At 42.1% G+C, this 116,687-nt stretch overlaps 4 protein-coding genes and 2 long non-coding RNA genes across 7 annotated transcripts; 1 reads left to right on the top strand and 5 right to left on the bottom strand.

Moving 5' to 3' along the window:
* Positions 1-35,783: 35,783 nt before the first annotated feature.
* Positions 35,784-48,826, bottom strand: LOC132959701 (uncharacterized). The gene is made up of 3 exons (XR_009667071.1): positions 48,566-48,826; positions 48,177-48,251; positions 35,784-36,028 (listed from the first exon to the last, which is right to left on the bottom strand). It is a non-coding gene; the product is annotated as an uncharacterized LOC132959701 (long non-coding RNA).
* A 786-nt stretch (positions 48,827-49,612) lies between these two features.
* atp5pf (ATP synthase peripheral stalk subunit F6) lies at positions 49,613-52,905 on the bottom strand. The gene is made up of 4 exons (XM_061032882.1): positions 52,805-52,905; positions 51,854-52,023; positions 50,469-50,593; positions 49,613-49,762 (listed from the first exon to the last, which is right to left on the bottom strand). Exons 2-4 carry the CDS (start codon positions 52,021-52,023, stop codon positions 49,734-49,736), a joined length of 324 nt encoding a protein of 107 aa, XP_060888865.1. The 5' UTR covers positions 52,805-52,905; the 3' UTR covers positions 49,613-49,733.
* Positions 52,906-53,941: 1,036 nt separating this feature from the next.
* On the bottom strand, positions 53,942-113,345 carry appa (amyloid beta (A4) precursor protein a). 2 transcript variants are annotated; one of them, XM_061032829.1, is made up of 18 exons: positions 113,336-113,345; positions 94,794-94,885; positions 76,182-76,349; positions 73,499-73,628; positions 73,125-73,237; positions 72,813-73,003; positions 72,286-72,647; positions 71,641-71,808; positions 65,590-65,723; positions 64,581-64,655; positions 64,317-64,475; positions 63,407-63,535; positions 63,203-63,302; positions 61,203-61,415; positions 61,051-61,104; positions 60,129-60,220; positions 56,706-56,852; positions 53,942-56,262 (listed from the first exon to the last, which is right to left on the bottom strand). In XM_061032829.1, exons 2-18 carry the CDS (start codon positions 94,851-94,853, stop codon positions 56,164-56,166), a joined length of 2,394 nt encoding a protein of 797 aa, XP_060888812.1. In that variant the 5' UTR covers positions 94,854-94,885; positions 113,336-113,345; the 3' UTR covers positions 53,942-56,163. The 2 variants fall into 2 exon arrangements, with proteins under 2 accessions (XP_060888812.1, XP_060888813.1); XM_061032830.1 differs by lacking the exon at positions 71,641-71,808.
* LOC132959653 (uncharacterized) lies at positions 66,063-67,924 on the top strand. The gene is made up of 2 exons (XR_009667055.1): positions 66,063-66,237; positions 67,779-67,924. It is a non-coding gene; the product is annotated as an uncharacterized LOC132959653 (long non-coding RNA).
* cyyr1 (cysteine/tyrosine-rich 1) lies at positions 95,833-103,424 on the bottom strand. Its single transcript, XM_061032918.1, has 4 exons — positions 103,226-103,424; positions 100,704-100,803; positions 99,769-99,929; positions 95,833-96,880 (listed from the first exon to the last, which is right to left on the bottom strand). The coding sequence occupies exons 1-4, from the start codon at positions 103,311-103,313 to the stop codon at positions 96,747-96,749; spliced, it is 483 nt and encodes a 160-aa protein (XP_060888901.1). The 5' UTR covers positions 103,314-103,424; the 3' UTR covers positions 95,833-96,746.
* adamts1 (ADAM metallopeptidase with thrombospondin type 1 motif, 1) lies at positions 107,845-113,869 on the bottom strand. Its single transcript, XM_061032828.1, has 8 exons — positions 112,832-113,869; positions 111,723-112,063; positions 111,484-111,616; positions 110,932-111,389; positions 110,636-110,822; positions 110,225-110,403; positions 109,796-109,971; positions 107,845-109,696 (listed from the first exon to the last, which is right to left on the bottom strand). Exons 1-8 carry the CDS (start codon positions 113,457-113,459, stop codon positions 108,955-108,957), a joined length of 2,844 nt encoding a protein of 947 aa, XP_060888811.1. The 5' UTR covers positions 113,460-113,869; the 3' UTR covers positions 107,845-108,954.
* Between the last annotated feature and the right edge of the window lie 2,818 nt (positions 113,870-116,687).

Here is a 116,687-nt window from a genome sequence, read left to right as displayed (position 1 = left end):
TTCTTCATACATTTTAAATGAATGAACACTCATTGGATATTAGATATTTATGTTTATCTTTAGCTAGAGGTACATGTGATTTTGTTATGTTAACTACATTAAGGTCATAATAGTTACCAGATCTGCATGAGTGACAGCTTACTCCTCTTATTACAGACAGCAGAATCTGATACCAAAATAAGAAGATACACCAAATGTGATAAAAACCACAAACATACCTATGTGGAAAGAACCCACAGAAATGTATTAATCATTTAAAAATCGATGAATTAAAAAAAACCAACATGTTCTTTCGACATAGGTATGTATGTGGTTTTCATCAAATTTGGAATATGTCAGTTTTTCAGAAATTAAGAAAGGTTAGTATGTGTTTTTTTTTCTAAAATGTAAGGAAACAATGTAATTAGTTTAAACGTGGATGTTTTTGTGAAAAACGTAAGCTACATTTCCAGTATTAAATTTTTTCAGTAATTCAGTATTTGTGGACAATCAGCTGTGATCACAGTGATACAGTTTCCCAACATGAATGGAGAGGCCTGTTAGTTCTTAACAGTCGTAATGGGATTACTAAATGACTCCATTAATTCATAACTTTTTAACTTACTTGTACTTTACTTCGAGTATTTTCTGCTCCATTTATTTATTATGATAAAGTTCCTCATGATTATATAATGTAATCGGCTACATATCGGCTTTACCTACATGAGAAATGCTGCATACACACACAGTCATTATGTATAGGTGATGCAGCACTCTTTGTGGACAGCAGAGGGCGCTGCTGCTGCTGCTGATGGATTATTTTAAAAAACGGAAGCTGGTAGGTTAAAGAAGAGGCAGATATCCATCTTCAATCGAGCTGGCTGTAATGTAACTTCTGCACTTTACAACCGTGGACTGTAAATATTAGAATATAGCTCACCTGGGGGTTAACAGGCTCGTCGGGTAGTGTAGCTGGCGGTGCTTGAGTTTAATAGGTTGCCATAGCAACACATGAAGTTAAAAAGCTTGACTTGTATTTAATATGATTGCTTATTTGTTTTCCTTTTAAATGCAATCTTAAAAAGCAGGTTATACTGTTAATTCAGTGATTTATTAGTCAAGATGTTTTTTATTTCTGTTTGTTATGTTGTCGTGTCGATAAAGTTTCTTTGAATGTCTCATGACGTTATTGACCGGAAAGCTAGGCACGTGCAGCAGCACGGACTTTGAGAGGGAGAAATGGCGGGTTCTGCAGAGAACTTTATTATGTGATTGACATGATGATTGATATAACCAGTGATTTTAGCTGAAGGTTAAAAAGTGTGTTGTCTGTTCTAGTTTTCCCGGTGTCTCCATGATGTGTCTTCTCTGAAGATTAAAGCTTGTTGTGGACATCAGTCTGAATCGTGGACTTTTTACTGAGCGGCAGTTACAGGTAGTCTCCATCAGCAGACTCTGATTAACTGCTGCATCAACACTGCTGCCCTCTGCTGGCGATGGGTTGTAATTACATCCATTAAACATCTTTTATACTTATCTAAGAATATCTTAAAACAAACTAAATGAAAAGACTTAATAATTTGTAAATGTTTGGAAATTAAAGTGACTACACCTATAAGTACTACAAGATTAAAGATGTGTTTGGATTATTTTACTAATAAACAAATCATTTAAACAACAGTATCTATCCACATTTGTAGATTATAAATCTAAAAAATAATGTTTTATTTATTTTCGGTGTTTTACTTTATTTTGTTATTGTTATTGTGTCTGCTAATTCACAATGAGTTCTCTACGTAGATACGACCTTTATCTGTGAGTGACACCCAACGGAAGTCGTGTCCAACGTCACTTCCGCTGCTGCGCATCACGCTCAGGTGTGCTCCCCAGGTGCGCCGAAGTTAATATCGACCGTGGAACAGTCGAGCGGATGACGGGTGTCCGAGTTTGGATGAAAAATGAAAAAGAAGTAAAAACGTTTGGAACAACAACATTCAGGTTTTGTTCTTGTTTGTTTGTACAGGTGTGTGCAGGTGTTTCCTCGCTCTGTGCTGCAGCTCCGAGGTAAGATGATTTTCTAAACATTACTGTTCACAGAGCTCAGAGATGAAATGTTCATCTTACTAAAGTAATATGAATAAACTCCGGTTTATTGTTTGTTGAATGTTTTTCAGTAGTTTAATGATACATTTCAAAGTTTTAACTAAACATGAGCCGTTTCTTTTCTGATGGGAGCTTAATTGATTCCACCTGTTGACAGTCTATGGACGGCGTCTTGTAATACGCCTTGTTGACCAGCAGATGGCGCCAGTGTTACTTTTAAACCTAGACGGTGAAGTCTATGTGGAGTAGTTAATTTACCTAGAGATGTAATTTCTACCATTTATATTTGTTGTAGTCTAATAATTGTAATGAATATATTTATGTTAGAAAGTATTGTTTGTTTACTAATCAATCTTTGTTCTAAAGTCAAAGTGAAGTTTATTAACCAAATATAACCAAAATAAGATAAAATAAGATAAATAATATTTACAGTAATTAATTCTAAATTGTGCAAAGGTATAAAACAAAATAAAATGTAAAGAAAAAGTAAAGTTGTGCAATGTGCAGTAAACTGAGTGTACTTTTGAATAGAGACTTAATTTGTTCACCTTTTTTTGTTGCAGACTAAATGTAAATATGTACAATACTGGATGTGAGTGATTAAACACTGCTGAACCACAAGGTAGTTTAAGATCATTACGTCTCCTCATCATTCACTCTGTATCCTGAGTGATACACCATCCTGTTTCAAGTGAAAACCTTTAAAGAATTAGCTGCACCTTATTACGTCTCAAACATTATTATTGTGAGAGCACTGAAAGTCATGTCTCTACCACTAGAGAGACAATGTCCTCCAAGTCAGTATTTATTACTGTGGAAAAGCTCCAGTTTATTGCAGTGTGTTTTCAGGGTCTTTATATGTATGACAATGTGACGCTGAAGAAGGTGTAGTTTCATATCTGCAGTGAAGACCCAACACGACTAAGGGGATATTTAGTGCAACTAAAACAGGCAACAGCACAAACCTTTTGAAATAGTTTGACATGTAGAACATATTGAAGGAAAGAAATGACCAAATGTTAGAAACGAGTGTCTGCGTGGACCCTCTGCATAAGAAATATAATACAGTATATATAAATGTTACAGCATGTAGTGTTTCCAGCAGCGTGCACTGAGCTCATGATCATCAAATGTTCTTCTATTTAATGATAAAGAAGGTTAAAGAACAATTAACCATGTGGTGTGTTGAACTGTCAGTCAGGAGCAAAAATCAGACTTTACATCTGAAAGAAATGATGATTAGACATTTATCCTGATAAAAATCGATGCTGTAATGTAAGAAACTAAAGAAACAAGTGTTGGTGAGGCTGAGAGAGAGTGAATGAGCATCAGGTGTAGCTGATCCTGCTGACGAGGCTCCAGCGAGGCCACGCCTCCCTCCAGGCCACGCCTCCTGCAGCGATCACACAGACGGACAACAGCAGTGAGCTAAAGACTCCCAGAGACCGTAGTCTACTGTGAAACACGTTTTCATTTTCATTTAATGTGAAATATTCAGATGTGTCGTTTGTTTTTTGTTTCCTTCACTCCCTGCAGGATTGAGCAGGAAACAGGAATTGTTCGTCGACCACTTCAGGAAGTAGAACGCTGAGGTTACTGAGGTACTGTCATGATCTTTAAATTAATACATTTATAAATTAATATAATTTTAGGCATAAAAAAGTAGAAATAAGACTTTGAGTAGTGATCTAAAAAGAGTTAATTAGTAGGATTAATAATCAGTCTGTCTGTGTTTAAACTGTTTTAGTGAAATGTTTTAAAGTTAAAGTGGGTTGACATGAAGTTAAATTTGTTTTCAGAGATCACTGGCCTGATCATTGTAGCTGCTGGCTCATGAATGTTACTTTTGATTAGGAAAATAACAGTCACCAATTTACTCTTCAACTATTCTGTTGGAAGATTAAATTACAACTTTGATTCATTAATTGAGCTGTAATTATGAAATATTTTGTATTTGTCTTATGAAAACCTGCAGTAAAATGTGTGTGTGAGTGTACAGTTTGAGAATAGTGAGCGTGCTCACAGGAGTGACGCTGTGGACTGCCTTTAAACTGTGACACACACGAGTGTTTATGATACTGATGATGCTGTAGCAGTTATTAGTGCGACGTTAAAAAAAAATTACCGTATTGGTCCGAATATAGGACGACCCCCGTTTTTCAACACTCACATTGAGAAAAAAAGATTTGCAGAGCACATCTTGTTTTTATAAAGAACCTCATTTATTTGAAAATAACAATATTAAAAACACATTGAATTAGGGCAGTTTTTAAAACAAAGTGTTTCACAAGGGCGAACTATGAATGGTATGATTCAAAATTAAAATTGATTAACAAATATTATATATTATCAACAAGAGAAATGATGGATCATGCGGGATACTGCATCCTTCTCCTCCTCAGCCTGCACAGCATTTACCATCAAGCTCATCTTGACCTCAGGGTGATCAGCTGAAATTTTCCCAGGGATGTCAGGATTTACAGGCCACTCCTCCTCGGGTCCAATCAGGAAACGAGGTCCAGACATCCATGTGTCATCCTTCAACAATGTTTCTGCTTTGACTCCCGTAGAGGCCAAATCTGCTGGATTGCTTGTGGTGTCAACATATCCCCAATGAGACTGATTAGACATGTTAAGTATCTTTGAAACCCTGTTTGCTACAAAGGTTCGAAACCTCAATGTCTTATTCTGAATGTACAGAAGTGCTGTCTGTCCAAAACACTGAATCCTGCAGAGACATCTGCAGTTCCTTTCTCCACATTACATCCATATGACTTGCAACCATAGGAGCCGTCAGGTTCATACGGGGTATGGTGATAGACTGTAATGGGGCTACTCTGGCCTTTACCAGGATAAATGCGCAGTGCGCTGTGTTGTGGATGTTGTGTGATAACAGGTAAGTAATTGTGCCGTAACCACTTTCACTTGCGTCTGCAAAGTGGTGCAACTGTGCACAAGTTAGTTCCCCAAAATCCACTGGTTTCAGGCATCTGTCCACTTTCAAAGCTTCAAGCTGGGAAAGCTCTTGCAAACAACTTGCCCATTCTTGTGCAGCAGATGCTGGATCAACATCATCCCAACCAAGCTTCTTTCTGCACAAGTCCTGCAGGATCCTTTTAGCGGACGAGACCACAGGTGCCAGAATCCCTAGGGGGTTGTAGATGGAACTGACTGTGGAGAGGATACCTCTTCTGGTGAAAGGTCTGTCTTTTATAGTAATCTTGAACTTGAAAACATCTGACTGAACACACCAATGTACAGCCAATGCCCTTTCCACTGGAAGCGTGTCCAAGTCCAGATCCTTGACGTCTTTTGCTCTATCCTCTAGAGGTATAGCAGCAAGCACCCCATGTCTGTTGCTAATCCATTTGGTGAGTTGAAAGCCCCCTTTAGCAAAAAGTGGACGTAGGTCTTGATATAGTGTCACTGCTTCCTCGTCAGAAGTTACAGATGCAAGGCAATCATCATCATAGAAATGATGCATGACCGTGTCAATTACATCGGGGTGGAACTGCTCCTGGTTGTCCTCTGCAGACTTTCTGAGTGCAAAACTTGCACAGCTTGGAGACGATCCCCAAACAGATGTGCAAGCATCCTGTGTTCAACCAGGTTTTGATCATGGTCCCCATCTGGCCACCAAAGAAACCGTAGCAGATCTGCATCCTCAACAGGTACCCATATCTGATGAAACATGGCCTCAATGTCAGCCATGAGTACTACAGGCTCCTTTCTGAACCGGGTCATGAATGTTACCAATGTGCTAGTAAGGTCTGGTCCTTGGAGGAGCTGTGCATTTGAAGAGGTTCCTTGGAAGGTTGCAGCACAGTCAAACAGAACCCGAATGTTTTTCTTTGTTGGATGGTATACACCATGGTGTAGTATATACCATACACAACCATCCCTGTGTTCCAGATCCTTGTTTGGCATTTCCTCTGCATATCCCTTAGAGATTATTTCATTCATAAAAGCAGTGTAATCATCATGAAATGCAGCATCCTTTGAAAACCTCTTCTTGAGGGTCAGAGCTTGTTGTTCTGCCACTATGTTGTAATTGGGCTTTTTCACATTTTTTTTCTTTAAAGGTAACCCAATACTGTAGTGTCCATCCACCAACTTTGTAGAGGCAGTGACATGTGCCATAAAATTCTCATCCTCTCTTGAGAATTGAACCTGCTCATCCTGACTGCATTCAGGGAAATCAAACTTTAAATGCTGCTTCCACAGATCATCCAGTTTTGTAACAGAGATCCTGTTAACCATGACATCCTGTGGTCCGTGAGAAGTGTCACTGATTTGAACTCCTCTAAGAGGCCAATTCACAGTCCAGCCCAACAGAGTTTTGACTGCATATGGTCCTCCATCTACACTTTGGAACATTTGTTCCGATTAGCAGGTGAATTCCTGAATCAACCGCTGTTATTTTAACATCTTTGAGATGTTTGGATAGATTCCAGGAAGATTGCTGACGAGGAATGTTACCTTGATGGACGGGCATGCTTTTCTGTGTGAAGATATCAGGAGAACAATAATTGTCCAATGCAGCTACTTCCAAGTGTGAAACAATATGGTTTGCAACCACTTTGTCCTGATCCATGGTATGAAGAATGCCTGTCCGTCTTCCTCTGACATTTAGTGAGTTCATTAGCTGTTTGGTACAAAAGATGCCGAGCTCCCAGGATCCAGGAAGGTGTAAGTAATCAGTGTGTGATCCCCTTTCTTAGACTTGACATGAACTGGTACAAGAGATAGCGTACAGTCCTGTACAGCGGTCCCCGGTAAGAGCACTAGACTGAACAGAGATCAGATCTATGCCTTGTTCTGTCTCAGTTTGTGTCGTGGCTTGCATTGAGTCACTGTTCTTCACCTTTTGATGAACATGAAGTATGTTTGGATGCTTCAGGTTGCATACTTTGCATGTGAAACACTTCCTGCAGTCTTTGCTGATGTGTCCAAAACACAAACAGCCAAAACACACTCCATGTTCCTTTAAGAAAGCAGTTTTCTCACTGTGCAACCTTCTTTCCAATTGAAGGCACAGATCCAATGTGTGTTCCGTCCCACAAAACAGGCAAAATGTTGCTGCTGATGAGTTTCTGCTTGATCCTGGGTCCAGCATCAACCTTCCTCTCCACTGTTGTAACTGTGGTTGCAAAGCTACTCCCTTTTTGCCGTTGAATGAAGCGGACGTTTTGGTTTCTGACTATCTTTGTTTAACACTGTTGGTGAGGTATCCTGTATGTCTCCAAACAGTGGATCAGTTGCAATCTTCACCTGTCTCTCAATGAAGTTAACAATGTCGTTAAATGTAGGTCTTTGGCTACACCTTTCTTGGAATTCACAGGCCACAGTTCTCCATCTGTCTCTGTGTTTGTAAGGCAAGTTTTTGATAATAGCCAGCATATTGGCAGGAATGTTGAATTCATCCATGTATTCCAGCTCCTCCATGGCATTGCAGCATCCTCACAAAAACAAGCTGTATTCCTACAGAGCTTTCACATCCTCTGATTTTATTGAAGTCCATGAGAGATCCTTCCTATATAGGCAGAGGCTATCTTCTGTGTATTGGCAAAATGTTCTTGGAGGAAAGCTTTAGCTTTGGCATAACGTCTGTCATAAGACATATGCTGACAGCTTGTGAGAAGTTCCCTAGGCTGCCTCCTGGTGTATTGCTCTAGGAAATACAAGCAATCTTTAGGGTTGCCAGTTGTGTCTTCTATGGTGGACTTGAAAGCTGTTCTGAAAGTGTGGTATTGCAGTGGGTCACCATCAAAAATCTGAATGTCCGTTGTAGGTAAAAATGAAAGAGACTGTTGCTGCACTAAGAGGGTAGTGATTTCATTTTGTTTCTCCAAAACAGTTATTTGACTCTGATCATTACTGATTGGTGCCTGTGCTGCAGGTTGACTCATTTGGTGTTGAGCCTGTGGTTGTGACTGAGCCTCGGAGTGTATTGAGGTTCTGAATCTGAAAAAATAAATTTGTCCTTGGGACGTGTGTCCTTACTTTGTTGTGAATGAAGGCGGCCTCTTGTGGCAGGCATAAAAACTACTGCATCAGCATTGAGTGTTGCAACTTTTGTTTGTTCTCTTTAAAGATGAGAGTTCATACCATTGGAGTGCCATGATGCTTGACTAGCAACATTTGACTTAACACATTTACTTTAGCCATTGATGTGGCTATTTCCACTTCAGGTTCAAATGGTTCCTTCTTTTTCCTTAGCTGCTCCTCTTGTTCTTCTAATCCATGCTTAGTCTTTAATAACCTTTGTCTTGCAAAAAGAGCAGCCATGTCAGCGTCTGCTTTGATCCGTGCTGAAGATGTAGATGAAGTGTTAGAACCAGCAGAGCTCTGCTTAGAACCTCTGGTCCCTGCATTTGAGACACTGTCACAGGGATTAATTTCATCCTGGGTAACAGAGTTTTCCACCTTTTTGAGCAGGTTTTGAATTATGAGAATTGTTGCCATGCTGTTGTTTGTTTAATTCATCATTTGTTGCCAAATGCTCGTTATTCGGCACTTTCCTTCGAGTTTCAGAAATCCATTGTTTTGTATCCTTGATAAACCCAGTGTTGTATTTGAGTATACTTGAAAACCGTTCCTGTTGTTTTTCCTGTTACTCGGTTGGAAGTAAAGGCATCACAGAGTCGTGTAACAGGGTTGTTTTGTCCATTAGTTATTTTAAATCCTGCAGCTGAGTGTACTCCTTTAACATGGTCATCCTTTTGTATGAGCTCTTTAATTGTTTTTATTGCACCTTTAATTTTGTGAAACTTAGTTTGATGATCTTATTGGAGGTTTTCAACTTTATGGACTAAAGCCTTTGTGGTGAGTTTGACTTCTCTTTTCTGTTCATCCATTTTGAGTCATTGAGAAATTCACAGCACATTAATCTGTGTGCTGTGCACCAAACACAGCACAGCTGTGAGGTCAGTCGGCTAAATTCCACAATTAATCCAGCCACTTCTGTCTCATAAATATCCGACAACAACACACACAAGGAACAGCACGTCTCCAATGGACAAGCTGTAGTAACAAATCCAAAACTGTGTTCAAAGAAAACAAGTTGAACAGTAAGAATTGACACAATGTTACATACTGCTTCCATTGCTGTGTTGAGTGGGGTCAGGATTAATGGATGAGTATTCCTCTGAAAGAGGTGATTTCTGCGTCATCAAAGCTATCCAAAGGTTCTGCTCAGATCAAAAGTTTGTAGAAAAGTTTTCTGTTGACTAATATTGGGGTTATATCGGCCTTTGCAGGTTGTCCAAAAAGTTTGTTGTGAGGGACTAAACATGAGAGTGAAGCTGTGATGCGCTGTTGTTATAAATTATTTCCAGATCCAAGATGGTTTAGTCATTTATTCTAACAAAACAAGATACTACAAACGCTGTTTCTGGATCATCAAATAAAGTTGATGAGTGATCGCAGTGCAGTATAGTGTGGCGGTCAACAGAAATTGTCTCTTCACACCCTCACCCCCTCTCTCCATCCAAGCCGAAAAGCAGGTGAACAGGTGAGTGTGGCCCATATAATCACTGCCATCACTATGAGATTTCTGGTGAACACACCCACCACCAGTAACAAGCAGACTGTAAACAATAAAGAAATCAGTAAATAACCCATGACACCAAATACACAATGAACTTACCTACAGTAATTTTCTAAAATGGGCATGATTCTTATAGCACAGTGTTAGTGTGATGTCTGCACCACTGAGCTTCAATGTTTACAGAGTGTTGATGATGCTGTTGTTGTTGTGAATCTTTCACACTTCAGTCCTGTGCCTGTATCTGAAGCTGTGTTCTCTGTTATGTTTATGTGATGTGTGTTCAGATGTTGTAATGTGGTGTTCTCTCTCTCTGTGTTCTGTTGACCAGGTTGGAGATGATTCTTCACTGAGCTGTGACTCTGTGTTAAAGAATGATCTGTTATGTGGTGGAGGCAGGAGCCTGGCTCATGAAGACCTACAGGTAGGTTATCCAGTTAGTGTTGTTACTTAGGCCTCAGTGTGAGGGGGTCAGTATGTTGTCTGTAAAGTTGTTGGTTTGTAACTGTAAGACTGTTTGGATGTAAACTGTGGAGGTTAACTTCTCCTGCTCTTTAAATAAAAATATTCTGTTTAGAAATGTGAGATTGATTCATGCAATAAGATATAGTTTATTCATGCTAGCAGGGAAATGTAGGTGTTCCAGCAGCCAGCATACGTAGAAACAGACAAGACAACACATATACAGATGAGGACGAAATTATTAGCCCCCCTATGAAAACTTCATTATTTTTTAAGTATTTCCCAAGTGCTATTAAACAGAGGAAAGAATTTTTAACACAGGTTTTTCAAAGATCAAAGTTTTATTTTGGATGCTTCCATTATTTGACTTTGCACACAGAAAGTAAATTATTTCACAAAAACCAAAAACTACCAGGGTCAACAATATTAGCCCCCCTGATGCTAATAGTCCATTGTGTATCCTTTTTACTGGATAACAGCCTGCAGTCGTTTGTTGTAGTTTTCAACAAGTCTCTGACACGTCTCCTGAGGAATCCCAGCCCATTCTTCTTTGGCAAATCTCTCAAGCTCCTCCAGATTTGATGGCCTTCTGGCATGGACCTTGGTCTTCAGTTCACCCCACAGATTTTCAATGGGATTCAAGTCAGGGCTTTGTGCAGGCCAGTCAATAATGTTCACTTTGGTCTTCTGGAGGTAGTTCTTCACCAGGAGCGACGTATGCTTTGGGTCGTTGTCGTGTTGGAAGACAAAGCAACGACCCAGACCCAGTTTTGCTGCTGACTGTTTGAGGTTTTGTTTCAAAATATTGACATATCCTTCTTTGTTGATGATTCCTTCCACTTTGACGAGATTCTCAGTTCCAGACGCACTTAAACATCCGCACAGAATAATACTCCCACCACCGTGTTTCACTGTGGGGACGGTGTTCTTTGGGTTATAGGTCTCTCCCTTCTTGTTTCTCCAAACATAAGCAATGTCTCTATGGCCAAAGAGCTCTAATTTCGTCTCATGTGATCAAAGGACATGTTTCCAGTATGCATAATCTTTCTCCAGGTTGTCCTTAGGATACTTCAGTCTGGCTTGAAGGTGTCGATTCTGCAGAAGTGGAGTTTTTATTGGTCTGCAACCTCACAGTGCATTCCTGTGCAGAGCTCTAGTGACTGTCTTCTTTGAGACTACAATTCCCGACTTGGCTAAGTCATTCATTAGTGTCTTGGCAGTTGTTCTGGGGTCTTTAGACACATCTCTCACTAGTTTTCTTTCCAGAGTCTTTGAAATGTTTTGCTTCCTACCTCTGCCAGGCTTGTTCTGTACTGTGTGGGTGTCTTTGAATTTGTTGATGATACTTGTGACTCCAGTTCTTGATACTTGGAAATGCTGTGATAACTTTGTATATCCTTCTCCTGCTTTGTGATCATCAACAAATCATTTTCTCAAGTCTAAACTGATCTCTGTTGTTTTTGGCATGATGCTTTCTCAAGTGGCAGCTGAAACCTTTACTGACGTTTTTATACTGTGTGTATATTGGGAGATAACCTTCAATTTGAACTTGATTTTACAAGCTTTGGGCATTACAAAGTGAAAGCACATCATTGCACAACAGTGGTTTGTGCAATGGCGCAATAAAAAGGTGAGTTGTTAAGGGGGCTAATATTTTTGACCCTGGTAGTTTTTGGTTTTAGTGAAATAAATTTGTTTCTGTGTGCAAAGTCAAATAATGTAAGCATCCAAAATAAAAGTAGGATGTTTGAAAAACCTGTGTTAAAAATTCTTTGCTCTGTTTAATAGCACTTGGGAAATACTTTTTAAAAAATGAAATTTTCATAGGGGGGGGTAATAATTTTGTCCTCATGTGTATACATACATATCAACTCATAGAAGAAGACATGAGGCCACAATACAGTTTGATATATGATATATGCAACTAAGGCTAAAGTTTAAAAGTCTTCTGTCCTCACTTAAAGGGGAGTTGTTAGAAAGTGCAATTGCAGTAGGTAAAAAAGTATTTTTAAATTTGTCCTTTTTGCAGCTTAGTTGCTGTAGGCTCACATTAAAAACAATGTTTTGTTCACACATGAGATTGTGTAAGGGATGCATGTTATTGTACATAATGTTGAACAGTTTCTGTATCATCCTTCTCCCCAACACCACCTCCAGGGGATGCACATCAGACCCCAGCACAGAGCCAGCGCTCCTAATCAGGTTGTTAAGGTTATTGCTATTCATGGGAACTAAAATTGTCATGTGACTTGTTAGTGTTACGAGGTGTCAGGTGTGAATGGGCAGCAGGTTGCTGTGCTGTAGGGGAGATGTGTCTGTGTGGGAGCATAACCTGGAGTTTGATAGAATGAAGACCCTCCCTCCCAACAGACAGACTTTTGTTAATAATTGTGAACGGGCCAAAGACATAATAAATACCATAGAAGTTCTTATATGGACAGAGGGAAATATGAATAGTTCTGTGATGAAACTAAAGTGTCCCAGATGTGATTAGGTTTATTATGTGCTCAAAGGGTTTTTGAAAAAGTCAAAGTTGTCAGTATAATAGAAAATAAATATATTGAAATATAGGCTATATGAATGAGTTCATTTCTATATTGTATTTATTGCAGACTGTTTTGGTTGAAGGATGAAGCATAAGTGAATTTTATAGTTGTATTTTTTTTTGTTCCAAGTTGAAAATGTTATTTAAAAAGTAACTTGAGCAGGTGTACAAGTGTGAACTGTTGATGATGTATTTAGCCCAATGTGAAAAAGGGAAATTGTAAATGTTTGTAATAAAGGAAAAAAGTGTTGCATGAGGTTCGTTTTGCTGTATTGAATTGATGTGTCAACAGTTGGAATTGTATGTAATTGAAATTTTTGTGTTGTGTTACAGCCCTACTTGCCATGGTCCACCAAAGAAGTGACATCCAGAGGTTGTCTTTGGAAAAGAGATGTATGAAGGGGTGGAGCCGGACAGGAAGCATGTCAGACGTGCTTTTTGATGTGCCAATGTGAGAATTTCATTTAAAATCAGTGTGTTGAGGACATTTGTGGACAGCGTGTGACTGTTTGCTTTTGTAGTTATAAATTGGGGACAGTTTTTTTTCAGTTTTTCTGGAACTTTTATCAACCATGACCTCCACTAAAAGAAGGACTGATGCTGCTTGTGCAGGATGCAGCAAAGCCTCTCATTTGACTGAGTGATTGTCACTGCCTGTGGCTACAGGTAGCACAAGTATGGCTAACAGCTCCGACGTACAGACTCTGTAGTCAATGCTGGACTGTGTGAAAGATGATATATGTGGTAGAATGGAGTTGCTGGCAACAAACCTGAGAGCGGAAATGAGGTTGGTATGTATGGAGTGTAAAAGTGGTAACAAACAGCATCTGCTAAAAGTTAACCAGCATGGGCAAAGAATTGAAGAGTTGGAACAGACGGCAAGTGACCAGCTCTCTTCAGTTGCTGCTACGGTAAACATAGTGAAGGTGGAGGTAAAGTGTTTGATAGGCAAATGTGAGGATCTGGAGGGGAGATGGAGGAGGAATAAGTTTTGGATACTGGGGTTTGGTGAGGGATCAGAGGGTCTTGTGGTCAATAGAATTTATGGGCCAAATGCAAAAGGATCTGCGTCACCTGGACGAGATGGCTGTGCTACACAGAGCCCAACGTGTGTTACGTGTGAAAGCAAGGGAGGGGGAAGCACGCCCGACTGTTCATCATCAGGGTTCATTTCTTCCATGTTTGCAATGATATTGTGGCAGCTCATTGAATGTTATGGAGGGTAAGAAACTCTTGATATTCCCAGGCTGTATCCCCGGTGTTTGAAAGAAGAGAGCTGCATTTGGGGGAATGAAGTGTGAACTGGTAGCTTAAGCTGGTGTTTGCCTTCATAGATTGTAAACTGAGGAAAGTGGTCCCTTGTACAAGCCCTGGAGGAGTGTAAAAATGTTGTAGTTGGAACTGGAAAGGTCTAAATCAGCAATGAAATGTAGTAAAGTAGTTGGACATCTTCAACATTTAGGAGTTGACATTGCTTTCCTATAAGAAACTGATGTTAAGCCAGCTGACCATATCAGATTGTGGAGGAGGTGGGTGGGACAGGTGTACCAGTCTTCATGAAAAAGTAGATCTGGAGGAGTGGTGATATGAATTCATAAGTCAGTTAATTGTATTTGCTCAGATGTCTTTTGTGATGTGAATGGTAGATATATATATGAGTGACAGGGAAAGTATTTGGGTCTCCTGTGGTGGTGGTTAATATTTATGGGCCTAACTGGGATAATGAAAATGTTTTCAGAAGAGTGTTTTGCTGTTTAGGAGACTTATCCATGAAAATGTTATCCTGGGGGGGGAGACTTTAGTTGGTGTGTTGACTGAAAATGAGACTGGTCTTTTAGTAAAAAGAGATGTGTTTGGGGCTCAGCTGAGATTGTTCAATGTTTTATGGAAGAATTGTTAGTATGAGACCATTGGTGATTGCATAAGCCATCTGGAAGGTCATTATATAATGTGTGTTATATTCACCATACCTTCAGAAGAATAGATAATTTGTAGATTGATAATCAGGTTATGTGAAAAGTATTGACCTGTTGGGAGAAAGCCATTATATGGGATCAGGGTGCTGTCCTAATGGAGGTAGAAATGAGGGGATGTGATTATACTTGAAGAATGTGGAGACTGAATAGCTGTGATTTATGAAAAGCAGATTGATTGTTTTTAATGTCTGTGGAGATTGATTTGTTTTCAGAAATTAAGAGAAGTCCAGGAATGTCAGGTGTTTGTGTTACTGTGCTTATGATGGTAAAAGTAGTGGTAAGAGATTGGTTGGTATATGTAAGTGGATTGGGCAGATTGATGGGGTGTACTCTACTGCTCCAATATCAGATTTATATAAAGAATGAGTCCTGTTTGAAAGAGAATTTGACGGTGTTTCTCTGAGCTGTGTAGAGGAAGTAGTTTAGAAATGGAGATGTAGTTATGAGTAGGGGGATAAAGCTTATAGCGTTGCAATTGAGACAGGAGTCAGCTTCACATGAAATTCCACAGATCGAAAGTCGAACAGGCACAACCACAGAACCCAAAGCAATGAAGGAACAGTTGAAAGAATTGTGTGACTCTGTTTTATACTGTTGACAAATCCAATGAGTTTACAGTGTTTAAGAGTTTATTTGCTGTACTTGTCATCTGTATGATTAGAGCAGATGTTGGTGCAAGACTGGATGAGCCTATCTCTATGGAAGAGTTTGATAAAGCTGTTTGTGTTGTGTGTAGAGTATATTCCTCTTCATTTCGTGGCAGACATGGAGTAATTCCATGTGAAATTGGGGGAGTGGTCTTACTATGTGGTGTGAGTGTATGTTGTTCCAGAAGGAAGTGTCTCCTAAAGATGATGTACAAGAAAGTGTGGAAAGAGTTTGATGAAGATGAGGAGACTAAGGACTACTGCAATTATGTTCTGTGGTGTGGTGAGACTTTGGTTTAGATGGTGTGAAGTGTGTGTGTGTGGTGGAGTAGTACAAGTGTGTCTTGCATATAGTCGATGATGATGGTGGGAGTGTGATGGTGTGGGGTTGCATGAGTGTTGGTGGCATTTGGGGAGATACAGTTGTTTGAGGGAAGCATGAATACCAAGATGTAGTGTGACATAATGAAGCAGAGGATGATGTGCAGTCTTTGGAAACTGAGAGTAGGTGAAGAACATCTACAAGAAGACCAATGCTTCGCTAAAGAAGGTGAGGATGAAGGTGATGGACTGGCCAAGGATTTGTTCAGACGTAGATGTTATTGAGCATCATGAAATGGGAGGTGGTGGAGCGCAAGGTATGTAACATCCCCCAGCTCTGTGATGGAGGAGTGGAGGAGGAAGATCTGGTGAAGTTCATGGGTAAGATGCAAAGATGATGTCTAGTGCGTACTGTATAAGCCTGTGGGGGCAGTGCTATCATCTGGGGTTGGTCAGATGTAGGGTCAGCAACATCATGTGGTTAAGGACATTGAGTGTTTGGGGTGTGCTGGAGAAGACTTTGTGCAGTGGATGGAGTTTCCTATCATCAATACAAGATGTTGGTGAAACATGAATGCAACAGTGGATGGAAATAAATGATGTGATGTTGCAGAAGTTGATTGAAAGAATGTGTGATTTAATGAAAAGTAAAGGTGGTGTAATGAAATATGAGATTGTGATGTTTGTTTTTGGGTGGGCCAGCATGTTGATGGAGAATATGATATTAGTGTGAATGAAATAGTTTTTGTAGAGTAGTTAGTGATTTGTTTATGTTATAAGGTGTGTTAGGATATGAAAGTTAGCATCTAGGAAAGATGGAGGGAAAGATGGAGTGTGATGTTTTTACAGAGTCCATGATGGACTTTGTGACCTGGGCATGCTGTTCTGTATTTCAATTGAAGTACATGATGAACATGTTGGGCAAATATGTAGGAAGAAAAGAATAGGAATTAGCAGTGGAGGCTGTTGTGTTGTTAAGTTAGGGTATAGAATTTGGCTGATAGAAAGGTTGATGTGCTTGTGAATACCTTAGCAATGAAACTGAAATCATTGGATGATAAAATTAAGAGGTGTAAGTGAGGGCTAGGGGTAAGGTAAATGAGTTAAGCATAGTGTAGTAGTTTGTGAAAGAATGACAAGGCAATACAAAAGTTATACAAGTGTTTTATTGATTACAAAAGGTTTTCAGGTGAAGCGAGAATTGAAGTGTTGACTTTGTAGGATACTTCAGCATTTGGTTACATGAGATTTAAACACAGTAATTTAAAGACATTGTTGAGGTGAATACTTGAATGTGTAAGAAGTTCAGGAAGTTTGTAGAGCAGATTTTGAATGAGTCATGAGGTGTGTATGTGATGGAGTGTGAAATGTGGAGATGGAATTTGTACAATGAAGTGAAAAAATGTAGGAATATTAGCAGTGGTGAAAATATATAGGAAGAGAACATGATTAGCAATACAATTTTAGGTGAGGAGTTGTGGTTTGTTTAGTGGAGTTAGTTTACAGATTTCAGTTAATACAAAGTTAGCGTCAGAATGTTACCCCAACATTAGTTGTTAAAGTATGAATGTGTGATATGTCATGCACAGTTAGATGTTCATGGACAATAGCATATGTTAGCATGGATAACAATGTTTTTGTAAAGGTGTAATATGTGTGAGATAGGATACAATAAATGAGAGTAAAATGTCAGTTAGTGTTGGACGTTTAGCATATAGTAAACATGGATGGAAAGATGATAGACTTTGTGACCTGTAGCAGCTGGGTGTGTCATCCTGTATTCCAAGTGAAGTAGATGATGAAGTTCTGGTGAAAATAAGGAGGAAGAAAACATTAGCAATATAAGTTTAGATTAGGAGTTGTGTTTTATTATGTCCACATAGTTTACAGAAGTTGGTTGATAGAAAGGTTGATGTGATGATGTTAGGAATGAAATAGAAATAGTTGAATGGTAGAAGTAAGATTGTGAGGTAGTGTGAGAGAAGGTTAGTGTTGAAAGAGGAATGAGGCATAGACATGTTTAAATAGAAAAGGTTCTGTGAGTGAGATGTGAATGTAGGTTATTACATGGCATTTGTATGAGATTAGCTTTAGTTGTAGTTCAAGATGAGGTTTCTGTATGTAATGATGTCTGTTGGAGTGTGGAATGGCATAGGTGAATTTAGTGCAGATTGAGTTGTATGAAAGAAGGTATACATGCTATAGTAGAAGTGTGGACAGATGAAGATGTTCCTTGAAATGGATGCTTGCACCGTCTGGTTTTCAGGTGAAGGGAGAATGAAAGTGTTGAGTTTGTAGGATACTTGAGTAGTTGGTTACATGAGATTGAAACATAGTAGTATTCAGACATTGTTGAGGTGAATAGTTGAAGGTGTAAGTAGTTGAGGAAGTTTCCAGATGAGGTTTAGGTGTAGTTGAATCAGTCTTGAGGTGTGTGTGTGGTAGAGTTTGCAATGTGGACTTGGAATTTGTTGAAACAAGGTAAAAGATGTAGCAACATTAGAAGTGGTGAAAAAATGTAGCAAGAGAATATTATTATAAATCCAAGTGTAGGTGAGGAGTAGTGGTTTGTTTTGTGCAGTTAGCTTACAAAAGTGAGTTAATACAAAGTTAGGGTCAGACTGTTACCTCAGCATTAGTTGTTACAGTATGAATGTGTGATATGTCATGCAGAGTTAGATGTTCAGCATATATGTTGATGGACAATAGCATGTGTTAGTATGGATAACAATGTTTTAGTATAGGTGTAATATGTGTGAGATAGGATCAAATAAATGAGAGTAGAATGTTTGTTAGCATAGCAAAGTTAGCATGTAGTAAACGTGGTGGGAAACATGATAGACTTTGTTACTTGTAGCAGTTGGGTGTGTCATCATTTATTTGAAGTGAAGTAGATCATGAAGTTGTGGTCAGAATCTGTAGGAAGAAAATATGAAGTTTAGATTAGGACTTGTGTTTTATTATGTACACATAGCTGAAAGAATTTGGTTGGTAGAAAGGTTGATGTGTTGATGTTAGGAATGAAATAGAAATAGTTGAATGATAGAAGTAAGACTGTGAGGTAGTGTCAGAGAAGTGTAGTGTTCAAAGAAGAATGAGGTATAGACATGTTTTACTGTAAAAGGTTGTGAGTGAGATGTGAATACAGGTTGTTACATGACATTTGAATGACATTTAAAGACATGGTTCAGTTGAAGAGTTGAAAGGTATGAGATTAGGTTTAGCTGTTGTTGAATATGAGGTCTGTGTACGTGATGACATCTGTTGGAGTCTGGAATGGGCTTGGTGAATTTGGTGCATATTGAGTTGTTGCAGAGAGGCTATACATACTACATTGGCAGTGTAGACAGAGGAAGATGTTACAGGAAATGCAGCATGCCTGTTGAAGATAGAAGTGGGATTGTATGAGATTAAAACACAGTGTAAAATTGAGGTTAGATATTTAGTGATAGTACAGGTGTTAGGAGTGTACAGAGTGGTTGGAAGTGCACAAGAAGTATAGATTTTGTGAGAGTAAGAATGTTTAGGGTTTCATAAGTTGAAGGAGTTGCAGAAAGTTTAGCATGTGTTAGGGTTTTATTGTACTTACTGGAAGGGGTAGTAAAGAGCCAGGTGGTGGGCGCGTGGGTGCGTCTGAGGAGTGAGTCTGAGGAAGGAGTCAGATGATGGAGTCAGCAAGTCAAAGGAGTCCTCTGCAGGTCAAAGGAGTCCTCTGCAGGTCAGGAGTCCTCTGCGGTCTGGAGTCCTCTGCGGTCAGGAGTCCTCTGCAGCCTGGACTCCTCCGCTGCCTTGGTCTCTCTCCACTGCTTGGACTCCCTCCTTGCTCTGGACACCCTCCTCAGTCTGGTCCCCCTCCACGCTCTGGTCCCCCTCCACAGCCTGGTCTCCCTCCACAGCCTGGACTCCCTCCACACCTTGGTCTCCCTCCACGGTCTGGACTCCCTCCTCGGTCTGGTCTCCCTCCACGGCCTGGTCTCCCTCCACGGTCTGGACTCCCTCCTCGGTCTGGTCTCCCTCCGCTGCCTTGGTCTCCCTTCGCAGCCTGGCCTCCCTCCGCAGCCTGGTCTCCCTCCACAGCCTGGTCTCCCTCCACACTCTGGTCTACCTCCTCAATCTGGACTCCCTCTTCAATCTGGACTTTTTCCATTTTGGACTTCTTCCGCTTTTGGACTGACGCAACCACGCTGACGCTTGCACCCTCTGGTTATATACTGCCCATTCCACCACCTGAACAGAGTTCTCCTGATTACTCACATCTGATAGTCATCAACTTCTCATTACAAAGCACGTGTCACACACCATACATGGAATCAACCAATCACACTGCAGCATTTCACCACTCCTACAAAACACCTTCAAATACACAACATCTTAAATAACCCTCAAACTAAAGACCAAACATCACTTTACTGATGTAAAGTTCATACCAAATAAGTTCATCTCTCATCATATTTCAACTAAATCCTTCATTCACATCAACTACAAATATCTACAACTACTTCCATTCATCAAGACACATTTCATCAATACATAACACAATCATTCATGATTCCAACATAAATTATTTACACATCACACCATCAATAACCACTGTCATTCTTTTCCATCTCTAAATTTACAACTTACTTCCACTCCAACTACCATTTCTCCAAACTTAACACTACAATCTACTTTCAACTACTATTTTCTTCCACACACAATGCTCCATTTTATTCCATCTTTCTTTATAACAAACTGTAACACTACACATACCAAAATCAAAACACATCTTTGCAGTAATCAAACACTCAAAACTTCATATCTTCACATACTGATTCACTTTTTCATGTCTACATTTCCTTTCTTTATTCATCTACTTCATCTTGTACTGCCTTTTAACAATTATCAAACCCACTTTTACACAATTAACATCCTACACATGACAGACACAGCAATTCATGAACATTCTTCTAATGCTCATGATGTCTCCATCCTCTGCAAACCCAACAGCTCCACCAGCCACCAACTCCATAGCAGCAGTGAACACTCGATGCGCGGCCTCCCTCATTCTGTCTGACAAACTCTCCTCCATCTCTCCACCCATCACAGGCACCGCCTCCTTCACAATGACGACACCAGCATCCACCTGTTCCTCAACACACAGAAATGACAATACCAGTGTTACTCATTCAATTCACCAAAATAACATTATTTTTCTCCCCAGTATGTCATACTTACTGCTACAAAATTAACTGTCCAACCCGCACTCCAGCCTCATTCTCAGCATTCACTCCCTTCAACAACAACACCACTTACAAATGGATATTCAGCAACTTTCCTATGACAATAACACAAAAATCAAACATCTTCACAACATTTACAATCATGACTGACAATAAAACATTTCACTCATTCAAATACACACGTTTCCACCTCTTCACAAAACTTCCTCTCACCATCCTCAATGATCCACCAACACATACCAACTCCACAGCTAATTCTTCCATCCCCCCAATCAATGATGCCACAATTTAAAATCCAATCCATGTCATCCGCACTCAAACCCCTCCTTCTACAAAATCCATCCACACACATCTCAATCATACACAAACACACATTACAAAGACTCACAACAAACAGCTGATGACTTCAACAACAAACATACAATAACCTTTATTTTCACTTCAATAGGCACACAACTCATACACGTGTTAAATCACCCACACAATCATCCTCCACCACTTTCCACAACTCCTTCACCTGACACACTCACACTGACTAACATAACACTAACACACAAACAACTCCACACCAACATTTCCAACCAAACACCAACAAATACAACTTTCAACATCACCTTACTCATTTCAACCTCATAATAAATATCTTCAACTCACCATTTATACAACAACCCAACACCCAATCACTTCACAGCACCATTTATTCCTGCATAAAACAATAAAACACCTTTACATGTCACAATCACATTCAAATATCTCCAACAACATCACAACTTACTACAAGTCATGTACACAACTGACACCAAACATTCAAACTAAACACCAAGAGGTAAAACCCATCCTTCAATACACAACTCACCATTCACATTCTCACACTTTACCAACAAAATGTCAACCACTCTCCCACTAACATCACAATATTCACACCACAAAATTCTAATCTTTCTAGTTACTTTCAATCTTTAACTATCTTCTCTTCAAAATCTTCTTCTAATCTTGTCTCTTCTCTTTCACTTTACTCTCACATACTCATCCAACTGTTTCTACAGGTTCCTCATGTCCTCCTCATCCAGCCAGCAGCAGATTATCAATGATATAACTGTTGCCATTTCACTCAATACTCTTCTAACCTTTCAACTTCACCTTCTCCTCCTCAAGAACATCCTCTCCTCAAACACAGAACAATTCTGAACTACTATTCACATGACATAACTATATCCTCATTTTACTTCATTACACTCTTTTCATGAATGTACTTTCTCACTTTCCAAAATGACACACATATGAATTAATTAACATTATTGTAACACTCATATTCTCAACTTCAACTCCACATACTGTCTCCATCCTCTCCAAAACCAAATCCTCCACCAGCAACATTCTCCATACCACCAAGTAAAACTCCATCCTCAACCTCCCTCATTCTTTCTGACAGACTGTCCTCTATCACACCACCTTCTGCACAATGAAACCCCACCATCCACCTCTTCCTCAACACACATAAATAACACAGCACCTCTCTCACTCATTCAATTCACCAAAATAAACTGATTTTCTCCCCACTGTCTCATACTTACTGCTACAAAATACACTGTCTAACCAGCAACCCACACTCCATCCTGCACAGCCTCCTTCTCCACATCCACTCCCTTGAACAACTACAACACTGACAGATATATTCTCACTAACTTTCCTCTCACTATTAAAAATAAACTATTCTTTTCCACAACTGTGGACATTTCAACACAGACTACATACCAAACCACAACCTCCACACCACCACTTTATACACCTATTCAATCGCCACAATACTTTCCTCATCCACTCCCAATTCTAAACCCTCTCACCATCTTTTCTTCAATATTTCTCAGAATTCCTCTACACCACTCACATCAGCACAAAAACTCCACATCTCTTCTCATCATCTAGTCTCTACTCATCACCCTTATGTAATCCATCTTCAAAATGAAAATCCTTCATATTTCTTTTGTACTTCATATGCTCACACACAAACCTCTTCTTCATCTACTCCTTCAGTTTCTCGGCCACCTCACTGTCTTCTTTCATCTCATAATCCTCTGAATTATTACCATAAAACAACATCAATTAATAACAACAACTCAGAAAATGAAAGAATTTCCATTTCATTTCAATCTTTCACCATCTTCTCTTCAAACTGTGCTTCTAATGTTCTGTCTTCTCTTTCACTTTACTGAACTGCCTTTACTGACCCAGTGTCACCTTATGGATCATACTAGTGTTGTGATTTCCCTCGATGCTCTCCTAATCTTTCAAATTCAGCTGCTCCTCCTCAACAACATCCTCTCCTCAAACACAGAACAGGACTGAGCTACTATTCACAATACACACCTACATCTAAATTATACTTCATTAAAATTCTTCAATAAATGTACTTTATCACTTTCCAAAAACAATTCATAACTGTCCCAAACTCACATCACAACTAACTCCATGTTTATTCACTTACCTCCAAATCATAAAACTTATCTCCACACACTTTACAATAACAACAACAACCCACCTCCACAAACATTAACTTCACTTTTTCCTCTATATTGTTGTCATTTACTGTAAATGTAGTTAATCTTTTTCACTAACATCTCAACATATAAACTCATTGGCTAAAACTAAACACTTTTAACATAAGCCCAACCAAAACAACAACCTCCTTCTCTGAAGTTCCTTCAACACTTCCTCAATATTTATCTTACCTATTGTAATACAACTTTATACAATCACTTTATTACAAACATTTCACTCACATAAACCTCTTCCTCAACACACATAAAGAACACAGTAGCTATGGCACTCATTCAATTCACCAAAATAACATCATTTCTTCCCCACTTTCTCATACTTACTCCTACTCTCAATTTACACTTCATGTGTTTAACATAAAACTACATTATTATTTCTTTATCTATGACCTATCATTAATCCACCACTAATGTTACTAATCTACATAAACACTAAATAACTGACTCTAAATATATATAATAACTCAAACCTGTAACATCATCAAACATTTACAAACCGTTCACTCTCCTACCTCAGCAACAACACATCCACCAACACAGAATCCTCCTGTAACACATCAACATAATGCCTGTTCAACAACAAAAACTCATTTTACTTCAACTTCATCAAAATATGTCTCATTCTTTATTTTCCCCATCAGAGACACTCCTCCAGCTTTTGCTTTCCTCTTTGGCTCGCCTCACTCCACACACCTCATCCTCCAACTCCTGGCCATACAAACTCTCTGTATACAGTCCTCCATCAAATCTCCCTCCTCTTTCTGTCTCATCTACACTTTCAATCCCTTCTCCTCCATATCTGTCACTCCTTCCCTTCAACTATTATAAAATCTGGAGCCCTCACACCACTTTATTTTAATCCTCATCACCACCATCTCAAATTTCATCCCCTTTTCCTTCAACACCATCTTTATTTCACAGTACCATTTCCATTTCTGCACCATGTCATTTTCATAATCATGTTCAAAAAATATTGCTTTCTTAACAACCACTTCCCTTCTTTCCAATTCCACTAAATTCACAATTATACGTCACAGTGTTCCTCCAGCTCACACTCTCCCCACCACCACTCTGTGCACCCATTCAATCTGCAGCCAACTTTCCTCACCGAGAGCCAATTCTCTCAACTCTGAACCCTCTCACCACCTACACCACCATCTTTTTATCAATATTGTTATCAGTAACTCTACAGCACTCACATCAGCAGACCACCGTCCACAAAAAACTCCACATCTATTCTCATCATCCTCATTAAATCTACCTTTAATACCAAAATACTTCATATTTCTTCTGTATTTCATAGGCCAACAAACAAACCTCTTCTTCGACACCTTCACTTTCTCAGCCAGCTGCCTGTCTTCTTTGATCTCATCATCCTGTGAATTATTACAAGAAAACAACATCAAGTAATAACAACTCAGAAAATTCTTTGTATTTACTGTGAATCGTTAACCATCTTGCCTTCAAACTGTCCTTCTAATGTTGTGTGTTGTCTTCAACTTTACTCTCACCTTCTTATCCAGCTCTTTCTACATGTTTCTCATGTCCTCCTCTTCCAGCCAGTCACAGCTTATAGATGATAGGAGTGTTGTGATTTCACTCGATGCTCTTCTAATCTTTCCAATTCACCTGCTCCTCCTCCTCATGAACATCCTCTCCTGAAACACAGAACACCACTGAACTACTTCTGATAATACACAACTATATCTAAATCATACATCACTATACTTCTTCAATAAATGCACTTTCTCACTTTCCACAACCAACATACAACTCTCCCAAAGTCACATCACAACTAACTTCATTTTTATTCACTTAGCTCCAAATCATAACAACACTTCTCTCCATACACTTTACAACAACAACCCACCTCCACAAACATTAACTTCACTTTTTCCTGGATATTCTTGTGATTTACTATAAATGTAGATTCTCTTTTTCACTAAAAGCTCAACATTCAAACTAATTGGCTTCTTATTATATTAACACTTTTAAGTTAAGCCTGACCAAAACAACAACCTCCTTCTCTGAGCTTCCTTCAACATTTCCTGAATATTTTTCTTACCTATTATAATACAACTTTATACAATCACTTTATTATAAACATTTCACTCACATAAACTCACATTCTTCATTTTATTGCTACACCTAAATAATGTTAAACCTACATAGCTGCAGCTAACACACATCACAGATACAGGTGTTCAGTGATAAACACTTACCTGACCTGGGACTGTATGAACCTCACTATACATATTTAAAACACCAAATGTTTTTTATTAGGAAACACTCCTTATCACTGCATTTCAAACAACACATCTAAACATGTCTTATCTCAAATGAACTAACATTTTACATGATGCAAATGTTGCTACAAACTTCAAATATTAAAGTTAACACTACCTTTGTTGTACATGTAACCATTCTTTTCACATCAGTAAATGTAACAACAATATTATTTCACTTTTCTTTCAAAAAATCAACTCTTTTCTATGAATTCATTTCAAATCAACAATGTACAAAATGTCTCACTTACTTTTCATGTATTCTACATTTTTCAATGATCCATAAATGCACATTTAACAGCTCCTAAATCAAAAACATTTCCACCACAATCGCACCTTCTTTTCAATATGTACCCCATGTTTCAGCCTGACATGAACTTTTAACTCATGTCTTTGTTTCTTCTTTTCATATTCCAGCTGTTTCCTCGCTCTGTGTCAACTCGTAAGACTACACTCTGTGCTGCAAAGTCTAATCATTTTCTCTGGATTATACTTTACATGTTACCTGCTGTTTTATTTACCTTTTGTCTTCATTACTTCTTACCTGCTCTTGTACCTTTTCTGTCTATTTTCCCATCACCTCTAGCTTTCTTTAGTTAAATTACTTCACAGCTTTCCCTGTCTGTTTTCTTTACTTTTCATTTGCAGTCTCTTTACACACTGGAATTTAACACTATTCTCAATGTGTCTCATGTTTGTATTAGCTCAATGTTAACATCTTTCATTCCTCATACATGTTTCTTCTCTTTCACATGTAGCTCCATAGTCCACTGTCTGCATGTTATTGATGATTTAATCTTTCTATTGACTTTAGTTGAATTACTATATTATTTTACTTTTTATTATACCCTTACAAGTAAACAACATGAGTCTATTGCAAAACATATGTATTCGTGGTACATGCTAACAACACAAACATGAGACATTAACACTTTCATAGATTTCATGTTAAACTGTCTAAACACACTCCAAATGAAATAAAACAGACAATGAAAGCTGAACCTGATCACAAATGTAACACATCTTTCACTGTGATGCACAATCAACACAGCAGTAGTTTTATTACAATTAAATATTTAACAAACATCATCACCGCTGTTCCATCCAGCCCCATTGGATAGGAGCTCAAATCTTTCTTAATGTTGTTTTATTATGTTCCAGGTACAAGTATTATACAAATACAAAAAACTGATAAGGTTTTAGCTCATCAAAAAGTATTAAGTCAAATTATTTAAATAACTCTGTCTGAACATCTATTACACCACAAACCTGGAAAATAATAAAACATTAACAAACCTTTGACTCTCCTACCGCACCAGGAACACAACCACCGACGAGGGATCCTCCTGAAAGACGTTGATGTACTTCATGTTCCAAAACAATAACTCATTTTACTTCATCAACTGAATAAAACACACAAAATGTTTGTGATTATTGGAAGAAATCTGGGTTTCACCATTCACTATAAATTATCTGTGTTTAACTTCACCTTAAGGATTATAGATGACGCAAACTTCAATTCATACTTTAAACATATGATATACAAACATGAACTATAAGGGCTCAACATACAGCTTTATATTACAACTTCTACACGTTTCTTTACCTTTAACCTCATCAAACTTTGCAGGAAAGAAAATACTTTATACATATATCATATATTCAAAATTTCAACTAATCTGTGATATTATCATTGAACTTCATGTTATCTTTAAATGTTACTCAAACACATAATATACATGAAAAACAAATCAAGGGAATAAAGAATTTTAAAACAACCTTTTTAACTTATAAATGTTTGCTTTTCATTGAGTATTTCATCTAAATTATCCCAATGGCCTGTAACATGTACTCTTATCAAATATTTTCATCTTAATCAAACAATATTCATCACATTCATCATTTCCAATAAAACTATCTCAATATCCTTTCTAGATTACAAGACACGCTTCTATTACTCCCCATTTCTCTTTCTCCCTTTTTCATTCCCATAAAACTCAATCACTTTGTTCCAACCCTCTCACCACCTACACCTTCACCAAAATCAAATGATTTCCTCCACACTGTCTCATACTTACTACTACAAAACGCACTGTCCAACCCACACTCCACCCTGCACAGCCTGCTTCTGGACATTCACTCCCTTCAACAAGGGCAGCAGTACCACATACATGCTCACTAACTGTCCTCTGACAATTACAGACACATAAACTACTTTTTTACACAATTGGGAGGATTTCAAGACAAACTACAGCCATAGTTTCATTATTATGCAGATGATACTCACCTTTATGTATCAATGAAGCCCAATGGTACCACTCACTTATGTCAGCTACAAACGTACCTTAATGACGTTACGACCTGGATGACCAGACATTTTTTGCTACTTAACTCACAAGACTCAAGTTATTGTTCTACACCCTAACAACCTCAAATACACTTTTTCTACTGATGTGACTGTCTTTAATGACATCAACCTCCCATCTACCACCACTGTGAGGAATCTAGGAGTTCTTTTTGATCAACATATGTCTTTTAGCTCTCACATCAGTCAAGTTTCAAGAACAGCCTACTTTCACCTTCGTAATATATCCAACATCAGGAATATCCTGTCACAAAGTCATGCACAAAAACAAGTTCATGCATTTCTTACCTCCACACTGCATTATTGTAACTCTCTTTTGTCAGGGTGCTCTGGCAAATCTCTAAAGACTCTTCAACTAGTCCAGAACGCTGCAGCTCGTGTACTGACTACAACTAGGAAAAGGGACCACATTACTCCTGTCCTGGCTTCTCTGCACTGCCTCCCTATACAGTCTAGAATAGAATTCAACATCCTTCTTCTCACCTACAAAGCTCTAAATGGCCAGGCACCATCTTATCTTAAGGAGCTACTACTGCCTTGCGGTCCCGGAGTGCAGGCCTGCTGGTCGTACCTACACTCTCTAAGTGTACTATATGCAATAAAACCTTCACTTATCGGACTCCTCTGCTCTACAACCACCTTCCAGCCGGAGTCCGTCAGACAGACAGTCTGTATTTTTAATATTACACTTAAAACTTTCCTTTTTCATAAATCTTATACTTAGGGCTGGTGCTGGTGTACACCAGCTCTTAGTTATACTGCTATAGACTTAGACTACCGGTGGAACTTGCACCCTGAGCTCCTCTCTCTCTGTGCATATACACTACATCATATTACTGCATGTATCTATCTATAAATCCCAGTCACTAACCACCTACTTTCCTGGGAACTCTTCAACTCTCCTAGTCTCCTCAAGATCGTCCATTGACGGCTGCCCAGAACAACCCCCACCCCCACCCCACCAGATCTTGGGTTTGCACCCTCCCAGAACAACCCCCCCTCCCCTCCCCACCCCCTTGCTCTCTATCCCTCTTCCTGCATCCTATCCCAACACTTTTAAGGGAAGCCTAACCAAAACAACAACCCCCTTCCCTGACCTTCCTTCAACATTTGGTTCATATTTATCTTACCTATCATAATACAACTTTATACAATAACTATATTATAACCATTTCACTCACATAAACCTCTTCTTCAACACACATAAATAACACAGTAGCTATGTCACTCATTCAATTCACCAAAATAAAATGATTTTTTCCCCAGTTTCTCATACTTACTCCTACTCTCAATTTACACTTCAGGTGTTTAACATAAAACTACATTATTATTTCTTTATCTATGACGTATCGTGACTCCACAGCCAATGTTACTACTCTAAATAAACACTAAATAACTGACTCTAACTATCTATAATACCTCACACCTGTAACATAATAAAACATTTACAAACCTTTCACTCTCCTACCTCAGCAACAACACATGCACCAACACAGAATCCTCCTGTAAGACGTCAACAGACTTCCTGTTCAACAACAAAAACTCTTTTTACTGCTATTTCATAAAAACATGTGTCATTCTTTATTTTCCCCATCAGACAAACTCCTTTACTCTTTCACTCACCTCACTCCACACACCTCATCCTCCAACTCCTTCCCATGGAAACTCTCTGTATACACTCCTCCATCAAATCTCCCACCTGTGTCTGTCTCATCTACACTTTCAACCCCTTCTCCTCCATATCTCTCACATTAAATTCCCAACCCACACTCCAGCCTGCTTCTGGCCATTCACTCCCCTGAACAGCACCACCACTCACAGATGGATATTCAGTAACTTTCCTGTAACAATAACACACAAATCACCCATTTTCAAACATCTTCACAACATTTACAATCATGACTTACAATCCACAATCTTACAAATTCAAATACACACCATTGCACCTCTTCACAAAACTTCCTCAGCAATCCAGCAACACACAGCTAATTCTTCCACCACACAATCAATGATTACACAGTTAAAAATGCAATCCATGTCGTCCTCACTCAGACCCCTCTCCTTCTACAACATCCATCCACACACATCTCAATCATACACAAACACAGACTATGAAGACTGACAACAAACAGCTGATGACTTCAACAACAAACATAGGATAACCTTTATTTTCACTTCACTGGGCCCACAACTCATACAGGCCTTAAATCACCCACACAATCATCCTGCACCACTTTCCACAACTCCTTCACCTCACACACTCACACTGACTAACATAACACTAACACACAAACACCTTCACATCAAAACTTCTAACTAAAGACCAACATATAAAACTTCACATGCAAAATCAAATTACTGAAGTCAACCTCAGAATAAATATGTTCAACTCACCATTTATACCAACACCCAATCACTGCACATCAGCATTTCTTCCTGCAGAAGACAATAAAACACCTTCACATGTCACAATCACATTCAAATATCTGCAACATCATCAACATCACAACTTACTACAACTGATATATACAACTCACACCAAACACTCAAACTAAACACCAAGAAGTAAACCTCATGATGCAATACACAACTCACCATTCATGTTCTCACTTTACCAGCTGAATGTCAACCACTGTCCCAGTTACATCACAATGTTCACACCTGTCAATACAAAAACATATCTCAAGCACAGCTCACCCACCAACCAACACAACTGCTCATTATCATGGACACACATTCAATGCACACTGTTGTCACAATAAACACACAAATTCTCTACATATCACACAATCACCCCAACACTCACATATTAATGATCACCAGTAATCAGCCATCATGCATGACCCTGACATTTCTAAATCCCTCTTAGTACTCAAACATCTCCTCTACATACAACTGGAATCAAACCACACTTCAACTATCTTCTTTTGTCCCCTTCAATCTACAAATATAGATCAACTTCACATCTCTGTGACATGCAGACTGACCTACAGCAGCCCAGCACATAAAGACTCTCCAAAAAATAAATCACTCTCAGACACACAAATATCACAGAACAATAAATATCACAAATACTCACCACACTTCACAAAACACTACCACTTTCAACTCTGCTTCACAAACATCCTTTTTAACATCAGGAAAAGTCACATCCTACACCATCACCATGTCCTTCACCTTCAACCCAACAAACCCCATGTCTGACCCACCTCTGCTCTCAGACAGTACAAACATACTCACAGCCTCACATCAACCCTGCAGCAAAACCACACCAACACAGACACCAAACGAAGAAACAACATTTTCTGTATGTAGCTTTTCATTACTACATTCTTTTACTACAGCTCCACAGTACATATCTGTAACTTACTTTAACAGAAAACACTTCCTTTCTTCATTACAACATACCCTTCTATTACTCCCCATTTCTCTTTCTCCCTTTTTCACTCCCATAAAACTAAACAAACTTCATTTGACCCCTGTCACCACCTACACCTCTTTTTTCTCTGAGCACCACCGTCTTTTTTTCTATATTGTTTTCACTCACTCTACAGCACTCACAGCAGCAGACGACCACCCACAAAAAACTCCACACCTATTCTCGTCGTCTCATCTCTACTTCTCATCCTCATGCAATCAATCTTTCAAATTAAAAGACTTGATCTTTCTTTTGTATTTCATAGGCTGACACACAAACCACTTCTTCATCTGCTGCTTCACTTTGTCACTCAGCTGACTGTTCTATCATCTCCTCATCCTGTGAATTATCACAAGACAAGAACATCAAGTAATAATAAGAAAACGGAAAATGAAACTATTTCTATTTACTTTCAATCTTTAACTATCTTATCTTCAAACTGTGCTTCTAATGCTTTGTGTTTTCTTTCACTTTACTCTCATCTTCTCATCCAGCTGTTTCTACAGGTTCCTCATGTCCTCCTCATCCACCCACTTGCACCTTATTGATGATAAGACTGTTGTCATTTGGCTCCATCCTCTTCTGACCTTTCAACTTCAGCTTCTCCTCCTCAGGAACATCCTCTCCTGAAACACACAACAATACTGAACTACTATTCACAATACACAAGTACATCAAAATTGTACTTCAGTACAGTTTTTTCATGAATCTACTTTCTCACTTTCCAAAATGACACATAGCAATTAATGACCATTATTGTAACACTCACTTTCTCAACTTCAACTCCACATGATGTCTCCATCCTCTCCAAACCCAAATCCTCCACCAGCCACAAACTCCATACCAGCAAGGAACACTCAATACTCAACCTCCCTCATTCTGCCTGACATACTCTCCTCTGTGGCACCACCTTCTGCACAACAACATCCACCTCTTCCCCAACACACATAAATAACACAGTAGCTCTGTCACTCCTTCAATTCACCAAAATTCAATGATTTTTCCACACTGTCTCATACTTACTACTACAAAATGCACTGTCCAACCAGCAACCCACACTCCACCCTGCACAGCCTGCTTCTGCACATTCACTCCCTTCAACAAGGGCACCACTGACAGATGCATGCTCACTCACTTTCCTCTCACAATGACATACAAATAAACTATTTTTTAACATGTTCCTGACCTTTACAATAATGACTGACAATAAAAAAATCTGCAACACATAAATAACACAATACCTCTGTCACTCATTCAATTCACCAAAATAAAATGACTTTTCCCCCAGTTCCGCATACTTACTCCTACTGTCAATTTACACTTCAGGAACACCAGCTGTTTAACATAAAACTACATTATTCTTTTTATATCTATTACATATCATTAGTCAACAGCTAATATTACTTCTCTAAATAAAGACTAAATAAGTGAGTCTAAACATCTATAACACCAAAAACCTGTTATATAAAACATTAACAAAACTTTGACTCTCCTACCTGAGCAACAACACATCCACCAACACAGAATCCTCCTCTAACATGTCAACAGACTTCCTGTTGGACAACAAAAACTAATTTTACTTCAAGTTCATCAAAATATGTGTCATTCTTTCTTTTCCCCATCAGATAAACTCCTGCAACTTTTGCTTTCCTCTTTGGCTCGCCGCACACCTCATCCTCCAACTCGTTACCATAGAAACTCTCTCTATACAGTCCTCCATCAAATCTCCCTCCTGTATCTGTCTCATCTACACTTTCAACCCCTTCTCCTCCATATCTGTCACTGCTTCCCTTCCACTGTTATACAATCTGGAGCCCTCAGACCAGTGTATTTTAATCCTCATCACCACCATCTAAAATTTGATCCCCTTTTCCTTCAGCACCTTCTTTATTTCGGACTACCACTTCCATAACCATGGTCAAAAAATATTGCTTTGTCATCAACTTTCATGCACTTTTCCCATACTTTCTTAACAAGCATTTCCTTTCTTTCCAATGACACAAAATTCACAATTATACATCACAATCTTGCTCCAGCTCACACTCTCCCCACCACCACTCTGTGCACCCGTTCAATCTGCAGCCAACTTTCCTCACCCAGGCCCAATTCTATAAATTCTGAACCCTGTCACCACCTACACCTCTTTTTTCTCTGAGCACCACCATCTTTTTTCAATATTGTTTTCAGTGACTCTACAGCACTCACATCAGCAAACCACCATCCACAAAAAACTCCACATCTATTCTCATCATCTGGTCTCTACTCATCTGGTCTCTACTCGTCATCCTCATGAAATCCATCTTTAAAATGAAAATACTTCATATTTCTTCTGTATTTCATAGGCTGACACACAAACCTTCTTCATCTCCTCCTTCACTTTCTCAGCCAGCTGTCTTCTTTCATCTCATCATCCTGTAAATTATTACAATAAAACAACATCAATTAATAAAAACAACTCAGAAAACTCTTTGTATTTACTTTGAATCTTTAACCAGTTTGTCTTCAAAATGTGCTTCTAATGTTGTGTCTTCTCTTTCACTTTACTCTCACCTTCTCATCCAGCTGTTTGTACAGGTTCCTCATGTCCTCCTCTTCCAGCCACCAGCAGGTTATGTATGATCAGTGTTGTGATTTACCTCAACACTCTTCTGATCTTTGAAGTTCAGCTGCTCCTCCTCAGGAACATCCTCTCCTGAAACACAGAACACCACTGAACTACTTCTGACAATACACAACTACATCAAAATCATACATCACTATACTTCTCGAATAAATGCACTTTCTCACTTTCCAAAAACAACAATAAACTGTCCCAAAGTCACATCACAACTAACTTCATTTTTATTCACTTAGCGTCAAATCATAACAAAACTTATCTCCACACACTTTACAACAACAACAACCCACCTCCACAAACATTAACTTCACTTTTTGGTGCATATTGTTGTGAATTACTGTAAATGTAGTTTTATGTTTTTGAACACTTTTAAGTTAAGCCTGACCAAAACAACAACCTGCTTCTCTGAGCTTCCTTCAACATTTGCTGAATATTTTTCTTACCTATTGTAATACAACTTCATACAATGACTTTATTATAAGCATTTCACTCACATAAACTCAGATTCTTCATTTTATTGGTACAGCTAAATAATGTTGAACCTACATAGCTGCAGCTAACACACATCACAGATACAGGTGTTCAGTGATAAACACTTACCTGACCTGGGACTGTATGAACCTCACTATACATATTTAAAACACTAAATGGTTTTTATTAGGAAACACTCCTTATCACTGCATTTCAAACAACACATCTAAACATGTCTTATCTCAAATGAACAAACATTTTACATGATGCTAATGTTCCTACAAACTTCTAATATTCAAGTTAACACTACCTTTGTTGTAGATGTAAGCATTCTTTTCACATCAGTAAATGTAACAACAATATTATTTCACTTCTCTTTCATAAAATTAACTATTTTCAGTTCATTAATTTAAAATGAGTAATGTACAAAATGTCTCTTTTACTTTTCATGTATTGGAGATTTTTAAATAATCCATATGTACATTTAAAACCTCCTAAATCAAAACTTTTTTCACCATAATCTCAACTTCTTTTTATTATGTGCTCCATGTTTCAGCCTGACATGAACTTTACACCCAGATGTCTTTCTTTCTTCTGTTTTCTGTGTTTGAACTCTGCAGACTACACTCTGTGCTCCAAAGTCAAATAATTTTCTCTGGATTGTAGTTTACATGTTAACAGCTGTTTTATTTACCTTTTCACTTGCTTACTTCTTACCTGCTGTTGTACCTTTTCTGTGTATTTTTCCATCAGTCATAGTTTTCTCTTCTCAGTCTTTAATGTTAATTGTTTTTATCTTTCAGCTGTAGTTTACTTACAGATCTACTTTACAGCTTTCACTGTCTGTTTTCTTTACTTTTCATTTGGAGTCTCTTTAAACATTTTCATTGATTTAACACAAGTCTTAATGTGTCTCATGTTTGTATTACCTCAATATTATCATCTTTAATTCCTGATAGTTGTTTCTTCTTTTTCACATGTCGCTTCGTACTCAGCTGTCTGCATGTTATTGATGATTTCATCTATCTATTGACTTTAGTTTCATTATTATAGCATTACAAGTAAACAAGGGGAGTCTATTAGAAACATATTTATTGGTGGTAGATGCTAACAACACAAACATGACACTCCAAATGAAATAAAACAGACAATGAAACCTGAACCTCATCACAGATGTAACACATCTTTCACTGTGATGCAGAATCAACACAGCAATAGTTTTATTACAATTAAATATTGAACATACATCATGACCTCTGTTCCATCCATTGGGTAGGAGCCCAAATCTTTCTTAATGTTGTTTTATTATGTTCCAGGTACAAGTCTTATAAATATACAAAAAACTGATAATGCTGATAATAAACTTTTAGCTGATCAAAAAGTATTAAGTCAAATGATTAAAATAACTGAGTCTAAACATCTATAAGACCTCAAACCTGGAACATAATAAAACAACATTAAGAAAGCTTTGAGTCTCCTACCTGAGCAGGAAGACGGCCACCGACGAGGGATCCTCCTGGAAGACGTTGATGGAGTTCATGTTGGAGAAGAAAAACACATTTTAGTTCATCAAGTTCATAAAACACAGAAAATGTTTGTGATTATACAACATTTCAATAAATCTGGGTTTCATCATTCACTGTAAATTATCTGTGTTTAACTTCACTTTAACAGTTTTGGATGACACAAACTTAAATTCAAAGTTTAAACATATGATATACAAACATTAAGTATAAGGTCTTAAGAAACATCAAAACAGATTTATATTATAACTTCTACACGTTTCTTTACCTTTAACCTGATTCAACTTTGCAGGAAACAAAATACTCTATACATATATAATATATTTGCAGTTGTAATTGATCTGTGATATTATCATTCAACTTAATATTATCTTTAAATGTTCATCAAGCACATCAAATACATGAAGAGTTATGTTCATATGAAAGTTAATTAAATCAAGGCAACAAACACAAATATTTAAACAACCTTTTTAACTTTTAAATGTTTCCTTTTCATTAATGTGTTTCATCTAAATTACCTCAATGACCTGTAACATGTACTCTTATCAAATATTTTAATCCTTATCAACCAATATTTATAAAATTCATCATTTCAAATAAATCAATACAAAATATTTGTGTTATTTTCATTAAGAAAACCAAACTAAAATAAACTCATTCAATTGATTCAAATGTAAGTTTCTAAACTAAAATGCAGCTTTAATATCAATTATTTACCATACAATGATAATCTTAAATTACTTCAATGACTTACTAAATTAACTGTCACTAATTAAACTTAGAGGTTCTAAATAAATGCCTTTATGTCTGAACTGCGCCCTCTGGTGGTTAGTTGTTGTTACTGCACTTAAATTAATCAGACTGCTGTTTCTTTGACTCAATTAAATACAAAAGGCTGAATTAACAGTTTTTACTTTAAATTAAATCAATTCAGTTTCTTCATATTACTTTACTAAGATGAACATTTAATCTCTGAGCTCTGAACAGTAATGTTTACTAAATCATTTTACCTCTGAGCTGCAGCACAGAGACGACTCTTCACAGTTCACACAGCGATGAAACACCTGCACACACAAACAACAAAATCCACAATTTTCACTTCAACCAACAACTTTCTCCAAAACTTCCATTAAAACCACAAATCCCATTTTAATGAGGCATAAGCACTATGTACCCTAATGTGTTTAATGAAACTAAAATATCACCATAGTTTGTAAAAAACCACCTTACCATTGATGAACTGACGCCCCATGTCAGAATGAAAACATGAGTGTGAGGGAGTGCAGTCTTAAATAAGGAGTAGGCAGGTGAATTCAATCTAATTAATTAGTGACAGAGTGCAAACAACAACCAATCAAGAGAGGAGAGAGTGAGAAACCAGGAAGTGTACTAAAGGAGGTGCAGTAGGAAAAGAGAAGAAGAGAAAGGAAACAAATAGTGATCTTTACTACAAATAGATTTCCTTTCAAACTAATTTAACCATTGTTTAACTAACACCACTTACAAATAATGCCTATTGTGTCTAGTCTGGAAGACGTTAATGTAGTTCATGTCGCAGAAGAAAAACACATTTTACTTCTACTTAATAAAACACAAAATGTTTGTGATTACATAAACCAAGTACATCTAAATTTTACTTCATTACACTTTTTTCTCACTTTCCAAAATGACACACATAGCAATTAATTAACATTATTGGAATGCCCATGTTCTCAACTTCAACTCCACATGATGTCTCCGTCCTCTGCCAGCCCAAATCCTCCACCAGCCACATTCTCCATACCGGCAAGGAAAACTCGATACTCAGCCTCCCTGATTCTGTCTCACAGACTCTCCTCTGTGGCACCACCTTCAGCAAAATGACAGCCCAACCATCCACCTCTTCCTCAACACACATAAAGAACATAATACCTCTGTCACTCCTTCAATTCACCAAAATAAAATGACATTTTCCCCACTATGTCATACTTACTGCTACTGTCAATTTACACTCCACGAACAACAAGTGTTTAACATAAAACTACATTATTATTTTTTAATCTATTACGTATCGTCAATCAACAGCAAATGTTACTACTCTAAATAAAGACTAAATAACTGAGTCTAAACATCCATGACACCTGAAGCCTGGAACATAATAAAACATTAAGAAAGCTTTGAGTCTCCTACCTGAGCAGGAAGACGACCACCGACGAGGGATCCTCCTGGAAGACGTTGATGGAGTTCATGTTGGAGAAGAAAAACACATTTTAGTTCATCAACTTAATAAAACACAAAATGTTTGTGATTATTCAACATTGTGATTATTGGAATAAATCTGGGTTTCATCATTCACTGTAAATTATCTGTGTTTAACTTCACTTTAAAGGTTTTGGATGAAACAAACTTCAATTCAAAGTTTAAATGTAGTAATATAGAAACATTCAGTATAAGGTCTTAAGAAACATCTTTATAACTTTTACAAGTTTCTTTACCTTTAACCTGATCAAGCTTTGCAGGAAAGAAAATGCTCTATACATATAATATATTCAGCGTTTTAATTGATCTGTGCTGTTATCTTTCAACAACAGTTATGATCATATGAAAGTTGATTAAATCAAGGCAACGAACAAGAATATTTAAACAACATTTTTAACTTCTAAATGTTTCCTTTTCATTTATGTTTTATCCAAATTAACGCAATGACCTGTAACATGTACTCTTATCAAATATTTAAATCCTTATCATGCAACATTTATCAAATTCATCAATCAAAACATTTGTGATATTTTCATTAACAAAACAAAAATAAACTCATTAAATTGATTAAAATGTCACTTTCAAAACTCAAATTAACCCTAATTACATAAGGTCTAATGTAAAATGCATCTTCACTATAAATAATTTACCAATGATGACTTTAAATATCCAATTACTTCATTGACTTCCTACATTTACTGTCACTAATTAATCTTATAGGTTCAAACTACATACATTTATCACTTTATGTTGGAACTGCGCCCTCTGGTGGTTAGTTGTTGTTACTGCACTTAAAGAAATTAATCACACTGCTGTTTCTTTGACTCTATTAAATACAGAAGGCTGAATTAACTATTTTTACTGTAAATGACATACATTAAATCTATTGACATTACTTTAGCAAGATCAACATTTAATCTCTGAGCTCTGAACAGTAATGTTTACTAAATCATTTTACCTCTGAGCTGCAGCACAGAGACGACTCTTCAGAGTTCACACAGCGATGAAACACCTGCACACACAAACAACAAAATCCTGAATTTTCAGTTCAACCAAAAACTTCCTCCTAAATTTCCACTAAAACCACAAATCCCATTTTAATGACACATAAGCACTATGTAGCTTAATGTGTCTAATGAAACTCAAATATGACCATACTTTCCTAAACCGCATTACTATTCATTATAAATGTGTACTCCACTATTCCCTTTGCTCCTTTAATGACAACTTTATCAATTACTTTTTTTTAGCACATCAAACTTTACAAATACGCATGAAGACAAAAGCTGTCATTAACTAATTTACATATTACTCAATCAACTTACATTTAACAGTTCCTCTTCCCCCCCCCCCCCCCCCCCCCAGGTCTTCAATCGAATATTACTTCAAATTCATTAAACTTTTCTTTTACAAGCCACTTTCTTTAACTCAGCTTTCCATTGACAAATGCTAAAACGAGCATAATTTCACTAAACTTAGATGTGTTGCTTAGGACAAATTAAAATGCACTACATACAAACTAAAATTACAGTAGCTGATCAAAAAGGATGAAGTCAAATGATTAAAATAAGTGAGTCTAAACATCTATAAGACCTAAAACCTGGAACATAATAAAACAACATTAAGAAAGCTTTGAGTCTCCTACCTGAGCAGGAAGACGACCACCGACGAGGGATCCTCCTGGAAGACGTTGATGGAGTTCATGTTGAAGAAGAAAAACTAATTTTAGTTCATCAACTTCATAAAACACTAAATGTTTGTGATTATTGGAATAAATCTGGGTTTCATCATTCACTGTAAATTATCTGTCTTTAACTTCACTGTAAGGATTTTGGATGACACAAACTTAAATTCAAAGTTTAAACATATAATATACAAACATGACGTATAAGGTCTTAAACATCTCAACAGATTTATATCAGAACTTCTACACGTTTCTTTACCTTTAACCTGATCGAGCTTTGCAGGAAAGAAAATACTTTAGACATGTATATAATATATTCAGAATTTCAATTGATCTGTGATATTATCATTGAACTTAATATTATCTTTAAATGTTCATCAAGCACATCAAATAGATGAAGAGTTATGTTCATATGAAAGTTAATTAAATCAAGGCAACAAAGAATTTTAAAACAACATTTTTTTACTTGTTAATGTTTCCTTTTCATTGACTATTTCATCTAAATTATCTCAATGACCTGTAACATGTACTCTTATCAAATATTTTTATCCTAATCAAGCAATATTCATCAAATTCATCATCTCCAATAAATCAATCTAAATATTTGTGTTATTTTCATTAACAAAATATAACGAAAATAAACTAATTACATTGATTCAACTGTAAGTTTCTAAACTAAAATTAAACCCAATAACATAACGTCTAAAGTAAAATGCAGCTTTCATATAAATTATTTAGCATACAATGATTATCTTAAATTACTTCATTGACTTACAAAATTAACTGTCAATAATTAAACTTATAGGTTCTAAATAAATCCATTTATCACTTTATGTCTGAAGGGCGCCCTCTGGTGGTTAGTTGTTGTTACTGCACTTAAACAAATTAATCACACTGCTGTTTCTTTCACTCAATTAAATACAGAAGGCTGAATTAACAGTTTTTACTTTAAATTAAATAAATGAAGTTTCTTCATATTAGTTTAGTAAGATGAACATTTAATCTCTGAGCTCTGAACAGTAATGTTTACTAAATCATTTTACCTCAGAGCTGCACCACAGAGACGACTCTTCACAGTTCACACAGCCATGAAACACCTGCACACACAAACAACAAAATCCTGAATTTTCACTTCAACCAACAACTTTCTCCAAAATTTCCACTAAAACCACAAATCCCATTTTAATGACACATAAGCACTATGTACCCTAATGTGTCTAATGAAACTTCAATATGACCATAGTTTCCTAAACCGCATTACTATTCATTATAAATGTGTACTCCACTATTCCCTTTGCTCCTTTGATGACAACTTTATCAATTCAAATAAACAATTTTTGCACATAACACTTTACAAATAGGTATGAAGACAAAAGCCATGATTCACTCATTTACATGTTACTCAATCAACTTCAATTTAAGGGTTTCCCCCCCATATCTTCAATCTAATATTACTTCACATTAATACAACTTTTCTTTTACAAGCCACTTTCTTTTACTCAGCTTTCCATTCACAAACCTACTACCAGCATAATTTCACTTTTAACTTGGATGTGTTGCTTAGGACAAATTAAAATGGACTACATATTAACTCAAACAGGAGTAAAAACCAACTTACCATTGATGAACTGACGCCCCATGTGAGCATGAAAACATGAGCGTAAGGGAGTGCAGTCTTAAATAAGGAGTAGGCAGGTGAATTCAATCTAATTAATTAGTGACAGAGTGCAAACAACAACCAATCAAGAGAGGAGAGAGTGACAAACCAGGAAGTGTACTAAAGGAGGTGCAGAAGGAACAAATAGTGATCTTTACTACAAATAGCTTTCCTTTCAAACTAATTTAACCATTTCTAAACTCACACCAGTTACAAATAATGCCTATTGTGTCTACTTTCCCTACATTTTATAAAACAGTAAGCAAAGCGATACATTTGCTGCTACTTCTCCCCAAAATAACACCGACTGACAACATAAGCAGTGTGCATGCACGATGTTCTACTCTTAGTGTTTTAACACTGGAGCAGAGAGACAGTCAAATATATCACCCCTACTGGACAAATCAACAGTACATTCACATTTCATATAAATAACCTGCAGTCATACAAATGACCGTCTACACCTGCTCACTCTGTTAGATACAATAATCCTCAGTGATTAATAATGTTCAACTGTACTGATAAACATAAACATGTAATGTAATATATTGAGGAACACAAAAACAAATAGTCCTCATCGTCTGCTCTCTTCTTCTCGTCTGGTCTCTACTTGTTGTCGTTTTCTCAGTTTGTATACATCTGCTCTCTGACATTTCATTTCCTGATGTCCTTGAATGCATCATAAATAATCAATCTCACATCATCAAAACAACACTTCTACATTATTTTCTTCTCATCAAACTTCACTTTTTACTAATCACCATCACAAAGTTTTCCAGCAAACTTCAGACACCTAAATATGAGTCAATTAAAAACCACACTCACTGCACAGAAACAGACGTCATTAAACACCAACCTCTGCCACCACTGTCATTAAACACAACTAAACAGCTGTTCACTGAAGCTTACATCCACTTTACACTATCACAAAACATCAATATATTCATCACATTTAGTGTCTAAACATCTTTACAAACTTCAAGCCTCTGAGCTTTTATTTTGAAAACAGTAAACACATTCTTACCTTCCTGTGATGCTCCATCTGTGTAACGTTCAGGTGTCACTTCTGTGCACAAAACACTCCTGCAGAGACAATCAGAGGAAACATGAATCACTGCAGCCAGCTGAAGCATTCACTTCACACTGCAGCCACCAGGGGGCAGCATCACACCACGTTTCAGAGTTTCACCTTTTACACTCCAAACTCAATAAAAACAATAAATATATTCTTCTAAATATGTGGCTTTGGATGCACTTTGTTTCTGTTTCCACCAGAGGGCGCTCTGTCTCTGCAGTTATGTGTCAGCGCTCTGCAGATGTGCAGCCATACAGCATGACAGACAAGCTGACAGAACCAACAAAGAACACACAGATACCATCAGTACACTAAAGACAATCACAACTGTTTACAATCTCACCACCAATCACAATCACTCATCTCAAACGGTTGCTATGACACTAATTGACAACTCTTATTATTGCCGTCAGGTCGCTGAGGTGGACGCAGCCGACGGTCACATAAAAGTACACTTTGTTGAGTCTGCCAAATCAAATAATAATCATAAGGAAATCTCAGTAAGTATTAGTCGTTTTAACTTCTAAATAAAATACTTCACAGGATTTTACACAAACTCTCATTTTAGTCAACAAACTCATTTTACACACTGATCCATTTTTGCGTTACCTGTCAGGTAACCAGGTCCACATGCACTTCTTTCAGGAAGTATCCAGACCCCTTCTCTTCTCCTAAAATCATTACATCATCACCTCTACATCCTTTACTCTTTACTTAGTTCAAGCACCTTTAGTAACATGACCACCTTTGCACACCTGGATTGAATCCCAGCAGCAGAAGCCAACCTCTCCAGTAGACACATCTGACACTACTACAACCCAACATCCCTCACACCCACACACAACCATCAGTCTGTGTCGTCCCTCAACAACCAACGCCGTCCTCATTCATGCACAGTCTGCTCCGACCTCCACCTCAGCAGAGAAGAACACAAAGAAACAATCCTTCCTGCAGATTCTCACATTTCTCATTTCTGAGTCAAATCTTCAACCTGCTCTCTGTAAACCGTCTCCACTTGTTACGAAATAAATAAATACACTCTGAACCTCCGTCCGGTTGCATGGGGCCCGTCGAGGGACAGGACGCAGTGGAGCAGGAACGCCTCCTCCTGCATCCTGTGAGGTAAGATCTGTCTCAAGCCATCCGAGTTTAAAATTACATTAAGAAGAAAACGAGACAGAAAAATCATCGTTTAACATCTTCTGGTTCATGAGAGCGAACAGAGTCATCACACACACACACACACACACACACACACACACACACACACACACACACACACACACACACACACACACACACACACACACACACACACACACACACACACACACACACACACACACACACACACACACACACACACACACACACACACACACACACACACACACACACACACACACACACACACACACACACACACACACACACACACACACACACACACACACACACACACAGCAAAAAACTGTCACTAAAACATCTGTAATGCTGATCAGAAAGATCATTAAAAACATGTAGAATCAACAATCATCAAACTACTGAACAATTCCACATCCATCATCGTGTGTGTGTGTGTGTGTGTGTGTGTGTGTGTGTGTGTGTGTCTGTGTGTGTGTGTGTGTGTGTGTGTGTGTGTGTACGTTTGCTCCAGCTGGGCTCAAAGAGCAGAAATCAACTCATCACCTTTTTCTGCTCTCTGCCGTTAATCAAATTATTCTCAAAGTGTCCCCCCCCCCCCCTTAGGAAGAAGAAGAAGCTCACTTCTGGGTTCATGCAGTCATTCTCCCAGGACACACACACACACACACACACACACACACACACACACTCACACACACACACACGAGGTGGTTCATCAGTTCACATCCCCTCAGCGTCTCTTCATACTCTTCATGTATTCACGTCTCTTTACTGTAATCCTATTTATTTACAGTGATCACGGAATGACTTGGATTCACTTTATTTCAATTAAAACCCTAACCCTGGTTCGAGTCCAGCTTCCACGGCATCGGTACCCGGAACCGCTAGGGGGGCAAAGTTCCCCCTGGTGTTTCATGAGTAACATGAGTAGGGGGTTATGAAAAAGAAAATCAAGTGTGTGTCAACTTTTTTTTCCAGACACTTTGTTTTTTTAAGAGTCTTGGATGAAACTTAGTTGAGTGTGTTGCCTTACTACTTATAACCATTCTAATGACTTACTTAAATAAACTACAGACACTGCATACATGATATGTTAACACCAAGAAATGTGGGATACTGTCTGTATCGAGGTCATTCAGGGACTGCTACAGGAACTTTATAAGTTAGGTTGAGGGTTCTTTCTTTAATCTTCAAGCTCTTGTTCTTTTCACTCCTCATTCAATCTGAATCAATCAAACGAGTCGTTGAACGGGACCATCTCTTTGCTCCCTGCAGCTGATGATTCAAACACAATGTTTACATTTTCTTTGCACCAACAAACACAATGAGGTTCCTGAAAATGTTGTGGGCAACACGGACCAAAGCATGACACCGTCACATGTGACTTTTTTTAAATTTGTTCATCCAGCATCACTCACCAAACAGACAAAGTTAGCGCAGTAAATGACCCATTGATGCACACATTTCACTTCTCCTAAAGTCAAAGTCTGTGATCACACACTGTGTTAATAAAGTTCAGAAAATCAAAGCAAGGAAGAACCATTTTAAAACAAGCTTTTTAGTTTCTCTTTAATCTAAACTATCTCAATGAGCTGTAAAATGAAAGCTACTAGGAAAAGATAAACATGCAGATTTAATATAAATAATTTAGCAAACAATGATGTAAGACTCTAATTAATTAAAAGTTATAGATTGAAAATAAATGCATTGTATCGTTTAGAAATCACTTTATTTCTGCAGGAATTTTCTAGTTTTCGGATTAAATTGGTCAGAAAATCTGTTCTCATCTTCATCGAAGTCACAACAATAGACAAACACAGTCTTCTTAAACTAAAACCACACAAACTATTATATGTTTTCACTCCTTATTCAATCTGGTGAATACATGAAAAGAGCAACTAACATCCTGACTCACTCCATACAATATTCTGATTGTATATACTTATATACAGTACATAGTGATACAGGATGGTGCATTCAAAGACCGACCACTAGGGGGAGCCTCATCCTTGTTTATATAGAGAGCTGCCTGAAGGAAGATGAACAGGAATAAAACCTCACTTTGTCATAAAAATGATCATTTGAGGGTAAATATTCCACATTAAAAATAATCTGACCTGATTATAAAGGACTGATTAGTGAACTTTTCAAAGGTAAAAGTTTGATTTAAATCATTATCACTCAAATACAAACAAAGCTGTTCATCCAGAAACAGATGGGTTTCATTTGCATTATAAAGCAGATCTGAGGAAAGTATATATGACACACTTTATGCATTGATGTAACGTAATCTGCAACAATACATCTTCTATATGATCTGTGTGCCTACACATGGAGTGGAAGATTAAATATTCAGCAGCACAGAAGGATATCAGGTTCAAGTTTAAACTTCGAAGTCGACGTTTGTGATTTATTTAAACAATTCAAATCAGGTCTGAGCAGTAAATGTCTGACTCTTTTAGAATCCTGATTAAGAATTAAACTAATTACCAAACATTAGTCTCTGATAAGTTTCTGTTTTCCAGGTACAAGCATACTTGTTCTGCACACTCCTCTTTATCAGCAACACAAAGAGGAGACAGAGAGAGCAAACCGAGCAAGCAGAGAGTCCTCAGTTTGTCTCTTTAGAGAACAATAAGAGCAAATCAACAGTTTGGAGGCAGAGTGATTCAGCCTCAGACAAACAGTACACATGGTTATCCATCGACAGAGGTTGATGTATGGCAGAAACTCTGAGGTAGTATACAGTAACGTTTATTTAAAATATTCCTGTTTACATTCGGAGTCAATATATTTCACTCAAACACGTCTTAATGTGTCTCATCTCAATGTTAGTATCTTTAATTCCTGATACATGTTTCTTAACAGTTGTTTCTTCTTGGTCACATGTAGCTTTAAAGTCAGGTATCTGCATCTTATTCATGACTTAATGTTTGATTTCTCTTTAGTTGCATTACTACATTGTTCAACTTTTTATTATAACATTTAATGTAAACAAGGAGAGTCATGTTAATTGCTGGTAGATGCTAACAACACAAACATGAGACATTAAGACTTTAATGATTTAATGTTAAAGTATCTAAAGAGAATGAAAACAGACAATAAAAACTACTATAACTAAACAAAACACAGCTGAAATATAACCAACAGCACAAAGGACTAAAGCACAAAGCTGAACCTGATCACAGATGTAACACATCTTTCACTGTCATGCAGAATCAACACAGCAGTACTTTTATTACAATTAAATATTGAACAGACATCATGACCTCTGTTCCATCCAGTCCCCTTCCGCCCCACTATCCTCCAGCCCCATTAGATAGGAGCTCAAATCTTTCTTAATATTGTTTCATTATGTTCCAGGTACAAGTCTTATAAATATACAAAAAACTGCTAATATTATGTCACTAACACAAACAATACCCAAGGATTATAAACGATTAGTTTTAGCTGATCAAAAAGGATGAAGTCAAATGATTAAAATAACTGAGTCTGAACATCTATAAGACCTAAAACCTGGAACATAATAAAACAACATTAAGAAAGCTTTGAGTCTCCTACCTGAGCAGGAAGACGACCACCGACGAGGAATCCTCCTGGAAGACGTTGATGGAGTTCATGTTGAAGAAGAAAAACACATTTTAGTTCATCAAGTTCATAAAACACACAAAATGTTTGTGATTATTCAACATTGTGATGATTGGAATAAATTTGGGTTTCATCATTCACTGTAAATTATCTGTGTTTAACTTCACTTTAACGGTTTTGGATGAAGCAAACTTCAATTCAAAGTTTAAACATATAATATAGAAACATTAAGTATAAGGTCTTAAGAAACTTCTTTATATTATAAGTTCTACAAGTTTGTTTACCTTTAACATGATCAAGCTTTGGGGGGGAAACAAAATGCTCTATACATACACATATATATAAAAATAATATATTGAATGTTAATCAAGTACATGAACAGTTATGAGCATATGAAAGTTAATAAAATCAAGACAATTAAGAAGAATTTTAAAACAACCTTTTTAACTTGTAAATGTTTCATTTTAATTCATCTTTAAGCTAAACTAGCTGTAAAATGTACACTTATCAAGTATTTGAATCCTTATCAAATTGATAATGTCAATTAAATAAAAACGTTTATGGTAAAATTAAACTGATTAAAATGTAACTTTGAAAACTGAAATTAAACCTAATAAGAAAAGGTCTAAAGTAAAAATGCAGCTTCCATACAAATCATTTAGTCATGATGATCTTAAATATCCAGTTACTTTATTGACTTACTAAATTAACTGTCAGTAATTAAAGTTAGAGGTTGAAAATAAATGAATTTACCGTTTATATATCACTTTATGTAGAAATGGCGCCCTCTGGTGGTTAGTTGTAAAGTGTAAAATCAATGCATTTCACCTGCACACACCTGTACAAACAAACACAAGAAAATCCACGGCGCAGCGTCCTGACTTCATTTCTCAGACTAACCTCAAAACTGAATGTGAAGAGTTCAGAGTTCACGTACTGTCACCACGTGGGCATCAGGTCAGGATGGAGCCCAACAAGTGAGGTGAATCATACGGGTAACACAAGACACACATGGGATTGAACAGCCATGCTGAAAGACAAAATAAAATTACTTTCTGAAAGGAAATAAAGATAAATAAATTACTTAGGATACATTAAAATGAACTACATCTTAACTAAAACAGGAGTAAAACTCACCTTACCATTAATGAACTGCCGCCCCATGTGAGGATAAAAACATGAGTGTAAGTGAGTTCAGTCTTAAATAAGGAGTAGGCAGGTGAATTCAATCTAATTAATTAGTGACAGAGTGCAAACAACAACCAATCAAGAGAGGAGAGAGTGAGAAACCAGGAAGTGTACTAAAGGAGGTGCAGTAGGAAAACAGAGGAAGAGAAAGGAAACAAATAGTGATCTTTACTACAAATAGCTTTCCTTTCAAACTCATTTCACCATTTTTACATACATTTATTTATATGTATGATGCTTGAAGTGATGGCAGCTGCTCTTTCTCCTGTCAGGCACGTGAGTGAGTAACCATGGTGACTGTCTGTCCGTCATTCAACCATGTCCCGCCCCCTCTATGAATAGAACTCTTCTTTCTGTCAAACTTACTTTGATGATTCAGTCAGCTGGATGAACACATTCTGTTTTATGTTTGATTTAAAAACCAGAGTTAGCCCAATAATGTCATAAAAAAAAAACAACAGAGCCTATAAAACATTTAACACAAAAACATGAGAATAACTGCACATTGTTTTATACCTGCTGTGAAATATAGTTCACCTGAGACAGTACAGCAGAACATGTGACATGACTTCAGTCCAGTCAAAAACAAAAGTATGGACATACCCTTTACACTTTGTCACATATATCTTTTACAGCAGATGAACTAGATTTCACACGATCGTTATAAATAATTATTTTGGCGTCCCCACAACCACCGCCGTCCTCATTGATGCACGACCTGCTCCGACCTCCACCTCAGCAACAAGGAAGTGTGGACAACAGGATCGCCAGGAATACAAAGGAGAAATCCTTCCTGCATGTTTACATAACACGATAACACTTATTTTGAATTGGCGTTATACAAATAATGATTGATTGACTGAATAAGCTGTTTGTGTTTTCAATGTCTGGGAAGTCAAAGTGGGGGGCGGGGGGGGGGGGGGGGGTCACAAGTCAAAATAGCAATGCCAATAAAGATCTATTCTTAAGAATCTTCTCGTGAAATAACAGCAATGATTCTCTTTTTGATCAGAAAGGAGTTTTAATTGAACACCAGTGCATCACGGCTCAATCCACTTTCTTTTTTTATTAAATACAACATATTGATGGTGACGTGTAGGAGATTTACAACATGGACAGCGTTCACTTGGAGCCTTCTTCAAACTTGGGCTCTGAAACAAAACGAGAGAGACAAAAAAAAGAATCATGTGAGAATCAAGTGCTGTAAGAAAACTGAGCCGTCATCATGTCCTAAGAGAATTACTATTGATCCTGTGAGAGTGGAATACTGCTGTCTAAATTCACACACACACACAGCGCTCCCCTGCTGCCTCCTCTGATACCGTCTCGCCTCTGTTACTACCTCCAAAGGCTTGAAACGGCAGTCTGAACAGAGTACAGAATCAGCAGTGAGGCAGACAAACTTAAAGTGATTTTAAAACAGAATGAGAAAATAATCTTAAACCGAGACAAAGGCGACGATCACAGCGTGTTGCAGTAAACTAAATATTACAGCCAGTCAACGAGAGAGGAGGATGAGAACTACGGGAGCCCAAGGGGAGCAGCAGTGTCAGATTTATGCCCTAAATCAATTCACTGGCAGGGTATACATTAAGAAGAAGATTTCCAACATCATCTCCTTTATTTCAATGATTGATGAGCACAGAAGCATTAAGAAAACTAAATGTGCATCACTACTAAAGTGCATGGGAGATAAATAAATCCATGACAAGTTGAACCTGCAACTCTAGATAATTAAAAACAAAAAAAAAAAAGACCCAATATTCTCTACGGGGACTTCTATTTTTGTTTCCGTGGTATGTAAACAGTTCTGAGGAGATGATATAACCCTGACAAGTACAAAGAGAACAAACTCACCTGTGAATTTGATTTCGGGGAACTTGGTCATATCTCCTCCTCCGTACAGCCTCTGCAGTTTGACCACCTCCTCAGACAGGTTCTTCTGGTAACCGGGGCCCGCTTCCACGATGCCGCCAGACATCCTGGAGGAGACAAGACACCAGTCAAATAAAGTTCACATAGTAAAAAAAAATCATTCCTAAGGTTAACAGATTTTTAAAACGATATTGAAAAATGTGAGAGAGCCCACATTTGACAAAAAATCACGACAGATTAACAGTTCACGTCTTATAGTGTATGGAGAGACAGTCACAGTTCAGTAGGCGGCACTTCTCAGTGTGGAGTTTCAGTATACTGAACTCTCCTGGTCATTCAGTATGCATCTTTTGGGTCCACCTCAGTATACTGAACATTTCAGTATGGATACTAACTTCCTGGTTTCATGGATCAGATGCGTGCTTTCAGGAAATAAATTGTGTTTCACCACCCACAATGCAGTGCGAAATTAAACGTAAATCGTCACTTCACGTCCGCCTCCAAATCAAAACAAACGAGCGTGGATTAATTGAATCAATTTTGAATCTAGAGTTAAAGTCCCGACTGAAATCACTACTTTTAATTAACAACAGAAAATATAACAAATATCTGCATTATTATAAAACCTTTCTCCCTCTATTTAAATAATGATGTCACTATTTAAATGCGTCTTTATTGGTTTATTTTATATTCTGTATATTACTGTCTTTCATTTGTACTTTCCTTTATGTACTGTATGTTATTTAGTTATTTAATCTGTCTTTTACTTGATTTACATTGTGATATTGTTTTTTGTTTACCTGACTGTATATGCTCATTACTCTTGTTGAATAAAGCTAAACAAAAAAAAAAAATGGGTGGATGCGGCCGGTTCTGGAAACGTAAATGACGTCACTTCCATACTGAATGAATCAGAAGAAGTAGGGACAAATATTTGCCTCCTGAATAGTAGGTACTAACAGTATACAGCACAGATAGTAGGTACTGCATACTGACAGATTGAAGAGGTACTTGGCAATACGGCCACTGACTGAGCTCACCGATTCATTCACCAACAACCACAGTCTCCACAATAAAACATGTCTTAAGAGTCAACAAACAGGATGTCCAACCTCTTAGCTGATACATCCATTACGGTAAACATTAAGCCAGTTGCATTGTGGTTTGTTTTATAGGACAAATCAACTAATTGGTTAAAATCACTCTTCACACCACAGGACAATCTGTCAGGATAATCAAGCCTTTGTTGACTTTGCTGATTATCTTGTAGTGCGTACCGACTTAAAGCTAAGACAGCATCAAGGACTGGACGGCGTACAGAAAAGTCATGCAGGTATCTGAGAGGCAGCTGCGCGTTATCAACTGACTTGCTCTTGTTGCTGTAGTCCCGGATCTTGTCCAGGAACAGCTTCTGGATGGGATCCATATCCTTGCCCTTGTTGAAGAGGACAGCGGAGAGGCCGATGTTCCTGCGCAGAGTCAGGCTCACGGCAGAGCGCAGCAGCGAGGACAAGTGGTATAACCGATGAAGTGCCATCTGTCGGAGGAGGAAGAAGAGAGACGGTGTTAGGATGAAGACAACGTCCTGCGAGTGAGTCTGGTTCACTCATTGATAGTCTCACATCATGAAACAAAGAACATATTTACCATGAAATACACTTCAAACAAATGAAATACACCTTTATCTAAAAATACACTAAGAAGAACTTCATTTTTAAAGTACTAAATCAGATGTTTACAAAGTGCCCACCACCCCCAAACTTATTTACTCCTAGTTTTTCTTAGTGTTAAGAGTGCATGGGATGCAGATGTTGTAAAATCCTGATCTCAATATGCATCAAATGAATGGTGAATATGTTTTAAGTCTTAATAGAGAAGTCCTACAAGGTGACATGCAGTATAGGCAAAAGCTATAGGCGCCTCAAATGAATGAAAAATACGTTTAAATATCAATAAATATTATTTATCTAATATCATTTAGTCATGATACAAAAGAAGCCATAAAAACACAACTATCACATATTTTAAAAGGCTCTATTTTTTTTTGAGTTAACTTCATACTCAGCAGGTTTATCGTTACAAATCTACCCTAAAAAAAAAAAGAAAACTACGTCATTTTGATCTGTTTGTAAGACGGTTTTACTCCGTTTCGCTCATTGCTAACATGCTAACATGCTAAGCTATCTTTAAAAGACGTCTTCTGACAATGTTGTCTTCCTTTGTGCTGACGTAACACTCGCCACAGACTTAAATAAACATTTATAATCACGTAGCAGCTTTGGGGAAAGCGTGAAACAAGCGTTTTTGATAGTACTCACCTTGGGTTTGACACAGGCAGGATCACAGAATGTGGAGCACACCGCGGTGGATTGTGGGTATAAGCTGTGACCTCAGGAGGCTTCACCGAAAGTCACGGCGGCGCCTCCTTTGCGCATGTTCAGTTGCTTAGTTACCACCTGTGCTCATCCAGCAGATGGCGCTGTTTGTGCATTTGTTGAACTCGCTTTACAGTCAAGCGAGGTCATTATTATAAATATAAATCCAGAAAATTAAGTGTAGTAAGCTTATTTTTATAGGTTATGTATGCACTTCCACTGCACTACATTCAGGTTTATTTAATTTAGTAAAATAGTATAATAATAATTATTCTTATGTATATGTATGCACTTCGACTGCACTACATTCAGGTTTATTTAATTTAGTAAAATAGTATAATAATAATTATTATTATAATTATGTATATGTATGCACTTCCACTGCACTACATGACTGTATTTTTTCCAAAAGACATTCAGGTTTATTTAATTTACTAAAATAGTATAATAATAATAATAAAATGTATCAGTGTGGACATTATCCACCTAAAACATTTATTCACTTTCAGATATTAATCTACCATTTTTTATTTATTTTTTTAAGGTTTGTTTGGGCTTTTTTTATACCTTTATTTAAATCCAAAAATACACACACACCCCTCAGTAGGTGCAGGATCCAAGAAACACAAATACTGAAAGCAAAAAATATATATTGTCACACCAGAAAGTTCCCATTTTAATTCATTATTAAATTATAATTAAATTATTAAATCCTTCAAACGGGAGCTTATTGGTGTGCAGATCTTGTTTTGCTTTCTTTATTTAGTGATAGGATAGAGTAAGAAATCAAGGAGAGAGAGAGATTGGTAAAGGCGCCACAGGTCAGGTTTGAAAGCAGGCCGTCTGTAGCCTCTGTACTTGGGGTGCGCACACAAAGCACTAGGCTACCAGAACCCCATAAAACTTCCTGTTGGCTCCAGTCCAGCACTTTTCTGTTTGTCCTTAGACAGGAAATATTATACCCCTTTTCTAAACAGTCCCCTGAGCTTTGGTCAAGATACAACATGAATCAAGCACCAGGAGGTTTTTTTTAGGAGATGGCATGTATGAACTAAAAAAAAATGCTCCTCAAACAGCATCTGTATGTACATTCAAAACTTTATTATGGAATACAGTGTAGAAAGCGTTTTCCCAGTCAATGCAAATGGCCTGCACAATATTACACAGTGGAAAACAAAACAAAAAAAAAAATCAATATATAATCCACATGAAAAAAAAAAATATGATAGAAAGAAAATCCTGCTTCCTCTTCTACTCTACTGCCCTCTGCTGGGCGTCTAATGAGCACCCTCTGAAAACCAAGGACCCACCCCACTGCAGCCTCCATATGTACATTTCACCTGCTGTTCCTGCAAATATCTTTCAATCGCACTGCAAGTCGTTTACTGTTATTAGCTTCCACAGCCCAAACGCCATATCATCTATATACAGACTACGGTGCTCTGCCTCCGAGGAGTCGTGTGTGTGTGCGTCGACGGCAGAGAGGTGAGCATGCCTGGAGGGAAAGGAGAGGCGGCGGAGGGGAAGGAGGGAGGGGAGTGGAAATCCATTATATATACAGACTGACTGCCTGGCTGGCTATCCATCCGGAACTGCAAGTCATTTCCTCTCCATCTCGCCCACCTTCCTCCTCCTCGTCGTCGTCGTCTCCCCCCCCCCTCCTCAGGTCTATCAGCAGACAGCAAAGTGATTACAAAAAAAGAAGACGATTTCGGCGTACAACTGGACGAAACACCAGACTGAAAATGACAAAACACGCACACACACATACGCACAGATAATCCTAACCCCTCCCCTCTCTTATTTTTTTTTCCCAGTTTCTCTTCCCACTTTGTGTAACCTTCACGCCCACGTCATGCCCTTTCTGAAGAACACAGTCACATGAAGCGAACAGAAAATAAACTAAGAAGGAGGAGGGGAGGGGCAGTGATTGAGAACAACATACAAACAGAGCTTTTTAAAAAAAATAATAAAATCAAATGAAGAAGAAGAAAAGAAACATGGAACACACTTAAGTCCAAAATCACAGATCTCTTTTAAATGTGTATTTTACATCATATCAAAGCAGAGCCCGTTCATCTAGATTCATATATATTTTTTCAATCATCGTTTGAGTTCACGTGGTCACGAGAAGATACTAAATGTACAATCTTGCTAGAATGACAATCTATAACGTGAGAGAGAGAGAGAGAGTGAGAGAGAGAGAGAGAGAGAGAGAGAAGCGAGAAGATCTTTTTTTGTCTTTTTTTTCTCCAAATCCTGTTTTCGTCTTTGTTGTCATGCACTACATAAGAACAGCTAAGACTTCGGCATTACTTCAGTTGACATTACACACAATTTAAAAAAAGGACTTTACATCAGTTTGACTCGTCTGTTGTTGTTGTTTGTTTTTTTCTTTTGTTGTTTTTTTTTTTTTTAAACCTGGTTTTCGTTCTTTTTTGAAAAACAAAACTTGGAAACTTAAAGAGAGAAAAAAAACAAGAAAAAAAAAAACAGCTCATTCAGAATACATAGTGTCGTCATCAACATCATTTATCACCTCTGGATATCTGTAAGAGCCGCGCGTGACGTAGCACAGCCCAGCTGTCGTAAAGAAAAGAAGGTGGAAGGAGAGAGGGAAGGAGGGAGGAGGGAGGAGGAGGGAGGAGGAGGCGTGTTATACTCCAGTGTAGACTGTCGAGGGAGTGCAGTAGTGGTGCAGATCGTGGGGGGAGACGCCGGGCTTCATTTATACAAATCGTCTCGCTTTTCTTTCACTACAAAGAACGCGATGGAAAGAAATTCAACTGTGAGATGATGATTTTTTTTTTTTTTTGTAAATAAAGCCCGGCTGAGCGTCCCTTAAATCCCGCTGATCAGACGTCAGATTTGCCTACACACCCCAACTCACATAAACCCGACTATACCGACCCTGAAGCAGCGTGGACAGAGAGAAGCCGATTGCCCCCCCCTCCCCACCGAGGAGTGTGGGTTTGTTTCGATGCACTGGGCGGGGCCTTTTTTTTTTTTTTCCCCTCCCCACAGCAGCAGGCGCAGATGGAGCGACTCATTTAAAGACGGCGTTCTTTAATTAGAAGAGGCGTCTCACTCCGATTCAAGCGAACAAACTTGGGTGCAAACTGGCCCGGGACAGGAAGGAAAAAAAAAACAAACTCCGCTACAGTCGCTCTGTAACCGACTATTTCAACAACACACTGCATTTTTGGAGAATCGTCAGGGAGGAAGAGGGGGAAAGGGGGGGAGATGTGTGTTTTTTATGTGTGTGTGTGTGTGTGTGTGAGTGAGTGAGACATTCTCCTCAGTTACTGCATCTGCTCAAAGAACTTGTAGGTGGGGTTCTCGTAGCCGTTCTGCTGCATCTTGGACAGGTGGCGCTCCTCGGGGGTGACGGCGGCGTCCACCTGGAGGGGAGCGGGACAGAAAGGGAGGAGGGGTGTTAAAGACGTGCGCGCCAGGATTTCGTGATCGTTCCAAGAAGTAATGTAACAACAAAAACCTTTTTGTTCCCGTTTATTAAAAAAAAACGTAATCATTAACGGGTTAAACGGCTGATCAAAGATTGGATATGCTTCAAGATGGTGCACTGACGAGGAAAGCAGGAGATGCATTTATAAATATGTAGATAGACTTTTTGTGTTCAGCAACATTAAGTCTCTGACATTAACATGTGAGCATAAATACATGCATAAAGGATGTACAGAGAAACAGCTTGCACTGACACGTGCACAAACAGCATTAAACCCCCCACCACACACACACACACACACACACACACACACACACACCAGATTGACTGCCTTATAGAACAGCTTGTACACACACACACAGGTCAGCTGTTTCTCACCTCGATGACTCCGTGGTGGATGGAGGTGTACTGCTTCTTCCTCAGCATCACCAGGGTGATAACGATCACGGTCGCTATGACGACGCCCCCGACCATCAGCCCGATGATGGCGCCCTTGTTGGAGCCCACGTCCTCTGCGAAGAAGACCTGGGAGCGGGGAGGACGGGGATGGGGACGGGGACAGCGGGTCAGGTTACAAGACTCTCCAGCGTTCCTGCTTCCGTGTTTGTGTCAGCGGACGACGCGGCGCTGTGACGCTGCTGACTGACGCCGCTTGTAATTCTAGTTTTTCAGCGCAGCAGGAGTGAGAACTGACTGTACTGTCACTTTCTTTCAATCCAGTGAGCTGCTACTGCAAAAAAACCTAATCCTATTTGTCAAAATATCTTCAATAAAGGGAATCAACACTACAATTTTGTCTGAGATGGTTTATAAGTGACTGGTTTGTGTCCTTCAAGATATTAGAACTTGCAATTAAGATCTTACTGAAGGATTTTTATTGCCTTAAAATAAAGTCAGAAGCTTTTAATCAATATTCTAACATACAGTGACCTATACATTTTCTTTTTATCAACTTGACGCTTAACAATTTTACTCATTTTCAAAGCGATGACGGCAGCATTTTAGCACATTTTCTTACAAATAGAATTGTTTTTAGTCCGGCAACATTAATATCACTTGTTTTTAAAGGACACATATTCAAACACTCATGTGTCCCTAGTCTGTTATCAAACTCCACAACGCTTCCTGCGTATTGAAAGTAATGTTGTCCTCGTATTATGGCTTCTTCTTCTTCTTCTTCTTGTTTTTGAAGCTCACTTTTTAAAGTGTGTTGCGTAACAGCATTACCTAACATTTACTTCTTTTTGGTCGTGTTAAAAATAGCGTCATCAGAAAAGACAAGTTTAGCTTCAAAATAGCCGCCGGGCAGCAAAAGATGCAGCTCGCAAAAAAAAAATAATAAATAAATAAAAAACAGCACACACAGAGAATGACTGAAGGAATGTTTTCCTGGGAGGAGAGTTTCTTCCTGTGGCTGTCGTGTGATTTATCAAAAGCAGACGGATGCAGCGTGACTCAGCTCAACAATACTGAGACACATGATTTAAAAAAAAAAAAAAAAAAAAAGGAACAAACAACAAATGAAGGCTTCGGCCTCTCTGTCACGGATTATGCAGCTTTGGAACAAAAATAAACAGAAAGTAAACGACGTCGTGTGAAGGCGGGAAAAACAACTCCTGATGTTTGTACCTTTGATGACACCGGCCGAGACGCATTCAGCCGAGACCGAACCTCCTCTGAAGAGCCCGTAATTGAACAAAAACACATCTCGACATCTCCGCGCTGCCAGTGTGAGCGGACGGACGGGGGACTTAATTTATCGGTGGCTCCTTCAGATTAATCCTGCAGAACGCTTGACGGGGGGTTACGCTGAATATCGAATTAAGGCGCCGAGTCAAAGGAGGACGCACTAACCGCTCATTGTGAACGCCAGAAATGTGATATGTAATAAAATGCGTGGATTAAGAGCTTAAAGGCGTTAGGTGAGAGGAATAAGGTACGCAGATTAGGATTTGACTGAGGGTGGATTGAGAGGGGTTTTGTGCTGGAATTACAATACCCCGAACGCAGAACTGGGTTACGGTCTTATGGTGGCGAGTGCAAAAACCTGCGGCTGACCAGGAGCGCATGTGCAGAGGGAGACGACACATCCTGATCAGACGCCAGCGACTTTGAGAGAGAGAGAGAGAGAGAGAGAAGACCGACGCGTGACGCATGCATTATTGCAGTCGTCTCCATGGTGACGACCTTGGGAGTTTACCGGGAGGACAAAGTGGAGACACGGCCCCCGACTGTATGTGCGTACCTGCTGGGTGTCGGATGAAGGTGTGCTTCTCTCGTTCAAACTTCTCTACATGGACGCGTCATTCAGGGGATTTCAAACAAGCCTGCACATCTGCGTCTGTGTTGGTGCGTCTGTGTTGGTGCGTCTGTGTTGGTGCGTCTGTGTTTCTGCGTTTGTGCGTCTGTGTTTCTGCGTTTGTGTTTCTGCGTCTGTGTTTGTGTTGGTCCGTCTGTGTTTGTGTTGGTCCGTCTGTGTTTGTGTTGGTGCGTCTGTGTTGGTGCGTCTGTGTTGGTGCGTCTGTGTTGGTGCGTCTGTGTTGCTGCGTCTGTGTTTGTGCTGGTGCGTCTGTGTTGGTGCGTCTGTGTTGGTGCGTCTGTGTTTCTGCGTTTGTGCGTCTGTGTTTCTGCGTTTGTGTTTCTGCGTCTGTGTTTGTGTTGGTCCGTCTGTGTTTGTGTTGGTGTGTTGGTGCGTCTGTGTTGGTGCGTCTGTGTTGCTGCGTCTGTGTTTGTGCTGGTGCATCTGTGTTGGTGCGTCTGTGTTGGTGCGTCTGTGTTGGTGTGTCTGTGTTGGTGCGTCTGTGTTTGTGCGTCTGTGTTGGTGCGTCTGTGTTGGTGCGTCTGTGTTGGTGCGTCTGTGTTGGTGCGTTTGTGCGTCTGTGTTGGTGCGTCTGTGTTGGTGTGTTGGTGCGTCTGTGTTTGTGTTGGTGCGTCTGTGTTGGTGCGTCTGTGTTGGTGTGTTGGTGCGTCTGTGTTTGTGTTGGTGCGTCTGTGTTGGTGCGTCTGTGTTGGTGTGTTGGTGCGTCTGTGTTTGTGTTGGTGCGTCTGTGTTGGTGCGTCTGTGTTGGTGCGTCTGTGTTTGTGTTGGTGTGTCTGTGTTGGTGCGTCTGTGTTGGTGCGTCTGTGTTTCTGCGTCTGTGTTGGTGCGTCTGTGTTTGTGTTGGTGCGTCTGTGTTGGTGCGTCTGTGTTTCTGCGTCTGTGTTGGTGCGTCTGTGTTTGTGTTTCTGCGTCTGTGTTGGTGCGTCTGTGTTTGTGTTGGTGCATCTGTGTTGGTGCGTCTGTGTTTGTGTTGGTGCGTCTGTGTTTGTGTTGGTGCGTCTGTGTTTGTGTTTCTGCGTCTGTGTTGGTGCGTCTGTGTTGGTGTGTTGGTGCGTCTGTGTTGGTGCGTCTGTGTTTGTGTTGGTGCGTCTGTGTTTGTGTTGGTGCGTCTGTGCTGCTGCGTCTGTGTTGGTGTGTTGGTGCGTCTGTGTTGGTGCGTCTGTGTTGCTGCGTCTGTGTTGGTGTGTTGCTGCGTCTGTGTTGGTGCGTTGCTGCGTCTGTGTTGGTGTGTTGGTGCGTCTGTGTTGGTGCGTCTGTGCTGCTGCGTCTGTGTTGGTGTGTTGGTGCGTCTGTGTTGCTGCGTCTGTGTTGCTGCGTCTGTGTTGGTGCGTCTGTGTTGCTGCGTCTGTGTTGGTGCGTTGCTGCGTCTGTGTTGGCGTGTTGCTGCGTCTGTGTTGCTGCGTCTGTGTTGCTGCGTCTGTGTTGCTGCGTCTGTGTTGCTGCGTCTGTGCTGCTGCGTCTGTGTTGGTGCGTTTGTTTACCAGTTTTTGATGGTGAACTTCATACTCTGTGCTCTGTCTGTCCTCCGTCTCCATACGCAGCTCAGGAATAGCTTCCATCTTCATTCCAGTCACTGGCAGGGGGGGGAAGGAGGCAAAGTAAAATCTATTATAGATGGTGACACTCAGACGCTCTCTCTCTCTCTCTCTCACACACACTTGAAATCAAACTCGCTCGCTCAAGCAGGGCCGACAGCTTAACAGCAGTGTGGATTGAATACAGCACACGTGCAGAGCGCAGCGTATACATCGAGGGGACATATAGGGGCTGCAGCTGCAGCAGCACACGTCTCCTAACATCCACAGCTGGCACCTCGGCAGAGGTCAAGTGGAGCTGGTTGTGTGCAAACAAGGACTGAGGAGGAGGAGAGGGAGTGGGGAAAAAACACTGTTCCTGATTGTACGCCTCGTCGCTACTTCAAAATAATGTCGTGATGTATTTTAAGAGGCGGCCTTACTTAACCTGAGCACGTCGCCTTCCTGCAAGAACAAACGAGAACTTTGTATAATATCCGTTTTAGGAGACAGGCGCCAAAGAGAGGGAGGAGTGGACTTGTGCGACTTTTTGATCCAGTAGATGTCGCCCTTTGAGCACCGGCATGAAACCAAAACAAACTGCTGTTTGGAGACACCTCCTCCAGTTATTATTTATCGCAGAGAATACGTTATGGACGCAACAGCTGGTACAGCCCCTCTCCTCCTCCTTCCTCCAAGTTAACGCCCCCTTCCTTCAAACGATCGCCATGACAACCACATTTGAATGTGGACTTTACACCTGCTGGGTGCAAGATTTAAGTTGATACTTTTTCCTTTTGGTGGTGACTAGGCTGCGTTTTAACTTACGCACTGGTGCAACCCCAATGATTTTATGAATACATAATGACTTTTTAAAAACAGCACCTACCTGGCCTTGTGGGAATCCCTCTGTCGAGGTTGGGGCGAGAGTCAACTGGCTCCACTAAAGACAAAAAGAGAGAGAGAAATGTAACTTCAGAAGCCAAATAGTAATTGGATGTTGCTTTATATTGTTGAACTTTAAAGTGCTTCAGACAGTACCCTGGTTCTCGGTGTTAGCCTGGTTGAAGCTCTCGGGGTGGATGAACCCAACGCCACCGAAGCCCAGCGCGTCCTCCTGAGGCAGCAGCTCCGTCTGCCCGTCTCCCAGCTCCTGGTCGGGCATCAGGGCGTCGTTTCCGTAGCTCATCCTCACGTCCGTCTGCAGGTTGGCCAGCTGCTGGGCCATCTCCGCCTGCTCCCTCTGCAGGAGCTCTGCATGCGCCACGAGGAGAGGAGACGAAAGGAGGAGGGAGGAGGGGGGGGAAGGAGACGACAGAAGTGGGAAAGTTTCCCGTCAATTATCCGACAATTAAAACTTCTCGCAGCTTCTTTTCTCACGGTTTCATCACGATGTTCTCTGAATGATGAAATGTTGTCTTCCAACCACAGACTGTATAAACTGTTGACACTTCTTTAAATCTCTAGTTTGGCGTTCGTGTTGATGCCGTCTTGGTGTTTTGGAGCAAGAAATTACCATATTGGACAAGAAATTAGAGGAAGTTGTTCAGATACATGGAGAGTTGGGGCTCAAATATTCTTGCTTTTGAACCACACGTATGCAACCTGCTAAGGCGGGAACGCTCACATGGACAGCAGGTATAAGACGCTTCTGCATGGGCTTCACTTTTCACACTTTATATCCACCTTCTTTATCAGAGGGAAAAGATTGCTTCCAAGAAAATGATTGTTTAGCTCAGCTTCTCAGACCTGGCAGTAAACTGAACTGTGTTTTTTTTTTTTTTTTTTTTTTATTCTGTGCATGTCTGTTCCTGCGTGCGAGTGTTTCGCCGGTCAGCACAGACTGTGACAGTCTCCGAGACAGAGACACAGATGGCCGGGTGACGCACGCAACTCCAATAAACCCCCCCCAAAAAAAAAAAAAAAAAACCCCGTCCACAGAAACCAAGTGAATACAGGAGCAGGACGGAGAGGGAGGGAAGGAGGGGATTTATCTTCCTGCGAACAGTTTCATTTGACTCTGAACAGAAGAATTAGGCCAAATGGCTCACATGTTATAATCTATGAGGAAAAAAAAAAGGGAGGCTGGAATTCAGAGCATTCAATGTTTTTGTTACATGTTGCACAATCCGGACAGTTTGTCTTTTCTTATCTCTCTCGTATTCGGGTCAGCAGGAAGGCCATGTAACACTCCCTGTTACAAGGTGTACTTTACCACCGACAAATATTTATTCTCAGCTCTCAGCTTCAAAATACAACGCTTCTTTTATCGTTGCCTTTCTGATTTGAAGCCTCTGACTTATAACTGTAAAGCTATACGACAAGGTACATATATTTAAAGTCTGTATATAAAAGATGGATGACGTGTTGTTCTAAACTGAAGACAAAATATCCCCCAAACCGGGTGATAAATGATGAATTTGGCATTTATTATTAGGAATGTATTTTGATATTACAGCTTGACAAATGTCACATCTGTTAACAAGGAGAAGGCGGCGCAATACTGCAGCCAGTCAGCAGGGGGAGCGCCACATTTTTTAGGCTTCACTTTTGGGGAGGCGTCATGTCGTCCATCTTTTTTTATAGTCTATAAAAGTAATCTAAATGATCAGATCGGATGTTTTAGTGCGACAATGTTCCGTCTGCAACTCACCAACTTGGTCCTGGTTCAAAATACAACGCTTCTTTTATCGTTGCCTTTCTGATTTGAAGCCTCTGACTTATAGCTGTAAAGCTATACAACAAGGTACATATATTCAAAGTCTGTATATAAAGACGGATGACGTGTCTCACCTCTTCCTGTTGTTCTAAACTGAAGACAAAATATCCCCCAAAATGGGTGATAAATGATGAATTTGGCATTTATTATTTGGAATGTATTTTGATATTATAGCTGCAGCCAGTCAGTAGGGGGAGCTCCACATTTTTGGCTTCACTTTTGGGGAGGTGTTATGTCGTCCATCTTTTTTTATAGTCTATAAAAGTAATCTAAACGATCAGCTTGAATGTGTTAGTGCGAAAATGTTCCGTCTGCAACTCACCGACTTGGTCCTGGATATCGTCGGCCACACCGGGCACCTTGTAGAGGAGTCCCAGAGATTGGTTCATGCGCTCCTCGATGACACGCAGGTGGGTCAGCACCTTTTACACAAAATAAAGAATGCGTGCATAATGGATGTTATAAAAGTGGCTCTTCATTTCAAAGCAGAACAGCTTCAGGAGGAGCCTCTCTCGCGCGTCTCTACCTGAGGTCTGATCTGCGCAGCCTTCTTCGGATCCACCATGCGGACGTGCTCAAAGTGCTTGAGGGTGTGCTGCCTGTCCTTCTGCTCGGCACGCACGTACTTCTTCAGCAGGCTGAAGACGTGGCGAGGCTGCAGAGCACAGAGAGAAGAAGACAGATGGTTCAGAGCCCGGGAAGGACAGCGTGATTCATTTAAAAAAACGCAGCCTGGATTCTGGAAGAAGAAACACGACGTCGATCTAAATCCCAAACGCCAATCGGCCGAGGGAGTTTAGGCAGAAATGCTTTCCAGATTGCAATCGCAGCATTTACCTGATGAAAGGGCGCCCTTTGTTTCATAGATTTATACAGAAATAATAAATCTGTAGGAGAACGAGTGCACTGACGCAAATTTTGGTATTAAAAGTCGTTTAGCTCAGAGTATTTTCTGACGCTTAATAGCCTGGGAATTTATGCAACATCAGCTTAAAAGGTCATCAATCAAATCCATCATATTTGGAAAGAAATGCCAGAGCACAATCATCTAAAAGAAATGAATGAAGAATGTCTCGATATGGTTATATAATGATTAGTATTTGTACTTGCCTTATATAAAATCTGCACAACCTTAAAGAGGACATATCATCCCCCCTTCTCCACCTTTTCAAACAGTCCCCCTGTGGTCTAAATGAAACATCTGTGCTGTGCTGTGATCAAACTATAACATGAATCAAGCACCAGAGGAGGTTTGTGACCCTGTGTAAACCAGCTCTCTCTGAACGCTCCGTTTTGGTGTGTGTGTCTCTTTAAATGCAATGAGAGAGAGAGCGGTAAACCACAGGAGGTGGGGGGGAGGAGCCTCTGATAGTGATCGTTATTAAACCCTGTCAATCATCTGCATGGTGTTACAGGACGATAGATCCGTCACGTACTCTGGGCGGGTCCTGCTGCAGTGCGGTCAGGTAGCTCTCCAGAGCCAGGCGGCGGCGGTCGTTCAGCAGAGCCTCCACCCGCGCCATGTGCGTCTCCACCAGCTGCTGCCGCTCGCTGGCCGCCTCCTGCTCCAGCGCCTCCACCTTCTCCTGGAAACGCTGCGTGCACACACACACACACACACACACAAATCACTTTCAACGACACTGAATCAAAACTTGGACCGGTTGGTTTTTATTTCCAGAGCGTGCACGACGTGTCACCTGGATGACAGCCTTCTTGTCGGCGCGTGGAAGATTCTTGGCTTCCCCCTCGGCCTCCTCCCACTCCCTCATCACCTGGGAACAGGAGAACGGAGGGAAAACATTAATAACGCCTGTCAATCTCCTTCCCGTTTCCACAGGTTCAATCGCAGGTTGATTTTACACTCGAGTGAAACGCCGCGTTTGCTCCGCGTTTGCCCGGGTGTGATCCCTTTCACGGTTGTCGAAACGGAAGGAGAATCTGACAGTTTACACGGGGCTGCGATAAGACGGCATCGTGGCTGCAGAGGGCGAACTGCAGATCTTCCTGTTTGCATGCATAATGCTTTCAGATCCGCGACGATGATATGTGCATGACGGGAGAGACAGAAAGAAAAAAAATTCCAGAACCAGCGGCCGCTTCCCTTTTTGTTCTTCTGACTCGCTTAATTCAGCTGAAATCGGGTTTTTTTTTTCCCCAGAGATGACCGGCCGGTTCTATGTAAGGGTGAAGTCAGCTGCGCCTATAGCAACCCACTCAAAACACAACAGAGCTATTTGAAGCGCTTCAGAAACTGTGTAAGAATGAAAAAAGAAGCGATGAGGTTTTTTTTTTTTTTTTTTTTTAGCCTTCTTCTCTGCAGCCTTGGAAAACTGCGCTGTGGACCATCTGGCTCTCTTCTGCCGAGCGAGCCGCTTGATTAAAGCACACAATTAAAGTGGAATTGGCGCCGCCGCCTCGCCCAAGGGGGATTAACAACCACACCTATTCGTTCTACTTGACACACCTTTTGTGCTCGCTCACACAGCGTCTGTTAAAACGTTTTTCTGACTAGTGACTTAAAGGGGAATTCCAAAAACATTTTTTTTAGAGGTTTAAGGTACATATAAGTTTAAAAAAAAACCAGGATAAGCTTTCGGTGGAACAACTCGTACAAATCAGAGTATAATGTATGTCACCAAGAGAGAGTCCTCCTTCAGAACAAACACTTAAATCCTCATTTATTCTTATTTCCACTCCTTCTGGTACCTGGGACATCCTCTCGCGGTGCTTTGCCTCCAGGCTCTCTTTGGCCTTCTGGAAGTGGGCGTGTTCATTCTCGTCAGCGGGCGTCTCCAGGTAGTGGTCCACGGCGTCAGGGGAGCTTGGTGTGGCTGTGGGCACTGCATGAAAAGGAGGCAGAGAGAAAGAGAGAGAGAGAGATGCTTTTAGTGAGGAGTCTTTTTTTTTTTTCTTTACTGCACACTGTGTTTGGGATTGGCTGCGTCACCTCATCAGCACACACACACACACACACACACACAAAGAACACACAGCGGGGTCCGGACTGGGTTAATGGGGTTAGAGGGATATTAAGAGTGAAAGAAAACAGGAGAGCAGCTGTAGCTGGAAGCCTCTAAAAACAAACGCCTCAGATGACCCTCGGCCCATTTAAACATCTTCATTCAGAGAGAAACACTGACGCTGGAATTTATCCCGTGGGCTCAAAAAGCACAGACTCACCCGCCGACTTAGCACGAAGAAACAGAATGGGACCACATGGAGCGTGGAAGTTGAATTTAATCAGCGGAAAGTTGATTATCTTTCACAAGTGTGCCATTAAAAGTGGAAGTCTGTGTGTGTGTGGACCTCTGTGTGTGTGTGTGGACCTCTGTGTGTGTGTGTGGACCTCTGTGTGTGTGTGTGGACCTCTGTGTGTGTGTACCTGTGTGTGTGAACCTGTGTGAGAGTGTGTCTGTGAGTATGTGTACCTGTGTGAGACTGTGTCTGTGTGTGTGAACCTGTGTGAGAGTGTGTGTGCATGTGGGAGTCTGTGTGTGTGTGTGTGTGTGTGTGTGTGGACCTGTGTGTGTGTGCATGTGGGAGTCTGTGTGTGTGTATGTGGACCTGTGTGTGTGTGGACCTGTGTGTGTATGTGGACCTGTGTGTGTGTGTGTCTGTGAGTATGTGTACCTGTGTGAGAGTGTGTCTGTGTGTGTGAACCTGTGTGAGAGTGTGTGTGCATGTGGGAGTCTGTGTGTGTGTGTGTGGACCTGTGTGTGTGTGCATGTGGGAGTCTGTGTGTGTGTATGTGGACCTGTGTGTGTGTGGACCTGTGTGTGTATGTGTACCTGTGTGTGTGTGTACCTGTGTGAGAGTGTGTCTGTGTGTGTGCGTGTGCATGTGGGAGTCTGTGTGTGTGTACGTGGACCTGTGTGTGTGTGTGTGGACCTGTGTGTGTGTGCATGTGGGAGTCTGTGTGTGTGTATGTGGACCTGTGTGTGTGGACCTGTGTGTGTGTGTGTGTGTATGTGGACCTGTGTGTGTGTCTGTGTGTGTGTCTGTGGACCTGTGTGTGTGTGTGTGTGTGTGTGTATGTGGACCTGTGTGTGTGTGTGTGTGTGTGGACCTGTGTGTGAGTGTGTGTGTGTATGTGGACCTGTGTGTGTGTGTGTGTGTGTGTGTATGTGGACCTGTGTGTATGTGGACCTGTGTGTGTGTGTGTGTGTGTGTATGTGGACCTGTGTGTGTGTGTGTGGACCTGTGTGTATGTGGACCTGTGTGTGTGTGTGTGTGTGTGTGTATGTGGACCTGTGTGTGTGTCTGTGTGTGTGTGTGTGTGTCTGTATGTGGACCTGTGTGTGAGTGTCTGTGTGTGTGTGTGTGTGTATGTGGACCTGTGTGTGTGTATGTGGACCTGTGTGTGTGTGTGTGTGTGTGTGTGGGGACCTGTGTGTGTGTGTATATGTGGACCTGTGTGTGTGTGTGTGTATATGTGGACCTGTGTGTGTGTGTGTGTGTGTGTGTATGTGGACCTGTGTGTGTGTGTGTATGTGGACCTGTGTGTGTGTGTGTGTGTGTGTATGTGGACCTGTGTGTGTGTGTATGTGGACCTGTGTGTGTGTGTGTGTATATGTGGACCTGTGTGTGTGTGTGTGTGTGTGTGTATGTGGACCTGTGTGTGTGTGTGTGTGTGTGTGTGTGTGTATGTGGACCTGTGTGTGTGTGTGTGTGTGTGTGTATGTGGACCTGTGTGTGTGTGTGTGTGTATGTGGACCTGTGTGTGTGTGTGTGTATGTGGACCTGTGTGTGTGTGTGTGTGTGTGTGTGTGTGTATGTGGACCTGTGTGTGTGTGTGTGTATGTGGACCTGTGTGTGTCTGTGTGTGTGTCTGTGTCTGTGTGTGTATGTGGACCTGTGTGTGTGTGTCTGTGTGTGTGTGTGTCTGCAGCGTGAAGGTCGCTCGTCATGTGAAATTGGTTACGTCTGACGGCGGCGCATGACTGCACAGAACTCAAAAACAAGCGAGCTGTTTTTTTTTTTCCCCCACTTTGGCCTGAGACGAGAAGAGTTCTCTTACGAACATTTAAAGGCTCAGTTCACACAAATAAAAAAACCCTTTACACGTGGACAGATGTGCTTTTAGGTCCAAAGGCTGAGTGGTGTGTGTGAGTGCAATAAACACATCGTGGCGCTCACTGCAGTGAAAACAAACATTTTAAAAGATTCAATAGGAACGTCTATTTCTGTAACTGGTTCAGTTGAATTCAGTTCAACGCACATTCTTTTCTTATTACTCTAAATAATCCACAGGCTTCACTGTGAACAAACCGTTCTGCTAAAGATCATTCCTTTAGTTAATCCAATGGAAACGCAATCGGCGTATAATCCGGAGTAATTAGGACATTCATACAAAAGGAGAGCGTCAAACTCATTAAAGGTATAAAGTGCAACATTCATTTAGCACTCTTGTGTGGTATGGTCTGTTTTTGTTCGGACCACAGAATGAACGGTAGGCCGTTTCGAGGAACCCCCCCCCCCCCCCCCCCCCCCCCCCACACAGACGCTTTCCCAATCGCAAACCAACAGGTGTTGCAGCGATGGAAGCGGAGCGAGAGAAGTGGTTCAGATAGAAGTGATTGTACCCGACCCTAAAAAGCCTCTGCATGTTTCTAATAAGCTCCACGAGCAGAAACGTGCTCAAACTAGGATCAATGTCGGAGATGCTTTTTGAAAAAATGGAGAGAGGTTAGAACACAGAAAGGTTTACAGACCCATGCAGAGCTGGATAAACACTGAAGCTTCAGTGTCCACCACATGGTGACCTGTGTGAGCATGGACTCTAGAGAGGAGGGGGAGAGACAGCTCTATTCAGAGTTTAAAATTTTGACTGCAGTACCCGTTTTAACCACTAGGTGTCTGGGTTACACACTGCTCCTTTAAAGAAAAGGAGCCGCGTTTACGTCGCGTTAACACGGACGGAACGGCCTTTTGTATAAAGCTGTTTTAGTCACCGACTATAAAAAGAAGAAGAACACACTCTGATTATCTGGATGTATTGTTTAAGATCATTCTGTGTCAGTTTATGTTCAACATGAAGCTGCGAGCTAACCAAAGCATGCTGACACAACAATGCGGACCACAGGTGATTGCAGCCGCGAGCAAATGACGATTTTGTCCTCCACTTGAGCTTAATGGTGCATTCTAATTAATAACTCAGAGACGGGTTGGAGGCGTCAGAGTCGCAGATATGTACTGGATCAAAAAGTTGCACATTCTTCCTTAAGCTGGATTTGTAGAAAGCTACTTTGACTTTAAAAAAAAAAAGAAAAAGGGGAGCTTCTAATTTGAATAAATACTCTACAGTGATAATGATCTTTAATTAATGAATGCATCGTCAGTGTGTGGGTTTATGTATTTGCGTAGGAGGGGGGGAAAAAAATGACACTGTAGTCCTTTCTCACCTCCACAATGCTCAGCAGAGAAGAAGTGCAATCCCAAAACACACACACACACACACACACAGGATAAATTTAGATCAAAGTATAGGGAGATGGAGATATCTCCACTCCATTTTCGCTGCAGGGCGGATCACGACTGCGACGCAAACATTCACCGAGCAAGGTCGCTGAACCTTACACAACGCCGAAAAGCGGCATCAAACCGCCTCCCTCCACTCCTCATCTGTAAACACACTGCCCCCCAACCCCCCTCCCCCCTGCCTGCAAACACACCCCCACACACCTGGAAATGCACATGCAAAAATCCAATCTTCATGAATGAACGATCGCGCCTAGCTCGACGGAAAGCGGCGAGAAAATAATCTTTTTTAGAGTCCCCCCCCCCCCCCCCGCCGCGTTATTAAACATTTTAATGACCCAACATGATCACGCGGCGTGAAAATCATCGAGCTCTCCTCCTCGTTTCCACCGTTTCCACTTCTAATCCATCATCACAATGTGACGCCGCAGCCAGGTGAGCTCTGAGAGTGTGCGATGATCAACTGATGAGTTTCTCTCCACGTCCAGTTGTGTCATTTCATCTGATTCCAAGTCATGAATTAAGCAGAACGCTTTTTTTCCCCCCCTGTTACGGCGAGCGCCAGCCTGCGACGCGTCGAGAGGGATAAATGTGCGGCGAGGGGAGGATTACCGTGATCTACTTCCTGCCTGGATGATTTCACAGCCTGTATTCATGTTAAAAGGCGAAACAGAAGACGACGCCCGTGAAACAGCTGTAATAACACAAATTACAGCTGTTGGCGTGCGTCCCCCCATAGGGCAACAGCCGTGTAACCATGGCAACTTGAAGGGAAACGATATTCAGCCTCCAAAGCAAATTGTGCATGAAAATGAAGCATCTGTACGCAACAGTTGTTGTGGGAGTGGATTGTTTTGTGTCACTGGTGAATTAGAAAATAAATTCAGCTTTTCATAAAAACAGAAGCGCCGCGTCTCTTCCCTCAGCACGCTCTAAAGCGAGGTCGTAAAAACAGGATCTCGCTTTATTGATTTCGCTTTGGAGTACACTATGGGGTAAAGTCCTCAATTCATCTTCCTCTGCCTCAGATCGTGTGCCTCATCTTCCTGAGGGCTCTGCTCTGGTTCCATGACCATCTCCATACTGGGAGGATTGTTCAAATCTGCAGCATGTTAGAGTGAAATGCTTCGAGTCTCACCGGCCTTTTAAAAACCACTCATTTTAACACCATGTCAATTTTTGTTTCTTTGCGAATTTATTCATTTCATACATCTCTCTCCGGCTTTTGCTTCCTCGCAAAACACCTCAAACATTACCACCACCAGAGGAAACTAGATTCCAGTGACAAACTGTGGCAGAAGGGGCGGTGAGAGCACAGATTTAACAACCCAAGAGGGATTCACAGGGGAGGGGGGGGGGGAAAGGTGGAGTCTGTGTTTAGGGCAAACACGTTTATTTGTCAGACAGATAGACACACACAGAGACGGTGAGGGGGGGGGGGAAGTAAAGGTTAGCCAGGAATGAAGCCGAGAGGGGCGTCCGAGAGAGAGAGAGAGGCACACCAAACGAGAAGGGTTTGAGGGGCGGTTAATACCAGGCGGCCAGTTCAAGTGGGACTCCTTCAAAACACAGCGATTGCCTTCATATGATATTTGGGAGTGGGAAAAAATCTCTTACTTTCATCCAACAGTCTTTTCTCAAATAAAAAATAACTTCTGTTTGTGGTAAAATAAAGTGCCACTTGGATGAACTTCATTATGTCTATGCAACAAAAGGGGGGGGGGGGGGTCTGAGTCCTGATGATCACTGGAAGTTGTTGTTCTGGCCTCAGCTTCTTTATTAAAACCTGAACCAGATTCCTCTGACAAAAACTGGAATTTTGCAAAGCAGCGGTCGGCTGTAGTGTTACTCAGTTCCATTTGTAGTAATGGGATGTGTGGGATAGGAACGTCTGCGCTCCGGGAGGTAGAATTGTGCGTTTTAGTGAATGGAGACGAGGAGCGTTATAATGGCTTTTTCTTGTTTTAAAAAAAAAAAAAAAAAAAGACTTCATCTCTGATATGCAGTCTGACACACATCTGAATCTTTTCCCTGCAGGTTATTTCGGAGCCAGTAAAACTTGTCTTGCAGCCACGGGGCAAAACTGGTATACTTGACTGATTGTACAATTTGTTTTAACCTCAGTGTCATTCATGCAAAAATACTCATCCAGGCATTTACGACAAGTTGTGTTTTCAAGGAGTCCCGAGAAAAAGGGCATGTTAGAGAAAAACCAGAGGGGGACGGCGTTTTGCAACTGAGGCAGCGAGCTGACGTTCGCCTGCTGTCCGCCGGACTTACTGACGCTGCCGCACACAGACATGCAGTACTCCTCTGACTCAAAGTTATTCCTGTTTCCCCCGCAGCCGCCGTAGGTAAACGGAGCGCAGCGGCCCTCCTGGCGGTCAAAGTGCCAGCGGGACAGCTTGGCCCGGCATGGACCGGTCTCTGCTTTGGCATAGCACACATCTTGGAGAACACACACACACACACACACAAACACAGGTCATGAATCTCAAAGCATAAACAGCTCGTCTTTGTGTAGGAAGTCACCTCACAATATGACATTTTACTTCATGGCTGTTCTATCACAGGAAGGACGTGGAAAAAGAGTTTAAGCATTAATAATGCAACTTTGAATCTTGAGCAATTTTACACTACAAAGGAGACAGGAATGTGGAGCAACCAATCCTGGTCGTAATGGAACGTAGCTAATGAAAGCTCAGAGATGATAAATGAGCTCAATAAGAAAAATGACAGCGGGGAAATTAACGCGTGAGGAACGAGATGCCCGATTGTGTTTCAGCAAAGCAGAAGGATGTGAGGCAAACACGTGTTTGTGTCGCGCGTCTCCGACATTTATCCTCATGTAAAAAAAAAAAAAAAAAAAGCAGCCGGTTTGGTGTTCGGAGGGACCTCAGAAACCGTGGCGATCAAACAACTCACCCCTGACCACCTCCTCCACGGACTCGGTGGTGGTTGTGGTGGTGGTGGTCGTCATGGCGACGTTGGTCGTGGCGTCGTCGTCCTCCAGCGTGGCCACGATGTCGTCGTCTGCCGCCGCCGCCTCCTCCTCGTCCTCGTCCTCGTAATCGTCCCCCACCGCCTCCTGGTCCTCCTCGCCGTCTCCGTCGCGGTCGTTATCCAGCACGTCCTCCTCTTCCTCCTCCTCGTCGTCATCGTCTTCTTCTTCTTCCTCCTCGGCCGGCACCACCTCCTCCTCCTGCTCCTCCTCCTGGTTGTCCTCCTCTACCACAGATGGCCTGGTTTCCTCTTGCTGCTCTGCTGGCTCGGGCTCGCGCACCATGCTGTGAGAGGAGGAGGGAGGGAGAGGATAAAGGACATACGGAGAGAAATCAAGGGATGAGGAAACGAGGAGGAGGAATGGGAAGGAAGGAAGGAGCGAGATTTTAAATCATAACAGCGCTGCAGTTTGTTTCCACGGCGACGTGCGTGTGCCCGAGTGCGCGTACCTGTTGTCAGAGTAGTCGGTCTCCGCGCCGCCCCACCACACGTCGGAGTCGTCGGCGTCCTGCTCGCCGCTGTCGGCGTCCCGCTCGGCCTCGGCGGGACAGCAGACGAACTCGACTCCCCGGAAGCGGTCGATGCCGCACGGCAACAGCATCCCGTAGTCGTGGAGGTTCATGGTGCGGTCCCCACAGGACTGCACGGACACAGACGAGAGAACACATCAGAGGCCGCTTCCTGGTGGTATGACATCAGCGCTCCTTTACATGTGTGTGTGTGCGTGTGTGTGTGTGGGGGGGCGGGGGGGGGGGGCGTACCTCCTTGGCGACAGTGTGCCAGTGCAGGTGGCTCTCACACTGGTCCATGCGCTCCTGGTGCAGGAACTTGCACTTGTCAGGAACGAGCAGGGCGTCGCTGACAAATTCACCCACTGACGCAAAGAAAACAAAAATGTAAGTACATTTTTTTTTTTTTTTTGACAAATGAAGCCGACGCAGTCCGAGCGTCCGCGGTCGAAAACGCCGACCGGCTGACGCTTCGATTACGAAAAACGCATTTCTGGAATCCGCCCAGTTTAATCCGACAACTACACCACGGCGGTGCGTCGAGGCGTCATTAGATCAAAAGCAGAAATCGTCTGCAGAAGTGGCGTTCAGACACAGACGTCCCCTTTTCATCCACTGTGACTCACCCAGGCAGCGGTACGGCACCACGATGTGCATGTGGCTGCGACACATCTTGCGTCCGTTCTTGCACCAGTTCTGGATGCTGACTGGCTGGTTGGCCTCCACCACGTTGGTGATCTGGAGCTCTGGGTACACCTACAACACACACACACACACACACACACACACACACACACGGAGCATTATGCATTATAAATTGGCGTCTTGGTAAACACACTACACTTATATAGACACTCAGAGCGCTTTAAACTACAAGCCGTTTACACAATCACACACTCACAGCCGAGGCGTTCTTTTTTTTTTTTTTTAAATACACATTTGCCGAATGATGGCACGGCCTGTGGGAACTATTTGGGGCTCAGTGTTTTTCCCCCCCCAAGGACATGAGAAGAGGCGGAGTTAAGGAGCCAGAGAACAAACTGCAGATCTTTTAATTAGTGGACGACCTGCTTCGCCTCCTGAGAAACCGCCGCCAGACGTTTCTCGCCTTTTCAAAAAAAAAAATAAAGAACATTTAGAACAGCTGGTGACTTTCTTTAAGTTCTTATTTCGACTATGTCATGGGTTGTTACCAGTATCTAATACCTGCACAGTAATGTCGATGAGAGACCTGGCTGTGGCTGAATCAGACAGTTACATCATCAAATCAATCAATTTTTATTTGTATGCCGCCAATTATTTTTCTCTGATTGTCTTTTTTTTTTTTTTGTAGGTGATATGGAGGCATCAGTATTCATTCCAGTCTGTTTCATAAGCAGTAAAAAAAACAAAAAACTCCTCATTGGTGCTTTTAATTCCCACATTCTGCGCTGTCACTTCAAGAAGCGTCTCGTTTCTTCCCAGGCTATTTCGACGGTTGCATGTCTGCAGCCTTCCCTGACGCTGTTCCTGCTTTTTTTTTTTGTTGTGGCAGACTCGGCCGTGTTCACCTCGATGTTCCTCTCAGCCATGCAGGACGTCTGCCTCTGCACGCTGTTGTCATCCTCTTCCCTCCTCTCATGTTCTCTCTGCCTTTCTCCACGCTGATAATAACCTTCTCGGGTTTTTGCTCGTCGGCGCCAGACTTAGCCTTCCGTATCTCTGCTTTTCTTTTTGATATTTGAGTTCAATAATATTTAAAGCTGCAACCTAAGAAGGGCTGTTTGTTATCGTCCGGTCTGCAACAATGGGAAGATGAACTTATCTCCCTTTCGGGGTCTGTCTCGCAGGCTTTTCAGAGAAATCTCATTATGCATCACCTCCTCTTATCAGACAACTTGTCTTTGCACAGTGCACTTACGCAGCGATAGCCTACAGTGCACTGCTGGAATATTCCCCACAGTAATGCTCTCTTATGTTCGGAGGAGACTGCAGTGAACTGAAGGAGGTGAAAAGAAAAAAAAAACAACCCCAGCCCACAGGACAGAGTGCTTCTCTGTGTTGTTCTGCGTTTGGGCTGGTTAGCTTACACTCCCTAATTATAAGCCATGCAGAGCTTTTAAAAGTAAAGTCACATGGACTTAAGCAGCTTGTTGGCATCATGTCATCCTGCCAAATTGGGGATTTTGGGGGAAACAAAAACAAATCTGTTGCAGACTAACCCACTCACTTTCCTGTGCTCCTATTTGCTCTCAAAACAGCGATAACAAACACCTCAGCCTGACGGGGCTCGGTGCCGATTTCAGTCAAATTCAGGCAACTTCTTTTTTTGTTCTACATCTACATATTGGACACGCTTGCAAGAAAAAAAAAAAAAACGTTGTGTTAATTCTAAAAGAAATGGATCCAAACGCCGCTTCTTCTAAAAGTGTTTACAGGAAAGTAGTTCCCCTGCTACCTGCTCCGTCATAATTATTTGCTCTGTTTCCAGTCGGCTTAATGGCTCAACTGTAAATTACCCAACCCCAAGAAAATTCCGGCGAAAATGTCGCAAACTGTAAAGATTTATCACCCGGGCTTATTGCTCACTCGCAACAAAACAAACAGTGGGTAATTACTATTTAAGTATTCCATATATCATCGCTTATGTGGCCAAATGGGAGACGTTTTTGGGGGGGCAGGTACTGAAAATGGCTGATGAGGAAACGACCTCCCCTGCTAGCAGAGTTATTATCTTGCAACATTTACCTGACACTGTATGTCTGTGTTTCCCACTTTAACTACAACACCGAAAAAACATGATGAAGAACAGAAAACAAACCTTTTAAAAAAAAAAAAAAGGTCACGTCTCACATGGTGTCACATGGTGGGAGAAGAAGCCACTTTAGGGACTTTGGGGTTCGGTCTCTAGTCTGTCTTCAAACCTCACAATTATGCAAAAAAAAAAAGTCCATCTTTTCTCTCTCTCTCTGCTCGTGATGCGTCCTTATTTGAGGACGGTTGTGTTTACATCTCCCGCAGACTGGACCCGGGTCCCACCACCCTCGCGTTCTACACAACGGCCCAACTTGTTTTTGAAGTCGGGGGGGGGGGGGGGGGGGGGGGGGGGGGTCGTACTGCGCTTCAGGATTTATTGCAATCCAAACAAAGTGGATCTACATGAGCACTATAGTTTTAACATCATCACACAGTATCAGACTTCATTGATTCAGCAGAGAGTAAACTATGGTTGTTTAAGTCAGAGGATTTTGTTGGCTTAGACTTCACACACACACACACACACACAGACACACACAGACACACACACACACACACACACACACACATTACCTCCTGGCAGTACTGCAGGATGCCCTCCTTGGTGCTGATGCAGCTCTTGGTGCCCGAGGGGTCGGACTCCCACTTTCCACTCTGCACATTGATGCGCATGTTGAGTTTACCGCAGAACATGGCCACCTGGGGCTCTGCCAACAGACCCATAGAAACATCTGTAGGCACCTAAGGGTGGGGGGGGGGGGGGGGAAGACAGACAGACAGAGAGAGAGTGAGAGACAAGATTTAATGAGATATACCGCTTACGTTAAACTCTGTGAGCCCTAGCGCTGGAAAAAAAATGCGAGACGGATGCAATTAAATTTTATTACTTAGATAGATGGAGGGGGGGGGGGGGGGGGGGGGAGTGCTGCGAGGGGAGAGGAGAGGAGATTAGCGTGCGAGATGAAAAGTAAGATGAGGTGAGCTGCTTTAAGATTAGAGGCGCCGGAGAGAGATGAGGAGAGGAGGAGAGGAGAGGAGGAGGAGAAGAATAGGAGCAAAGCCAAAAGATGAGGCGTTAGCAAAAGTAGGGTAGGAGTGAATCGCCCGGGTTTCATTAAAGCCTCTGGACATTTTGATTAACAGCGGAGAAAAATGTTATCGAGAGCAGGGTCTCATTTAGCTTCCACAAGAGTCTGAGTGAAAATACAGCCATCAAAAAAAAAAAAAAAAAAAAACCTCGTTTTGCTGATTTGCCGTTTCACAGAATCAGACGAGGAAGTAGAAAGTGATTTCTTTTAATTCATCACAGAGAGGTGACTCAACAGATGTTATGATCCCCGATAAAACGCCTGTATCAAACACTGAAACATGAACGCTCAATCGCAATTTTGAATCAGAAACAGAAAGCGAGGGAGCGTCAGCAGCGTCGTAGCCGGTGGAGTGGACTCTGTCCTCCAGCTTTATTTCCCCCCCCCCTTCGTCCACATTTGTGCCGCAAACGTTGTTTTGCTTTCTTTTGCGTGCCTCTCATCCGACTCTTCACCAGAGGAGTTCAGAGCATGCTCAGTGCCTCTCTGGTCAGATCAGGAGGTGTCAAATGTTTCTGTAAATAGAAGAACGAGGGCAAAAGCCGTGATGGACACAAAATCGATATCTTCAGAGGAGTGAATTGCCTGAAACAACAGACCTGCAGCAATCAAACACACACCCACTGTTGTCTATAATGTTCAAGTACACACACACACCCACTCGCTCGCTCGCCCGCCCACCTTGTGGAGAAAGTGTACATCTGTGTGTCCGTGCTGTGTTTATATAACCCGGTGTTGATTCATTTCTCCCTGTTCGTGCAGCTCTGCTGGAGGCAAGGGGGAGTGTGCGAGTTAGAAAACATCAATGTATTAATTTTTTGTGTTCATTTAAGCTCCTGTGTGTTGCCTCTCTCTCTCTCTCTCTCTGTGTGTGTCTGCATGCATAAGGAGGTTTTGTACTGAAGTTCCCTCAGGAGGAGAGGTGGTGCAGACAAACCACTGAATGTCTGCATTGTACTGGCAAATGAGCTAGAACAAAATGGGAGGGAATAAGGGGAGAGTGGGGGGGGGGGGGGGGGGGGGGGGGGTGGCAGGGAGAAGAGGGACTGTTGCCATTGTGTTCTCCCTAATCTTGTTAATGGTTTGAAGGCCCTGGCAGGCAAACAAATGTTGTTTTGTGAGATGGATAGCAGATTCTTTCCTCCAGACTTGATTCTTTCCAAGCAGCCGGGGGGGGGGGGGGGCATGAAGAGCTCCTCCAGTGAGAAGAGGGGGAAGAGGGGGGCATCAACTTGGATGAATGTGAAGCTGGAGAGTTTGATTTTTACAATCGATTCAGCATCTCTTGAATGTATCCGGGGGGGGGGAACATAAACACGATCAGCTTTGCCGTTTACACATGCTGATACACTTGGCAGAAGAGGAAACCTTCTGGAGCGTTCGGTTTCCTCTTCTGTTTCAGAACAAAGCGCTCGCCAGGTACGCACACACACACACACACACACGAGCTGCAAGCACCGACATCAACACCTGCACAATGGGATGCAATCCAATAGTAGCATCTGCGCTGTCATTTTACTGATTACATCTGTTCTGTGAGGGTTGTGCGATGATCGCTTAACGGGCTTTTCTGAACTTTTTTTTCAACGATTGCCGTGGAAACATCGTAAACTACTGTGGACGCGGTGTAGTGGAAAAAAAATACCATCGGTCTGTCGTCTTCTTTTGAACTTAGAAGATTTCGATGTTCGTGCGTCATTCAGCAATTAGAAACTGTTTCTCTGTATCTCCAACAGGAACTCTCCTCAGGATCTGGGTACAGCATGACCCTAAATCAGTGCCCTCCTGACAAAAAGGAGTTTCTGTTGGTGTTCCTCCGTACCAGGTGCCTTACAGAAAGAAGCTTGCATAGATAAATCACCATGCAAACTAGCAGAAGGCGAGCTGAAACCAATGACGATGTATTACTCATGTGTATGCAAAATACCTCCACCCTGTGAATGTATAAGTATGCTGTGCAAGCGGGACTATCCCCGGGAAACTTTGATGCACTTGTGACTTTTGCAGCTGATTAGCCCTTTTGCAAAAGAATGCAATAAAATACACAAAGACAAAAGACTTTTTAGAGAGAGATCTTTCATTACCAACGGAAAACAAAAACAAGGCAAAGTAGAGTATCCTAAAAAAGGTCCCGACACACCAAGGAGGTCGCTCACCGTCGCTACCCGTCGGCCCCCTTTTGGACATGTTGGCGTGGTATGGTGTCGGAACGGATGGAATCATAACGAAACGCATATCACGCATCCTATTGAATCACCAACAAAAAGGCAGACAATGAAAGTATTATCTGTGATGTTAGACGTGTTTGTCTCTAAACAGAAATCAGGGTCGAAGTCCCTCCTGCTCAATTAAGACTTATCAGTTTATAACCCACATTGTTGACGCAGTCTTATCAGTATGATGTCTTTGAATGTTCAGCACAAAGACGACGACGAGATGATCCAGGGACAAAGTCCGGATCTGGTTTTCGATTAGTTTATGATAATAAACTGATAAAGTATGTATAAATCAGATGGTTGTTATTGATCTACTTCCATTGGACGCTGTAGGGGGGCAAAGGTTTCACATTTTTGCGATTGGATGTTACATTGCACTCAAGCAACCGTCCGCTATGGCGCGTCTGAAACCACAATGCCAACGTAGCTACGCCTGGAGGAAGTCTCAGCCGAAAAAAACAAAAACAATTTGACTGTGATTTGCAGCCGCTGAGCCCCGAGGATGAATGAAATGCGGCGACAAGCTCTGCTTACTGCAGTCAAATGTGTGTAAGAACAGCACAGGTCAGGTTACACTTTCACACTCCTCGCGTCCAACATGTCGAGCCGGGGAGTATTTCCCCCCCCCCCCACACACACACACACACACACAATCACACAAAGTGGCCACTCGCCCCCCTCAAGACCTCCTGAGATCAAACACATGGCTACATGACACCGGCGGCCATCAGTCTTGACACTGGACCATCTGCCCCTCATGGGGTTATTTCGGGGTTCGTCGCACAATTCCCACAAAGCCACCTGCGACCGCATAGAAAAACAAAAACCCCATCGCTGCTTGTTAAAAGGTAAAACCAAAAAAGGCAACGCGAGCGCAAAAAGTTACAAATAATCGATAAAAGGTCGTCTGCATATGTGCTATCTTTTAATTAACCGACTTTCTGGGTGCACCCGTTTCCTTTTTGACCTTATCGGCCCACCCGCTGGCCCCTCCCTGTCCCTTATCAAGAGAGATAAACCAGCTTCCTCCCTGCTTCAGGCATAGGTAGGCAAATCTGGGCCCACTGCTCGCTGACATTCAAATTCTTTGTGTCATCTTCCTTTGGCTGGCAAATGATATCCTCGTTCATCTCTACCACTCCGTCTTCTGCTGGAGGAGGAGGAGGAGGAGGAGGGGGGGGGAGGGGGGAAGGGACAGGCCAAGGCTTTGCTACGAGCTTATAAATCAGAGTCCCAGGATGATGGCGGAGGCAGGAGCGGGGGAAGAGAAAGTGAGGAGGAGGAACAATAACCACAATGGCAAGAGACGGGGAAGAGATTGGAGAACAGATGAATTGGACAATAAGCCTTGGGGGGGAGGGGGGGGGGCTCGGGCAGAAGGTCAAGCACTCGGTAAAACAGAAAGGATGTGAGGATGGCGGGCTGGGGGACAGAGCAAAGGCAGGGTGGAGGAAATCACAGAAGATGGGGAAATTCAGGTGTCGGGGAGAGGTGGTTTAGAGATAAAGAACGGCGTCACTTAAAGCCCCGGTTATATGAAAGCTGTGCGGTGTACAGAAGCAATCACCATCATCATTGATCCAAACAAAAACGATGGTCGTGATCTTATTTCCTGCCTCTCATCACGCCACGGGCTAGCAAACGCCGAGACACGTCAGCAGCCGAGCGTAGGACAAAATGAGCAGTGTGGCAGATGCTTTCCTGCCTCGCTTCCTCTCCGTCTTTATCCGATCTTAGCTGTGGTTGTGCCAGTCCACCAGCCGGTCTTCCTGCAGGGAGGGGGGGGGAGCGGTAATCTGGGCACTGAGGATTAAGACGGCAGCCTGGTCAGGAGAAATATCCTCCTTTGGTCTCAATCTGGCATGATAGGCATCATGGCAGCGACAGGGAATAAGCCAGAGGGAAGGAAGGCTGATGCTACACGAGATCGACCTCCAGATGAGAGTTCAATTCAAGTCAGCAGAAACCCCGCTCGCATACTGCTCGGCGCGCTAATTCTCCCCCCTTAATAGAATTTACAAGTGATGCAACTAAAGCAGTGATCCATCAAGAGTGTCTTCCAGCTTCTGGCTGCTTTTATTAATCACACTTATCTGATGAAATACCGCCATAGTTAGACAAAAATGAGAGCAACAGACCTGAACGTCGCAGCTCAGGGAGCAACAAATTCCACAGCAAGGAGATTTATAGGAGGGTAGACATCGTGACTGTTTTTAGAGTTGTTTCCAAAGTCAAGTCATTCATGGAAGAAGACGCAGATTTAAAGGGGAATTTGGTTTTGGAAGTTTAAAGCATTTAGGAATGGCTACAGTAGATTGTTTCAGCCAGCAGCCATGATCATTCTGTTAGGATTCAAAGTAATCCTCGGGGGCCAGAACAGGTCCAGATTGTCTATCGACAATTTGGAAAGGATCCCAACTAAGACAGACCTTTACATTTCTCTCTGCAAAGTCACCAAACCCCCATTGACAAAAACAGTCATTTCCATTGGGACACTGATACCGATGTTTGCAGAGTCCGACCGATAATCGACCAGCCAAAATATCGGCCGATATCAGTGAATCAAGAGGCATCAGTTATGGCTAATTTTACCGTAGAGATGCGTCGATGCCACTAGATTTAGTCATCAGTCATATAGCATTTCAGTTGAGTTTCATTGTTTTACACTAGCAGGTTTTTTTTCCCCACCAGCAGAAGGCGCTTAATATATAGAAAAAAAGCAATTTTAACGGACATACTTTGCACTTCAGCACATTTTCCCCTGAAATGTTAGGCTGCAGCCATTACAGCTGGATGTGGAGGCAGCAAATCCAAATGTAATTGTAAATCATGATAAACTAGGACACATGTTCAAACTGACTGCAGTCTGCCTTTAAGCCACCACACATCCCAGTTATGCAGTACATGTCCTAGATGTTAAAGCCCGGCATGCGACGCTGCTTTACGAAGCATTCGACATCCCTGCAATCATTTGAGGAGGAAATGAAATTTGCTTTACCCCGAGGGAGGCTCAAAACAGACAGGAAAGCACACAAACCAACAGACAAACAATAATCTAATGTATTAAATCAATATATAACTTTGTGTTACGGAGCGATTAAAGTCAGATTATTTGTTACGTCAATTTGTTAGAGTGGTTTCGCTACCCCAAGAAGTGTGTGTGTGTGTTTGCTCCTGGATTCAAAAAAAAAAATCACAGTCCCTATTCTCAGGCAGGTGAGCTATTGCCACAGCTGGAGCGGACGACCCAAATCACACACACACACACACACACACACACACACACACACACACACACACACACACACACACACACACACACACACCATCGCCATTGTGTGTCTGACTGTCATATGTTCTGACCAGTCCAGTCATTGTGATGTCTTTTTTAAACTTTCAGATCCAATCACTTTCCTCCAGCAGAAAAGTCAAGAATCAAGTTGGAATCATAAATCGGCCGATGATACCTTATCCAGTGACTATCAGTATCGGCTAATTTTAATCGCAAATATTACGAGATTTATTCACCAGTCAAATAGAGTTTCATAGTATTACACAAGCAGTTCTCTTCTCTCCCCCCCCCCCCCCCCCCCCCCTATATTGAAATGGCCCAACTATTCCCATCTCAGAGTCATCGTGTGAAGACGCTTGCATAAATTGCACCGAAATGCGCGAACGCACCCGCCGATGTCTGGCGCGCTGGCAGATGTGATCAGCAGCACTAAAACGCCGAAGGAGAAAAAAAAAAAAAAAGCAGGAAAAGGTTTATTAGCCGTTAAATGTAAATGGAAGGCTGTCAGAGGAGAAATGATTGCATCACATGCTTACAAATAAGTACAGAGGGGAGCTCGGGGAAAAACACACAGAATCTTTGAAGTGTCCCCGTGGGCGCCGGTCCTGCGGTGCCATTAATTGTACCGTCTTATCTGAGTGGTCCAGACCCACCGAGGGGAGTCGGGTGAAGGTGGGGGGAGTGGGAGGAAAAGGAGGCGGGGGTGGGGGGGCGTCTTAGATTAGCGCTCGTCCCGGGGGGGGGAGACTCCCTGGAGAGCAGGACGTGTCACAGGACACACACACACACTCTCTCTCTCTCTCTCTCTCTCGGGAACACATCTATTACTGACATCTTTGGCTACGTCCTGCCTACTCGCTAACGAGACAAGACCTTACTGTCCAGGCGAGGGACGCGGTGTACCACACCCGAGACGGTGTCAACTGTAACAACGACTCGGATGCACAATCGCTTTATTCAAGACGAAAGAAAAAAAAGAAGCGTCTCCTGCGTAGAACACCAAACACACGCAACACTGGAAGAGAAGTGGGAGGGAACTTGGCGTCACAATTTTGGTGGACAAAGTATTACACGCCCAATCCACACACGCCCACTCCGGACGCTCACTCCCAATTTCCCTGCGACTGAGAGCAGAGCTGGCCAATCAGAGGAAAGTGGGCCCCATGGGGAGGAAGGGGACAGCAGCTGAAATGAATCATGTCAGCATCAGATAAATAAGGAGGTCTAAGGAAGGTATTGGGAGAATTTCCTATTTTTTTTATTAACGGAAATTGCACAAATTGGCAACATCTTTGTGCAATTTGGACACGCTTTAAGTATACTAATGGAGATTGTATCTTTTAAAACACAAAGGGGTCAAAAAGTTTCAAGTTTTTGACATCCTACGGGGGGGGGGGGTAGTGACATGTTTTGTGACTGGGCTAACGCGTTATGGGATTCAATAAACCTTCATTGCTTTCCTCTGAGTGAGTGATCAATCAGTCGCGTTCAAATCGGAGCAGAAGCTGCGGTTGTCCGTGGGGGGGGGGGGGGGGTTGTTTACAAGACGCATCACTGTGGGAATCTGTCTGCCGAGCCGGGGAGGATGTGTGACGGCTGAGGAGATAAGGCTGGCGAGGCGACAGGAAAACACACACACCACATCACCTTGGCAGAAGGCCCTGCTGTTACTTTAAACCTTCAGATCCTGGACTTCGAGTGCCCTGCAACGCTATCCCACTCTGCCATGTCTGTGTGTGTGACGCCATCGGCTCTAGTGTTTGGGAAGACGATCTTGTGGGAAGTGTTTCACAGATTACAGGGGCAGACTTCCCTTCACACTCTGTGCCAGCCAAAGGTTCAATTACAGGCTGGATGTAAAGCCAGAAAGCTAATAAAAACAGAGGAGAAACTTTCAGTCTGACCTGAATCTGTGAAAGAAAAACATTTTTTTTAAAATGGGCTAAGGATTGGTTTTCGGGTTCGTTGTACAAACACCTGCCAACGTCTCAGGCTGAAGTAAAGCGAGGTGAACGAGTCTGTGATGAAACTGGAGCACCTTGAGAAACGCAGCATGCATCCCATTCCCCCCATCACGCTCATGCAGGCGGTTCTTATATCAACAGATCGAAGGCAGTCTGGGATGAATATTGATCTCCTGACTCGATGGGCTTAAAAAAAAAAAAAAAGGTCAAACTGACGTGATGAGAGGTTTCCTCCGAAGTCAAACGCCTCTCAAACTGTATTTTCATGGAATGTTTGCATATATTTTCAAAGCCCGACGTTTCCAAAATGTTGAAGGGAAAGGAACAAACGCCTTAACGACACAGGAATTTCAAAATGTCTGATGACCGCAATGTCCCAAGAAAATCCAATAAAAGTCTCCTCCCTCCTGACACACAAGTCAATCTCTCAAAACAAGCTCCAACCTCCTTCGTATCAAACGGTATATCCATTTTTCTTACAGATAAAATCTATAATCCTCCTGGCCTATTGGACAAAAACAAACAATTCTGCTAAAAAATGTCTGAAACAGAGCTCGACTGATTTATCAGCGGGCCGATATTATCCGACCAATATCGCCCTATTGCAGATAAATCAGTGTGTTTGAGTGGTGGAGTCCGCCCAGTTCGGGACTAGACCGAGACCTTCAAAAAGTGGTCTCTAATGCGGCGATGCGTATTATTGTGTACACATATTTGTGTTGATTGTTTTTCTATTAGTTTTGACTTCATTCATCCATTTCATTACAATATCTACTTTAGTAGCATGAAAGTAGGTCATTAGATCTGGAAAACTAAGTCCAACCTTCTCTTTAGGTTGAGTTAACATACTAAGTTTTTTCCTCTTGTAGTTCCAGATATAATTTGAGAGCATTCTATTCCATTTTTTAAAACTGCTTAGCGGGATGGGTACTGCTAAAGCCTGAAATAAGAACAGAAATTGTGGTAGAATCATCATCTTCACTATATCTACTCTATTAAATATTGATTCTGCTACCATTTTCAATCTATTTAAGTCTTGTTGTAGTTTATTTTCTAAAACTTATCTGTGTATAGAGTTTGTATGTCTCCAGTAAGGTAGTAAGCAAATTACACGAAGCTGGCTGGATGATAAGCCCCCGTCTATTAGTGGAAGTTAACAGTGGAAGATATTAAAGAAATGAAAAGAATTACATATAGGCTAAGAAACAGAGGAGATGAATTCATGTGTTACTAGAGTAAATGGATAAAGGAAACAGATAAAGTGGAATAATGACAGGGATATTAAATTAAGAGAGTAGTGAAGGAACAACCCCCCCTCCCTCCCTATTTACGGTTTTATTATTAATTTGATTTTTTAAATCTTAATTTAATTATCTTTTCTCTCTTCGTACCTTTTCTTTGGATTTTTATTTTATTATGTTGTATTCTTGTATGTTTAAAAATATATATATATTATATATAAAAATGTGCCAGGATGAACAAAATTTGTGATGAAATATGAAAACTTGTAATGAAGTAAAACAGCCTGCAATAAAGTATTAAAAAAAAAAAAGAAAAAGTGGTCTACACTGAAGCTTCAGGGTCCAAGACAACGCAACCCGCGTGAGCATCGACTCAGTGGAGGAGGGGGCGTGGAGGGGGCCGCCATCTTCCATATTTATCAAAAAAAAAAAAGTGACCACAGTACCCGTTTTCAACACTAGGTGTCAGAGTTACGTATCGCTCATTTAAGAAAGTGACCTTCCGAGAAGACGTTCAGAAGGTCAAACTTTGGTCCCTAAAGTCAACTGTATCGTAATCTGGGAATTTCCACAATCGGAGACCTTTATTGGTATCGGCGCCACAAGGGGAGAATCAGTTGACCTTTCCAGGGGTCACGCACGTTCTCATTAACCATTTGTATTCAAATAGCAACATCCTTTAAGTAAATGTCCTCGGGCTTTTTGTTCATGCAACTTCCAAGTAAGTCTCGTGCATGTCCTTCTAAACATCAAGTCCGCATGCCTCCAACCTGTCACTTCAAACGCTCACATACTCATGCTGATGAATTCCCTCACGTCTAATATAACCACGCCCGTCTGAGACAAGCGTGCACATTTTACCCCCCCCCCCCTCTGTCTCCTCTTCAGAAGTTTTCATCCAGTCTGTGAGGAAAATGTAAGTTCCATCTTCATTCATATTCAACACCATTAAGCTTTGTCTAGTGGGGGCGTGGGGGGTTGCTTCTCGGGAATTAGCACCTCAGACAAATCTGTCTCAAATCTGATTAGAAGTGTGTAAAGAAAAGAAAAAAAAAAGAGTTCTGACTGCTACTTCATTTGTCTCAACGTGATGGAGGGACTTCTCGTTCCCTTAGTAATAATCACGATGGAGACGGTGTCTGCTCACAACCCCAGAGGGAACAGCCTGTTATAACCTCCCTCTGTCATCACCGTGGCAACCTGAGGCAGGACCATTATCCAAGTCTGCCGGGGACGAGAATTTCATCACCAGGTTGGTTTTGTAAGGGAGTGTGTGTGTGTGTGTAACTCGCATGCCCAGTGTGTCTGTGTGTGCCTCAAATGAACAATAAGACACAGTAACGGTGGATCGACTCATTCAGTGGCCGTCTGCTAAACCGGCTCTGACCTCACTGACGTCCAGCTGGGACGCCTCCCGCAGAGCGCCGCCAACACACACAGATGGAGACAAACAAAACTCGCACACACACAACGTGATCACGCTCTGAACTTTGGCTGCTGCTCAGATCAGGAATGACACTAATCTGTTTGCCCAGAAATATGTTGCGCAAAAAAAACACAAAAGAAAAAACCACGCCTCGATGTCGAGTTTCATCAAATAGTTTGCGTTTGGATTTACGAGACGTTGACTTTCCTTCCAGGGTTTAAGCATCTTAATTAAGCTGAAAGTATGTGGAGGAGCAGAACTGAAAAACAAACGAGTAACTTAATCATTTCCATTCATCATGGTTGTAGACTGCTGAACTTTTCTATTGGGATCAATATTTCCCACTGAAGCCGCCGTGTTGCCGTACGTCTGTTTTGCACCCATTACATCATCTTTCTTTTTTTAAAAAGACCACGTCATTAAACGCACAACACTCCGCCTCAGGGTCCCTTCGGGTGGATGCAAACACGTCGACTGTGCTCTCGCCGTTGTTGTAGAGATTCATTATCTGCAGCCGCAGCATCTTCACTGATTATTGCAGTGTTGACTTTCCATGACAGGAAATGAGTAATTATGTCTCCTCGTAATTAGCCATCTGCGTCAGACTGGCATGCTGGGAAAAAAAAAAAAAAATAAACAATCGTTTTTCCCTCTACTACTACTACGCTCACGAGCATCGATACAAGAAGAGGTGTCATCAAGTTAAAGGCAACGAAGAAAGTGCTGCAGAACCTCATAAAAAAAAAAAAAAAAAAAAAAGGATGAATTTAAGAAGACAACTTAATGTTTACTGCAACGTCGAAATTATTGCACAACTAAATGTGACTTGAGGTTGCTCTTAATCAGCGTGAGTCACTGTGAAATCCAGGCCCTGGGGTGCTGATGGGTGTGTATGCTTGGAATCATTATGCTGCATTCGCTTGGATTCATTCAGACAAGAGACGACAAACTGTGGAAGATGAGGCGAGGCCAGAGCACACTTTAGATTCCAGAGTCTTTTTATTTTTTTTTTCCATATATGGCTCTCTCACTGAAGTTAAGGAACACACGAGCAATCTGGCCAACGAGCTTAAAACATTTGGATGCAAAGAAGCGCCATCTGTTTTTTTTTTTTTTTAAATAAACAAAAGGGACAAGGTTCCCCTTAAGCAGACACTTAATGACTGAATTAAGTTTTGTTGGAAACTTCTGCAGGTTTACAATTGCATTCAAACTTAGATCTTTATTTCATCTCCACACTGGTTTAACAGAACAAAAACAAAATAACCGATAAATCGTCCAGCCGATATTAGCACATCCAGAGACTATCGGTATTGATTTATTTTAATCACAGATATTACTCGATTTATTCACCAGCCAAATAGCATTTCATTGTATTACGCCAGCAGTTCTCTTTCACCAGCAGAGGGCGCTGTATGGATTACAACACGCATCATCACTCTGCAGAGCGCCCAGCTGTGTCGTCTCGTCTTTGTTTCTTCACTGCAAGTGTTTGATAACTGCATCTGAGGGATCGACGCAATAAATGTGTACATCTATCTCTACAGATGTCATAGATCTAAGAAAGATATCGGCCGATATGTCAGTATCAGAATTTTTTTTCTGCTCAATGTTTGATATCTGCCCCAAAAAAAAATCCCATATCAGTCGGTCCCTACTGCTGTTGATTGTACAAACACAGGAAGTCCGCCTCTCATGGATACCAAACAGGAAACAGATCCAGAAATAGCAGAGCCCGGTCAAGAATACCCGTCTGCTTTCTGACGCAAATCTCTGTTGCACTACCCTCTCATTTACACCCACAAACACACACACACACACACACACACACACACTCTCTCTCTCTACTTGGCATTTCAAACAAGTGTTCCAATTTCACAGTTGGGACTCTGAGAGGACTCATCATCTGCAATTGATGGTGTGTCGCCCGAAACCAAGAGGTACTATAAACTCTCTGAACTGTGAATCTCAATCCGAGGGCGCCTGGCGCATCAGCACCACGCCGTCTGGATGACACAGCGTTTCAGAGAGAGAGCGAGGCAGAGAAATAAAAACGGTGAAAAATGAAGACGATAAGAAGGAGTGGGTGAACAGAACGACAGAGGTAACACACAGCAGCCTAATTATAGTCCCTGAGCACCTGGGGAAGACTGTGGCGCTACCAGGGCGGCGAGGGCGGCGAGGGCGATGACATCACTCCTGTAAGTGGGGGGGGGGAATATATAACCCTTGAAAACAAGGGGCGGTGACACGGAGGACGTTAACAGGAAGCTTCCTCAAAAAAGGATTAAGCATCTTCAAGATGAGTCAGCAACCTCTATAGGATTTAAAAAACATACAAGAGCAAAGTGTTTTTTTATTTTTTTTTTTCCATGTGCATCCACTTAATGAAGAGAAACTACTGAAGGGAAGAAAAGAGCAAAGGATGAAACAGCCGAGATTGAATAGTGCACACAGGGGTCTAATGGATGCCTTTTAATTTCATGAACGATGGCGTCCAAGTGTGCCAAAGCGCCTCTTTTTAAACTACATCTATATTTCATAAGACATGTGCAGAAAAGAAGAATCCAACAAGTAAACTTTGTATGATGTGCAAAAATACATCAGCAAGCCACCGTTTCTGCTCCATTGACGGATAGCGTTCTTGTACATTTCCACCTGTAGCATGATGGGAAATGAGACAATGGTTGTAGTCTTGTAAATACCGGCCCTGCGAGGTCCCCCAGTCTCAGCCTGCGACTCAAATGTCAGCCTTTTTTCAAAAAGCCTCTCGTTTCCCTTTCTTTCTAACCTACTTTGCTGCACGGTATTTTTAGTACAGAGGTTCCAAATATGCTGAAAGCCACTCCAGTTTTTTTTTTTCCCCCCACAGAGTTCTCTCAAGGCCGACTGAGTTTCGCGGAGTGAATTCAACCCCCGGCTTTTGATGCGACGTGGTGCTTTTTTTCGACGCCTACCCAAGTCAATGATCGCGATGAGCCGCGAGCAGATTGCTAACGCATCAAGCGCCAAGCAGGTGGCGTTTAATCTACGCGGACCTGTCCTTCACGCGGCCGTCATGTTGCGTTTGTGCGACCAAATCCATGATTAAATCTAGATTATATCGGCCGAGGTCACGTTTCAGGAGAGGCGCGGGGGGGTCACACGTCACAGCCTCGACCGGCACTCATGACGGACATGTGACTGTAAAAGCGCTGCAGCCTTGACGCCTGAGCGTGACAGAGAGATGGAGGCTCTGTGTGATGGAGAGAAAGGCTGGGTGGAGTACCCTGCTGCTGCTGCTGCTGAGTAATTGTGCAGGTCAGTACGCCGTGTTTCTCGCCTTATTATTCAGATTCGGTACCGGCAGCTGCTTACTCAGCAGCAGTGGAATGAAGAGTGTGTCTTCATGGCGCACTGCTGATATTTACAGATGGAAATGACGCCCCAGTGGTGATGAATGCCGCTGCTTGGCGTGAATGTGAGATGTGGGAGGGGAGGGGGGGGGGGGGGGGGGGATGTCGTGCTCCCTGAAGAATTACCGGGCAGTAAAGGTGGGGGCGTGAGGGCGTTTGAACCATTAGATCCGATTATGAGGCAAGACAGAGAAAGAAGAGGAGGCTGATGTTGGACACAGGCTGTTTTATTCCTGTTCAACTCGCCCAACGTGGTCTTTGTGGTGACATATCGGTCGGCCCCTTCCATCTCTGCAGATCAAACATTGTTATAAAAAAAAGATTTCGGCCTAAAAAAATATTAATTTCCAAATTCCAATATTCATTTCAGTATCGGCACAAAAATAAATTCTGCAATTTTGATAGTGCTCTCGCTGTCACTCACAGCAGCTGTTGGTTACATGATATGACTGGAGATCCCTTGCGTAAGTTTCAGTGCTGTTCCATTTTAAAATAAAGGGGATTAAAAACGTGTAGTATCCAAGATTTTAACAATCTTAGACAAAGACTGGCGGATGACAAAAGTTTGATTTTTCACGTTTCTAATCTTAGAGCTCCTAAACTTCAAACTGTTGCTGTACGATACTGTAGCTGTAAAGTTTTTGACAATCACAGAATTGGGCTCTTGACCCCCCAAATCCCCACACTCTCTAAAAAACTCATCCTCAAAACATTGGCCAAAGTGCCCTTAAGACCTGCTCGGCGTCCAGAAGTTCAGACTTTAATTGCATCGTGTTGCGACAAAGTGAGAAACCTCTCCACACAGCCCTCACTGTAAATCAAAATGTCCTCTCCAGGTAACAAGAAAGGAAGCCCCCCCCCCGCCAGGTTTCGTCTGCTATCTGATGCTTGTTGGATCGAATCAGACGTTGTCGCATTCATCAACAGAATCTCATTCAGAGGCCAGGTTGCAGTGCACAAAGCAGGCCTTTGAGTCGCCAAGCAAGTGGACTGCTACCACCTGATTCCCAACATGCTTTGAGAGGAGGGGCTGCTACCTTTTGGGGGGGGGGGGGGGGGGTGAGAGTAACCAAGAAGGAAGCAGAGAATAACAGGTGAAAAGCAGTTTCAGTGTTTGCAGACTGCTGATTCACGCCACTACCAAGAGATAGAGGGGGGAGGGGGGGGGGGGGGAATCTGAAGTTTCATTATAAAACCTGAAGAGGAGCAGACAGCAAACACATCAGCGTCATCCTCCATGACAACAGAAACAACAGTATCAAAAGGTCAGGAATTCTTTTCTCCAGGACAGACAGAGGGGCAAACAAGGGGGGGGGCATTAATTGGGAGCGTTGCTGTGTCGTTGTTGTCGCTGCTGTTGACACGACCAAGATGGACAACGTGCTCCGTTTTAAACGAGGAATATTTACAGCAAACTCTTTGATGCGCCGGATAGAAATGAAGGATTACAACTAAAGGACAATGACAGAGAGAGACAAAAAAAAAGAAAAAAGAAGAAGAAGCAGGGACAAAATCCTTTCATGTCTCATTATGAAGAGGACATCCAGTCCTGTGTTGTATGATTTGTTTACTGAGATGAGGAATGACAGGCACAGGAAGAGGAAGAGCACGACAAACACATTTTCCTGCAGGGACTGGTATGAGGGCCCCTGTACTTTCCCTATTTCGAGACTCAGTTATATTTCGTTAAACGGTACTTTCCTGAATACAGTACAAAAAAAAAGAAGAGAGAAGAACTACCCGCTTTGTCCTCAGGAGGCACCAAAATCAACACAAAACAAAAGTTCCTCAGTTTAAGGACTGAACTGCACCACGTGAGCCTCTCTGCTGACCTGAATACTGAAGTGGAGACCTTTTGGATAACGACTCAGGGCGCGTTCACGCTAAGCAAAGTTGTCCCGTCGGTTAGGGTACACATTCCCCCGCCGGCCTGCGCTCACACTGCTCCAGGACTAACCGGGTCTGAGCACGGTTACCTCTTATACAGAACGTCGTCATACAACGCATGGCATGGCTTTACATGATCAGGAAGTGTGCTTAACTTTACAAGACAGGCGGACTCCAAAATAAAAAATACGAGAACATGACAGCGACTTTACACACAAGTCAAACGATCTGGACTTTAGGGTGCTTAGGCATGGTATGGATGGCTTAGTGTGAGTGCGCCCTAAGGGCTCTCGTATGCGTACAAACCTGTTGTTTATCTATCAACAAGTTGACGCCCAGATGTGAGCGTTACAGTTCAAACCCCGCCTCTCCAGTGGTTTTCAAAAAAGGCATTCTGCAAAAATGTGAATTACAAACGTAAAAAAGGAGTTTACAGGCTCCAATAAAAAGTTAAATCAGAAAACGGAAAGAAGGTGGAGACAGATAAGTGCCGGGTGGATTTCTATTTCAAAGACTTGAAGCTGCAGCGTGAGCAGCCGAGAGAAACACTGGCAATGCCAACAGGCATACTGGCATTAAACTCGCTAATAAAAAGGGGAGAGGGCCGGTCCGCCCCGAGCTCAAAGACTGCAGTAAGCACACAAACAGACCGCCTGCATCCATCCAAGTGCCATTTCCCAAGGATTCACAAACACACAAAGGCTGGCATCCAACTCCCACGCTCCGCACTGTGGGCCGGTCCCAAAAAGCAGCTTTCCTAGATGTGTGTGTTTAAAAGTGTGTGTAAAGGCTATAAATAAGCTCCGACCAGATCAAAAACTTCCAACGTCTCATTTTCAAGTTGGATTTTTATCTCGCTTGTTTCATCCCTGACAGTGTAAACAACTTTTTCTATCGCTTTTTGTCGCTCTCTTCTTTGGAGCTCGTAATGTAAACACCCAACTCCAAGGGTAAAGATTATTTTAAGCAATGGATTACGAACAAAGCCAACGCTCTGCTCGCTGCGGGGCCCAAACTATTCATTTTCAAGCACGCTGATCATAGCGTACGTGCGCAGGAAACAACCAGGGTCAGCTGCTACAAGCCACCTGATTCAACATGGAGACAAAAAAAGAAAAGAAAAGAGGAAGCAACATCCGAGCAGAAAGGGGCCGAGACGTCAGGAACAAGACGACTAAACGGAGTATAATGGCCCCATCGACCTGTGACGACTCACGTATTTATCACGCATTCAAGCTGTGATTGTTACAAGACATCCAGGAGACAGTATTGAACTGCAGGTCCCATTTGAAACAATGTGTTAATTTACCTCATCACAAAAAGTCACACACAGTTAAAAATCCCCACGTTTCCATTTCTTCAATTAGAAAATTTCCCAGAAATGCAACACACTGGCCGTTAATAGACGACAAAGGAGGATCTTGAAAAGGGGAACTGCAATAGAGGAAATTACACAACTGATGACATGACAAAAACAATCAATGTGCTCTAATAGGGTTGAAAAATCTGGATTTCCTACACTGTATGGACACTTAAACGCAACATGTGTATTTTTTTTTACAGTGTATATTCACAAAGTGGTATTTTTTTTTTCCCCAAAGGTGCTTTAAATGGATGTTATGGCACTGTATCAGCTGTGGATACATAATTAAAGAACACCCTGTGCTTTAAATGACACTTTTGTCACACGAAACCACTAACAAAAGAGCTCAAAAAAACGCAACAATGACAGTGAAAGCTCCTGTTGGCTTCCCAGTTTCCCCTCTCCATAAATGCTGCAGTGCACCGCCGCCATCTTACTTCTCTATCCTCCTCTCTACTCTACCTTCTGACTGAAATATGTGGGGGAAAAACGTCACGAATGGTCGTTTTTAAATGATTATGTCATCGTCACGAATTCATTTATTTCCCGGGAGAAAAAAAAATCGTGAAAGTCTTAATTGTAAGGCTATAAGGCGTCTTATTTACTTATTTAAATCTCCCGAAACACACCCACTCCCTGATATTTAGCCCTCGGGATATGGAAAATGAGACAATACACTTTGCATTAATTCACAGTAACGAGTTTAGCTCAATTAATTACGTGCAAAAACACGTGTTAGACAGTTAAATATCCGGGTATTTCAGCAGCACAAAAGGGTAAATAAATTGTTGACCAACGCAAAAAAAAAAAGGGCTTTGTAGGCTTTTAAATCAGGGAGAGGCTAGTTGTTTAGCTTGAAATGGACACATTATGAGCGCAGCATTAAATAAATGTTGTTTTAAATTAAACTCCGCTGTCGCATAGTCTCCATAAATCACGAAATAGTGGAAAGTATCTGGTTATAAAAACGTATCCGAGGGTTTTTAAAAGCAGCGTCAAGACACCCGGAGTTATTCGCTACTCTTCCGGTAACCCCTTCAAAATAAAATGGAGGACAAAAAAACCCACACAATTTCAAGCAGTGTTACGCATGTATCGGAACGTAAATGTCGGTTTATTTTAAGACATTTGATCTGTTACAAATCAAACAACTTCGTATATTTTCCTTCCCTTTTCTCACCACACAATTTAATCCGACGATTGTGTCACAACCGTTTAACTTCCGGTTGCTAACTGACGCTAGCTTTATCAAGCTTCAATATGGTGGAAAATACTACACATTCCCGGACAAAAAAAAAAGATTTTTTTTTTACCTCTGCAGCCAGAGATGAAGCCGCTAAAGCCAGCAGCAGTAAAGCTACTCGTTCCCCCATGTCGTTTCACTGACACGACGCTCCTGAAGGTAGCGTTTCTCCGATCGGTTTCACGTTTTCGTCGACTGAGAGTCTGGAGTGAGTGTGGTGCGTTCAGCGCCGGTGACTCCGGTTGTCTGATTATAAGCGATACCGAGGCTGCACAGCTGCTCAGCGCCGGATCACCTGACCACAGCTGAGTGGGATTAACACACACACACACACACACACACACACACACACACACAGAATCTGTCTGACACACACACTTGTATCTCCTACACGCAACAATCTATCAGACACGCGTCCACAGAAAAAAACATTTATAGTCAACGCATGCGCACACACTCAAGTAAATAAAACCCTTTCAATAAATTAAAAATGTTTATTCGCATACATATTTAATTTATGATTGTCACAAAAACAGATATGAAACAAGAGAATTAAGTCTACATTTCACAAATTTATTCTCGAACATTTAATATTTCATCCCAAATTTCGACTTCTTTTCCTACATTTCTTCTCAAAATACATAATGTGGAGAAAAAAAATCGTCCTCCTATCATTATTTATTTCTGATGTTTGGCCCTAATCCTCTTCCATACTTTCATCATTGAATCAGTACGGAAATCAACAACCAAAAAAAAAAAAAAAAAAGGATAGAGACTGAGATGAAAATGGGAATATTTCTTTAGCTAAAAGTTCTGTAAAATAGTTCCAACAATGTTATATCATTTTGAACATATTTTTGACTTAGTCATCTTTCAGGGCTCTAAATTGAAAGTCTAAATGATCCAAATCAAGTGAGGATCCAAAGTTAAAAATCAGTGACGTAAAAATCAATTTTCCAGTAAATAAAATCAGAGTTGTAAATTCAAGGTCATAATTCTTACAAAAAAAGTCAGAACTCTGGGATTAAACTCCAGATTTCCATTTTTGTAGTCGAATAAAAATACTGTAACCTCTACGATACGAATCAAAGTTCTGTTGTTTTTAAAAAAAAGTAACATAACTTGTATGAATGTTCAGACATGGCTCTAATCCTAGTTGGATTTATTCCCTTTTCTATAATCAACGTTTTATCAATCCTTAAATAGCATTTCATCTGATGCTTCACTTCCATTGTGTTGAAAAACAAACGTTCTCGTTCAGCTGTAGGCAAAATGAGTTTAATTCTCACTCAATGTATCGTTTCAAGTAAGGTAAAAAAAAAAAAGAAAGAATAGTTCAATACAGATTTGAACCATAATTTCTACTCGTCCTTAAAGTCAGTGTTATGATTCATTTATATTCAAGTCTCCGTGCGACAGGTCCAGACCCGACGTGTTTGGACACAGCGTTAGTCATCCACTTCCACCCTGAGCCACTCGCAGAACTCCAGTTTTTTTTAACTTTCCAATCAAAGCAGAGTGGACAGTGTGTCCTGGGACGACTCCTCTCCTCCAGTGATGTATGGTTCCTCTCCACGCTGACAGAAACGGTCTTCACCTCCATCAAAGCGGCGTGGTGCCTTTGATGTGCACAGGCGGGGACGGCGAGGATATTGGGATGTTATTAGCAAGTGAAAGTACTAGCTGCAGGCTGCTAACAACTTTCTTCCAGAATGTGGACATGTTTGGGTGCTCTCTTAACCACCATGGTGGGGATTATGCTCCCTCCCCCCCCCACACACACACACACACACACACTCACAGCAGTCAGTCTAGACTTAACCGCCATGCAGAAAAAATACAGTGACATTTACACCCTGTAAACGCTGGGAGTCTGCCTGCTGAAACATATTGCACTGGCCCACCTTTTCTTTTTTTTGTTACGGACCCTCTAAACTGTCTTTAACCCATTTAGCAACAATCAAAACCACGCCATCAGAGCTTCCTTTAGACGGTCCGGGTAGATGATCTGGGCTCCTGGGATTCACTTGCGGGTGGAGCCAGGGTACGGAGGAGGCGGGGAGTAGTTGGCCGGCTGGGGCTGAGTCGGGGTGTAAGGTGGTGGGTGCAAAGAGGGCGGGTACATCTCGTAGTCGTAGGGGTACGGAGGAGGAGGACCTGTGTAGCAGAAAGAAAGAAAAAAAAAGGAGGATTTGATAATAATTTCTTGTAAACTTTGAAGTTTAGGATGACACAGGGGTCGTGTTGTGCAGGAAATTCCATGCAACAATTGCACCATCTTGTGGCCAAATTTGGAAACTGCACCCTCCACGGTAAGTGCTTTGAAGTAACCCAGAAGAAGAAGCTGAACATGGGAGTAGAGAGTCGTTTGTTGGCGACAATGCATCAGTGGCAGGGGGGGGGGGGGAGTTGCATTATTCACTGAAACATCAAAGCAGCACGGATGAAAAGAGACGATGAATGGAGTCACTGCATCGGCAAAAGCCCGTTCTCGTTTATGATACCATGTTTTTTTTTGTAATAAGTCCCAGTCTTCCCGTGTGACTGGAAGAGTTTTAGTGTGGGAAAGAAACCTCTGTGTGGCTCGGATAAGACAATCAACAAGAACACCTCCTGAAACAACTTCACTGATGTTCTATAAAAACAGTCACATGGTGCGATTGTCTCACCCTTTGAATCAGAGACCTTCTGATTTAACAAAGGAAAAGGAAGTGTGGACAACAGGAACGAGAGGAATACATCTTATCCCGTTTGTCCTGTTGTTTGAATTTAACCCTGCTTTTATTTTGAAATCAAGTACGGACCTTTTGGTCGATCGAAGTACTCAATACGGATCCAAAAAACGTCATGAAAACAACTAAAGCGCACGGTTAAAAAAGGTCAATGTGTGATGTCATGAGGTGGATATTTTACCCCCTTGTGGATTATCTTTGCACTGCATGCATCTGTTTGCATTCATCAGGTTTTCAGGAAAAACCGGATGATGTCAGCGAGTATTAGATGTTAGACATGAACATGCGTTTCACTCCGTTATGAAACCTCAACGCACCGCGGCGCAAGTCAAACTGGTGACTGATGTGACGTTGTGGCAGGAGAATGAAAGCACAGAACACGAAACAATCTTTGTCAAAAGATGGAAGTAATTCATACCACTGAAGCTGCAAACATATGCATTCATGTTGCATGTCTTTGTGTTTATGAAACATGATCAGAGCGGCAGGGCAGACAGAACTCTGCCAGTCCAGTGTGGCATGACGGCGATAGAGCGAGGAGAAAGAAAGGTGATAAATAAATGAAGAGCCCCAGACAGAAGAATTAAAAAAAAAAAAAAAGACTGGAGAGTGTCGCAAAGAACAGACTGATGTGAATGTACCTGAGAGTACAACGTGGGAACACTGTCACAGGTTCTCCTCCTTTGAATCAGGAACGGGATGAAACAGACGTGAAACACGTAGGAGGTAGTGAGGCGTGTTTGTGTGAGTTTTCAGGCTCATGGTTAAGTGTCGATTGTTGTAAAGAAGCCGCCTCAGCCTTTTTGTGTCGAGGCCGAGCTGGATCCTGAAACATAATACGCCTTTTCATGTTTTGTTTTCTTTTCATATGTGGCCGCCTGAGGACGGGAGATAAGGTGTCAGCGTGGCAGAGGGTGAGACAAGCCTTCATAAACGAGCCAGACACAACGCATTAGGATACAAAAGGTACAGCTCATGCGTTCAGACTTCTCAGGTCAGTCAGAGTTTATGAAAAAGTTCATCAACTTCAGGGTTTGGATGTCGAAAATGCACCTGAATCTACCTGTTTCTGTTTGGTTCATTCCCTTTAAATGTGTGCACCGCGGGCTCGACTCTGCTTTTTCATCGGGGCGACATGTGACACCCTGCCCAGCCCCCCGCAATCTCCAGCAGCAGTTCAGGACTGAAGAGGCCGAGATCTCTGTGGGGGCCACCGACACCTCCCTCAAGCGCCGTCTGTCAGGCTGCAAACTCGCACTGACACAAGCTCGGGTTCAGACGGGCGACACGACCAAAAGAGCGCAGAGGTGGTGGAGAAAAGAATGCACGCAGCAGATCCACCCCCGTCAGGCAGGGGGGAGCCGACATGAGACCAGCTTCGGGGGCTTTAAGATGACGGTGGACCTGGAGGAAGCCGAAAACACGCCGAGCTGGTTGTGGAACGCAGAGAAAGCTGAGCGGATGGAGCACAAGACTCGAGCCGGTTGGAAGAGGCTTCGTGGGAGGACTCGGCGACGCGTTTGCTCAAAGACCGGAGGATTACAGGAAGCCGGTTCCGCGCGAGGCAACCGGGGAGGGCGATCTTTGGACTGCAGGCTGAGAAAGGCTTTGAGGCGAAAGCAAGCTCGTGAAGAATGCCAGGGGAAGACGTCGGTGGTCCCCGTCAGCTGTTGACCCGGCAGCTAACAAGCACGCACTGTTGGAGGAGCGGCAGGCCACGAGCCCCGCAGGGAGACACCAACTGTTTAACTGATTCAATATGTTGGCACTATTTAATGACAAGTAAAACATTCAAAACACTTTAAAGGGGGCGGCTGTAGCGTACAGAGGCTGTAATCCTCTAAGCAGGCGGCCCGGGTTTAAATCCAACCTGTGGCTCCTTTCCCGCTCTCTCATTTCCAACTCTATCCACTGTCCTATCTCTACAATAAAGGCTTCCACAATGCTATGAACTATGGGTAATACCCTCATAGACACGGCCGCTTATGGACAGGGTGCATAGAGAGTTGGCAAGAGACACCTCACACACTTGACGATTGGACCTAGTGCTCTCCGTCTACAGCAACACCTGCAGCGAAGGTTCAGGCCTATGAAGTGTGTGACCTGAACCCAAGGGTGACACCTGCTGGACAAATTAGTGTCCTACACTTTATAACTCCTAAATACTTTCTGCTGAATCCTAATTACACATTTTAACAATTAAAAATGAATGTTTGTAAGTATTTCATGGAGCAGTGAAGTTTTGATGGTTTAAAAAGAATCCTTGTGTGTGTGTGTGTGTGTGTGTGTGGTGTGTGTCCTCTGTAGACCCACCTGGGTATCCCTGGGTCACAGTGTTGATGTAGGAGGTGCTGAAAACACCGACCCTGGCTCCCCTCCCGTTCTTCATGCACATACACACACACAGGAACAAGGCCGCCACCGCCCCCATCAGAAACACCACGCCGAACACGATACCGGAGATCGCAGTGCCCCTGCAACACACACACACACAAACAAACTGTGAGCCACCCAGTCGAGTGCGAGGGGAGGCAGCTGTCTCCAAAAAAAAACAGACACGTAGCTGCCGGCATGGAGATGGAGCGCAGCATCAGCTGTGTGATCTGTTTGTGTGAGTGTGTGCAAGTTAGTGAGAGAGAGTGTGTGTGTGTGTGTGTGTGTGTGTGTGTGTTCACTGCAGAGGAGTCTGTGAATTAGCACGTTAAAAACACTCATTAGCAGGTTGGTTACGTCTTCAGCATTAGTCAGAGGGACAGAATTGAGAACATTCAGACTGTTCCAGAGTTATTTCATACTTTATACAACATAGCAACCAGAAGTTACAAACGACAGGGGATTAACGTGACCCCGACCGACCCCCCCCCACCTTGTGGTTAAAACAATTACACTGCTCATTTCTAAATATTTTCGATGGGATTAATCGACAGGTTAGATTAGATTCCTGCACACGGCTTTATTTGAATTGAAACAGGAGTCGGTGCAGAGGTGAAAGTGTCAAAGCAGCTGCGCTGAGTCCAAGGAGATCGAGGTCGAAGACCAGATCCTCTGAAGGGTCTCCTGACACGAGTTAAAAAGACAGCTGCTGTTAAGAGTCAGAGCTTCTTAATCAATGAATCAATGACCGCACAGAGTCCGCCTGTGTGCGTACAAATGATTCTGTAAGCTGTCCACCTCTCCCGGTTTCTGACTCTATGCACCGTCCTATCTCTCAATAAAAGGTGTAAAAAAAAAACAAAATAAAAACTTACGAGAGGACGTCGCCCACGTAGGCGTAGTAGGAGCAGCAGAACGGTGGCGATCCATCGCAGCAGTACTCTATACAGCCTTCACACTGGGCTTCAGTACCTCCTGAAACACACAAACATATCAGAGTTATAGGAACATTTTTAAGTTATAAAGAAGTCCTAAGTGTCCACCGAAAACAAAAAAACCCTTGAACTCTGAGGTCAGGTCAGGACACAAAGGGAACTGTTCATGAACCAGCCTCTATTTATACCTTCAAAGACTCATTTTAAAAGTGTCAAGACGAGCCCAGAGAGCAGAGAAACACTGTTTTCAAAAGAAACCTGTGGACAGTCCAGGGGGGAAAGTCCAATTAAATTAAAAAAGATCTCTGCTGTGCACTCACATGGGGATCGTGGGGTTCTGTTCACAGAAATCCAGCCTCCCCCCTGCCGGTTTGTGTTATTGTTATCAAGATTTTTTAATCCCTGTTGGGTTTGGTAGCGAAATAAAAGCAGCAGGGGATTGAAATAAGTCTCCACCTACAGCGAGAACAGGACGCTTTGTGATTGTTTTCAAGTCTTTCAGGCAAGGGGCTTTGAAGGAGACGTGTGTGATCGTATTTAATATCAAACACTCACAAGTAAACGTCGCCATGTGACAGCCGTGCGGCGCTTCTTCCGAGTTAATGAGTGACACGCTTGATTTAGTTTTCCAATGGCGAGACTGAGCGAGGCAGCGAATCAGCCGCTTGGCCGACCAGCTGAACCGACGCGCTGCAGGCTACAAAGAGGCCGACGGAGAACTCTGATGACATCACCCGAAACATCCCGGCTGCATCGACGAGTGTGGTGGTCATTAAGAGTTGCTCGATCCAGTTTGATGGACGGATGACGGGAGACGCTCTGTGACGTGTGACTGACGTTCGGCTGCGTGGGGGTCAAATCCAATCCGACACACATCAAGATCAGGCACGATAACTCAACATCCAACACGCTCGTTCATGTAGGACTACGCAGGATAAAAATGTGTGTGTTTGATGATTAATGTGTTGGTTATTTTTTTCTACCCTCAACCTCCATTACTCAGCCAAAGCCTCCATATTCAAAAGAAGTGTACACACAGCTGCTCCGCTCCGTGTACTCGTCTCAACCTGCTGCCAACACACGACGAGACTCTCTCATCCGAAAGTGTCCCCCCCCCCCCCCCCCAATGTCGCTTAGATGGTTTTCGGAGTCTTGAGGAACACTTCAAATGGGCGACACTGCAAAGAAAACAAGCTCTGTGCATGTGTGCGGATCTGCTTTCTCTCAGCAATCACTCACTCTCAAATGATGTGCGCCTGGGGGCATGTGTGCACGTTTCCCCGGCATGGGTGGATTAAAAATAAAAAAAAATCAAAGAGAGAGATCAGAATGTTGCCTTTTATTTACAGCAGGAGGATGCTTTCCCCCCCACACAACACGCTCTGAAGTGGATCAGACTACTTGTGCGTCACTTTTTTTTCCCAGCAGAAAACTTTTTTACCTTTTAACATCTAATTCTAGTGCACTTTAACAACAGCAACCAAGCCTTTTCTGCGCACAAATCCAGTTTTGATGGATGTGTATCTCATTATAGAGGTCAAAGTCAAGCCACCTTTTTAATTAAACACTACACCCCCCCCCCCCCCCCCCCCCCTGCATAAAAGCTGCAATACTTCCACGTAAATGCCTCCCAGCAGCAGCAGACTCTGTCTGGGTGGTCCTCAGAGGTCCTGGCTCCTGTCTCTCCACACGCTGGGAGACAATGGCACCATGTCCTTTTACTCCCCCACCACCCAACCCAACTTTTCACACACACACACCAACTCCAGCAACTAGTTTTTCGTTTCCCCTGCCCCCCCTTTTTCCAAAGAACTGTACTGCATGAATTCAAAGTTCCCAGTGGGGTTGTGTGTAATTAATCCCATACGAGCACATTTATCCAAAATCTGAATTTATCACAATAAATATATATAGGCAATGGTTTTGTACTCTCCATGCACACATTTTACCCTTTGAACGGCAACCTGAGTATATTAGCCATGCTAGCACACTACTTAGATAAAGATAAACTTTATTGATCCCCCATGGGGGAAATGTTCGTGTTACAACAGCTGGAAGAAGGAATATAATTCTTAAAAATAACAAGAAGTTAAAATGCAGTCAGAAATTTTGATTTAAAAAAAAAATAGCTCCTAATTTGAATTATTTTGGCTCCACTGGGGACATTTATACAATAAAACACGAAAAACAAAAGATAAGACAACAAAAAAAACCTGATCTCATTAGTTTTGTTGACTTATCTGACTTCTCGCGATATTTCACTATATTATCGGCACGTCTCATTTCTCTTATCGTGCAGCGGTTGTCATGGTTTCTTGAAATACTTCTCCGTGTGTAACTTCACTTTTCATCAGTTTTCAAACTAATGTGGCTCGTTATTCCAGTGTCAAAAAACATTTATGGGAGTCGAAAGGATAAAGGACATATGGAGATGCGGGTGTTTGAAGAAGTTTAACACTTACCTGTGAATAAACAAAGCAGCAGCGAGCTCCTCAGTAACTTCCATCTCACCGCCTGCGTCCTTCTCTTCCTCCTCCTGGGGGTTTCCATGACCCGACTTCCCAGCTTTTGAAGCCTATTTATTCTCTGAACAAATGTCGATTATTTTCCAGTCAACTATTCGGCTCGTCTTGTCGCATTTTCAGCACAAACCCCAAAACGAGAGCGCCAATATCTCGAGTTGTTCAAATGTTTCCCCCTTAAAAAAAAAAGTGAAGTTCCGTTTGTTCCTCCACGTGTGACCGTCTTTTCTGTCCTGAAATGTTTCCACACCTCCGGCTGACTGCTGAGGGTTTTCTTCCCCTCCCCCGGCGTCGTCCCCCCCTTTTACTCAAATTACCCTGTTGAGTTTTTACACCGAGGAGAGAGAAAGATATACTGTGGGCTCAGTCAATCAACGACTTCCGGTGTTTTTCAAAGTAAAACTACCATATTGATTTAATTCTAGCTTTCTCTTAACAATTTCTTTTTTTTACATTTTCTCATCGATAATAATCAAATCAACTTTGTTTTTAAAGCACTTTAAACACAACATTGATTGATCCTTTGCAGAAACAAAGCATTAAAAAAGTAACAGACATTAATAATAATTAAAAAACAAGCAAAACATAATCTGGGTTCTCTTTATTTTTGGCATTTCAAAAGTCAAAAAGCACGACGTTCAATTTTCGAAATTAGCCGTTTAGAAATGTAAAATGTCTAACCCTTTGTTTCTTACATTTTTGAACATAATTAATTCGGTTTTATTGACTAAATCGTGGTTTTTTTCCTTTCAGAACAGAACACAATTTTCACCTATTAAAATGTCAATAGCAGACATCATGAAAAGACAGAGATAAATCAACGCAGGCCTACATGAAAATCTTTTTTTTCCCCCAAATTAATAAGCTGAATAATGTGGCAAAAGGGGGTTAAGAGTGTAGAGTAATTAGACTTGCAAACGTGCTATTTTCTACATGTCCGGCAAATGCTGTGAGCATATCAGGAAAGAAACTCGTTGAGGTATAAAAAAAATCTAGGCTATTTATAATAATTAACACCGAGTACAAGTTAAATTTGATAAGTATCAATAATAGTTAGGTTATATTTGATAAAGTCAACTTGTACCTGTATTTTGAAAGCAGAATGACCTCTTTTTCCGGTCTTCTTACTGAAAACTTAAGACGACAGAGAACGCCCTGTTAACAAGTCAATTTTTAACCTTTTAAGACGTAATATTCTGACATGTTAAGATGTACAAATTTGACGTTTAAAGGTGAACGTCGCAGTTGACGTAATGGTCCAATCGTCGTTCCGTAGTGCGCGTGCTCCTTCCTCTCAGCAGGTGACATCAATTACTTTCTGAAAGGAAATAAAGATAAATAAAGTGCTTAGGATACATTAAAATGGACTAGATCTTAACTAAAACAGGAGTAAAACTCACCTTGCCATTGATGAACTGACGCCCCATGTCAGGATGAAAACACGAGCGTAAGGGAGTGCAGTCTTAAATAAGGAGTAGGCAGGTGATTTCAATCTAATTAATTAGTGACCGAGTGCAAACAACAACCAATCAAGAGAGGAGAGAGTGAGGAAACCAGGAAGTGTACTAGAGGAGGTGCAGAAGGAACAAATAGTGATCTTTACTACAAGAAATATGGTATTAGTTTGTGCTTTGTTGTGTTGTAGTCAAGACCACAGAAACCGAGACCAAGACATACCGGAGACCAGAGTGCTCTGAGACCCGAGACAAGACCAAGACCAAGAGCAGGGCCAGACCGAGTCACAACCAAGACCGAGACAAACGACCAAGGCCATAAACATCACCACAAATGAACTGAGGTTATTGACCTCTTTTAGAAAGAGGTGTTTTCATTCTAATCGCAGTAATGACGTGGAGAAATAGCCCATCGGTGGCGGATTAGACCCGGTCTTTGATTTAAAACCTGGAATCAGTAGTCAAATACTGGTTTAATGCAACTACTTAAACCAGGATGCAAACATAGTGTCATTAAACTACCAGCAAGCTGAGTCAAAATGCGGGTGTGCTCCTAGTTTGGTTGACAAATCCCCAACAGTAGCACCTGTGTTCATTTCACAAAATGTGTCTTTCTGCATCTTCTGGTTTGGGCATAATGAAGTTAAAAATGAAGTAGAGATTTGATTTACAGCTTAAATATGACCTTTTGTTGACAGACAAAGAAGAAGAAGGGGTAGACCACCAACCCCCGCTTACCTCCCTCTAATGCTTGTTCTAACCTGCAGGGAACCAAACTACAGTCGTAAAAGTGGCAATTAAAGCGCTTAATGATAGTTCTGGAAAGGCTCCTCGTAGGCTGTGAACATTAGAAACCATAAAAAAAAGGGCATCATGAAAACAATATAAAACCGAGTTCTTTACACGTTTAAGTTTGGCGGTTTCGTTTAAAGGTGAAGTCTACCTGAGTGCCGCCTCTTTAAAGCTGTACGACTGAATTTAATCATCCAGAATTTCAACCAACTTTTTATTTTATTTTTTATGGGAAACCAAGGGTGGGCAAAAGGAGGAAGATCATTTAGTTCTCAGAAATGCCACCCACATTGAGCAGCGATGATTCATAAAGCCTTCCAGATGTTTCTCTGAAGCTGTAATGATGTGACTGAGACATGAACAAATAAGCAGGTAAAAGAAAAAAAAGTAGGCGCAAGTCAAAGTGACCGTGTTAACGATGACATGTTGTGTGTTTTTCTTTTTCGCCGAGTGTGGAATCAGACAGAGAGAGAGAGAGAGAGAGAGAGAGAGAGAGAGAGAACGCCTACAGCAGTGATTTCTGCCCACAGCTTCTGGTAACACGTTATGCAGATGACAGAGATTGGCCGATCCCGTTCTTTAAGCAGCCATAATTACAGGGTAATGATTTCCTTTGTGCTGCAGCGAGAGGGGGGGGGGGGGGGCCGAGATCATCTTTTCTCACAGGGCCCAAAAAAAAACAGGAAACGCCACACATAGCAGGGGTGCACATTTGGGTGACGCTGGGGGTCCCAGAGAGGGAAGGGGGGAAAACCCTGACCTCAGACAATTTACAGCAAAGCTTAAAAAAAAAAAAATCAGACATGAATGCAATCCAATTTGTTGGTATGGCGCCAAATTAAAGCGATTTCTGCTTCATCTGTTTATGATGGAAAGATGTTAAACTATATTACTTTATTATATTCAGGTCTAATTACAGATTTTTTTCATCATCTGTTTATAGGTTCTTATTTAAATTACACATATATTTTTATCCCTACATTTCTTGTATAAGTCTATTTTTTAATTGCACAGTTTAAGTTTGATTCATCTAGGGGTATTCTTTAAATCTTTTTTTCAGGTTAATATATATGTATGGGGGGGGGGTCAGCTTTGTGGTTTAATTTTTAACAAATGTTTCATGTCAAAACAGGAAACGCCACACATAGCAGGGGTGCACATTTGGGTGACGCTGGGGGTCCCAGAGACGGAAGGGGGGAAAACCCTGACCTCAGACAATTTACAGCAAAGCTTAAAAAAAAAAAATCAGACATGAATGCAATCCAATTTGTTGGTATGGCGCCAAATGTTCACAAACACAAATGTTTCATGTCATGTACGTCTTTGTAACCTGCTACTGGATGCTTTGAATTTCCCTCGGGATCAATAAAGTATCTATCTATCTATCTATCTATCTATCTATCTAAAGCTTTGATTCCGATTAGTGCCCAGAAGTGAAAATCTACTATCATGTGTGGCTCTTATTATTTGTAGTAAATAATTGATGCATCCATGTGATTTTAATCCAGAGATGTTCCTTCTTTGGCATTAGGTGCTGAAATATCTAAGCACTATCTGAAATAAACACAGCTGTGCCCTAATGAAAGGATTATCCCAATTAGGCCGCTACGCTGTACCCTACTGATGAGTTACATGACCCACCTCATGGCCCCTTGGGTGCCACCTCTGACAGACTCTACATCAACACTACCTTCTAATGTTGTAGTCTACACCACGCTAACCTTTGTCTTCATACTTTACACCTTCTCCATGCCACACTTCCTGGACTTTTCGTGCCATGAAGGCTGTGAAAATGTTTTTTTTGGCTTGATGGAATACTCCCATCTAGTGGACGAAACGTGAATTACAACCTCTTTTTTTTCTACTTTCCACAACCAATTCAAGTCTCAACACAGACTGCAAAGGTCAGTGTGTTAAGGTTATTTATTTAATTTTAAGATTAGATGCTTAATTAAGGGGTAGGGTTTAGGTTGGGGATGCATTGTGAGATTAACCGTCTTCCCGGGTAAAGGCACACCTTTACTTAGAGAGCCGGTCACACCGCCGAAACTAGGGCGACGACCGCTCACTGAAGGTCCAACAAGGACCGACGGCATACCGTCTCCTTGGTGCGTCAGGTTCCTTAAGACAAACCTCGTGTGGATATTTCTCCTACGTTTGAATGTAGATTAGAAACAGTGGGATTTGGCAGCTGTGGACATGTTCACAAACGGACTGTCACTGGGGTATGATTGGAAGTTAAAAGGAATATTTAAGGTGAGTATGTGGTGCACCTTCAACGCCGAACAGACAAATCACTCTGGAGACATAAGCTGCACATGTCAATGTGATACTTTATTCATGAACCTAGGACCATATATATATATTTATATATATATAAAACACTGTATAAATACTCTATATACTCTACTCCCTTCTGTGATCTCAATAACAAATAAAAAATAATATTTAAAAAAAGCCACATGATTATATTTAACAGGCTGTACAAAAATAAATAATGTTTGGATATTCTGTACAAAAGGAAAAGACACGATAGAAAACAAAAGGTGCCTTCGCAGAAGGCAGGAGAGACTTACTTATGAAGTATTAGCAGGAGACAAGTCCCTCTTTAGGTCTCCACACACACACACACACACACACATACACACTCACTAACACACACACTCACTCCTCTTTGGTCTGTGAAGAGTTCCCTCATTAAAGGCTGTGTAGTTGAGGGCAAGATATGGCTAAAGGACAAAGTACGGTGTACTGAGGCTTTTAGAGACAGCTGGGTGTTCAAATGTGCCACTGGCAAAAACAAAGTTGAAGTGCTACAGGTCTGTGATAAATAAACTGGCAGTTTGAGCATAAACACTAGGACTATTTGCTATCGTATATTCCATACCTGATGGGCTGAGCAAGTAGAATATGAGCTCTTCTCATTCATTTGTTTCTTTATAAACTCTGCGATAACCTCCCCAACCCGAACCCCTGGATGTCCGTCCAGCCCAGCTTGGACAAACATCATTATATATGTATATATATATATATATAAAAAAAAAAATCTCACATACTCTCAAACTCACACACTCAAGCGTTGGCACAGTAAGCAGCATGCTCCTTCAAAATCAGGAATGTCCATGCTTTCTAGCTCCCGGTGACGGGAGGTCAAATGTGCCGCTACTGCACTGAGGCAAGACAGGCAGCGAGCTGTAATCAGTCTCTGCCGCTAGCGCCAGTTGGACCAGTTTCTGCCGCCGAAATGGATGGAGGTCTAAGGTAAAAAAAAAAAAAAGGAGCATTGACAGTCTTTGTCGAACCAGTCAAAACTTGCAGCTCGCTGGTTCTGGATGTAAACATTCATCAGCCTCGTGGGATTGTTCTTCGGGAAACGGAGGCCGTGAAGATCAAAGTTTGTATCTGGCTTTCGGAAGCGGTCCCTTAACAGGCACCCTGATTACACAGTTCCAGCAGGGGCCGTGGCCGGTCTTTGGAGTCACAGCTGTCGTGGGTTAGCGTGCGCCCGTCGTGCCCGATGCAGCGCAGCTGGCGTTTGCGGAAGCCTCGCCCGCAGGTCTTTGAGCACGCCGACCATTCTCCCAGAAGCCAGGAGGGACAGGCCTGAGGGGCGCAGGACCTTGACGCCAACGGGCGCAGCTCCTCTGGGCAATCTCTGGACGGACGGCCCTGGGGATCTAAACACACCACCTCCCTCTGCTGCATACCGCCTCCGCAAGTCTGCGAGCATGGACCCCACTCCCTTAGGGTCCACTCGGCTCCAACCTCTCTGATGGCGTTGATGGACTGGCGGCGGCCTCCGTTGTTGCTGCCCGAGCCTGAAGCAGCATTTCTGGGTCGGGGCGCAAAGTAGCTGTACTTAACTCTGGGTCTTGGAGCTTCTCCCACGGACAGCACCTGGATGGTAAGGGGCTCGGGGAGTGGGGCGAAGCTTCGCAGGCGCTCCAGGCTGGCGGAGGAGCCACTGTATCGCAGCAGCGATCCCTGCAAGGCGATGTCAGTCTCCATGGTCATCAGCTTGTAATCTCCATTCAACAGGTAGGTTCCGTCCTGGCGGCGCACGGCCAAGTAGCTGTTATCGTTGCGCCCGTTGCCTGGGGCGCGTTGCTTGACATCTACGTGGGTGGCACCAGCGGGGATAACTACAATGTCCTGATAACCAGGCCTGAAAAAGAAGCAGGTACGGTCAAAAAAAAAACCATGAACTATTCAGCTCATGTCTCGGCGCATGTTGTAGGAATTTGTTTGCGGGCGACCAAATTACCTTGCGCGCTCCAGAGAGCCGGACACTTTCTTGCAGGTGGAACCGTCTCCACCACACAAGCCGCACTTATCGAAGCGCCTGTTGGAGCCGATGACGCGATCGCATCCGGCCTTCACACACTGGCCTTGGACGCAGACTGAGGTGGAGTCCGGACTGCAGGGTGTGCCGTCAGCCACCTTGGGGCAGCAAAGAAACACAAATGAATCCCTATAGTTGTGTCTTTTTTTAAGACCGTTACATAAGAGTCAAAAAGGATAGAAAGTAAAAGTCTCTTCCTCGGCAAGACGGTAGCTTCAGGGGCTGAGAGAAATTATAATAGCCGATCCTTCAACTTGCAGGTCTGCACAAGTAGCAGACCTGTTATAAGATAAACTAAGACTCGGGGAATGTTGTAACACGATTCTAAAACTAGCATGGAGAAAATCTCACCTTGGATTTGAGGACAAAGAAGTATCCAGTCCCCTTGGCCCGGCACACCAGCTTGCAGCGGTCTTTGGGTGAAACTCCGGCATACTTGGGCACCCACTCAACACCCTCGCCTGAACCCAGCGACACTTGGGCTGACATATCGTTGTGGGCCAGGCACTGCTCCTCCCGGAATGACAGGCCTGAGAAAAAAAAAAGGCAGAGAGAGAGAGAGGTCAGATTTACGGCTCCGTTCAGCGTGACCTGTGTGCTAACTTTCACACCGATATGCCAGAAACATCAAAACAAAGAGTGCGACACTCGAGCTAGCGAACTCTGCAAGACCTTTGAGAAACAACCTCTGTGCACTTTCAAGAAAGTATCAGAACATTTCTCAAATTTGATCCCGGATTAGTCATTCAAAAGATCTCGTACCATTGGTGTCAGGGCAGGCCTCTGTGTTGCAGGAGCGGTACTGGATCCTCTTGCCCTCGCAGTACTTGCCCCCATTCTTGGGCAAAGGGTTGTCGCAGGAACGGAAGGAATACTGGACCCCTCCGCCGCAGGTCCGAGAGCAGTCGCCCCAAGGACCCCACAGGCCCCAGCCACCGTTGACAGGAGTCTGAAAGCACCAAAGACATAAGTTAGCACCGATTCATCCAACAGGAAGAACACAACTTCTGGACTTAATGGGGGTTTTATGGAGTGTTTGGAATTGGTTTGGTGCCTACCTGGTGTTTGGCGGCTTGGCTCTTTGTAAGACACTGTCCAGCCAAGCAGAAGCTGTCATGCCCACATGACGTTCCATCAGCCCATGGGAAGTTCTTGGTCTGGCACACCAGCAAACCATTGGACGTTGTCACAGTGCACCACAGGGCCGCGCAGGTGGTGCTCAAATCCGGGCAGTGCTGGGAGTCTTCCCCGAAGGTCAGGCGACACTGATGGTCAGCGTCGTAGACCGTCCCAGGCAGGGGCTGAGGGAGCTGTTGAGGTTTGACGGGTTTGTCCAGAAGGCACTGGCCGTGGCCGTTATCCAGGAAGGTGGTGACCATGAGGGCGGAGCACGGGGACCAAGGCTGCTGCTGGTCTAGGTTCGACAAGGTGGACGCCATCATGTGGGAGCCCCAGTGGGCGCCGTTGACGCCGGAGCACAGCTGGGCATCGTCATGCGGCATGTTGAAGACGTGGCCTGAAGGACAGAAATTAAAAACAGTTCTTTGAGCACGTTTGGTTTCTTTAAAATTTACATTAAAAGAACAGGATTTTTTTCCCCCCCTTCTTACCCAGTTCGTGAGCGACTGTGAATGCCGCTTGAAGCCCATCGTCCTCGATGATTGAGCAGCTTCTGTCGGGGTCGCATACCGTGCCAACGTCGGCCATGCCAAGCGTGTCACAAGAGTGGGCGCCACAAAGGTCCTGAATGTAAAAACAAGGAGCAAAATAATGTTGAATACCCCCTTCTTTTCTTTATCTGATCAGTTTCCAGTCTCAACAAAGCTCCTCTCCTCCTCTGGTAACGTACCGTCCTGGTGAAGAGCACAGCGGTGTCGTAATGCTCGGGGTGGCGGTCGCTGGCCGGGTTGTGCTGCCGCTGCCACTGGCAGAAGTTGCGCAGAGTCATGGCGGCGTTGGACGACACCTGAGGGCCCCGCTCCTCTTCGTACACCACCAGCAGCTTCACGACCGCCAGGCTGATGGAGTTGTGGATGCTGGGGTGGCGGTAGAGGCGGGAGGCGACTGCCATGATGGTCAGCAGGTAGGGTTTGAGCCCCGCGCCGTGGAACTCAGCCATGGACTGGTCGGCCACCAGCATGATCTCCAGGTAGCGAGGGGTGGAAACGAAACGTCTGCTCCTGTGGTGGGCTGTGGGAAAGGAGACAGGGGTGTTAAACCAAACTGGGTTCAAGGGTCATTCAAGCTTTGCAGATTTCAGTCCTGATTTTACTGCACTGTACTTTTGGGACATCTTTTATACGTTTTCAGATTTATTCCTGAACTTTATGGAATCTAGAAAACTCTGCCTGTGCTCTACATAGATACAATAGCTGGCATTTTAGTCTCCAAATAGGAGCCCCGGATGTGCCTGGAGGAGCCTGACTGTGACTCAGCGTCACACCACCGACGGCTCCTCCTCCTCGGGGTCTGCATTCCTACTGTGACCTTCTCTGGTGGAAAAATTATGCGAGCAAGAAAGGGGGAGAGGAGAGGAGAAAATCCGCTCTGAGGGGAAACATTTCTGCCGGCGCGAGTTGTACCAGGAGGCGAGTTTACACGTCTCGGTACAGCCGGGCTCCCCCCGCTGCTCCCCTCCCCTTCCTCCGTCACTCCCCCTCCTCTTTCCCCCTCGGAGAAGTTTCCTCCTCCTCTTCTTGCTGTCAAAAAAGGGAGCCGAGTCCACTGCGCATGCTGTGCAACCTGGCACATTTTCAAATTCAACTGACAGCAGTTTATTTGCACATTAACTGCAGTTACTGGCTTAAAAAAACCGCTATTCTTCTTTGGTTTAAGTACTCAAATGTATCATACACACTCTCATTATTGAACAAATGAGGTTTGTTGCTGGTTTCTTTTTTTATTTCGAATCATTCACACATTATCAACGCGCGTAAAAAGCGTTTTTAGCGGCCTTACCTGTCTGCTCTGCGTTTGCGGCTTCTTTCCAAGCTTCTTTCTCCAGATTCTTTGGCACCCTCTCCTCGTCCTCGTTGACCCCGCACTTGGAGCTCCCCTCCTCCGCCAAAGCGGCACGACTTCTGCGGCGGATGGTGTGGACGTCCTCCTCGGAGCCCTGAAAGTCAGTCGAGTTCTGGGGCTGAATAAAATACTCTTCGCCCTGAAAGTAGAATCCGCCCCTGAGTCCGTGGCACAGGTTGAGCGCAGCGGCGGAGTGCTCCTCTCCGTTCACCGTGCCGGAGAAGAAACAACCCGGTTCGGCTCCACTGTTTGATGGTATCTGCGTGGGTTCTGACTCGGGGCTCCCCACTAAACTGAAGACAAAACCTGGTGCCAAGAAGGTCTGGTCAGGCTCGAGCTGCAACACCAGCTCCTCGCCGAATACGTCCAATCGGTACTCCTTCATCTCCGCCTCCTTCTCCTTCTCTTCTGGGGAGAGAGTCCGCCACGGTTCGGTCGGGCTCTCCGATCGGGTTGTTGGGTCGAGTCTGATGGGCACCACGGTGCTCTCCTGCCAGACGCCTTGCGCCGCGCCGACGCACAGAGCGGCAATCAAACCGATGGAAACGCGTAAAAGCAACATCATTTAACTGCAATCCAACAGTTAGAGGAGTGAAATGATAATAAAGTCTCTACCAGGAAGCAAATAAATCCTTTAAAAGGTTTTCCACTAAAAGCTACGAAACACAAAGTCTTTAAAATTCCACAAAATTGTTCCCAAAATTACGCACGAGCATAAAAATCTTAAAAAGGGATCAAATCCAGTGCAAAACTCGTTTAAAGTTATGTGCAGACTGACTTGTAAAAGAAAAAAAAGTCCTTTCTTTAAATGAAAATAAAGGCTGGAACTCTGCAGTAAATTCCAACAGGTCTCTTTCTCTCCAAAAACTCAGCAGATGTCTCTGTTTCTCTCTCTTTGAGTTCGGGGGCAGATTTTTTTTTTCCCTCTGCTGGCCCGTTTAGTCTGTTCTCTGCTCTTGCCTTGCAGTCAGAACTGAGCCGGTCCCTCCTATATATCCCCCTGCCCCGGGACCACCCCTTTCCTGAGGGCCCTTTGATGTGAGAGGGGCCAAATCCCGTGCGCAAGGAAAACGCACCAGCAAACCTGGAGCGTTGCCATAATAATCAATCATTGTGGAGGGAAGGGAGCTTTGGGCAGAGGAGTGTTTTCTTCTTCAAACTGTGTTTATGACTCACAAGATACACACACACACACACACACACACACACACACACACACACACACACACACACACACACACACACACACACACACACACACACACACACACACACACACACACACACACACACACACACACACACACACACACACGTATCATCAACTACATGTTTAGGTTCTGTTATTTCACTCAAATGTATTCTTTATATTCACCATAAAGACTCAACATTTAGGATTCAAGTGGCCAAAATAACAACTAAAAACCTCTAACTCTGTCTCAGTGCTCTGCATTCTGACTTTTCCTCTCTGCTGCGTATTAAACTCACATCTCAGGAGTATTCCAACATGAATCAGTATGACAGGCAGCAGTGCATTATGGGGAGCAGTGTTGTAGTGTTAGTGCAACTGGAGCTGGGAGATGGCAGCAGGTCGGGGATGGTAACCATGATCGTCCTGGCCAAAGCTCCGGGAGCCGTACTCACCCCCCCCCCCCCCCCCCCCCCGTGCCAAGCCGGCTGTGGTGCGCCGTGGCCGGGTTCCGCAGCTCCGCTCCCCGGGGAGAGGGAGCAGAGAGGGGCCGCTGAGGTCTTAAGGTGGAGCGGCTCCTCCGGCAAGCCGCCTGCGCGAGCAAACTCAAGGCGAGGAGAGCCCCTGTCCTCCAGGCTGCTCCCCCCGCCCGCCCGGACTGTCCCCCCTACCCTCTCTCTCTCTCTCCCTCTCCCTCTCTCTCTCTCTCTACAACACAGGAAGAGTTTACGCTGGAGAAATCACTGGCAAAGAGAGATCACAAATCAGTTCTAGTAGTTCAATCAAAAAAAAGGAACACTTATTAACCACAGTGTTGAGCAGCAGAAAGTTAACTCACATAATCTTCATGTATGTGGGACGATAATCGATTACACATGACTGACATTACAGCAAAACGCTAAATATCAGAAAATGACGTCATGACATAAAAGCATTCAAGAGTTAATAATCATTTTTAATTCACCCAAGGGCATCATCTCCACTTCAGTGTTGAACTTTTTTCTCACTGAAACAAACTCTTCTGATTCATTCTTTACGGGAAATGATGAAATTCCACCTTAAGAGCAACACGTCAGAAAAAGTGAAAAGTTGTAATATGACCATTTCCCACAAGAGGGTAGGCACGAGTTGGGGAAAATGACCAGACAGTTTCCATTAATGCACGTTACAATACCCTGTTCGGCCTACAGGTGGCGCCTTAGCATTACATTTGGCGGCATGTGAAAACACAGGCTTTGAGTGATTGACCTCAGGGAGGCAGACATGCTTCACTAATGAGAGGGCTGATCCTGGGTCAGAAGGTCAGAATGAAAAGCTGAGGGGAAAGAGGAAGCTCAATTCTCTTTAAATATCTTATTTTATGTCTACATGAATGGTTAGGGACGTTTGGAGATTTCTAGGGAGGGATTGTGGGTTCAAACAAACTGCAAAACCTGCATGGAAATGCTCATATGACGTGTCGCTATCCATGACAATAACAGACAAGAAAAGACTGGATCACGTCAATAAGTCGTTTACATTTCCTGAGATTTTCGAGGTGATTTAAGGAGTGAAAAAAAACTTTAACCCAGGAGAAAAGTAACAGGGAGTATTGTTTATGCCAAATAAAAATGAATGCATGAGGCGATTGTACGTTTATATAACCTACACTTTGATGCAGGTAAAGAGAGGGAGGACCCAAATGCAGACTTATAACGACTGAGATCTGGTCAAAAAGTAAGGCCACAAGAAATAACCTACTGTCAAAGATGTAGTCCGAGAATTATTTTTGAAATCCTGATATCTTTGAAGGTCTGTTCACACAAAGGAAGCAGCAGGAAAAACAGTGAACGTGAGACACACTCAGACTGGTTCAGACTGAAGAGAGGAGGCTAAACAAGGCCCAGGTGAGACCAATCAGGGCGGGGTATACACGATAGCAGGAAGTAAAAACTGTGTTGATAACAAAGTAAAACAAAATACAGACAGATCTATAAATTGAAAGACACTAATAACCCAATCGCAGGGACAAAATATGACAGATACATTTTTAACTAAAGGCTTCAGGTTGAGATTAAAGGTCAGAAGAAATGCTCTGACCCAGTCTGAATATGAGTTCTAAAACATCTAAGGGATGTGAATTTCTCCCATGATCCCCTGCTCCACATTCCCACACCTGTATACTTAATGTGGCTGATTCTGTTATTGCAATATAAGGGCTCAAATATAATACCATTGCAACTGTGTGATTGTTTCTTCTAATTCCGTTTTGCTTATTGTACCTTTGTTAGCTCGAGGTGGTTTACACATCTCTACCAGCTGCAATATTAAAATGCTGCTCATATCTTAAAGCAGCGATAAAACATCCATTAAAACAGTTTCAGGAGCCAGTGTGCATGATGAGTACTTTTACTTTAAATATATACGACTGAAAAAAGATGTAAAAGAATTCAAATGATTAGTTATATATTATACAGAATGTCACTTTACTCTGTAAATTAGAAGCTTTTAAAAAAAAATCTGTAGGTCTCCGGGCAACCTGTAGAAGACTTTTCTAAGCAATGAAAGCCCATTTTAGCAAAAGGAAGACACTTTTAATCTCCGATAATCTGAATGTATTCACAT

This window comes from Labrus mixtus, chromosome 24 (assembly GCF_963584025.1).
Source record: "Labrus mixtus chromosome 24, fLabMix1.1, whole genome shotgun sequence".
NCBI classification, from domain to species: domain Eukaryota; kingdom Metazoa; phylum Chordata; class Actinopteri; order Labriformes; family Labridae; genus Labrus; species Labrus mixtus.
The sequence above is the reverse complement of the archived record's forward strand: the minus strand, read 5'-3'. Positions and strand labels throughout refer to the sequence as shown.

What these genes read in the sequence shown, in the direction of transcription:
- atp5pf (XM_061032882.1), bottom strand. Translation starts at nt 52,023, where the DNA reads ATGGCACTTCATCGGTTATACCACTTGTCCTCGCTGCTGCGCTCTGCC. An exon ending in GACTACAGCAACAAGAGCAA is followed by an intron (nt 50,594 to 51,853) that starts GTCAGTTGATAA and finishes TGTCTCCTCCAG; the next exon opens with GATGTCTGGCGGCATCGTGG. An exon ending in CCCCGAAATCAAATTCACAG is followed by an intron (nt 49,763 to 50,468) that starts GTGAGTTTGTTC and finishes GTTTTGTTTCAG; the next exon opens with AGCCCAAGTTTGAAGAAGGC.
- appa (XM_061032829.1), bottom strand. Translation starts at nt 94,853, where the DNA reads ATGGGGGAACGAGTAGCTTTACTGCTGCTGGCTTTAGCGGCTTCATCT. An exon ending in TCCTGCAGTACTGCCAGGAG is followed by an intron (nt 73,629 to 76,181) that starts GTAATGTGTGTG and finishes TGTGTGTTGTAG; the next exon opens with GTGTACCCAGAGCTCCAGAT. An exon ending in CGTGGAGGAGGTGGTCAGGG is followed by an intron (nt 71,809 to 72,285) that starts GTGAGTTGTTTG and finishes GTGTTCTCCAAG; the next exon opens with ATGTGTGCTATGCCAAAGCA.
- cyyr1 (XM_061032918.1), bottom strand. Translation starts at nt 103,313, where the DNA reads ATGGAAACCCCCAGGAGGAGGAAGAGAAGGACGCAGGCGGTGAGATGG. An exon ending in GCTGCTTTGTTTATTCACAG is followed by an intron (nt 100,804 to 103,225) that starts GTAAGTGTTAAA and finishes TGTGTGTTTCAG; the next exon opens with GAGGTACTGAAGCCCAGTGT. An exon ending in TACGTGGGCGACGTCCTCTC is followed by an intron (nt 99,930 to 100,703) that starts GTAAGTTTTTAT and finishes TGTGTGTTGCAG; the next exon opens with GGGCACTGCGATCTCCGGTA.
- adamts1 (XM_061032828.1), bottom strand. Translation starts at nt 113,459, where the DNA reads ATGATGTTGCTTTTACGCGTTTCCATCGGTTTGATTGCCGCTCTGTGC. An exon ending in CGCAAACGCAGAGCAGACAG is followed by an intron (nt 112,064 to 112,831) that starts GTAAGGCCGCTA and finishes CCTTTCCCACAG; the next exon opens with CCCACCACAGGAGCAGACGT. An exon ending in GGCCTGCCCTGACACCAATG is followed by an intron (nt 110,404 to 110,635) that starts GTACGAGATCTT and finishes TTTTTTTCTCAG; the next exon opens with GCCTGTCATTCCGGGAGGAG.